At 37.6% G+C, this 144,179-nt stretch overlaps 1 long non-coding RNA gene across 1 annotated transcript; it reads right to left on the reverse strand.

Moving 5' to 3' along the window:
• Positions 1-30,662: 30,662 nt before the first annotated feature.
• Positions 30,663-101,563, reverse strand: LOC134807970 (uncharacterized). The gene is made up of 5 exons (XR_010149716.1): positions 101,313-101,563; positions 98,919-99,098; positions 51,100-51,256; positions 32,388-32,443; positions 30,663-30,820 (listed from the first exon to the last, which is right to left on the reverse strand). It is a non-coding gene; the product is annotated as an uncharacterized LOC134807970 (long non-coding RNA).
• Positions 101,564-144,179: the final 42,616 nt, after the last annotated feature.

Raw genomic sequence — 144,179 nt, forward strand, 5'->3', positions numbered from 1 at the left:
TTCATTCCTTTTTACGGCTGAGTAGTATTCCATCATATATATATTCCACAGTTTCTTTATCCACTCATTGATAGATGGGCATTTGCAATTTTGCAATTGTGAATTGTGCTGCTATAAACATATGTGTGCAAGTATAATGTATAATCATTTGTATAATGACTTCCTCTGGGTAGACAGATACTCAGTAGTGGGATTGCTGGATCAAATGGTAGTTCTACTTTTAGTTCTTTAAGGAATCTCCACACTATTTTCCATAGTGACTGTACTAGTTTACATTCCCACCAGCAGTGCAGAAGTGTTCCCTGTTCACCGCATCCACACCAACATCTACTGTTTTTTGCTTTTTTGATTATAGCTACTCTTGCAGGAGTAAGGTGGTATTGCGTTGTAGTTTTGGTTTTCTTTTCCTTGATTATTAGTGATGTTGAGCATTTTTTCATATGTTCATTGGCCATTTGTATATCTTCTTTTCAGGATTGTCTATTCATGTCCTTAGCCCACTTTTTGATAGGATTGTTTATTTTTTTCTTACTGATTTGTTTGAGTTTGGTGTAGATTCTGGATGTTAGTCTTTTATCAGATGTATAGATTGTGAAGATTTTCTTCCATTCTGTGGGCTGTTTTCTCAACTGACTGTTCCTTTTGCCATTCAAAGCTCTTTAGTTAGGTCTCAGCTATTTATATTTTCTTTTATTGCATTTTCTTTTGGGTTTTTAATCATGAAATCCTTGACTAAGCCAATGTCTAGAAGGGTTTTTCCAATGTTATCTTCTAGAATTTGTATAGTTTCAGGCCTTAGCTTTAAGTCCTTAATCCACCTTGAGATGCTTTTTGTATAAGGCAGGGATGAGGATCCAGTTTCAATCTCCTACATGTGGCTAGCCATTTATCACAGCACCATTGGTTGAAAAGGGTGTCTTTTTCCCACTTTATGTTTTTGTTTGCTTTGTTGAAGATCAGTTGGCTGTAAGTTTTCGGGTTTATTTCTGGATTCTCTATTCTGTTCCATTGGTCTATGTGCCTATATTTATACCAGTACCACACTATCTTTGTTACTATGGCCTTATAGTATAGTTTGAAATCAGGTAGTGTGATGCCTACAGATTTGATCTTTTTGCTTAGTCTTGCTTTGGCTGTGCAGGCTCTTTTTTGGTTCTCTATGAATTTTAGAACAGTTTCTTCTAATTCTATGAAGAATGATGGTGGTATCTTGATGGAGATTGCATTGAATTTGTAGATTGCTTTGGCATTATGGTCATTTTCACAATATTGATTCTACCCATCCATGAGCATGGGATGTGTTTCCATTTGTTTGTGTCATCTATGATTTCTTTCAGCAGTGTTTTGTAGTTTCCCTTGTCTCTCAACTCCTTGGTTAGGTATATTCTTACGTATTTTATTTTTTTGCAGCTATTGTAAAAGGGATTGAGTTCTTGATTTCATTCTCTGCTTGGTCGCTGTTGGTGTATAGAAGAGCTACTGATTTGCATACATTAATCTTGTTTTCTGGAAACTCTGCTGAATTCTTTTATCAGTTCTAAGAGCTTCCTGGAGGAGTCTTTAGGGTTTTCAATGTAAACGAAAATATCAGCAAACAGTGACAGTTTGACTTCCTCTTTACTGATTAAGATGACCGTTATTTCTTTCTCTTGTCTGAGTGCTCTGGATAGGACTTCCAGTACTATGTTGAAGAGGAGTGGTGAGAGTGGGCATCCTTGTCTTGTTCCCATTCTCAAAGGGAATGATTTCAACTTTTCTCCATTCAGTATTATGTTGGCTGTGGGTTTGTCATAGATGGCTTTTATTACATTGAGGTATGTCCTTTGTATGCTAATCTTGCTGAGGGTTTTAATTATAAAAGGATGCTGGATTTTGTTTAATACCTTTTCTGCATCTATTGTGGTGATCATGTGATTTTTGTTTTTAATTCCGTTAATGTGGGGTATCACATTTATTGACTGGTGTATGTTAAACCATCCCTGCATCCCTGCTATGAAGCCCACCTAATCATGGTGAATTATCTTTTTGATATGTTGTTGGATTTGGTTAGCTAGTATTTTGTTAAGGATTTTAGCATCTATGTTCATCAAGGATATCGATCTATAGCTTTCCTTTTTGGTTATGTCCTTTCCTGGTTTTGGTATTAGGCTGATGCTGGCTTCATAGAATGAATTAGGGAGGGTTCCTTCTTTCTCTGTCTTGTGGAATGGTGTCAGAAGGATTGATACCAATTCTTTGAGTATCTTGTAGAATTCTGCTGTGAATCCATCTGGTCCTGGGCCTTTTTTTTTGGCCGGTAATTTTTTAATTACTATTTCAATCTTGCTGCTTGTTATTCATCTGTTCAGGGTATCTAATTCTTCCTGATTTAAGCTAGGAGGGTTGTATTTTTCCAGGAATTTATCTATCTTTTCTAGGTTTTCTCGTTTATGTGCGTAAAGGTGTTCACAGTAGCCTTGAATGTTCTTTTGTATTTCAGTGGTGTCAGAGGTAATTTCTCCTGTTTCATTTCTTATTGAGGTTATTTGGATTTTCTCACTTCTTTTCTTGGCTAATCTTGCTATTGGTCTATCAATTTTATTTATCTTTTCAAAGAACCAGCTTTGTGTCATTTGTCTTTTGTATGTGTTTTTTGTTTGTTTGTTTGTTTTGTTTTGTTTCAAGTTCATTTACTTCTGCTCTGATCTTGATTATTTTCTTTCTTCTGCTGGGTTTGGGTTTGGATTTTCTTGTTTCTCTAGTTCCTTGAGGTGTGACCTTAGAATATCAGTTTGTCCTCTTTCAGTCTTATTGAGGTAGGTGTTTAGGGCTATGAACTTTCTTCTTAGCACTGCCTTTGCTGTATCTCAAAGGTTTTAGTAGGTTGTGTCACTATTGTCTTTCAGTTCAAAGAATTTTTAAATTTCCATCTTTGTTTCATGTTTTACCCAATGCTCATTCAGGAGCAGGTTATTTAATGTCCATGTATTTGCATGGTTTTGAAGGTTCCTTTTGAGTTTATTTCCAGTTTTTTTCCCTATATGGTCTGAGAAAGTGATTGACATAATTTCAATTATCTTAAATTTATTGAGGTTTGTTTTATAGCCTATCATAGGGTCTATCTTGGAGAAAGTTCCATGAACTTTTGAAGTGTTTATCTTGTGGTTGTTGGATGAAATGTTCTGTATATATCTGTTAAATCCATTTGTTGCAAGGTATAGTTTAAATCCATTGTTTCTTTGTTGACTTTCTGTCTTGATGACCTGTCTAGTGCTGTCAGTGGAGTATTGAAGTCCCCAACTATTATTGTGTTGCTGCATATCTCATTTCTTAGGTTTAGTAGTAATTGTTTTATAAATTTGGGAGCTCCAGTGTTAGGTGCATATATATTTAGGATTGTGATATTTTCCTGTTGGACAAAGCCTTTTACCATTATATAATGTCCCTCTTTGTCTCATTTAACTACTGCTGCTTTAAAGTTTGTTTTGTCTGATACAAGAATAGCTACCCCTGCCTGCTTTTGGTGTCCAGTTGCATAAAATATCTTCTTCTACCCCTTTACTTGGAGTCCTTATGTGTTAGGTGAGTCTCCTGAAGGCAGCAGATAGTCAGTTGATGAGTTCTTATCCATTCTGTGGTTCTGTATCTTCTAAGTGCAGCATTGAGGCAATTTACATTCAATGTTAGTATCAAAATGTGAGGTATCCTTGCATTCATTGTGATATTTGTTGCCTGTGTACTTTGGATTTTTATTTGTTTGGCCTTTTATCTTTATTTTTCTTTTATAAGTCCTGTGTAATTTACGGTTTAAAGAGGTTCTGTTTTGATGTGTTTCCAGGATTTGTTTCAAGATTTAGAGCTCTTTTTAGCAGTTCTTGTAGTGGTGGTTTGGTAGTGGCAAATTCTCTCAGCATTTGTTTTCCTGAAAAAGACTGTATTTTTCATTCATATATGAGGCTTAGTTTCACTGAATACAAAATTCTTGGCTGAAAATTGTTTTGTTTGAGGAGGGTGAAGATAGAGCCTCAATCCCTTCTAGCTTGTAGGGTGTCTGCTGAGAAATCTGCTGTTAATCTGATATGTTTTCCTTTATAGGTTACCTGGTGCTTCTGTCTCACAGCTTTTAAAATTTGTTCCTTCGTCTTAACTTTGGATAACCTGATGACAATGTGCCTAGGTGATGATCTTTTTGTGATGAATTTCCCAGGTGTTCTTTGTGCTTCTTGTATTTGGATGTCTAGGTCTCTAGCAAGGCCAGGAAAGTTTTCCTTGATTAGTTCCATAAATATGTTTTCCAAGCTTTTAGAATTCTCTTCTTCCTCAGGAACACCAATTATTCTTAGTTCCGGTCGTTTAACATAATCCTAGACTTCTTTGAGACTTTGTTCATATTTTCTTATTCTTTTTTCTTTGTCTTTGTTGGGTTGGTTTAACTCAAATACCTTGTCTTTGAGATCTGAATTTGTTTTACTTGTTCAATTCCATTGCTAAGACTTTTGAAAACATTTTGCATTTCTATGTGTTTCCAATGTTTCCTGAATTTTTTGTTGTTTTTCCTTTAAGCTATCTATTTCCTTGAATATTTCTGTATTCACTTCTTGTATTATTACTATTTTTTATTTCCTTGCATTGGCTTCACCTTTCTCTGGTATCCCCCTGATTAGCTTAATAACTAACCCCCTGAATTCTTTTTCATATAAATCACTGATTTATTCTTGGTTTGGATCCAGTGCTGGTGAACTAGTGTGATTTTTGGGGGATGTCAAAGATATGGTAATATGTTTTGTCATATTACCAGGGTTAGTTTTCTGGTTCTTTCTCATTAGTGTAGGTTCTGTCAGAGGGAAAGTCTAGGGCTGAGGGCTGTTGTTCAAATTGTTTTGTCCCACAGGGTATTCCCTGGATTTAGTACTCTCCCCCTTTTCCTATGGATGTGGCTTCCCATGAGCCGAACTGCAATGATTGTTGTCTCTCTTCTGGGTCCAGCCACTGAGAAAGTCTGCCAGGCTCCGGGCTGGTACTGGAGGTTGTCTGCACAGAGTCCTGTGATGTGAACTGTCTATGGGTCTCTCAGCAGTGGATGCCAGTGCCTGTTCTGGTGGAGGTGGCGGGGCCAGTGTATGCAATGGACTCCATGAGGGTCCCTAGCTTTGGTGGTTTAATGCTCTATTTTTGTGTTGGTTGGCCTTCTGCCAGGAGGTGGCTGCTTTCCAGACAGCATCAGCTCTGGTAGTATGGAGAACAACTGGCAGTGGGCGGAGCCCGAGAACTCCCAAGATTATATGTTCTTTGTCTTTGGCTACAAGGGTGGGTAGGAAAGAACCATCAAGTTGGGGTGGCGCTAGGAGCGTCTGAGCTCAGACTCTCCTTGGGCAGGTCTTGCTGCGGCTGCTGTGGGGGATGGGGGTGAGATTCCCAGGTCACTGGAGTTGTGTACCTAGGAGGATTATGGCTGCCTCTGCTGAGTCATGTAGGTTGTTAGGGAAGTGGGGGAAAGCCAGCAATCACAGGCCTCACTCAGCTCCCCTGCAAACCATAGGGCCCATCTCACTCCCACTGTGCCCGCCCCCAACAGCCCTGAGTCTGCTTCCAGGTGTGGATGAGCTGGGCTTGATAACTTGCCCCAGGCTACCTACCTCTCAGCTGTGAAAGAAAAGGGGTTGGTTCTCTCCCTGCCTGTGGAGTCTGCACCCTGGATTTATGGTCTCCCCTAAGTTCTGGCCTGGAGGCTTCTCCCCACCACCGTTCGCACTGTTACACAGTTGGGCTAGAGATTCCCTTCTCCCTGTGGAGTTTTACCCCTCACTCCTCTGGTTGCCCTCCGGATGGATCCATCTGGTGCCAGGCAAGAATAGCCTGCTTAGGGACCTGGCGAGCTCCCAGGACCTTTCTGCTGCTTTCTCTACCCCTGTATTTTGCTCGGCTCTCTAAATTGACTCAGCTCCAAGTAAGGTCAGAAGCTTCTCCTGCAAGCAGACCTTCAGTTTCCCCAGTGGGGGTGTGTGTTCAGGAGAGGAGGCTCTCCCTTTCCCACTACCACAGTTGTGGCACTCACAGTATTTGGGGGTGTCTTCCGGGTCCTGCAGGAGCAGTTCGCTTCCTTTAGAGGTTCTAGGGGTCCTCTCGGGATTGCTGGTTTGTTCTTGCAGTCTACCTGGAGCCAAAATTCACAATGCGAGCCTCTGCACACTGTGCTGTCTGGAGCTGCAATCTAGTCCTGCCTCCCGTCTGCCATGATAATCCTCTGCTTGTCTCAAACAAAAGATTTTTTTATGCAGACAAAGCAGCATTATAATGAAGAAGATGACATCTAAGAATTTTATAATGAGAGAGAAGTCAATGCGTGGCTTCAAACTTCAAAGAGCAGGCTGACTCTCTTGTTAAGGAATAATGCAGCTGGTGATTTTAAGTTGAAGCCAGTTTTCATTTTCTCTTCTGAAAATCCTAGGACCCTTAAAAACTATGCTAAATCTTCTCCGCCTACGTTTCATAAATGGAACAACAAAGCCTGCATGACAGCACATCTGATTATATAGTAAGATTTACTGACTGAATATTTTAAAACAACTGTTGCGATCTGCTGCTGAGAAAAAAAATCATTTCAAAATATTACGGCTCATTGACAATGCACCTGGCCACCCAAGAGCTCTGGCGGAGATTTACAAGGAGGTGAAGATTGTTTTCCTGCCTGCTAACACAACATCCAATCTATAGCTTGTCAATCAAGGGATAATTTCAACTTTCGGGCTTTATTACTTAAGAAATACCATTTGTAAGGCTGTAGCTTTCATAGACGGTGCCTCTAATGGATCTGGAAAAAGGAAACTGAAAAACTCCTGGAAAAGATTCACCATTTTAGATGACCTCAAGAACAGTTATGATTCATGGGAGGAGATCAAAATATCAAATTAACAAGAGTTAGGAATAAGTTAATTCCACCCCTCTTGGATCACTTTGGGGCCTTCAGGATTTCAGTGGAGAAAGTAATTGCTGATGTGGTGAAAACAGCCAAAGAATTAGAATTAAAAGTGGAGCTTGAAGATGTGACTGAATTGCTACAATCTCATGATAAAACTTGAATGAATAAAAAGTTGCTTCTTATGTGCATGCAACAAAAGTGGTTTCTGAGATGGGATCTATTCCTGGTGATGATGCTGTGAACATTGTTGAAATGGCAACAAAGGATTTAGAATATTAAGTAAACTTAGTTGATAAAGTAGTGTCAGAGCTTGAGAGGACTGACTCCAATTTTGAAAAAAGTTCTAATATGGGTAAAATGCTATCAAACACCATCACATGCTACAGAGAAATATTTTGTAAAAAAAAAAAAAAAAGAGTCAGTTGATTGATATGGCAAGCTTTATTGTTGTCTTACTTAAGAAATTGCCACAGGCAGTCCAACCTTAAGCAACCGCTGACCTGATCAGTCAGCAGCCATTAACATCGACACAAGACCTTCAACCAGCAAAAGAATTACGACTGCCTGAAGGCTCAGATGATTCTTAGCATTTTTTACAATAAAATATTTTTAAATTCAGATATATACATTTGTTTTTTAGGCGTAATGCCATTGCACATTTAATAGACTACAGTGTATTGTAAACTTAACTTTTATAAGCATTGAGAAACCAAACAAATATATGAATTGCTTTATTGCCATATTCACTTTATTGCAGTGGTCTAGAACTGAGCTTGCAATATCTCTGAGGTATACCTGTATATTGACTAGCAGTCAGAAAGGAAGGAAGACCAAGGCATCTCACTGCCTGAGAAGACAGTAGAGAACAAGATTTCCCAAAAAAGTAGAGTACTGGAGGACCAGATGCTATGCAGTGAAGAATGATGCATGTGTGGGAAGGTGGTGGGAGCAGAGCTCAATTCTTCAGAGCATTTTAGCAGGATTTTGTTTTTTTAAAAAAAGGATACATGACTTCAGAATATTTAAGAAAATCATGTTTTTCTTTCTTTTTTATGTTGTTTTAAAATTTTTATTTTTAGACCTGTAGGGGCCTTTAGCATATATTGAGTCTTATGGGAAAGATCTAGTAGATAATTTTTTTAAAGTTTTGAAAATTAGGGCATAGCTAACACATACATAAATAGCTAACATTTATTTATATAATGTATACTCTGTGCCTGGGATTGTTGAAAATAATTTATACACACACACACACACACACACACATCATATATATGTATATATATGTAGTTTACTTAATTTGCATTTTTAAAACCTATGAAATAAACACTATCATCCAGAAAAATTTTAAGTAAGGACATGTGCACACACACCTGCACACACACACCACACACACAGTACACACTGCAAACACAGGAGAAGTGATTTATTCCCAAGTCACATACCTATGATGCGCCAGAGGTGGGGCTGGAGCTCACACTGTCTGTCTCTGTGGTTGATACTTACAGCTATTATGCCCATGGCTGACACAATGGGTGCTCAGGTGCCTGAGAGAAGCACAGTAAACTCACATGGCCACCATGGGATATTTTTAATTTTAAATTTGCGAAGCTCCATGTGATGAATTTCTTTTGCGAAATAGTGCACATATTTTACTTTAGACTGCACCATGCTCCTGTTGATTTGAAACCATGTTGTCAGGATTTGCCATGATACAAAACAAATACCATGTGAAAATCACTGTGAAACAGGGTGTGAGGGTGTTGGCATCCTGTCTGATTCCAAGGCTTCAGAAATCGAGAAGTGCCCAACAGGCATACCTGTCCTATTAGTAAGTAATTGTGCTTTCTTAGAATAGTTTTTACAATTAATGTAAATTATTTTTTCTAGAGGATACAAAGCTATTGGGACACACATTTTTATCCATTTTGGGGGACCTAATGACTTAACAAATGGAACTGTTAGGTAATTCTTTTGGCCTAGCAGTCAATGAACGAGTTACTGAGACCCTGCCAGCACTGTGAAGCAAGAACGCTTAGAAGCATCTGCCCTAGGCTGAGAATGGAACGGGGGAGAATTTCCCAGATGAAGACGTTAGCCTTGGAATGGCGGGTGGGGGATACACCTTCTTCTTGAACAGAAGTAAATGGGAGAAGAACATGCACATGAAGAAAAGAAAAGTTAAAATAATTGTGTTCATTTGGCCAAGATTTACTCATTGAGTAGGAAGTGAGGTTTTCTAATGAACATCAGGAGGTCAGATTGAATAGAGGGGTTGATAAAGATGAAACAGGTCTCAAAGCTAAAACGTATAAAGAATCTCTATCCTGTTATAAACCAAGCATACACTAGGACTTCAATAAATTCTTATTTGTTTGGATGAAAACATTTCATTGGAACTTTTGAAAAAATACGTCCAAGAAAAAATAAAACGTATGTTTTTCCTGCTTGTCATGGTATATCTGATATGCAGTAGTTCTAGTTGTGTATGAGATGGACGTGTGTTTTCTGTATAAATACTCATACACAAACACTTATTCTGTTCAAATAAATTAGCACAAAAAAGCTGGATTCTGTGAGATGAATGCATGTTGGCTCTTTCAAGAGGCACTCACAGCTGCTCTGCTAAGGTGTGCTGGCTAAATACGTATTTTTAAAGCTGTTTTAATTTGGCAATTCTGTCAGAATATCCCTTGACACTCTCCTTACCCATCCTCTGCCTGAGATTGTTAGTAACCTGACAAGGTGCAGCCTTGTTCCCCCAGTTGATCTATTTTGAGGCTTGAGAAATGCAAGTGAGAATTAGAAGCAGAAACCAAAAATAGCTATACAATCCAAAAGATAGCCAGTGTTCAGAAGAAATTATATGAGTATGTTGAAGAGAAAATGTTTTAGACATAGACGCAGACTTAAGTCCCATTTTAAATAAAAACTTGGGCCAAATGACTTGATCACATGCCCTTTCTGGCTCTTCTAAATTGTTTTCAACGCTTCTGTGTTACCTTTAGAAAAAAGTCTACATTCTTTAAACTAACATTTAAAACATTCAATTATTTGGCCCTAAACTATCATTACAACTATTAGAGTTGAAAAAAAAGTGAGGAGAGGGAATTAACTTCAACATCATGTCTACTGGATGAATAGATGTGTAAGCTTTAGCAAATTATTTAACATCTTTGTACCTCATCTTATTTATGATTAAAGAGAAAATCGTAGGGTTTTTGCTTTCAGGAAGATGGATTAGACATATGTTTCTCTGTTCCTCCTGCTAAGAACAAAAAATCCTTGACTGTATATTTAAAAATAAAAATCAATGCAAAAAGACTCTAAAAGGTAGAAAGAAGAAGGCAGATGAGCTACAGATCTCAGGACAGAACCAGCAACACAGCAGGGAGTCCCTGGGCTTCCTTTTTGCTTCTTAAGTCCCAGACATGGAGTGAAAGCAGCGGGCAACCAGAAATCACCACAGCGTACAGACAAAAAGCCCCAACAAAAGCCTCCTCTCTATAGACAAAGAACCAGTAAAAAAAACAACAACAACAACAACAAAAAAAACAACAGTCTAAAAAGACAGAAGAGTTTTAGATAGGAACCACTCCACACCAGCTAAACACCCTAAAAACTCTGCATCCCCTCCAGCACTCAGACAATAAAAGCTGAGTGGAGAACCTAGGCTTCCATTCTCACCAGGCTGTAATGACGCATCCCCAACGACTCCAGGTGGATCAAGAGAAGGCTGAATCTAAAGCCAGCATTTTCAATGGTGCTGGGGAGTAATGTACCAACTTCATCTGATGTCGGTGGAGATCATGTGTGCAACCTGGACTTCCATTCACATCAAACAGTAACAAGAGAGCTCTCCCTTCCATGTGGGGAATGGCGTTTTAGAAGACCTGGTGGAGAGCCTAGATTTTCACTGCAATGCAGTGGTAAGGAGGCCAGTCCCCATGATGTCAACGCCACATAGGAAAAAGTAACAAGGTACTCCTGACCCTCCCAGTTAGGGTGGTATCAGTGGCAGCCTGTGGAGAAACAGAAACTCTACCCCCACCCAGAAGTAATTATACCCACATCCTCATTCCCAGGTGTCATTAGAAGCTAAGTACGGAACCTGAACATCTATCCCCACCTTCAATACTGAGGCAGCATCCACACTTTCCTTGCTGGAGTAGTATTAGAAAAGCCATCTAAAAATTCAATTAAATGAGATCCAGAATTTTAAAACATTACATTCTGGATGTCCAGATTTCAATTGAAAACCGCTCATCATGTCAAAAACTGGGGAAATCTCAATTTTAATGAAAAGGACAATTAACAGTTGCTGTATTTGTTTTCTATTTCTGCTGTAATAAATTATCACAAGCTTAGTGGCTTAGAACAACCTAATGTTATCTTACAGCTATCGATGGCAGAAGTCCAAAATTGGTTCACCTGGCTGACATCAAAGTGTTGACAGGGCTGCATTCCTTATGCATTCCTTGTGGAAGGAATCCCATTTCTGTCCTTTCTCCAGCTTCCAGTTGCCTGCATTCCTTGGCTTATGTTCTTCCATCTTTGAAGCCACCTAGGGCTCGTTGAGCCTTTCTCATGCTGCGTCACTCTGACACTCACTCCGCTTTTGCCTCCCTTTTCCACTTATAAGGACTGTGCTGATTCTATTGGCCTCACCCCAGTCACCCAGGAGAATCTCCCCATTTTATGATCTCCTGATTAAAAGACTTAATTCCATCTTATCCTTAATTCCCTTTGCCATGTAACAACATATGCACAGATTCTGGGGATTAGAATGTAGACATCTTTGTAAGGATACATTATTTTTCTACACTGAAGGCAACTTTACAAAATCTAAGTAGTCTTTTTAAGTTCTTAGAGTTATTTTTTGAGTCCCCAATACCCTTGCTGAGATGATGATTAACTGGACGTTTTATGATACCTCTAGTCTATCTCATTATTCAGAACAAGGAGCTTATCACATGTCCCTGCTGCATGGGCTTCTCTCCTCCATGATAAATTATCTTCCCTAAATATAAAGCTAAAAAGCAACAGATCACACAGTAATAGGTGCTCTCTTTTTCAAAACAAATATGCATATATGTGAGTACATCCATAAGAAGGGGAACCAACACTTTCATTCTGGGACTTCCCTTGTAGTTTAATACTCACCCAAAACAATTTGCCTAAATGCCAACAACTGTAAGTCAATACATCAGCTCTCCATCAGAAGCAAAAAATATTACTTTTTTTACTGAGTAGTTTCTAAAAGACAAAAGGTCTCATATTGTAAATATGTAAAGCATCATGGGACATAAAAGGAGGTAAAGTTTCTACATTTTACTCAAACTGGTAAGATGTTGGCATCAATAAATTCTAAGATAATATATTTCACAATTACATATATAGTGTGTATATTATATATATATATAAATGATACATAATATATACAGTTTGACTTGTGCAACATGAGTTTGAACTGTGCAGGTCCACTTAGTGCAGACTTTTTTCAATAAATATACTGGAAACATTTTTTGGAGAGTTGTGACAATTGAAAAAACTCACAGGCCGAGAAGCCTAGAAATATTTTAAAAAATTAAGAAAAAAGTATGTCATGAATGCATGAAATATATGTAAATACTAGTATATTTTATAATTTACTAGCATAAAGTATATACAAATCTATTATAAAAAGTCAAAATTTATCAAAACGTATGCCCATCAACACAGACTGCACATGATGCCATTCACATTCAAGAGAAATGTAAACCAATGTAAAGATGTAGTATTAAATCATAACTACATACAATTCATGATAGTATGTGCTGTAGTGCTGTAATAATTTCATAGTCATCTCCTCTTGCTCTTGTGGCGAGCTCAAGTATTACCCTTATCCCCTTAAAATGAGCAGTTCATCTCTCCAGTACATTGCATTTTGCAGTAAAAGGCGATCTCACAATTCTTGCATATTTTTCATCTCACCTATTGTAAACCTAGAATAACACCATGAAACCCATAGAAAGTGCTACTCTTGATGTTGGAAGTACTTCTAAAAAGCAGAGTAAAGAGCACTTTATAAGGCCTTTGCAGCAGCTATGCCAGAAGATGCAACAACCTTTCACTTTGTGTGAAATACCTTTTTATCTAGTATTACAAATGCAGCTTTCATGCTGGCAAAGGATTGCTATAAGAAAGACATACCTACAGAATCTAACATGATTCAAGAAATGGTAAAGTCATTATATTTCAACTTAAAGCAAAAAGGAGGTGAAGAATTGAAAGCTGGAGAATTTAATGCCAGCAAAGGATGGTTTGACAATTTTAGGAAAATATTTGGCTTTAAAAATGTCAAGATAACAGGAAAAACAGCTTCTGCTGATCAAGAGGCAGCACACAAGTTCCCAGATGCCATTAAGAAAGTCACTGAGGAGAAAGGATCGGGTTTTTAATGCGGATGAAAGTGCTCTATTCTGGAAGAAAAAAAAAAAAAGCCACAAAGGACATTTACTAGAAAGGGAAGTGAGCACCAGGATGTAATGCAGGAAAGGCCAGGCTCACTCTACTGTTTTGTATAAATGTAGTTTGGTTTACTGTGCTTATATCTGTAAAACTGCTAATCCTGAAGTAAAGATCTGACAGCAGATTCCTGTCTTTCGGTTGTACAACTAGAAGGCCCGGACAACAAAAGCCCCCATCTTTTGGATTGATTCCATTGATGTTTTGTCGCCAAGGTCCGGAAGTATTTTGCCAGTGAGGAACTGCCTTTTAAAGTTCTTTTGATATGCCCCTGACCACACAGAACCCCATGCATTTAACACTAAAAATGTCAAAGTGATCTACTTGCCCCCAAACATATCTCTAATTCAGCTTCTAGATTAGGGCATCATAAGCACCTTTAAGACTCATTACACACTATGGAAAGGATTGTCAACAATAAGAAAGAGAACCCCAATAGAGAGAACATCATGAAAGTCCAGAAGGAATGCGCCATTGAAGATACCATCACTGTTATAGAAAATGTTGTGTTATCTGTAACACTGGACACAATAAATTCCCGCTTTAGAAAACTGTCCAGGTGTTGTGCATGACTTCACAGTTTTTACGGCAGGGCCAATCAAGAAAATCATGAAAGGGATTGTGGATATGGCCAAAAAAAAAAAAAAAAAAAAATGGTGGAAGGAGAAAAATAAAGGGTTTCAAGATATGGATCAGATAAACTCAAGACATAATAGGGACACAACAGAAGATGACTAAATGGAAATGAATGCTTCTGAATCTGTGCCAGATGATGAGGAACAAGACAGAAGAAACAGTGCCAAAAAAGAAATTGACACTAGATAATCTTTCAGAAGGGTTCTGCTTATTCGGCTTTTGATTTCTTTTACAATATGAACCCTTCTATGACATGGGCACTGAAACTGAAGCAAGTGATAGAAGAAAGATTGGTACTGTAGGCCGGGTGTGGTGGCTCACTCCCCTAATCCCAGCACTTCGGGAGGCCGATGTGGGTGGATCACCAGGTCAGGAGATGGAGACCATCCTGGCTAGCATGGTGAAACCCTGTCTCTACTAAAAATAAAAAAAAATTAGCCTGGCGTGGTGACATGTGCATGTAGTCCTAGCTAGTTGGGAGCCAGAGGCAGGAGAATCACTTGAACTCAGGAGGCGGAGGTTGCAGAGAGCCGAGATCGCGCCACTGCACTCCAGCCTGAACAACAAAGCGAGATTCTGTCTCAAAAAAAAAAAAAAAAAAAAAAAAAAAAGACTGGTACTGAATGGAAACATTTTTAGGACAGTAAAATAGCAGAACATTCAGGCAGACATTATGGTGTATTTCCATAAAGTTACACTGAGTGTGCCTGTCTCTCCTGCCTCCCCTGCTACTTCTTTCACCACTACTTCCTTGGCCACCTCTGAGCCAAAAATGCCTTCCCCTCTTCTTCTTCCTCCTTCCCAGCCTACTCAATGTAAGGATGAAGACTTTTATGTTAATCTACTTCCACTTAATGAATATTAAATATATTTTCTCTTCCTTATGGTTTTTAAATAACATTTTCTTTTCTCTAACTTACTTTATTGTAAAAGTACATTATATAATACATATAACAAATATGTGTTAATTGACTGTTTATGTTACAGTAAGGCTTCTGGTCAACAGTAAGCTATCCACAGTTAAGTTTCAGAGGAGTCAAAAAGTTATACGTGGATTTTGACTGCACAGGAGATTGGTGCCCCAAACCCCAATGCTGTTCAAAGTTCAACTGTATATGAATGTATATATATACACATACACACATTCTAAAGAAGCCACTAAAAACTGATACAAAGAGACACACTAGAAAAATTAAAAATCTATAGATACATACAGTGGAATTCCAAAAAAACATTCAAGTAACCTACAGGGAGAAAAAAGGTAAAAGAAAGAAAGGAAAATGGAAAGAACAAATAGAAAACAAATAAAAGTGGCAGACTTAAGAATTAATATATCAACAGTTACATTAAACGTAGTCTTAATACACCAAGTAAAAGAGAGTTATTGGCAGGATGGATTAAACACATGGCAATTCTAAATATTATTTTTATTTCTGTTTCCTTGTTTTGCAATCCTAAATTTGTACACACTAAAAAATATAACTATGTGTGAAATAAAATATGATGCAACTGAACAAAGACATAGACAAATTCACAATTACAATTGTTCAATTCTCCTTTCCCAATAATGGATCAATCAGAAAATCAGCACATATATATAAAAACACAATCCACCAACAAGAGCTATTTAACATTTATAGAATGCTCCAATTCAAAACTACAGAAAAACCTCTCTTTTCAAGCATTCACATGACACAAATGAAGATAGACAATATTCTGGGCCTTAAAACAAACAAATTTAAAAACATTGAAATCATACACAGTGTGTTCTGTTAGAACAAGCGAATCATCAAACTAGAAATCAATATGAAAAAAACAAATATTTGAAAGCCAAATGACATTTAAAAAACATAATCCTTGGGTAAAAGAAGGCATATCAAGGGTAAGTAAAATGTACATTGAACAGGTTAAAAGATGAAAAAAAAACCCATGAGATCAAAATCTGTATGACACAGTTAAAGCAGTGGAGAAAAGGAAATGTGTAACACTAAATGCTTATATCAGAAAATGGGAAAGATCTCATATAAATAACCTAAGCTCTCACATTGAAAACTTATTTTAAAAAAGAGAAAGGAAAAATAAGCCCCACAGAAAAAGGATGGAAATAATATGGTAAAGAAGAAAAATCAATAAAATTGAAAATGAAAAATAATGTAAAAAGTCCACTTAAAAAGCTGATTGTTAGAGAAGATTAATTAAATTGACAAACCAGTTGTAAGACTGACAAAGAACAAAAGAGAAAGGCACAAATTACCAATATCAGAAATAAAACAGGGACATCACTATAAATTCTACAGACATCAAAAGAAAATAAGGGATTAGGAATTATTATAAACATATCTATACACATACATTTGACAACTTAGATAAATAGACCAATTCTTCAAAAAGCACAAACTACTACAACACACTCAATATAAAACAGATGTTTTGAATAGTCCTATAAGTAATATTTAATTTAATTTGTAATTTAAAAACTCCTACCCAAAAAATTCAGCCTCAGACAATGTTACTATTGAATTCTAACAAACATTTAAATAATTAATATTAACTCTACAGATTCTCTTCCAGAAAATTGAAGAGGATAAAGGAATTTTCAATTTATTTATGAAGCTTATATTACTTTTATATTCAAATGAAAAATACAAGGAGAAATAAAAGAGAAAAAATAAGGAAAATTTGAGACTAACATCCTCATAAGGCTGGAAGCAAACATTATTTAAAATATTAACAAATAGAATTAAGCAATTAGTAAAAAGAATTATACACCATTACCAAATGGGATTGGTTCTAAGAATGCATGCCTGGTTCAATATTTGAAAATGTAATCAACCATATTAACAACCTAAAGAAGAAAAAAGACATGATAGTATTAATTGATATACAAAAAGAGTTTCACATAATGCAGTACCTATTGATGATAACAACTCCCAGAAAAGTGGCAATAGAGTAGAAGTTTCTCAGCTTGATGAATGGTATCTAAAAAAATATATAATAATACAGCACTAATCTTATGCTTCATGGTTTAAGATGAAATACTTTTCTCATAATTTTGGAAACAAGGAAAGGATGTCTGCTCTCACGACTCTTACTTAACATACTACTAGAAGGTGTAACTATTACAAAAAGTTGAAAAGAAAAGAAAAGGCATAAAGGTAGAGAAAGAAGATGTACGACTCTTCCTAATTGCAGATGACACATAGAAAATTCCCAAATTAAAAACATATCCTCAAATGAAAAAGTAATTACAGTCGGGTATTAGTATGCAAGATAAACAAACAAAGTCAATTGTTATTATATATAATATACAAAATAGCACACGAACAGGGAAATTAAAAATACAGTTATAATTGATAAAAATTAAATACTTAGATAAAAATGTAATGAAAGATGTATAAGACCTATGTCCTAAAACTGCAACACACTGATGAAATAAATCAAAAGATCAAAATAAATGGAGAAATCATTTTTTGCTCAGAATTGGACAACACAACAAAGCAAAGGTGGATGCCAATTCTCCTAAAACTGGTACAGGTTTAATGCAATTCTATTAAAATTGCAACAAGATATTTTGCAGATATAGACCAACTTATTTTAAAATTTATATATAAAGACAAAGGAACTAAAATAGCTAGAATGATTTTGAAAATGAAAAATGCAATGGGAAGAATATTTATCGCATGGCTGTAGTAATTAAAAATATGTGCTATTGGCAAAAAGGTGTACAAATTGAACAGTTGAACAGTATGAGAACCTAGAAATACACCCTTTCAAATTTGCCCAAGTGATTTTAGACAAAAGTACAAAAGCAATTTAATAACGGAAGTGGAGCCTTTTCAACAGGTGGTGCTGAAGTGATTCTGTAGACCAAGAAAATGAACTTCTGCCTAAACATCATACTTTGTACAAAAAGTAACAAGAAATGGATCATGGACTTAATTGTAGAATATAAAAGTGTATAACCTTTAGAGAAAAATAAAATAAAATGTTCAGGAATCTGAGCAAGGCAAATACTTTTTAGGCTTGACAACAAAAGTGGGAAAAAAGTTGATGCTTTTTGTTATATCAAAATTAAAATTTTATCAATATTTTGCTGTGTGAAATGCTCTAAGAGAATGAAAAGCTACACATTTGGCAAAAATATTTGCAAATCACATATCTAACCGAAAACCGGTATCTACAATTTATAAATATCTCTCAAAACGCAACAGTAAAAAACATTCCGATAGAAAATAGGCAAACTATTCAGCAAAGGGAATATGGATCACAGAAAAACACATGAAATATGTTCAACATCATTAGCCATTAGAGAAATGTGACTTAAACCACAATGAAATACTTATAAGAATAAATGAAATAAAAATTAAATAAAGACATATGGTAGACATAAATAAAGGTGTATATTTATGTATATATACATATATAATACCAACGCTGGTGTGTATTCAGAGAAATGGAATAACTCGTACACTTTTGTGGTAATGTAAAATGGTACAGCCACTTTAGAAAACAGCTTGGCATTTACAAAACAAAGAAACAAACAAACTATGCAGCTACCTACATATCATACAACCCAGCAATTGTACTCTTGAGTATTTATCCCAGTATGGGGGGGGGGGTGGGTACTTATGATCATACACACCAAAAACTTGTACACAAATATTCACAGTAGCTCTATTTGTTGTAAGAGTCTAAAACTGGAAATGATCTATATATTCTTTTAACAAGTGAATGGTTAAATAAATTGTGATATATCCATAGTGTGGAATACTATGCAGAAATAAAAAGGAATGAGCTGTTGATAGTCAACAATGTGAATGAATCTCTAGAGAATTATACTAAATAAAAAAAGTTAATCCCCAAAACATGACAAACTGTCTAATTCAATTTATATAGCATTCTTAAAATGTCATACAAAAGGAAAATGACAAAATTATGAAAATGGAAAACAGGTTATTTGCTGCCAAGGGTTAAGGAGAGGGTGGGTTGTGAGGGTGGTGCATGTGGCTGTAAATGGTCACCTTGAGGGATCGTGGGGTGATGGACTTCCTCTGTATCTTGACTGTTTCCATGTTCATATCCTGGTTTTGTGGCAGTGGTAGTATAGGTTTGTAAATTGTTACTATTGGGGGAATTGGCTAATGGATACATGTGATCTGTTTGTATTATTTCTTACAAATACAGGCAAATCTACAATTAAATACAAAATATTTTGCTTTAAAGAAAATTTCTACTCTCTAGGTTTGCCATCAGATTAAAATATTATGTTTGAAAGTAACTGATGCCTGATGCTTAGTAAGCACTCAGTTTATCTGATTTTCTTCCCTTTTCTCCTCTCCTACTCCTCCATAGATAACCTTGGCTTCTTGAAGACTGAATTTGTCACACCAATGGGATATACCATGTCCTTCACAGCCTCTCAATTTTGATAACCTTGTCAACTTGGACTCCTCTGGGACCAGGGCCTGTCCTTTTCCATGTTAGGAGCGTCCGGAGAAGGATTGGTCCAGTACATACACGGCACAAGTGATCCATAGCAGCAGCTGTTAAGACTAGTGGTTAGGTTTTGATGGCATCTTTGATATCAAAGTGAGGGAGGCAAGAAGGCCTGGATGCTACCCTATTAATCTCCCTTCTCCCCTGTCATCTCTTGAGGACAGACAGCAGACGAAGACACTAAGAACAATCTTGCTAATAGTTTCCAAACTCTGAAGACATGTGAGGTGGAGCCCAAACCTCAGGCTACTGGTTACAGTCAGGACTTGCCTCCTCAACCTTCCTTGTCCACGCGCACACCTTAATACCAGCAGTCTGGACTCGGTAATTAGAAGGACCCCAATGTCCACTCCCCATCAGGGTTCCTAGATGCATTTCCTTCCTGTGTTGTCTAACCTCATAGCTCCAAGTGTTAAAATCAACTCCTTTTTGCTACAAATAAGTGAGCATTTCCACCGACAGCTATATTCCCAATGTACAAGTAAACAAAAAGCAATCATTAATGTCTCTGTCCTTCCGAAACTTAGAAGAGAAGAAAGATGAGAGAGGTCAAAGGGTAAGGGCTACAGTTGCCCACTGCCCTAGGCAGCAGAATCCCTGTGCTGGCTGCAGGGAGAGAAGAAGGAGTGAGGTTCTTCCTGCAGGCAGTGGACCCACCGAGTGGAAGAGCAAAGGCAAACAGGGCTTACGCCAGAGAGTCTCAGCCAGTGTCCTGATGGGGAAGAAGAGACAGCTACCAAGGCCTCTCAGGCTTGGGGCTATATGGGTATTACCTTGATGATCCTGTAGATAAAGTAGCCAGGCATTCCAGGGTCTGACTGTCTCAACAATAGCAACTCATCAATCTTTTAAGAATACACTACTCACCACCAATGAGGCTTTTACATTCTCCACCAAGTGGTTTTACCTTAATGAAAACCAGTGCATTATAATCAGGTGTTATTTGACTATGACCTATTGGCATAAATTAATTTAGCACATCATATGGACACCTAACAACCTGGGCAGCTTCAAGCCTCAAGAGAATAAACACGACTATGAGCATGGAAATAAGAAGGCATCACAGGGACTGGTTGTCGGTTAAGCTAAACTAGCCCTAAGTAAACATGGTCCATGGAGTGGTGGTGATGTTTTGTGAATGGACCAGACCCAGCCAAAGGTGCTGCTGTGATTCTGCAGTGATCCACCGCTACTTCTGATGAGCAACCAGAGATCCTGCTCTGCACCACAGTTCTGTGCTGAATGCCTGGTGGACTTTGGAATACAGCATAGTTAGGAACCCAATTGCAAAGCCCTGAAACCTCCACTTGTTATGGATGCAGGTTACAATCAATACACGGGGAGGTTGTGTGTATGTGTGTGTTTTGATAAATACCTAACAGATTGTCCTGGCTAATGTTCCTTTGGTGATTGGAACACACAATCCTTGAAGTCTTCTTTCTGATTATTTATTTTTGCTCTCATGAAAACTCTATTGACCCCTTCTTATATTCTCAATAATAATAGTAATAATAAACATAACAGTAGTGATAAAATACTAATTACATGCAATCAGCATATACTCAGTAATTACATATGTCAGGCCATTTTACCATTTTATGCCCCCAAACCCCTGTGAATCTGATATTTTTCTTCTTCTTTTCTTTTTCTTGGATTTTGCACTTGAAATTAAGCCTGAGAGGTTATATAAAAGGTTACCCAAAGTCAATGAAGTTAATATAAATTATAATTATAGTCTGATTCAAGAAAAAGGTATTTAATTTTTTGCTACCTAGAATAAATTTTCTCTCTACCTCTCTTCTCCAGGGTCAATCAATCAATTTGCTCATGTTGTCATCCATTCAAATGGCAGAATAAGGCAGCTACCCTAGCACACAGGAAACACTGAACCCTTCTCTGCATTGTAGAACAGTGTGAGTGTGTTTTTCCTGCCCACGCCAGGCTTGCTTTCTTCTGAACCTACTCCAGTAGCCAAGGGCATGACAAACCAGGGTCTTCTAATCAGCCAATCACATATTGGAGGAGAGAAAAACAGGCGGTAGCTCTAAACTGTCTCTTCTTCCACCTGAAAATAGCTTCCCCACTTCATTCCACCCCAAGCCGCCAGCACCAGATCTATGTCTTTAAACACGGTAGCCTCTGAGATCTTTATCCCTTGGGGTTGAATAGCAAACATTCATGAACGCCCCCTACAGAGTAAAGGGAGTTCCCAAATTACATGTTGTAGAGGTACTGAAAGACATTTGACTTTGAAGTTCTTGGAATACTGTGGTCTGTTTTGGGTAAAGCTTTTCCAACCAGCCAAGGGTGGATGCTGTATTCCCCCTGGGTCCCCATGTGCTGTGGACACAGAGGAAGCCTAACAGTGACTAGAAGGAAGAGGAGGGATCACACCACCACACCCCAGTAATCCCACTTCAGGGCCAAGCATCCAAACACCCTTTCCCAGACAATGACGCAGTTGTTCCTTTATTTACTATATGAGAAGATGTCATCAAACTCCCTTTTATAAATAGAGGCGGCTTCATGTGTTGCCCAGGGCTTTAGAGTTGATGTTTGCTTACATTTCAAAGTAATAGAGTCATTTATTTTCTTTATAGCTGCCCAACAACTTTAGGTAACAATTTTATATCTTTTCTCTTGTGAAGACATCAGTGCTTTTATTCAACACACACCAAGGCTCAGGAAAACAGGCCATCCCTTTACAGCAACCGTCAGGGAAACTACTGATTTTGATAGATTTAGGTTCTCTCCTCCATTTTCAGTTCATCTTTTTATTTGTTAAGAAAAGCCTTAATGGGCTTAGAACTTCTGCTGGAAATATAGAAACCTCAAAGAAGAATGTGGAAAGGACAAGAGAGGCAGTACTTTTGATTTAATTAGACACTTGAGAAGATATTAGAAATTCAGAAATGGAATCAAGGTGAACTATCCTGGTGCCAGCCATCTTCCTGTCTCATCTCTGGCCCCTAGAATTCATTCTCCAAATGGATTTTACAAGTCGATATTTCAATTCATATCCATCAATGATTGGTTTTGAGGCCTTGTAAAATAAAGCCTGTTAGCCTGACATCCAAGGTTCTGTCCCTACTAGATCCTGCTCTCTTTTCCAGCCATTCCTCAGAGCTTTGCTCTGGACTCTGCCATCCTAATTATCAAAAAGCCCTAACAGTGTGAGCTGCGTGGTATTTATGCCCGTGCATTTTTGCACTCGTGGTGCTATTTCATTGATGCCTCATCCTTATGTACGGTCTCCAGTACATGGAAGTTGAATTTGGCCTTTGTGCATTTTTATTCCATGCATGTGGGTTAGTGGTCCTCAGGTATGATGTTGTTTGTGGGAACTAATGGAGTAGAGATTGAATGGCTGAACACAGCCATCTTATTAGCAGCCTCAGGCTAATTACATTTATTTAAAACTTCATATCTCCGTGATATGGAGTTTTAATCCAGACTTGATATGAATGTTTTACTATTGACCAGCATGCTAGAAGTTCTGATTCTATGAAAAGTTACACACACAGTACTTTCCTCAAGCATTTATAATGCCAGAGGAAATGCACCTACACACCTGCATACACGTCTTCTACACAAACTCAGAGTAGCGTTCATTCATTCATTATTTCATTAACTCAATATTTAGTGACCAGCTACTTTGTTCTCAATCTCATTCTGGTGTTGTGAATGTAGCAGTCAATACAACATGATAGATTAATGCCTACTCTTAAGAAGCTTTAATTTGACCAGAAGAATGAAAATGAGTAACAAATGAAAACACTTTTATAACATGATATAATATAATACATATAAGTATAGTATCTAGAAATCAGAAGACATAGATCTGGGAAGCTACTGAAGATTGCATTAACCCTGCACTTGCTCCAGCAAATGAGAACACAGCTTGTCCTCTAGGGTAGCCTTAAAAACCTTGCTAACTTCTTCAGTGCCCACTGTAATATTTCCTGTTTAACCTACATTCTTTCTGCTCCAATTTAAATCATTCCCTTGGGTAATTCCTTTTAGTACCTGAGATCTGAGAGATCCAAAGGGCATAGGGAGTCCTAGAAAGTTCAGGAAAAGTGTTGAAGAATGGGGCTTGTTCAATTTAAGATATAGTAGAATTTGGGAGTCTGAAGAAAGCAATTATACAGTTGGCAAAGTGCCAGCATGGTGGGGCCAGCACCTCCACAGCCATTCTCCAACGTCTTCTACAAACATTTAATAATGATTGATTGCAATGTCTTTATTTACAGGTCTAATTTTATGCATGTGGTATTCTATTTAATTACAAGAATTACATTAAGAACACCTGCTAATCATCTGCTTCAGCTAATTTAAAAGGAAAAATGTCTAATAGTACTTTTACATTTTCTAATTAGGTAAGTATTAGTTTTAATTAATGTCTTAATTAGATGCCATTATCTCCTGCTAGCACTGGTACATTCTTTCGAACCAGGTCTTGATTACTATCCTGATATGTGTTCTGTTATTCTATTATTATTATTATTATTTTCAAAGAACAAGTGCCTGGTATCATTTTCTATTTAGAAAAAGCTTTTCTGCAGCAAAATAGTGCCATTTCTGAGCGACATTTTTGGATTGTGTTCTGCTGCTGCCCAGTCTCTCTAATGATGATGAAATGGGTACCAAAAACATACTGTCCTTCTGATGAATGTGGTTGATTGGTGTCTCACTTCAGTCCTATCCTCTATCAAATGTGACTTCTAGGAATAAGATGGCTAGAGAGCCAAAACTATGTTTTGCAGACCTTTTTAATGAGACATCCAAATTTGATTTAAATTTGGCCTATCTGATACACTTGCAGTTATTTTTTTTTTCTGATGCATTTTGTAACAGGTGTGGTTCAGAGTCCTGGAACTGGCTTCCTGACTGGGGCATTACGGTATCCCAAATGTAGTCATATCCAGATTGTATAAGCTTTTCTCATCATAGAATAGTCAGTGGTCACCTTGGCAGCCCAGGTTTGTTGTGTGGCTTTGGAAGTAATACTTAGACATTCAATTTACACTACTTTATTAATTTTCCTAACCCTCTGTAGGCAATGTTATACCCTATATTAAACCCCTTCCAACTTAAACTGATTAGAATAGCATCTATCTCCTGGAAGTGAAGTGTTTCAAGGAAAAATTTAAATGCATTCATAGCATCCTTTCTTAGCTATTACAATAAGCAAGCTCTCTGGTGGTATAATTCTCACAAAGTTGTGATTATTAGTGCTTTCGATTCCCTTGGGGTAGAATTTATACGGTAACAATGGATTCCAAGAGACAAAAGTCATAATCGTATAAGAAGAAAAAGTGGGTCATATGTGACTAGCTGGTAAGAAAACACTTTTATTCTGGGAATCATTTTTTGGAGGGATTTCTTCATACCACCACATCATCAGCTAATTATTTAATCCATATTTGAGAAAGGTCAAAGTGCTAAGCAGTGATGCAATAAACACTTTTATTCTACTTTTTATTATACACTATTTCAGACATATAAACAGCATAAATAGTATAAACCCCCAGATACCCATAGATAACATCCAAAATTTCAAGTTATCACCAGTCTTGTTTTATTCATACCACCACCCACTTCTTCCAACTTTGGTTATTTGGAAGAAAACCTCAGATCACATTATTTTATCTGTAAACATATAAGCATGAATTACTAGAAGCTAAGAAAGATTTTTCTTTTAAAATATCCATATTATCAGGATCAAATATATAAATAAACTAGCAATACATTTTTAATATCAGCAGGGATTTAGATAGCATTTAAATTTCACTGGATATATGTATTTTTAAGTTTGCTTATTTAAATTGGGGTTTCAAACATATAGCAGTCGACTGATGTGTCTCTTAAGTTCCATTTGAATTACTGATCTATTGTTGATCTCTTTTTACTTTTTCTTTGCAACTGTTTGTTAAAGAAACCAGATGTTTATCTTGCAAAGTTTCTAGTCTTCCTCTTAGTCTCATTTCACATGTTCTGTTTCTAGTATTCCTGTAAATTTGCTTTTACATTTTGTAGATCTTCTAGAGCTTTTGGCAAAATTGCTTCATAGGTGGGTTATATATTTTCTTCAGAAACACACACTGTCTAGTTGACTTTCTTGGAAGTGATGTTGGCAGCTATCAATGATCACTATCAAGATTCATCAATTTGTTAGGAGTTAAAAATGACTCCTAACTTTTGTCACTCTTTTTCATATTAGTTTGAAAACTTTAAAAGGAAAAACTCTATTCATTATTTGGAGATCTTGGATATCTTGAAGTACAGTACATGTTGGAAAGGAAGAGTATGGTATTTTATTTCTTTATATACCAACTTTTTAAACTTACAATATATTTTCCTGGTATCCTCTGAAGGAATTCCTGGATTTAATTACACTGAATGTGCATCAGTTGTCTCTAGTATTTATCATCATTGATGCTAAAGTTGTCTCATATATAGTCAGTGGTATTCTTTTTAAAATTTATAATTGAGATATGTTAATAAAATGTTATTAGTCTCTGATAACTTTCTTGTTATCTAGTCAAACTAGAGCTTCTGAATTCATCTTTTACTTTTTCAACTCAGCCATTTCTGCAAGGAGTTTTGGTTCCTTTTAGTAGAAAATGACATTTAAGAACACACATTGTGTGCTAGAGTTGTTCATTTTCTCTGGCTTGGTGTTTCTTCATAGACTGTTTTGTGAAATAGCTAGAAAATATGTATTTCTTTTTAGAGATAAAATGCTCACAAGGTCATTTTGGTGCTTCCAATTCAAATTCAGGACTATATTGTCTTTACTTAGCTTTGGTGAACTCATTTCTTTTTTTTTTTTTTATCTTGATCCTTAAGGATGCAAGAAAATTAGTCATTGCTTTATCCCATATTACATACTCAATGGTCTGAGGATAATAATGCCAGCATCACCTTCAACATTATGACTCAGCAAATAAAATAGTTGGGGTTGTTTTATTTTATTTTACAATTCTCTTTTTCTTTGTGGGATAATCCACTAGTAAGATGGGGATATTATTGGGTTTCACATACTTTGAAATAATTCTTCTTCATTTAATAATATCATCAACTTGATACACATGTAAATGTCTTTGTCTTCATCATCTTATTCATTGGGATGTTATTTTACTTTATAAGTATCTAAAATATTGACATGCTTACAAAGTCAAATCTATAAAACGCTATATATTCGGGACAGTCCAGCTTCCATTCCTGTCTCTTCTACCCTTTTGTCTTCTTGCTCACAAAGGTACCTTTCTGTTCAATTTTATGGTTTATGCTTTCATTGTTTTTCTTATAAATGTAGGCATGTGTTGTGTGTGTGCTTGTATGTGGTGTGTACATACACAAATAAACATTAGTTAACTATTTTATATATTTATAGTAAAGAATAAATTTTTCTCCACTTTGCTGTCTTTTCCTTTATATTCAGGACCTTACTCACAATAACATACAGAAGTATTCCCCATTACTTTTTATAGCTATCTCTACTCCTTTTTGTAGATAGAGCTATCAGAATTTATTCAGTCTCTTAAGTGTGGACATTTGGGTTGTTTCAATCTTTTGCTAATACAAATAAGCTACATGTGCACACATTCCTTTTGCATATGTCTTGCAATAGATTTTTTTTTTTTTTTTTTTTTTTTTTTTTCTGAGACGCAGTCTCCCTCTGTCGCCCAGGCTAGAGTGCATACGCGCGATCTCGGCTCACTGCAAGCTCCACCTCCCGGGTTCACACCATTCTCCTGCCTCAGCCTCCTGAGTAGCTGGGACTACAGGCGCCCGCCACCATGCCCGGCTAATTTTTTTGTATTTTTGTAGAGACGGGGTTTCACCGTGTTAGCCAGGATGGTCTCGATCTCCTGACCTCATGATCCGCCCACCTGGGCCTCCCAAAGTGCTGGGATTACAGGCGTGAGCTAACACGCCCGGCCCCAGTAGATTCCTAGAATGTGAATTGCTGAAATTAAAGGATAAATGCTTATGTAAGTTTGATACATATTGCAACATTCCACTCCCTAGGTATTATATCATTTTTACATTTCCACAGACACTATTTCCCCATAGTCTCCACAACAGTGCATATTGTCAACTTTTGGATTTTGCCAGTGTGTTAGATAAGAAATGATACATTACTGCATTTCAAGTTTTCCTTTATCTCATTATATTCCAGTTTGAGAACGTTTTCATAGGATTAAAGGAAACTGGCCTTTCTTTTTCTGCAAAATATGTGTTCATATCTCTAACCCATTTTCTATAGATAAATTAGTATATTTTATCATATTCCTCTCTTTTTAGAAGTTTTTTTGTATATTAGGCATATCAATACTTTGTCAGTGATATGTCATAAATCACATTAAAGTTTCATTGTCACATTAAAGTCACCATTATCAATGCTACTGAGGAGAAAAGAAAGGCAAACATTAATGAACATTCGTTTGCCAGAATATAAGCTAAGCTACTGTTCAAAAGTGAAAAAGGGCAAATATAAAGATTTGAACTTTCTTGCCTATTTAAAATTACAAATCAAGGAATGTACAGTCTTCCAAGTAAAAGGACAGAAATTCTAAAGGGACAGTCCCAATTTCTACAGTTTATAGTTTATGAGATTCTCGAAGAATTGACATAATGTTGTGCAGTGTTTTCTCCACTTTTCATTGGAAGATAAAATTATGGGGAGGGGAGCAGGTAATCATCGGGAAGGCAATAAAGTGCTTGCAGGAAGAGAGAATAATTGCAAAATACAAAAGTATCTATAGGTCTGACAAATGACCTGTGTAACAGCAATGCAGAGAAACAGAACAGGTAAAATGCTATTTACCCTCAAGCAAGTAGTCCTAAATGCACCTGATGTTTCCAGACTTATTAATACAGACAGGGTTATAAAAGTTAGATAGAAATTTTTTGTGAAAACTGGGAAGACAAAACTCCATTAAGTTTTTTTTTTTTTTTAACCTTTGAGACAGGATTAAGTGGCGTGCACTCCAATTTAGGAGTCCTTGACCTTGTAAGCTAAAGCAATCCTCCCATCTCAGGCTCCCACGTAGCTGGGACCACAGGCTTAGGCCACCACAACCAGCTTATCTTTTCTGCTTTTATTTTGTAGAGATGGAGTGGAGACTTGCTTTGTTGCCAAGGCTAGTCTGGACCTCCTGGCTTTAAGTGATTCTCCTACGTTGGCCTCCTAAAGCGTTGGGATTACAGGCATAAGCCACTGCACCGAGCCCTTCCATTAGATTTTTAATTATTGTTTCGAAAACATCTTGCTCTTATTTTACTGATCTTAGTATTTTATATAATTTTTACTTCTTGCTTTATCAAATATTAGAGAGAAAAAACTCCAGCATTCTGGGCTACCTGAAGAAGTATCCGTAATGTTTTTGGTTAGCCTGGATACTATTACAGTGGAATCAAATGCTATTTGAGATTGAGAACGGCTGCCCTTTTCCAGATGTAATATGTCTTTTTAATGGAAGTCTATTCTACTTCCATTAAAAGCATCTTCTCAAGTGCTTCCGATTGCATTTTCCTGTAAATGCCGGATGCCAACATATACAAGTACATTGACTGTATAAGTTAGAGAACCACAAAATTTTTTTTCTTCAAATATGGAACTTGAAGTCTTCTACTCCCACTTTGTAACTGCTGATCAAAAATAAATAAATAAGTAAGCTCCACAGGTACATTATGTGGCCCTAGTCACAGTACTAGTCATTGGAATAGCAAAGACATAATTCAGCTTTCTCAGTTCCAGTTTCTTGTGATTTTGTCCTCTGCCAAGCTGCTTCTCCTAAACAATGTCAGTTATAATCAGACAACATACGCAATATATCAGCCTTTTGCTCAGATCTAATACCTGTCAGATAATATTAGTATAGTTAATGTGGACTATTGATAATTTTGTATTAAGCTTTGAAGTTTAGTAACACAAGCTCCTGTATTTTAGTGGTGGGGTTGGGAGGGATAAATCTTTGATAATTAATCCCTGCTGGACCTAGAATTAAAAACCCAAGCTTAGAAAACTCCAAATCTCTACCCACCTGCAACTTCATCACTGAAGTTGAATGTTTTCTTTTAATCTCGAGGCTCAAGGACAACAGAGGGAAGGACATGGGCAGAAGTAGTAACCATGGCAATGGTGAGCCATCTCTGACCAAAAGAAATCTACAATTGGACAATGTGACATGAGCTGTCATTGTGAGTTCCTACACAGACCGTTGTATTCATCTGTCTTCATTAGTGGTTCTTAACACATAAAAATAATTTTGAGAAATGCCACAGCTAACTTTAAAGACAGAACTAAACATCAGCTTTTCACTAGTCAAGGCTTCAAAAAGATCATTTTGATGTCTCGATAATGGCCGTGTGCATGAAGGTGACATATGAGTTTTAAGTTGTTTTCACATCACTGTAGATGTTCTTGCATCCAACACCACACACTCTGTTGGCTCCTATGAGATAAATGGTGAGGGTCTGACCACAGCTCTGACACAGTACAAAATTCAGTGGCTCTCTGAAGTATGCTGCCCAGAGCTTTGCTTTACCAGTGATGATGTCCTAACCCACTGCTAACAAACACCTACAAAATAACATTTTTAGCCAAACTGGCCTAAAATCAGAAGCGGAATTCTATTCTTAATATTGTGTCCACCTGCTGTTTCTCTTATAAACTATGGTTAGCATGGTGAGTAGGAATATATTGATCATAACTGAATGGTTCAATTTGATGTGGGTTGTGGTGAAATTTTTGCAATGATTTTATATCCCACATACTAGGATTTCAACATGTTGATAACACGTTGGCTAGTGTGCAGGCCTAAGGTCATGTGGACTTGGTTGCAGATGGAGACTTCTTATACTATCAGGAAATTAGCCTCACCCCTCAGAATTTTAGTTTCCCTATCTCTAAAATCGATGCAGTTTCCTCTTTCTGAAATTATTTTCTCTCTTCTATCCACTTGGTTTACTGTCTCAGCTTCTTCAGTTCTCAGCTCACACATCACAGTATCAAGGTTTTTGCAACCTTCCTGCTCAGAACACTTAGCCTTCATATGGCAAACTCTACTTCCCTTCCCTGATTTGTTTTCAATATCACTTATCATCTGACATATTATGCATTCACTTGTTTATTGCACAACTCCTAGCTAGGATGTTGATTGTGTTGATGTGATTGATTGCGTGAAGAAAAGACTTTTGTCTGTCTTGATCACTGCTTTTATCTTTCAGCATTTAAAACGGTCCATGTGATGTAGCAGCTTATTCAATACACTGTAGAAAGAATTGAATACAATTACATAAAATAAGATAATTTCCATCTTAAAAGGATGCTGAGAAGACTATGAAATAATTTATTCACCAAATATCAAGCACAAATGTTTGTGTGTGTAAGAATCAACACAGCTACTGGGGACACAGAGGTGAATTATGTGAATTTGGCCCTAGCCTTCACATATATACTTGTGTGTGTGTGTGTATGTGTGTATATATATATACATATATATATAGCATACATATATACACATATATATATACATATATGCACATATATACATATATACATATATACATATATATACATATATATATACATATATACATATATACATATATATACATATATATATATACATTTTTTTGAGACAGGGTTTCACTCTTGTCACCCAGGCTGGAGTGCAATGGCACAATCTCAGCTCACTGCAACCTCTGCCTCCTGGGTTCAAGCGATTCTCTTGCCTCAGCCCTCAGCCTCCCGAGTATCTGGGACTACAGATGCATGCCACCACGCCCAGCTAATTTTTGTATTTTTAGCAGAGACAAGGTTTCACCAAGTTGGACAGGCTGGTCTTGAACTCCTGACCTCAGGTGATCCACCTGCCTTGGCCTCCCAATTTGTTGGGATTACAGGCGTAAGCCACCGTGCCCAGCGATTGGTCATACATTTTAACAGATACAATGAGATATTAAAATACAAACTGTACAGTAAGTTAATTAATTTTGAAACTACCACAAGGGGGCAAGTACATGGTAAAATGGCAGTGTACAGCAGGAAAACATTAACAGTCTAGGGTCAGGAAAGCCTACCTAGAGATGTAATATTTTAACTTGAGACATATAGAATAAGTGAGGATCATTTCTGGGATTGGGAACCATTCCTCCATGCCACACAGGGAACAGCATGTGTAAAGGCATTGAGTAGAAACAAATGTGTTATTTTGGTGACCTGAAAGAAAACCAACATGTCTGGAATAAAGAGAATGAGGACAACTGTGTCTTGCAGTGAGGCTGAAGAGAAATAGGCTGGATGGCATCCATTACAATACCTGGTGCACAGTGGCTGCTCAGTAAGTGGTAGACTTAAAATAATCAGTGCACATATGGAATACGCTCTTGCTTCATAAATTTAGAAGAAAGTGGCGATGACACAATCTCTATGGTGGCCACAGAATATGACAAAAATGACCACTGTATGTGCCTGGGTCTCATCAGAAAAAAGAAACCAATCTAAATACTTGGAACAGAATAAATTTAATGCAGAAAATTGGTCATATGGTGATGGAAAACCAGAGAAAGCAAATAGGGTCTTAGCAATGACCCAAACAGGAAACTACTGCACCCCAAAATGGAGGAAGCAGAAGAGCAGACAGTGTTGTTGGAAACTGGGAGCAAGGGCCAGCTAGTGGAAGCTGGACTTCAACGTGATTGGAGCAAGCCCTGGGACATACTAGAGGACAGATGAGCTCTTCTCCAGATGACACAAGCTGAGGCAGAGAGGGAAGGAAACATGCTCCCATAAGATGGCCCTTCTCCAGACTTCAAATCATCCGTTAGTACCTACCATTGGCTGAATCTCATGGCGAGCCAGTTGGCAAAGGATCTTGGGAAATGTAGTTTCTGTAATAGAGAACAGAAGAGCAGAAAGACAAGGAATTGAGCACAGGGAATGGGGCACAGAGAAGTCTGCAAATAACCCCTACAAAATCCCTTTTTGATGGTAATAGGGATGCTAATTCTAGATTCCTGCTCATCAGAAGCTGTAACTACACTTTATAGGCTGCACTCCATATCTAAAGCAGTTATGGAATATCTGTAAAATATCTGTTTCTAATGCAATGGTATATAAATATGATATAAAATGCAATGATATATGTATTAATAAACCATGTTGAAGAATCTCTTCGATATCCCCTAATTAAAATGTAAAGTCCTAGGTTTTTTTAAACTTCTCTTTATTTTAAAGTGATCTTATTTAAGTCAACTGATAAGGAAAATTGAAAGCTCAGAACAATAGCAGAAAGAAAAAAAAATATTTTTCCCATCATCCCAGTATCTGTGGATAGCTACTATTAACATATTGTTGTAGAGAAGATACTTAAAATTTTAAAAATAACATAATTTTAACTACTTGGATAAAATAACAAAATTAGCTTGATTTGGTAGCTGCAATTTTCCTAGGATGTGAATTAGAATTAAGCTGCCATATGGGAAAACAATTTTCTGTCCTGGACACTGGCCAATACCACAACATGCTTATTTCAATATGAGAGTGTGTTTTTGGTCCATTCAGTGTCAGAAACAGAGTAATTATAAATGTGTGAGGGAAAAGCCTTATTTCTTTTTTGAAAATACAGTGACTTAGCAAGTGATACAGTATGAATGAGAGTTTTGAAGTTGGTTCATGGTGTATAAAGAGAAACAAAGTAAACAAAGCTCTTAATGGAAATACATACTTGGGACCAAACAACAGCCTATCTAAATGTTTTTTTTTTTGGTATTCATTTGGAAATTAATCAGATAATAATCCTCATGTATATGAAGGTCTGATCCATTTTTAATATCTTTTTACAATTATTTTTATTTGCTAATTTTACATATTTGGGGTAATATTAAGTATAGTTTTGTATTTATATTAATGTGGTAGTAATAAATATTATATTCCTTTCTAAATCGGCAATATTGTTTTTTTAAATAACGTTTTCCCCCTTAGGTCTTTAGATTATAGACACTTAAAATGAATGGTTTCAGATCAATTTTGAGAAGGGGCAACAGGACCAAATTTTTTTCTACTTGAAAAGGAAAACAAAAAATCTTGCTGAAGGCTAAGCTATCTTTTTAGCTAAGTGAGAAAACATTTCACAGAGTATTTACTGAAAACAATAAGTCCCTAGTAGGCATGAGTCAATACATATCAAGTCAAAAGTAAACTATTACTTGGAAGTCAATGTACTTTACTGAACATATGGAGAATTTACATCGAAACAGGCACTGGCATTTCAAACCCAGACTTTTCCCCCCCACTTTGGTGGTATAATGTACAGCAACTCAAGCAAAATCATGTGTCTAACTATATCACGCAGGGAAGTTGCATTTAGCCAACTTCCAAGAAAATACTTGGTTTTATTTACTCAAAAAACCTTCCTGGATGTTCAGTCCAACAGCACACTTTGGAGCATCCTGTCTTTCTCGCCTGAACTTGCAGTGGTCTTGGAGAGGATCACCGTTATGGGCACAGAGTTTGGAGCCACACACGTGGATACCACACTCCACTTTAACAGTGGCTAGTTCTGTAATCTTAGGGAAATTAGGTAACTTCTTTGAGCTCAGATCTTTCTTCTTCTGCCTCTTGCCCCCGCACAGATAGTAACTACTCAATGAACTTTACCTTACACTTTTTATTAACTAAATATTTTCAGATATGTCCACTTAATGAGAAGGAAATATCTGATAGCTGAGTGACAGAAGTCACTCTTACCTCACAAAGCTGGCTTTTCCTTGACACTTGGACCTGACTCTATGCACAGTCATCCTTAACCTACAGTCTTGCTGGAAGGTATCTGAACTTGGATGTATTTCCTGGCTGTTTTCTGAACAGAGGTTGAACAAGAGGGCTGTTACACAGCAATGACAGAAAAGAAGCTTTCTGAGAGACCAATAGACCTGATTGGCCAGTCAGGAACTTGACATCACCAGAGCTAATATTGATTACATTTCGATCTTATATCTCGTTTTAAGATTGAATATAACCCATTTTTATTTTACCAATGAGAGGTTTTTTTTTTTTACTTTTGTTATTTGGAAATGGAAAGGGAGACAAATCACATTTCCCAGGCAAGATGATATTCTGTATTACCCCAGAGTTGGGATCCATTTCCAAGGATCGTTAGTCGGCTAAGCAGCCTTGATGCCCCAGGATGGGGACTTTCACACAAGACAGGTGGTGAAGCCAGGGCACCATGCTGCTAGCTCATGCACCGTACCCTTCAAGGGGCCAGCAGAAAAAGAGAAAGAGAGTATCAGTGAGTGATGCAGGATGTGTTGCATTCTTCAAGAAAGGACCAAGAAGAGTTCTTTATACTACTTTAGAGTTCTTTATACTATGTCATTCTTGGATAATTTCTTTTCATCTTTTGTTAGTCAACAATTCGTATTTGGAAGACAGGATCATAGGAAAAAATCTAGATATGCTAAATCATAGGCTGCAATAATCTCCTCAACCACTTGTCTTGTTTAATCTGGAACTTCAACTGACGTGTCTTAAAAAGTCATCAAAGAAAATCTTTCTTAGTCACAATTACCTTCTTCTCTAACATGAGTGAGCTGAAATTAATCAGTGGCATAGACTGTGAGAAGAACCAGTGGCATAGACAATGGAAGCACAGGAGGGGGACTGCTTACTTAAGGTGGTGGGGATCAAGAATGATTTCATGAAAGTTCTTGGCCTGGTTTGTAGCAGAGTACATGGAGTCTCTAAAGGCAAAGATGGAAGAGAGTAATACCATAGTAACCAACATCAAGGGTGTGGTCTGGTGGCTTGGTGGGAATGGTAGATAATACCATGTCACTGAGTTAAGATGAAGAAAACAATAGTTCATAAAACTGAAGAAACATTTTTGACAGAAAAAAAAGCCTAAAAGGCTCTGATGATGCATTAGAATTTACTATAAAATGGTAGACCTTGGATTTCTTGTTTTTGTGTGTTTGATTTGAAATTGTGTGCCTGTGTGTGTGTGCATGTGTATACATGGCATAAATTCTATAATCTGAATTATTTGAGGAAGACAACCTTGGCAATAGTGTAAGTAACTGTCTGAAGAAGGAGAAAAAAAGAGATAGATATTGATTATGAGGCTGTTGAAATATTTTTGGCTACTGTTGCCTCAAATGTATTTGAACGAACTCTAATTCCATAGAATGTTACTAAATATTGCATAGGGGAAAACAGAAGTGTCTGTAGTCATAGGGTTTTAGTCAATTCAGAGCTAAGTAAAGCAAAACAGATTTTTATCACTGCAAGATATTTAATCAGCTAATATTTGTCAGGCCTCTGAGCCGAAGCTCAGCCATTGTAACCCCTGCGACCTGCACATATACATCCCGATGGCCTGCAGGAGCCAAGAAGTCGGGAGCAGCTGAAAAACCACAAAAGAAGTGAAACAACCGGTTTCTGCCTTAACTGATTAACCCATCTTACAACATTCCACCACTAGGACTTGTCCCTGCCCTACCCTAACTGATCAATCCATCCAATCAATTCTCCTGGACAATGAGTCTCATGATCTCTCCACCATGCACCTTGTGACCCCCTCCTGTGCTGACAACAGATAACCACCTTTAACTCTAACTTTCCACTGCCTACCCGAGTCCTATAAAGCTGCCCCTCTCTTATCTCCCTTCACTGACTGTCTTTTTGGACTCAGCCCACTTGCATCCGAGTGAATAAACAGCCTTGCTGCTTACACAAAGCCTGTTTAGGTGGTCTTCTATATGGACACGCATGACAATATTTACAACAAATACCAAGGAAGAGCTAAGAGCACATAGCATTTCCCAGGCTTATTAGACTGTGGGATCAACCTCTTTAAGAAAGCATTTTGCAGAATTGTTGTTCACAGGTCATTCTGCAGTGTGAAGTTTTTTTTGCAATAAGATCCTTACTCTAGTGTTAACTTCACTAGGAAGTACACTCTGGGTGATTACCTTTAGAGCTTCAGTTTCTGCAAGAATTTGGCATCGGTTGGGTCTTGTAGAAATATTTACTGCATGGAGTTGAAAGAAGAGTCTGGACTGGGAGAAGGATGTATGGATAAAGAACAAGGTAGGAAACTTGTACTTGCCTGCTTCTTCTTACTGCTTTATTCTTGGATAATTTCTTTTCAGCTTTGGTTATTCAGCAATTCATATTTGGAAGATAGGATCATAGGAATGAATCTAGACATGCTAAATTATAGGCTGCAATAATCTTCTCAACCACTGTCTTGTTTAATCTGGAACTTCAACTGACTTGTCTTAAGTCATGAAACAAAATCTTTCTTAGTCAAGATTTCCTTCTCCAACATGAGTGAACTGAAATTAATCAATGGCATAGATAATGAGAGGCAAGTAGTGTGGCAAGGAAAGACAACTTAATTTACAGAAAAAGTGTGGTTTTAGAGTTAGAAAAGTTTCATTTGAATGCTAGATTTCCTACTTACTAGTTGTGTGACAAAATGAATTAGATGTTTGTGCCCATCATGGTTCCAAAACAGTTTATGATGTTTTAGGAAAATAAAAACTCATTATATATTGCTTGTGAAAGAATATGCCCAATTTGTGGCAGTGAATAAGAAGCAGAGACACAAAGTGCTTTTGGGGGAACAGTGATTCTCTGTGGCTGGAGCACAGATTTTGAAGGGAGAGTGTAGAAAGAGGTAAGAATGTAAAAATGCACAGATGATTGAGTCTGGAGATATTTTAACAAGATTGTGGAGGGAATCCAAGCCAGGTTCAGGCATGTGTACCTACTGCTGTAGACAAGGCATAGCTATTAAGGGAGTCTGAACAGAAGAACAATATGCGAATGATTTTCTTTAGAAAACACAATCTGATAATGGTTGTATGTTTGTGGCAATTTGATTGGATTATCAGGATATGCTTCCCAGCTTCAAATAGGAATTGTAGCCTCAAGTTCAGGAGCTTTTCTTCCTTTTGAATTTGTCATGTTTTGCAATACATAATAGAAGCTAACTATAATCCACATTTGTTCAGAGCAGGCACTTTGGCACCAGGACACCAGCTCTGTCCCTGACAAGTCCTGTGGTCTAAGTTACTTCAGCTCAGCAGTTTTCTCATCTGTGAAATGGGAATGTTAATGGAACTCTCCTTATAAGGGAAGACTAAATTAACTAACAGATGCTACCGTAGTGCCTAGCACATAGTAAATGTGCAAAAGTTGTTGGCTTCTATTTGTACTACTATTTTTGCAATCCTGGAATTTTTCCAGTCAATCACTCACATTTTTACAAGCTTTCCTCTCATGGAGATTTATCTTCCAGATAATCCTTTGGATTTGAAATTCATCTCTACCACCTTGCTCTCACAGTCAGTGTTTTGGAAAAAAAAAAAACAAAAACATTCCCAGAAATTTCATAATTCCTAAGCTTTAAAAAATGTTTACATGTAACTTAAATATTTTTGTAGTTTTTAAATCTCCTTTTTCTCAATACACCTTTCTTTGCCTAGGCGCATGCATTTTACAAAATTCCCTCCACTTCTCTCTCAGGACTTCAGGAATCTTCTGATTTAGGAAATTAACTCATCAGTAATTCTCCTGACCATGGTGAGGAAACACAAATATTACGCAGCCAGTCTTTATTTTCTGACCCTAAACCAAAGAGCTGTAATTTGACAATTTTCCTTGGTCTGAGACACAGTATTTGCCACAGTCCTCTTCTTATTGTTCACATTGCCGTTTATGATGACCATCATCAGAAAACCATGTCAGGTCACTTTGTGGAGACATTGCTTCTGCTGTTCCCCTCCTGTTCCACCTCCACCTTTCTCACCAAATTCCCTGGGTTTTAAAGCCCCAGATTGGGTGGTCCAGAATTACAGTCAAAGGTAAGAGAAGGAGGCTGTGGGTCACTGGTCTGCAGAGCTGTAAGACTTTCTGTACACCTGGAAGTGCCCAGACAAGCTGTAGTGGGAATTCTTTTGAAAAGAAATGCATTCAAAGTTAATGAGATAAGGTATTTTCCTGCCTTCATGAACACACTTCCCACTTTTCCTGAAAAGTCCTTAGGAATATGTTATTCTTGTGTTTGAGAGTTGTACTTTGTATAACAAACCTTTCCTTCTTATACTCATCTACAAGGGCCAATTCTCATCATTTCCTGTTTGGACTGTTGAGACCCATCCTCACTCACAATCTGGCCTCCACATCTCTCCTCTTCCTCTCCAATTCTTTATTTGTCATTCTGAAATTTCAAATACAGTGTGATCATATTGCTTTCCTATTCAAAATCATTTACAGTTTTTCCACTAAAAAATGGTAAAATCCAAGCTGCCTGTGTGACACTGGAGATTCTGCATGCTTTGGCTTTTTCCTACCTTGCAGATTCATAGCTGCCTCACCTCCCTTACACTTGGTCTGGAAACACTGAGGAGCTTTTACTTTTCCTTAAACCCCGCCCCCGTCTGAAGCCTCGCCTAATTGTTAAGCCTTCAAATGTGTTGCAATCTCTGCTTTTCCCTTCGCTTTCATATTGTCTGGGTACGCTTGGGATATAGCTGTGGTTCCTAGGCTAGCTACTGGCCCTCCCTATGGCTCCAGAGCTCCCGTGCTCACACCTGTGCGAGCACTGGTTATTGTACGATTTAATTGCCTGTTCATGCACCAGTCTCCTCTCTTGGGCTCCAATGGCAGAGGTTGCACAAGTAGAGTGGATGTTCACCCTGCATCACATGGCCCTGAGGACCTCCCAGTCTTCTCTTGCTTCCTGCCAGGCCTACAAATGTGTCACAGATTCTCAGTCACAGCAGCCTGCTCTGTGTCGCTGTACCTCTGTACCTCTCCCTGACATGTAAACATCAATGCACAGGTCAAGATGTGTCACCAGGGTAGGTTTCCTAAGGGTTTTCATATAGATTCCAGTAAAAAGGGCTTCCTTTTCTATTCAGCACATCTTTCTTGCCTATGTGCTGTCTACAATTGTATCTCTAGCATATTATTGCTATCAATTGTTTGTGAGTATGTGTCCTACTTCTAGACTTAAATTCTCTTAAAAGACAGAAATATTCTTGATTTTGCTTTATATCTTCTGAGCCTGGCATAGTGCTAATTAAAGTAGATGCTCATTTTGAATGCTGTGTTAAATGAAGAAATGCACAATGTAATATTATCTGTTCTGCCTGGGGAGTAATTTTGTTTTTTATTCCATTGATTTGGCCATATTCTTGATCAATGGTTCTCAAACAAACTGAACATTAGAAACAGTTGGAGACTATTTTGTAAACATCCTCAAACAGTGTTATTCAAATGTTAATGTGCATAGGAATCACCAAAGATTCTTGGACTCTGATTCAATAGGTTTAGAATAGGGCCTAAGATCTTATGTTTCTAACAAGCTCCCAGGAGATTTGGATGCTGCTGAGCCAGAATCACAGTGAGTAGAGGGTCCTGGTTCTTTGCCTCAGAATCTCTGGGGATCTGATCTGGGAATACTCCTAAGTATTCCTGAGAATTTCCCAAGTGTCTGTGATAAAGCAAGATTGTCATCTACATTAGGAGTTGCTGTGAGTGTCCTATCACCTATCTCTCACATACTTTACAATATTATTGAGCAACTTGCCAGAAATCGTACTAGAGGCTTTGGCTATATGGATGAAGATAAGACTGTTCTTAACCTTATAGAACTCACAGTCTAATGAGAGAAACAGAATATATAAAATGAATCCCTATACATTGAGGTAAATGTAAGAAAAAAATAATCAAGGCACTGATATTGGCAATAAAGATGAAAGAAAACATCTATATTTAAACTAAGATTTGAATGATACATTTCCACTCCTCATAGGATTAGAGGGGCAGTGATGTTTTAAACAAAGTTAGAGACATATAAAATCCCTGAGTTGGGAAAAAATGTGGTGAATTTTAGGATCTCTCCAAAGACTCTTGTGTCTGGTACAGAAAGTAAAAGTGGGAGAGTGTCATGTAGTAAGGAGGGCAGGGTCCAAGCACACACATGCTGGTGGCCTAACCTAGCAGAGCATGTGGGCACAACAAGAGAAACTTTCTCTAATCAACATCTAGCATGCTGTGGAGCTTGACCCGGTCTGTCTTGGTTCCTTTGAGACAAGACCCATCTCAAGCTAGATGCCCATCAATGGCAGTTGGGATAAAGAGAATGTGGTACATATACACCATGGAATATTATGCAGCCGTAAACAGAATAAAATCATGTCCCTTGCAATGATACGGAAGGATTGGAGGCCATAACCCTAAGCAAATTAACATGAGAACAGAAAAGCAAAGACCAAATGTTCTCACTTATAAGTGGAAACTAAACTTTGAGCACATATGGACATCAATATTGGAACAATAGACACTGTGAACTACTAGAGGGGAGAGGGAAGAAGAGGGTCATGACTTGAAAAACTACCTATTGGGTACTGTACTTACTACTTGGGTGCAACATATCCATGTAACAAACCTGCACATATACCCCCATGTCTAAAACAAAAGTGGAAATTTTAAAAATTTACCCCACATCTAAAATAAAAGTAGAAATTTAAAAGAATAGCAGTGATAATCCTTCAACTTATCTACAAGCATTTATATTTCTGAATTTCTGGAAATTTTATTTATGCATAACAAGGACAAGATGGACAATAAACGCTTTCACTTTCACTTTTCAATGACTTAATTTTTGTTTTTCATTTCTCTAAACCAGCAATCAAAAAATATTCCCATCAATTTATATCTGGGGCTAGTGTGTTGAAGAATAAGTACCATCTAACTATTCCTACCCTTCCTTTCCACTACAAAAGGGAAGCATGGAATGTCCTATCTTTGATCAGGCAAATAGAGGTCATTTCAAACGTACCTGAGCCTCCATCATATGGCAAGATCTAGGTCTCTTGAGATAACATTAAAACAATGAAGTGAACCAGGATACATGCATCTTCTTTTTTTTTTTTTTTTTTGATGGAGTTTCGCTGTTGTTGCCCAGGCTGGAGTGCAATGGCACGATCTCGGCTCACCACAACCTCTGCCTCCCGGGTTCAAGAGATTCTCTTGCCTCAGCCTCCCAAGTAGCTGGGACTACAGGCATGCGCCGCCACACCCAGCTAATTTTTTGTATTTTTAGTAGAGATGGGGTTTCACCATCTTGGCCAGGCTGATCTTGAACTCCTGACCTCATGATCCACCCACCTCGGCCTCCTAAAGTGCTGGGATTACATGCGTGAGCCACTGCACCCGGCCTTTTGATACATGCATCTTCTACCAGCGTATCTCTTGCCCTATTTTATAAGTTGTGGGGAGGGCAATGCCTAGCCCAAAGAAGTTTTTAATTTGGTTTTAAAAATGAAAGAATTCATGAAAACTTATATATATATAAATATATATGTATATATATGTGTGTATATATACATATATGTGTATATATAATTTACATGTATATGTGCATATAGGTGCATGTGTATATATCATACACACATGTATAAATTATGTAAAAAATGACTAATTTTTTTATGAAAATAGACTTTTTAGTGAAAAGCTTAGAAATTCAGTATTCTAAGAATGCATTGGTTCCATGTTTATCCCTAGTATTCTTTTTCTCTTTGTTTCTTTCCTCTAGACCCAGAATCCGTAGCCAGCATGATGAGTTCAGAGACCTGGCCCCTACCCTGGGAGTAGCACATTCAGTCAGAGAGGTTTAGGTGGATTCATCCAAATACTTTAATCCCAGAGCTCTGTCCTACAAAAACCAACAGGCTTGCTCAACTGTAGCAGTCAACAAGAATTCATGGTGCTTGGTTGGACTGCATACATATTATCTTTTTCCTTTAGAAAGCTGTGAATTCCTTGGCTGTTTTATTTTTGAAATAAATGTGTCAATTCCATTTTTCTGCCATTTCTGCTACTTCTTTTCTCTATAGAAACCTGGATTTGTTACTGAGCTTTAGGTATAAAACAGGTTTATTAAGCTTAATTGTTTTACTATTACCATAGTAACCATTGTATTTCCGTCACAGTAACTCTGAACTGTAAGCCAGTAAGCCATTGGTCCTGATGGTAAGGATAGAAACCCACCTCCCTGCACCTCAGATTCTACACCTCAGAGAATTTCCAGGCTCTAATTCCTTCAATTATGCCCCTTCTTTCTAGCATTTTAAGTGCCCCTCTCTGATTTTTTTTCAAACTCATACCATGGTGGTCTTGATTCAACAATGAAGTCACAGTAGGCATTGCAGTGGTTATTTTATCAATCCACACAATTTACAGATTGCTCCTGATAAAGCTCTAAAGAGTTTTCACAATGTGTTTATTCTGAAAACTACTCTCTACATAGCCCAGTATTTTTCCAATACAAACAAATTTTAACCAACATTACAACAACAAAAAATTTTGATGTGCATTGAAATAGCTAGTCAAATTGGCCTCACAGTAGCAATAAAATAATCTGAGATAATAGTTTTGTGTGATTTTTTATTTCATGCGTAATTTATTTATGAGTAAGCAACATATATTTTACATTGTTCCTCATGTCATTGTATGTTTTAATACTGTGAAGTTTACTCTGAACTCTTTGGATCCCAATCTTAAGTCTAATCAAATCAAAATAAATATATAGAACAGCTCAATATATGACACATAGTAGGCACTTAATAAATAGTACCTATTTTATTAACATGATTATTTCCTTTTTAATACTATTATGTGAATATATTCTAGATAGAAACTTTTAGAATCTTATATAACACATATAATGCCAATTATATGTGTTAAGTCAAGTTTAGCCTAAAGATGCCTCCTTCCATATTTTAAGTTCAACCTAAAAGTTTCTCTGTACATTGTGAACTATAACCTACACAGAGGCGTAAACAGACTGTAGTCTACTCTTGTGCCAATCAATCACTGAGCTTTGGTTCATCAAAGGTGGTCAATGTTCAAATCATGTTCAAATAAGGCAAATGCTGAGCTGTAAACAATATGGCTGTTTCTGTACCTCACATCCACTTTCTGTATCACTTTCCTTTTTCTGTCCATAAATCTTCTTCCCCCATGTAGCTACACTGGAGTCTCAGTGAGCCTGCTCTGGCTTGGGAGATTGCCCAATTCATGAATTGTTCTTTGCTAAATTAAACTTTGTTAAATTTAATTTGACTAAGCGTTTTTTGTTTTGTTTTGTTTTTTCCTCATGGTAAGGGCATAGAAATGCAGAGGGCTAACCCAATAAAGAGAGGAATCAAATATGGGAGAAAATAGTTTTAGATACAATGAAAAATTGAAATAATAGTTAACTCTTAACACTTGAAGTTCTCATAGTATGACGGTAGGTAAGAAACCATGGAGAGGAATTGTTCTGAGGGATTTCTCATCGTCATTCATGTAGCCGTTGAATTTGTAAAAATGTATTCTATTTTACAGATGCTAAAACTAAGGATCAGAGCTATCAGGGAAATTAGGCAGCCAGTGAAAAACTGAACTAAGTCTGAAACAGATTTGTCTTATGCCCAAGTCCAAAGCATAACTTAGCCCTGGAGCAACAGAGTGAGTTATCTGTGCAAGCACCTCACCATGTCAACTCTGGGGGCAACTCTGTCAGTCTCTCCTGCAAATTGGGGCATGAGGAAGAGTCTGTTTAATCTGCAATAGTATCCAAGAGGCAATGATTGGGTACAAATCATCAATAGTGACAATTCCTCTCTAAGGTAGGTTTCTAGTTGGATACAACAGCAATCAGTGTCAGCTGAACAATGATCATTTACACTGAATAGTGAAACAGTACCACTGGAAAAATCATCAGGTTTATAGACCAGCAAGCTGAGTGCGTAAAATGTTACTGTAATGATCCATGCCAAACTCTCTCTACAATCCATGCCAAAGTCTCTCTTCTGTCAGTTATCTGTTTGCCTATATCACCCTGCAACATATTATGCCCTGTGGGACAATGGCTTTGTGTTCAAATGACACATGCTCAGCCAAACAGTGTTAAATACATTTCTCAACACTGAAATTCTCTGGCATCCTTAATAGCTATATATCCACAATGTGAAGCAATTTTCTAAATTTTGTGAGAAGAACACCTGTGAAATATTGTTAGAGGATGTGTATTCATTACTCAGAAACAGAAATCCTCCTTCAATATTTGACCTAAGTGATTTAATATTTAAATCTTTCATTTATGTTACAATTCTATTTTGTTTAGATTCTTTCTTTGAGTATATTCTAGTAACAAGTTTTGAGCTTGTCCTGGAGGAGTTACCCTGGATCACTTCATATTATTTCAAGTCAAAAGGGAAAGACAAATGTAGCCAAGATAACTGAGACTATCAAAACTGCAAATTCAAGAGGCATTGACTTGAAGTTAAGAGTTGAGAACATAGGGCCAGGCGTGGTGGCTCACGCCTGTAATCCCAGCACTTTGGGAGGCCAAGGCGGGAAGATCATGAGGTCAGGAGATTGAGACCATCCTGGCTAACACGGTGAAACACGCTCTCTACTAAAAATACAAAAAATTAGCCGGGCGCAGTGGCGGGCGCCTGTAGTCCCAGCTACTCGGGAGGCTGAGGCAGGAGAATGGTGTGAACCTGGGAGGCGGAGCTTGCAGTGAGCCGAGATCGCATCACTGCACTCCAGCCTGAGGGACACAGCGAGACTCTGTCTCAAAAAAAAAAAAAAAAAAAAAAAAAGACTTGAGAACATAGAGGTCAAATAAGCACCCAAGCTATAGTCACAGGAGGTAGAAAAACGATCACCAAACCTTTTTGATTGCATATTCTATAAGAAAAACAAGTACATTCACCTCCAACATACAGGTACTCCTGTTCAGATATATTATGTATGCAAATAAACAAATAAATTAACAAGGTTTAAAGTTGAGCTAAAGATAAAATAAACAATGTATATTTTAATAACTTGCCATTCATTTTTGCTTTCTGTTATCATTAGCTAGTAACTTAAGGGCACAATATACTCAAGGCAATGTTTATTCTTCATAATAATGATAGCAAAAATATATTTTAGCCTTCCAGGTAATTTTAATACTTAGTGGACAAGTGACAATGATGAGAGTGTATCAGAAAAGGGAGAGATATCATCATTGCTATTGTCTTATAATTTACTTATGTTTACATTTAGCACAAGTAAATGTTAAGTACATTTACATTATTGTTTTTAATCCACAGTCTCATAGCAGCAATCTAGTTTGTGAAGATTTGTGTACATCAGATACAGTAATATGTTCTGCAATCCAAATGACAGGACACAAGCCTCTGATCATGATGGAGGCAGGAGGCAGAGATAGAGGCTCTAGGCAGAGAGAGACAGGTTCCTGGTGAAACCCCACCTTTAAGCCAAAAAGCCTAAAACCCGGGGCCCAAAGTGAGAACTTCTATTCCTGTTTGCCCACTCTCTCCAGATTGGTTCTTTGTGAATAATACCTTTTCACCAACCAAATGTTGCCTTTTCCAAAACTACCTATGGGCTGCCCCATCCCCGCCATCCTGTGCCTATAAAGACCCCATACTCAGTTGGTAGAGGGGAGAGATGGCTTATGTTCAGAGAGAAGATGGCCAGGCTTTGGGGAAGAAAAGACAGCTTGACTTCGGGGAAGAGACAGCCAGACTTTAGGGAGAATTATCTACCCTTCCTGTCCCCTCTCCAGCTCCCCTTACACGGAGAGCCATTCCCACCACTCGATAAAATTATTTGCCTTCACCATCCTTCAAGTGCCCCCACAAAAGCATTTTTCTTGTACACTGGACAAGTGTTCAGGATCCACCAAGTGTGGGTACCCAAAACAAGGCCGTCACACCAGCCCTTTGCCCTTGCTGGTGGAGGGCAGCCACCCCATGCAATGAAGCAAGGGGTTAACTGAGCTGTTAACACACAGCTGTCCAGAGGCAGTGGAACTAAAGGAGCATTGTAACACTCGCTCTGGGTCCTTGGGGCAGGTTGCAGGCATTCGCTGCCCTGACCTGGGTGCTGCCGCCAGAGCTTGCTCCTGCTGGCACCTGGAGTGGCTGGCCAAGTCTCACACTTGCTCATTTGTCACTGGTCTGGTCATGGGCCCCGCAGGGAACTTGCTCCTGTGTGAGTGCCCGTAGTGGCCAGCCGGGTTCTGCACTCACTCGCTCACGTGCTCCCTCCCGCAAGGGGTTGAGCATGGCAGGCAAAGTAAAAGTTTGCCCCCATCTCAAGTCCCATGAACAGCCTGAGAAAAATCCTGCATCAGTCAGGAAGGGCGAGGAGGGAACTCTGGTGAAGCTGTCTGTGCCCTGGACTGACTTCCTGCTGGGCACGCCTCACCCATCCTGTGTCACCTGGCACTGATAGGCAGGAGAACCTGCCAGAGTGCCGTTGTCAGCCCATGCTAACCCACTTAAGATTATTTTCTGCTCTATAAGTTGACTTAAACTATAAAGTGCTGTTCAAGTATTTTGTTCCAGGACATCAATAAATAATCTTAAATTCTTCCTGGGACTCTGTGGCAGGCTGATAATGGCTCTCAAAGATGGGTCTATATCGTTATCTCAGCAATGTGTATTACCTTATTTGGAAAAAGGATGTTTGAGGTATAATTAAGTTAAGGATCTTGAGATGAGACTATCCTTAATTCTCTGGGTGAGCCCTAAATTCCATCCCTTGTGTCCTTCTAAGAGAGAAGCTGAGAGAGATTAGGCACATACACAGAGGAGGAGGCAACTTGGCCTGAAAGGCAGAGATTGCAGTGACGTGGCCAAAAGCCAGGTGATGCTGGCAGCCACCTGAAACAGAGAGGCAAGGGCCATATTCTTCCCCGGGGCCCTAGAGGGAGCACAGGGAGTCCTGCTGACAGCTCGATTTCAGGACTCCAGCCTCCAGCACTGTAAGATAATAAGTATCTGTTGTTTTAAACCTCAAAACTAAGTTTGAGGTAATTTGTTATGGCCGCCACAATTAAACTCACACTGGCATCAAGTGTAAATTTAGAGTCCCTGATATAGAAATCAGTAAACATATATGTAAATAAATAAGTTAATATGGGAAGGGAGGGGTCTAATTTAGCAACTTTTAAGTGGGCAATCAGCGGGGATGACTTTATGCAGGACCTGGCAAGATGGGACCTGAAAGGCCCAAGTAATAATAAGCGTCTGTGCCCTTGGGTGAAGACGCAAATGCAACGAATATGTGTCTAAGATCATATCAAAAATGTTCACGTTTTCATCATCTTATTTTCTTCTGACAACAAACATCCTAAGATTGATATACATTCCCCTTCTTATGGGGAAGAAGTGCAGGCTCAAAGATACTAAATAACATGTTCAAGATCAAACACCTTGTAGGTGCAGGCTTGGAGTTGCGGCCTGGGTCTCCTGATTCCAGGTCCAGTGTTCAAATGACATAACATCAACAGCCCTTGGCCTCCTTTTCTGAAAGAGAAGCAGTATGAATTTCAGGTCTCCCCAGGCCCATTGCAAATTCATTTTATGGTTCTAAAATGACTGCATAAATTTGTGGTAAATGCAAGTAGGAAAATGTGCTTCTATCCTGCATGGCAGAGTCCCTGGCACATGCAGAAAGTGAGTGCAATTGGCATTAATTCTTATAAGTCCCTATACTGAAATGAATTAAACATGTGACACTGCTCTCTCCTCCATTCAGGAAAATGTTAGCACAATCCCTTAGAGTACATAAACAAGGATCCCTCAGGTTTTTACTGTAATATATAAAACCAGAAATGGCCTTGAACATTCTCAGAAGCCAAAATCCTTTCTCCAAATCCTAAATATTCTTCACAATCTTTTCATCTTTGATGCTCTTTTCCAGGGACAAATTTCTGTTATCCTGTTAGCTAATTAGCATTCAGTGTGTTTCTTAAAGCGCTCAAAGAAACATTCAACTTTCATTCATTTATGACATCAGATAAAGTCATCAGAAAATGCAATCCATTCTTTCATTGTTCTAAAAGACATGCTAGGCTGCATTTCACTGAGAGAAATAGGTGTAGCAAAGCCATAACCTGCTAGTAATATCAATGACACCAGAGGGTAAGCTCTTGAATTTTTTCCAGAACTCATCATGCATTGGTGACCAAAGATTTTGAAAATGCGTTTCAAAGGTAAAAATAGGTCTTCTTCCCTCAAAACCAGGATTTTAGAATTGAAATTCCATCTGTAAATTGGTCCATCCTATCCTAACCCTGCACCTTCCACAGGCGATAGGAATGTGGCCCCAACACACAAAGGCATGTGCCCTGATAATTCCTGTCCTAAGTCCTTTCTGCTTGGCCTGCTCTCTTCCTACATTTGCTCCCATCTGACCTTGAGTCTGGTTGTCTCTCCTAGCTAAAGGCTGAGGGGCATGTCTTCATAGTTGGTGCCGGTGCCCAGTTTCTGTCTCTAGTGTTACTTGCTTCTCTCCAGGGACCTTGGCACAAAATCACATCACCACTGGGTCTTGCCTCAGCCCAGCCTACTGTCCCAAGGAATCTGATTTCTTGCTCCAAGTCACTGGTGGGGACTCTTGTCTGGTGACCTGACCACTCTGTTTGCAGACGTTTGTAGTCCTAGCCAAATTGAAGTTCTTAAGGGACTCCCAAGCTCAAAGCTTCTTAAAACACAGTTTGCCTTTTCTAGTCTATATAATATACTAAACTATAGCACCTCTCATGCCCCAGAGAATATATAATCTAGAAGGAGAGAGAGATATGTAAACGTATAAATTTGGTGCCAGTTATAAATACAGTAATAAGAAACACAGGCATAGAAGTTGTAGGAAGAAGGGAATGATCAACTACAGTTAAAGAGCAGAACCATCTTTGCTGAAGAAATTAAAATCGACTTAGTCTTTAAGCAATGATTAGGATGTTCCCAGAGAGACGAAGAAGAGAAACTTATTTACCTAATTTCAAGAGAAAACAGAGTTACAGGGCCAGAATGTGAAACTGGCTGATTGGGCAATTATAAAGCTTCAGGAATTGCTACACCAGCAAACAAGGTCATCAAAGACTGACAGCATCAGCCTGGAGGGCCTCCTGAGCTAGGATCAGAGGTTTCTTATGAAGGCTCTCAGTAGAACTCATATCAAGTATAAAGCCATTACAATGACTTTGTGAAAATGTTTCCAAGCTGCAGTTTTCAATCAAAAATTTTTTTAAAGCTTCCCTGTTTCTGAGAACTTGCATAAATGGGCAGACAAAAAGTGTAGCCCTGTTTCACAGGCTAGGTAGGGATGGCAGGCAGAGCTTTGTTAGCTTTTGGCCTCCTCTTTGCTCCCTGGTAACTCCTGGCTGCAGAATCCTACAAAACTGTAATTAACAAATGGAATTCCCATTGACTGTGCAGGTTCTTTGTTGAAAGTGTGATAACTCGATGCCTGATATTTAGAAGTTAGAGACTGGCCACTGTCTGTCTTTTTGACTGTCCTCATATGTGTTGACAGCATTGTCCAAATCTAGTGTCTGGCTCATGGTAAGCCCTAACTATGTGCTTTTTAACATTCACGTGAAAGATAAATATCATGACAGGTTCAATGCAATCAATGCAACATATGAATTTCAAAATTATGAGACCACAACAGAGGGAAACTATTTTACTGGAAAATGCATGTTCTTTGGTGTCAGCTACACCTAGATTCAAACTCCAATTCTGCCTCTAACTGGGTGTGGGACTGTGAGAAGTGTGTTCAACCTTTTTGAGTTATCATGTCTTCAAATGTAAAATTGGAATAGACACCAACATACAGATTTTTACCAATTGAGATAAAATTTAGTAACAAATACAAAGGTCAACATAGTCCAGTGATGCAGAGTACAGAGACTTGAGATATATTACCAAGGTTCAAATGCCAGCACTGCCACTTCCTAGCTGCACCTCATGTCCTTCATCTTAAAATTGGGATGATGATGGCATCTACCTTGCAGAGATTGTGTGTGAGGGTACAGTGAGTCAATATGTGTGCATCTCTGTTATAGCTGGGTCATAGTAATTGCTCTGTCAATTGTAGCCATTAATATGGGAAGGTACCTGGAATGTAAGAAATGTCAATAAAATATAGTTGGATGATGATAGAGCTTGAAGGGCTTGAGCAGGTACTTATGGGGCCTGAAGTGTCCTAGAAGTGTCCTCAAATCTTAGAATTCATAGGTTTGCACAAGACTGAATGGGATAGCCATAGAAGAGTGAAGCTGAACTGAATTCCTGGTCGACTGACAAGCAAGAGCAACTGAAACACCAAGTGTGCACTATGGGCAGAAACTGCAGTGAAAAAGCCTACTATGGAGGCCACATAAAATGATGAGAAGAGCTTTAGGATGAGTCTCCTGAAGAGACTCTCTGAGGCAACAGAGACAAAGAGCCCCAGACTGGGGGTACATCTGTTTTAAAATAGAGTATCATCTCAGTAGAAAGATGATTTGAGTCAACTACCAAATTTCTCACTATGGACATTAGTTACTTTTTAAAAAATATACTATCTTTTACAAATATGGCACTAGCAGAGAAACATAATGTAATTTCATCAATACTAAACTAGATAATGTAGATATCAAGTCCTGTAGGCAATAAGAATATTTATTTTTCCTTACCATGTATTCAACTTTACCGGGCTTTGCCATCAGAAAGTGATGTTGACAAGACTTCGCTGGTGTTCTTTGTTATAACAATTTACTTCTTTCCTTCAGAGGAGAGTTGGAGGTGTACCACATGAAGCATGAACTCTTCTTCCCTTCCTAGATTGTCAACCTATGCAATACGGATATATAAATAAAAAGCTGCAGTGAGTCATTTTCCCCAAGGCTTGAAAAATAAGATTGCTTTTATCAGAAATATATATTCTGTTTGGGAAATTTTTACTCTATATTCTGTGCAGAAGCATGAGAGAACGGTCATACAACCAAGCAGCCCTCAACAGGTACTCTACACATACATTTTTATTACTTACTAGATCCACATCTGGATGGTCCAATGTCAAATGATAGGCTTTATTCCATTCTAATCAGAGAGTAGAGCACATTTTCATAGATCAATGTACACTGGCATCTTTATTCAAGCAAATCTCTGCCTGCTGTTGGCTGCATCTCTTGCAGAGGATTCTACCTAATATGACAGGTTTCTTAGACTAAGAATGAGATACTGTCCCAACACCTTGTTGCATTCCATCACTCTATGGTCCTAGAAAATAGAGGTTAATGAAGCAAATTCTTTTTTTTTTTTTTTTTTTGAGACAGAGGGAACCACGCTCTTCTCTTTTCAGCACTTCTGTATAACTTCCACATTGTAGTCAGATCTGTGTGATTTTATTTTTTCTCCACTCCATGAAAGCTTGCTGAAAGTCTGATAGTCTAACCAATATTTATCTTTTAAAATTGTTATTCATATAGATGATTATGCATAATCATGACAAGATTGTTAATTTGGTGATAATGAAAATTATTATTATCCTCTTAAAAAGGAGAAAACTGAAACCCAAGAGAAAGAATTTTAGTAGACAAAAGGGAACCGGATGCGGTGGCTCACGCCTGTAATCCCAGCTCTTTGGGAGGCCAAGGAGGGTGGATCACGAGGTCAGGAGTCTGAGACCAGCCTGGCCAAGGTGGTGAAAACCCGTCTCTACTAAAAATACAAAAATTAGCCGGGCGCGGTGGCAGGCGCCTGTAATCCCAGCTACTCAGGAGGCTGAGGCAGGAGAGTCGCTTAAACCCGGGAGGCGGAGGTTGCAGTGAGCCGAGATCGCGCTACTGCACTCCAGCATGAACGACAGAGTGAGATCCTGTCTCAGAAAAAAAAAAAAAAAAAAAAAAAAAGATACAGAAGGGAGGAAGGGAAGTGCTGGACAGAGGAGGGCATGGTCCCTGGTTAGGGCTCCACCCCCATGGATCTGGGTGAGGACAGGCATTTCCTGACTAAATGTTGTATTTCCCAAGACCACCCTGGCCTGCCACTCCCCCATACTGTACCTATAAAAACCCCCCAAGACTCTAGCAGGCAGACACACAGGTGGCTGGAGCACATCAGCAGAAGAACACACAGGCAGCTGGACGTCAAGAGGAGCACATCAGCGGAGGAATACCCGGGTGACTGGACATGGAGAGGAACACACTGACAGGCACTGACACACTTCCAGGCCACCCACAGGCAAAGTAGAACAATGCAGAGTTTGGCTGGGGAGTTGGAGGACAGCCCTGGCCGGTGAGTGGCCTGACTCCAGGGGAACATCTTCCCATTCCATCCCTTCTGACTTCCCCTGAGCTACTGCCACTCAATAAAATCTTGCATTCATTCTCCAAGCCCACGTGTGATTCAATTCTTCCAGTACACCAAGGCAAGAACCCGGGATACAGAAAGCCCTCTGTCCTGCGACAAGGGAGAGGGTCTAAATCGAGCTGGTTAACACAAGCCTACAGACAGCAAAACTAAAAGAGCACCCTGTAACACACACCCACTGGGGCTTTAGGAGCTGTAAACATTCACCCCTAGACACTGCCGTGGGGTCAGAGCCCCACAACCTGCCTGTCTGTATGCTCCCCTAGAGGTTTGAATAGCGGGGCACTGAAGAAGCAAGCCACATTCCCATCGCACAACCCTGCGAGGGGGACAAGGGAACTTTTCCCGTTTCAAAAGTGCCATGTAATGTAACTAGCAGACAGATTTTCAGAAAACCCCATGAAATATCACTGGAACTAAGTAGAGTCTCTGGGTTGATGTCAGGGGAAAGACTGGAGTCAAGTGGCCCAGGACCCACCCCTGGCTCACCCAGGTTCTAACTGAATCCATGGACATTGGAGTCACTGATTAAAGGAGCATTAATATATGGTAGTGTTTAAGTGTGCTAGCTCAGGTGTTAGATTGCCTGTGTTCTCACCTTGTACCACTACCTCACCAGGTGGACATAGATTCATTTTCATAACCTCTTTGCCCTCGGTTATTCATGTGTTAAATAGGGATGGCACTTTTGCTAACGCTGGGGTTCTTGGAAAAATGGAATAAGATAATACATGTAAAATCTTTACAGTAATTACTGCACAATCATAAAGTCTCAGTGATTATCAACAGTGTTATTATCTCTATCATCCTCATCATTGTTGATTCCACTGGCACCCAGATTTCCACCTCCTACATTTAGGAAAAACTTAAACTGACAAGAGCAGAGACTGTGCCAAGGCCATCTATCACCTTTCTTGAATGGGGACCTTGATTTAGGGTGACTAACTGTCCCAGTTTTGAGATTGTACTGGTTTTAGTACTGAAAGTACTCATCCCAGAAAATCCTTGATTCCTGAGAAACTGGGACAGCTGCTTACCCCTGAGGAACAGCTGAATCTAACAGATTCCAATGCCCCATTCAGTCAAAAAAGAGAGACTGAAGAAAGGCAAGCTGCCCTCAGGGAACAAACTGAGAGGTGAAGCCAGCTGGGCTTCTGGGTTTACTGGGGACTTGGAGAACTTTTCTGTCTAGCTAGATTATTGTAAACGCACCAATCAGTGTTCTGTGTCTAGTTAAAGGATTGTAAATGCACCAATCAGCACTCTGTGTCTAGCTAAAAGATTGCAAATGCACCAATCAGCACTCTGTAAAAACGAACCAATCAGTGCTCTGTGTCTAGCTAAAGGATTGTAAACACATCAATTAGCACATTGTAAAAACACACCAATCAGCACTCTGTGTCTAGCTAAAGGATTGTAAATGCACCAATCAGCACTCTGTATGTAACTAAAGGATTGTAAATGCACCAATCAGCACTCTGTAAAGTGGACCAATCAGCACTCTGTAAAATGGACCAATCAGCGCTCTGTAAAACTGACCAATCAGCAGGATGTGGGTGGAGCCAAATAAGGGAATAAAAGCTGGCCACCCTAGCCAGCAGGGGCAACCCACTCAGATCCTCCTCCATGCGGTGGAAGATTTGTTCTTTTGCTTTTCACAACAGATCTTGCTGCTGCTCACTTTTCAGGTCCGCACTACCTTTATGAGCTGTAACACTCACAGTGAGGGTCTGCGGCTTCATTCCTGAAGTTAGCGAGACCACCAACCCACCAGAAGGAAGAAACTCCGGACACATCTGAACATGGGAAAGAACAAACTCCGGACACACCATCTTTAAGAGCTGTAACACTCACCGTGAAGGTCCGCAGCTTCATTCTTGAAGTCAGCGAGACCAAGAACCCACTTTGTTGAAGTCAGCAAGACCAGGAACCCACTGGAAGGAACCAGTTCCAGACACAAAAGCTTTGTTTTTTCCAACAGGGAGAAAAAGCAAAGTTTGCTGCTTCAAGGGCTGTCCAACCAGTGCTGAGCAATAAGCTTCCTAATACCACCAACTAGGGAAATCCAGGCCAGGGATACCATCAGACCCTCAGCACTCAGGCTGCTGCTCCGTGGGAGACAGGAGTGGTTGGAGAAGAGTCAGATCACTTATTTTTAAGGGAGGCCCAGTCTTGACTACAGTCGTCAAATGGGGACCCACAATTCATACATGCTTCAAGATTTCTTCAACTCATGGCTTTATGTGGTCTATAGATGCAGTATTAATTGTGGAATTGAAAGCATGAGCATATAACTCCAAAGTTACTTCAATGCAATTTTATAAAACAATTATGAATGTTGTGACCAAAAAGTCATGCCATAAATAAATGAATCCTATATTCTACATGTTTCTTTCCAAGTACCCTATGATCTCCTTGTCTCTTATCTCTTTGTTCTGTCCTTTCTTGATACAGGATATAAAATTCTTCCACTTTGCTTATTTGTTATTTCAATTTGTACTTCAAGCTGGGTGTCTTTGGCATGACATTTAAAGTAAACTTTTGTTCTTTCCAACAGGATGTATAAAATGTTTGCTACAAATTATAGGTTTGGAGGCAGGGTTTTGCTTTCTTCGTATGGCTCTATACCTTTTTGCCTTTCTAATGTTGGCTTTCTAAGTCTCTGGTCAGTTACCTGTTCCCTATACCAGGATGGTTGATAAACCCTTCTCTATTAAGAGAAAAGAGTATATTTCTGACTGGGGTTTGAGCAAAAGGTGGATCCTCCCTCTTGACAGAGCTGTGAACAAAAAAGCTGCTTCTTTTATGGTATACCCAGTGATAGTAACAATGAGGGGAATTTTGTCTGCATTAGCATTCTGTGCCTCCTGTCATATGGGATTCATGAGTGTTTCTTTTCTTATCCTATACCTGGGAGGCACCCAGTGTAATGAAAAAACATATTTGAATTTATATGAACAGAATGAATTCTAAGTTAAAATATGGTTCCCTCTTCTGAGAAAACTCTAAGGGGATTTAATTCCAGGCCAGTTTGTATATCTGATGCATGTGTCGAAAGCATGAAAGGTGCTGCCTGCCCCATTACCAGCTTCTCATCAAAAAATAAACCCAGTAATGTTGCAGCTTCTCCTTATTCTTAATTTTTAACCCAACAGTTTTACTTCTGTACACACATAAATTTAGAGAGAGAGATTTAAAATATAGTTCTTCTAAGCTTCGAAACTTTGAACAACTGGAGATGCTAGAAAGATAATATTTTCTTTTATTTGAAAAATCAACTGTTATTGAGATGAGACTTTCATACAATTTTAATTTTTCAATTTTGAACTTTGGTTCCTAAATTCTACAAAAGTTAAGACAAGACATAGAAGGACATTGCAGCTGTCAATTTTCTCAATTCATAAAATACCAGTAAGAATGGTATCTGATCTCAAAGAAATAAATACACAAGAAACATGTGAATTACCTTGTCAAAAGAGCCTGAGCAATAACGACATATATAGATACAGCTTAGCTAAAATAAGGCTTAGCTAAAAGTACCAGGAAAGAGATACAATAGGAAGTGTTAGTCATGAAGTAAACCTGGCTTATGGCGCTTTTATGTGAAATTTTATGACTGTGTTAGTTAGGCTTTTTTGGCAATAAGTAACAAACTCAGCTCACACAAGTTAAAGCATAACTGAAACTTTATTGGCTCAGGTAACTGTGAGGGTTGTCGGGGAAGCTCACAGGAACCAAGATAGTTACAGTTGCCAGGTCTCAAGTGCTAGAACCAAAATTCAACATGGCCAGGACTCTTTCTTTGATCTGCCCTTATTCATGCTGGACTTTATTTTGCAGAGGAAGTTAGTTCCTCCAATAAAAATGATGCTTGGGAACATGTTCTAAGTAAGTAGCTCCAATGGAATGAAGTTTTCTATGTCAATGTCTGTCCACTAAGTCCTGTGGAGAGCTCTGAATAGGCTCTGTTTGGTTTCGAGATGTCTACTCTGGCATTAGTGTAGCTGGTGGAATGGAAGACTTATTGGCCAAGGTGAGTCATGTGACCAATGTATGGATAAGGAGAAGAAATTTTGTTGTTAGAACTGTAATGAAGGGAAAACATTCTGGCCATCTAAAAATGATAAATGCTTAAGTGTTTTGCTTTAACTTCGGACAAGATAAGCTTGTATGAGTCTCAGTTTCCTTGTCTGTAAATTAGTTATAAAATTTGCCAACTAAGTGTACCAGAAAAATTAAAAGTAACGTGTAAAAATTCCTAGTAAATTGCAGAATTTAATAATTCCTAATACAATTGCAGTAGTTACAGACTTCAATAAATGTGAGTTCCAACCACTATCTGTATGTCTTAGTCTACTTGGGCTGCAATAACAAAATGCCATAAAATGCATGTTTTAACAACTAAAATTTATTTCTCACAGTTTTGCTGTCTGGGAAGTCCAAGATCAAGGCACTAGCAAATTTAGTGTCTTGTGAGCACCTGCTTCCTGATTCTATGGACAGCCATCTTTTACTGTCTTCTCACATGCTGGAGAGGGCAAGAGGTCTCTCTTGGTCCTTTTATTTTATAAGGGCACTAATCTCATTCATGAGTATTCTGCCCCCACAACCTAATTATCTTCCAAAGTTCCCACTTCCTAATTCCATTACCTTGTAGGTTAGGATTTCAACATATAAATTTTGAAGGGATTCAAACATTCAAACCATAGCACTGTGGTAACAAGTTAACTGCCCAAATTTTTGTAGTTTAACAAAATCAAAGTTACTTCTTGCTCTCTAAAGGTGTAACTATTGACAGGTAACTCTCTTTCAGTGACAGAGATGACTTAATCTTACTGTTCCAGTATACTAATCTTGGAGCCATTTATACCCAAGTGGTGGAAGGAAAAATTGATAGTAAAAAAAAAGCACACCTGCTCCCTATAACTCCGTGGTAAGAAGTGACTTGATTACACCTAAAGGCCAGGAAGCATGGCAAGTGTAGGTTCTCGCAGGTCAGCTACCTCTCAGTGACTAATTCATTGTATGAGTAAAAGAGAAACAATTTTGATGAACGATGAGGGTTTTTTGTTTGTTTTTTGTTTTGTTTTGTTTTGTTTTCTACAGCCAATACTGCAGCACTTGGATCAAATGATCCTCAGGTTTTTTCTTTATGTGTGTAGCATTGAGCCAGAAGGACCAATGGCTAAATTGGTCCTTCTGGGAACTCAAAGTTAAAACTACTTACGCTATTTACAAATACATCAGGATTCTTTGGATCTCAAGCTCTGTTTTGAAGTTATATGACCTCCATGGTACATGTTCTCCATGAGAAATAAAGGTCAGGGCAAGAGGTGCTTCATCTACCACCCTCTCAAGATACTCAAGACTGATCATAGTAAATGGATCAACCAACTTAAAGGAGGGATAAATACCATAAAATGTTCCCACTGGAAACAAGGGTTTTGATTAAAATAAGAAAGATGATTTACTGAATTTGCCCTAAAAGAAATAAATAGAGAAATAAAAGAAAAAGAAAGAAAATAAAGCTCAGACATGAGGAATAAAAAATAACTTTTATCTGAGGAATATGAGTCCTTTTAAATTATTAGGCCCAGAGAGATGTCAAATGAGATTGCAGCAGGTCATATCCCACTTCCCCCCTTGAGCTGTGTGTTCATTTCTTAAACCTGCTCTTGACACAAATAGCAAAACATTAACCTCATAATATTGCTCCGGACACTATAACCAACACCCTATAGCTTGACAGTGTGTAGCCAATCACTAATCAATGCTGTTTCCCTAAATCAATGAGAAACCCTGACAAACAACTTTGTATCAGCTCGCTCCCTCTCCCTCTTCCTCTTTTTTTTTTTTTTGTCTTTAAAAATCTACTTGTGACTGCTGCTAATTGAAGGGTATATTCAGAGCAACTTGAGTCTATGCTCCCAGGTTGCAATCCACAAGTTTAGTGCAAATAAACTCTCTACTTTTGTTAACTTTGCCTCAGCATCTTCTTTTTTCACAGACATAAGTTTAAAATAAAATTCCTGTGACTCAAGAAACCAAGAAAGCCAATTTTCATTCAAAAGTATCTGCTAACATTGACTTCCATCAGCTTCTCTTTTTAACATATAAATGAGAAGAAAGAAATAAATCCTACAGCCTTCCCAGGGTAAGGAGTTCGATAGGAGAGTGCATACAACTGAGACTCACGAAAACTTCGATCATAAGTGACAGGTGAAAAATAAATAACCCCCTCATGCAGAAGAAGACAGCAAAAAACATGAGATTCTTAAACTTTTCTCTAAAGGGAGAGGTAAAAAATCTCAGAAATTCACAATTAAACTTTCACATATTTTCGGGCCTGAATACATGTCACTTGAATACAAACGTTTTATTGACAAAGATTATTCAACTGGGTAAGAAATCAGAGATAAAGAACACATTTAAGCTAGATATAAAACATTTATTTTGCAACATGTTGTGTGTAGATATGAATGGTAAATTGGGATGGAGTTTTCCAACAGGCAATTAGATATTTGTGTTTATAATTTAAACAGGTTTGAAGTGTAGCTATCCATCAGTAGGGTATAACATCTAAGGCCATTCGAAGCCATGAAAAGTAGATGAAGAATTCGCTTTCAAAAATTGGTACACTAATTCTGATAGACTCTTCAACTAGCAAAACTGGAAAAAGTGGATTAAATTAAAAACAGAAGAAGGAACAAAGAGAGAATATCTTTCTTAGAATTTGAAAGGAAGTTATCACAGTAGCTACAGAAGAGGGCTTCTGTATGTGACTTGTGATTTTAGGTAGGGAATTTCAGCTGCAGTCATCCAATGGTCTAGCAGAAAAGAAGCAGAGAAGGTCCTGCCAACCTTCCATACCCTGTCAGTGCATCCCTTTGGAAAAATCTAACTGAAAGCCTGGCTCATGAAGTCCATAGTATCAACCTGTTGAGCCAAGCTGTGAATCTTGTAAGGCTATTAAAGAATATTCAGAAATAAGAAACAACAACAACTGTTATGTATACATATATATGTGTGTATATGTATATATGTATATGTATATATGTATATATGTATATGTATATATGTATATATGTATATGTATATACGTATATATGTATACGTATATATGTATATATGTATACGTATATATGTATATGTGTATACGTATATATGTATACGTGTATATGTATATATGTATACGTGTATATGTATGTGTATGTATACATATATGTATATGTATGTATACATATATGTATGTGTATGTATACATATATGTATATGTATGTATACATATATGTATGTGTATGTATACTTATATGTGTGTAAGTATACATATATATGTATGTATACATATATGTATATATACGTATGTAGACATATATGTATACATATATATGTGTAGACATATGTATACATATATATGTGTGTATGTAGACATATATACGTATATATGTGTGTATGTAGACATATATACATATATATGTGTGTATGTAGACATATATACGTATATATGTGTGTATGTATACATATATACGTATATATGTGTGTATGTATATATGTGTATATATGCATATATATGTATATAGAACATATATATACACACTACACTTTTTGATGAGAAGAGCTATAACTCATTGGGCAAATAAAATGTTTCTAGGCTGTCAAAGAATGACATTTTAAGAAGTTGAGTTTAAGAATTTAAGAACTCTATTAGTCTGTTCTCATGATGCTAAAAAAGGCATAACCAAGGCTGGGTAATTTATAAAGGGAAGAGGTTTAATTGACTCACAGTTCCACATGGCTAGGGAGGCCTCCCAATCATGGCAGAAAGCAACTGAGGAGCAAAGTCATGTCTAACATGGTGGCCAGGCAAGAGGGCTTGTGTATGGAAACTCCCCTTGAAAAAGCCATCAGATCTCATGAGACTTATTCACTCTCATAAGAACAGAAATGGGGAATCCACCCCCACAATTCAACTATCTCCACCTGGCTCTGCCCTTGACACATGGGGATTATTACAATTCAAAGTGAGAGTTGGGTGGGGACACAGCCAAACCATATCAGTAACGAATTAGCTTTAATTGCTGATTCACTGATAGGGCAGCATTCAATCTGTGAAATAGAAAGGTGCTTTGTTGAGCAGAGCAGGGGTGGTGGATCTTATAGGCAGAAAAGACTGAAGGAAGGAGAAATGAGGAACAAAAAGTGAATTGGTGGTTCAAAGTTACTTTCCTGGTATGAATTAATGTCAGATTATCTGGGCTTCTTATAACTGCTTGCTGTGAATCTCCTGTTTTCTTTTGGAAAATAGACCCATTCTTAAATTCTGTTTGATTCTGTGATATTTAGCATAAGTGACTCCATTATGATTTATCTATCAGGACCTTGTTGAGGATCTCAGTTCAAAACAATGGCTGCTATTTATTTTATTTAAGGCCCCCTTGTGAAGGTGAGTCCATGATCCACAGAGTGAGCACTTTCTGGGGCACAGCGGTGGCCAGTCCAGAAAGAGTCCAGAGAGTAGCACCATGAAGCCAGACCTTGCTGCAGGTGATGCACAAAAACTGTGAAGTAGAAGCAATCTGGCTTCACTGTCCCCAAGAGAAAGCCAAAAACAAATTTTTAATGCCAAGATCATCATCAGCAATATCCTAGAACTCAAATCTGTAGCTGAGAAAGTCCCCAGGGGCACAAAGAGGTTAAAAACTCAGAGAAATGGTAATACAAATAGAATTCTCTATACACAGTGCTTCCCTCCCAATCTACCAGGCACCATGCCCAGAAAATTCCTCCTGGACTTAATGGCTTCTACATTGGAAAAAAGTGAAATTGGGGCTGACAACTAGCGTCCCCATCATTTTGGATTTCCTTGCAGAAAAACCATTTCTGCCTCAACCCAAGAGAAGCATTCCAAATGTGTTTAGGTAGAAAACACCTAAAGGCAGCTGTGAAGAATGAGAACAGCAAGAACTAAAAAAATCAGCCCATAAAACCCTGCTCTTTATCTTAGTGGAAGGAGATGCTAAATCACAGTGCCTATGTACTAGCACTATGCTATAGGAGGCATGTTCCATGGGTCTTCTGGGCAGGCACCCACACCAGCCTTTCCACATAGCCACATATCCATTTTGCAATTTTCCCTTCCAGGATGGGCAGTGCTCTTCATGTTTGCAAGAGCCAAGGCTAACATTGACTTAAGCCACCATCTAGTACTGATAAGGAAACAGTGATCTAGGACTAAGGGGACTCATAGGCAACTGCAAAGAACCTCTAAGTAAATATACATACCTTCAAAAGACCTAAACAAACCCGACAGCAAAGACTAGAATAAATAACTAGAATACCTCTTCAATGTGAAGCCATACACATATATCTACAATAAACAAGAACAGACAGGGAACCATGACCTCCCCAAATGGAAAAAAAAAACAAGGAGCCAATGACTAACCATAAAGAGAGAGTGATGTGTTAGTTTTCAGATTAAGAATTCAAAATGACGATCCCAAAGAAACTCAGCAAACTCTAAGACAACACAGAAAAGCAATTCAGAAATGTATCAGGTAAATTTAACAAGGAGATTGAATAATTTAAAAATTAAACAGAAATCCTGGAACTAAGAAATTAATTTATTGAACTGAAAAATACGTTAGAGGCTCTCAATAACAGAAAGGATGAAGCAGAAGAAAAATCAATGAGTTTGAAGACAGGCTATTGAACAATATACAATCAGGAAAAAAAAGAATGAAAAAGAATAAGGAACATCTGGAAGATATAAAGAATATCTATATTTCTTGCAAATCTTAGAATAATCAGCACTAAAGGGAGAGTGGAGAAAGAGCAAGGGGTAGGAAGCTTATTAAACAAAACAATAAAAGAAAACTTTTCAAACCTAGAGAAAGATACAATTATTCAGGAATAGGAAGATCACACATCACTAAACAGATTCAACCCAATAAGACTATCCTAAGGCGTATGATAATCAAAATCTCAAATATCAAAGACAAAGAAAGGATTCTAAAATAAGCCAATAAAAAGAAGTCAGTAGCAAATAAACTACCTTTAATTCATCTGGCAAGAGACTTCTCAGGGAAAAAAAGACAGGCCAGGAGGGACTAGGATGAAATATTCAAAGTGCTGAAGAAGAAAAAAAACTTTCAAGCAGAAATACTGTATCCAGCAAAGCTTTTCTTCAAATATGAAGGAGAGACAGAGTCTTTCTCAGGCAAAGAAAAAAAAATACCAAGGTAATTCGTCACCATTGGACTTCTCTTACAAGACATGCCAAAGAGAGTTTTTTGTCTAAAATAAAATGATATAAATGTGCAAAAAGAAAACATTTGAAGGTGTAAAACTCACTGACCAAAGTAAGTACACAGAATCAATACTTTAACACTGTAATTATGGTGTGTAACCCACTCACATTCTAGTATGAAACACAAATATGAATCTATCCAAAAATAAAAATAACTATGGAAAACTGTTAAGAGATAGTCAATATACAAAGATGTAAATTAAGACACAAAAATGTCAAAATAGGGGAGATAGAGTTAAAGTGTAGAGTTTTTGTTATTTGTCTGTTTATTTGTGATAAAAGTTACTTGTCATCTGTTTAAACTTACTTATTGTGTCTACAAGATGTTCTCTGTAAGCCTCACGGTAACCACAAAGCAAAAGTATATATATGCATATATATTTTAGTGTATAATAGATACACTGAAACTAGAAATAAACTCTCAAAAACAATAGATTAAAATATACTACTAGAGGAAACCATTAACCACAAAAAAGATGGTAAGAAAGGAAGAGAGAAGTTATAAAACAACCAAAGAAAAGTAAATCAATAATAACATTGCATGTATTGCATGTAAATGGACTAAATGTTCCAATTAAAACATGTAGTGAATGAATAATTTAAAAAAAAAGAACCAAATACATGCTGCCTAAAAGAAACTGACATCACATACAATGACACAGAGACTAAAAATGAAAGAATGGAAAAAGATATTCCAAGCAAATGTAACTATACTTTTATCAGATAATTTAGACTTCATGTCAATGACTGTAAAAAGATGTAAATAATAATGTCACTATATAATGATAAAGAGGTCAATTCTGAAAGAAGATGTAAGAATTGTAAATATATATGGCCCAATGCCAATGCACACAAAGTTTTAACACAAGCATTAGTAGAGTTAAATGGAGAGATGGACCATAACACAATAATAACTGGGGACTTCAACACCCCACTCTCGGTAATGGACAGTTCATCTAGACATAAGATCATAAGATTAATAAAGAAACATCAGTTAAACAACACTCTAGACCAAATGAGCATAATGATGTTTAGGAAACATTTTACCCAACTGCTGCAGAATATACATTCTTCTCATCAGCATGTGAAACATTCTCCAGGATAAACCATGCTTTTGGCCATAGAACAAGTCTCAACAAATCCAAAAATGTTAAAATTTTATCAAGTATCTTTTCTGATCACAATGGAATACGATGAGGAATTTTGGAAACTATACAAATACATGGAAATTAAAACACATATTCCTAAATGACCACTGGGTCAATGAAGAAATTAAGGCAGAAATTTCAAAATTTCTTGAAACAAGTAAAAATGGAAATACAATATTCTGAAATCTATGAGATACAGCAAAAATAGTGCTAAGAGAGATGTTTATGGCAATAAAAGCCTACAACAAAACAGTATAAAGATTTGACACAAACAACCTAATTATGCACTTCAAGGAATTAGAAAAGCAAGAACAAACCAAACCCCAAATCAGTAGAATGACAAAAATAATAAAAACCAGAGCAGGTGAAACACAGTGGCCCATGTCTGTAATTCCAGCGCTTTGGGAAGCCAAGGCAAGAAGATCTCTTGAGCCCAGGAGTTCAAGACTAGCCTAGACAACACAGGGAGACCCCTGTCTCTACAAAAAAAAAAAATTAATTAATTAACTTGGTGTGATGGTGCACACTCCCAGACTCAAGCATTTCCCCCACCTCAGCCTCCCTGCTATGCAAAAGGAAAAAATAAAAAAAAAATTCAGATCAGCTATAAATAAAATGGACACTAAAAAAAAAAAAAAAATCAGCCAGGCGCGGTGGCTCATGCCTGTAATCCCAGCACTTTGGGAGGCCGAGGCGGGTGGATCACGAGGTCAGGAGATCACAACCATCTTGGCTAACACGGTGAAACCCCATCTCTACTAAAAAAATACAAAAAATTTAGCTGGGTGTGGTGGCGGGCACCTGTAGTCCCAGCTACTGGGGAGGCTGAGGCAGGAGAATGGCGTGAACCCAGGAGGCAGAGCTTGCAGTGAGCAGAGATCAAGCCACTGCACTCCAGCCTGGGCGACAGAGTGAGACTCTGTCCCCCACCACCAAAAAAATCAACAAAATGAAAGGTTTGTCTTCAAAAAGTCCAGCAAAATTAACAAACCATTAGCTAGATTAAGAAAAGAGAAAGAAGAGTCAAGTAAAATTATAAATGAAAGAGAGAAATAACTGATACCACAGAAAGGCAATTGACCAATAGAGACTATTATGAACAACTATATGCCAACAAATTGGAAAACCTATCAAAATAGACTAATAACTGGACACATACAACCTACTAAGATTGAACCATGATGAAATGCGAAACCTGAACAGATCAATAATGAGTAATGAAATCAAAGCAATAATAAAAAGTCTCCCATCAATATAAAGTCTAGGACCTGATGGCTTCACTGTTGAATTCTACGAAACTTTAACAGAAGAATTAATACCACTTCTATTCAAACTATTCCAAAAAATCAAAGATGGAGAATACTTTTAAACTCATGCTATGAGGTCAATATTACCCTTATACCAAAACTAGACAAGTATAGAACAAAGATGAAAAACTACAAGCCAATATCCCTGATGAACACAGATGCAAAAATTATTTTAAAATACTAGCAAACTGAATCCAACAACACATTAGAAATATTATTCACCATGACCAAGAGGGATTCATTCCAGGGATACAAGGATTGTTCAACACATGCTAATCAATGAACATGATATATCATATTAACAGAATCAAGGAAAAAAACAAATCATAAAATCAGTAGATGGTAAAGTAGTATTTGACAAAATTCAACATACTTTTATGATAAAAACTGAACAAACTGGATACAGAAAGAACATACAAAAATAAAGGACATATATGACAAACTCACAGCTGACATCAGAATCAATGGGGAAAATTGAACTTTTCCTCTTAAGATTGGAAATAAGTCAAGAATGAATACGTTCATCACTTTAACATAGTATTAGAAGTCCTAGACAGTGCAATTAGACAAGAGAAAGAAGCTAAGTGCCTCTGAAATGGAAAGGAAGAAGTCAAATTATGCTTGTTTGTAGACAACATGATATAAACGCTACCTAAAAACTGTTAGCATGTATAAACAAATTCAATAAAGTTGTAGGATACAAAACTGACGTAAAAGTTTACTACCATTTATACATGCCAACAGTGAACAACTGAAAAATAATCAAGATAGCTATTTCATTTACAATAGTAACACAACATATGAAATACTGTAGAATAAATTAAATCAAAGGAGTGAAAGTTATCTCCAAGGAAAACTATAAACACTGATTTAATAAACTGAAGACAACACACACATACAAACAAAAGATAGCCTATGTTCATAATTTTGGAAGAATTAATATTGTTAAAATGTCAACACTATCCAAAGGGCTTTACAGATTCAATGCAATCTCTACCACAACACCAATGACATTCTTCACAGAAATAGGAAAAAAAAAAAAAAAAAAAGAAAACAACTAAAATCTGTATGGAACCACAAGAGACTCTAAGTAGGCAAAGCAATATGGAGCAAAAAGAACAAAGCTGGAGGCATTACACTACCTGACTTCAAAATATACTACAAAGGTATAGTAACCAAAAAAGTATGGTATTAGTATTAAAACAGACACATAGACAATTGAAAAGAATAGAGGACTCAGAAATAAATCCATGCATTTACAGCCAACTCATAATTGACAAAAGCACCAAGAACATACACTGAGGAAAGGACAGTCTCTTCAATATATGATGCTGAGAATACTGGATAAGCGTATGCAGAAGAATGAAGATAGATTCCTTTATCCACCATACACAAAATTCAAATCAAAATGGACTGAAGTCTTAAATATAATACCTGAAACTATGAAACTTCTAGAAGTAAACATTGGGGAAACACTTCAGGTCATTGGTCTGAATAAAGACTTATAGGAGAAGACCACAAAAACACAGACAACAAAAGATAAATTAGACAAATGGAAGCCATAAAAAGGAGACTATGTTATTTGCCACAACATAAATGGACCTGAAAGACATTTCACTAAGTAAATAAGCCATATGCGGAAAGAAAAATATTGCATAGTCTAATATATATGTGTAATATTAAAAAATAACTTAAATACACAAATATAGAGAGCAAAATATTGGTTAGCAAGGGCAGGGGGAGGTATGGAGAGGAAATGGGAAGATGTAGGTCAAAGGGTATGAAATAGCAGCTACATAGAATGAATAAGTATAGAGATCTAATGTACAACCTGAGAACTAAAGTTACTATAATTGTATTATGTTAAGAATTTTTGTTAAATAAGTAGATTTTAGCTGCTCTTGTCACACACAAGAGTGACTGTGTGAGATAATAGATATGTTAATCTGCCACACTACGTAACAATTTTACTATGTGTATGTATACCATAACATCACATTGTAAACCTCAACTATACTTTCTTTGAGCAAAAGTATATATTTTTTGGAAAAGACTAATATAACCAATAACTAGTGAAACTGGTAGTGAAAAACATCCAGAAATTGGTAAGTGTGCATCATGACAGATCCTGCAAACATTAAAATAAGAATATTATTTACAAAATTGTCTACTATGTTTCAGAACATAAACGGACAAATTCCTAGAGAGATAGTTTACAAAACTGACAGAAAAAAAAGAATGCTAAATAAGTCTGTATCTATTAAAAATAATGAAACAATATTTTTAGAACTTCCTATAAAAAAACTTCAGGCCCAGATGACTTCATTAATTAATTCTAGCAAATATTTAAAAAAGAAATGTAACAATCCTAAATATGTTTTTGAGAATAAAGAAAAAATAATATTTCCAACTTGTTTTGTGAGAAAAATCTGTCAAGGCCATTATAAGAGAGGTAAGTAGTATGTTATCTTTTTGCATGGAGATAGATACAAACCCTTTAAAAATTTGCAGACACTCAGCTAACTATACAAAAAGAAAATAAATTACAACCATGGTTGAATTTACTCTAGGAATATGAAGTTAGTCTAATAGTCAAAAATCAATAGTTGCAATTCTCTATATTAACAAAATGAAGGAGAAAAATCACCTCAATACATACAGAAAATTAAGTGATGAAATTAAAAAGTCATCAACGATAAAATCTCCTAGAATCCTGGGGATAAAAGGGCTCTTCTTTGACACACTAAAGAATATTTACTAAACACCTCCAGCATGCATCATACTTCACAGTGAAATATTAGAAGCATTCCCTCTGAGACTGGGAACTAGATAAAATGCTTACTGTGAACTGTCAAAGTGGAAAGGCAAAAAGAAAAACAGTTGAAAAGTATTAAGAACTAGGTCATTAATTATCCCATTCTATTCAGGTTTCTAGATATATGAAGAGTCATGATAAAGAAATATAAAAAGTGGTAAAGTGATGCACCACTGTGTATATAGGCTGCAGGACGGAGGAAGGGATTCCATGTGATGGTGATGAAAGGGAGAGAGTGGAGGAGAATCAATGAGGCAGCTGGAGACACAGAAGACAAAGATCAGAACATTGAATATTAGAGCAAAGTTTTAGAGATGCATTGCTTTTTGCCAGGTGAGCATTGTATTCACAGGCTAATGGTGCTCTACCTAGGAAGATTTATGGATTCGAGGAGCTCAAGAATCTTTATGGTTAGGCATTTATTCAGTTCACCCATATGGATTTTGGAGTTGCCCTTTAAAATAACAGGAGTTTGAGAGAAAAGGAAGACTGTGGCAAATTCAAGTTTTCTGAGAAATGTGGGAAGAACTAAAAGTTCAGTACACAATTGTTCACAAGGAGACATAATAATTGCAATAGCTAAGTGAACTTAAAAAATAATTTACATTGTTTTATTTCAATAGTTTTGGGGGAATCTGCTTGGTTATACAGATAAGCTCTTTAGTGGTGATTTCTTATATTTGGTGCACCCGTTACCCAAGCAGTGTACACATATCCAATGTATATTCTTTCATTCCTCAACCCCCCTCCCACCCTTCCCCTTGAGCCGCCAAAATCCATCGTGTCATTCGTATGCCTTTGCATCCTCATAGCTCAGCTCTCATTTTAGTTTTAGTTTTTGAATATGTAAAACATGTATATAGTTCTAAAGTAAAGATTATATATACAGCTATACTCAGAAAATTTGTATATCCATTTCTTTCTTTTTCTTCTTCTTCTTTTTTTTTTTTTTTTTTTTTGTGACAGGGTCTGGCTCTATCACCCAGACTGCAGTGCAGTGGCATGATTTTGGCTCACTGTAACCTCTGCCTCCTGGGCTCAAGCCATCTTCCCATCTCAGCCTCCTGAGTAGCTGGGACGATGGTGTGGACCACCATGCCCCATTATTATTATTATTTTTTTTTTGTAGATATGGGATTTGACCATGTTGCCTAGACTGGGCTCGAACTCCCAAGCTCAAGATATCTACTCACCTCAGCCTCCCAAAGTGCTGGGATTACAGGTGTGAGCCACCACACTCAGCTTCCATTCCTATCCAACTTTTTTCTCACAAGTAATTGTTATCTTCAGATTCTGGTATATACTTCCTGTATTTCTTTTTGCAAGAAAGCATGTAAAATACCTACATGTATACAAACATATAAGTATATATCCTCAGTGCTCCTTCCTTTTTACATAGAGGTAGAGTTACTTACAATACGTAGTAATGTCTACTTGCTTTTTTCACTTCATGATACATCCAGTAAATCGTACTATATTATTTGATAGAAATAAATCTTATTTCATAGTTGAAAATTACTCTTTTTTTTAATGACACACAATTTATTCAACCAGTAACCTATGGATGAACATTAAGGCTGTGTCTAATATGACACTATTGCTACAATGCTGCAATGGATAAACTTATAATTATTTAACTGCCTTTCTTACCTCTGTCCACTTGTCACTCTGTGATGACAATAAAGCATCAGTTGCCTGTAATATAACTAGAGAAATCTGAAGAACCTTAGAGAAAATGGTCATTAGGAAGAGCTGTCCTGAATGATTGAGAGAATATTCATTGGACACCTAGCTGTTTTGTACCTGAGGTTGATAATGTGATATTTCTCAAGAAGCCCCAAATGGCTTTGGACCAGTTTATAATAAATGTGCTTTCCTTCAGTCATTTCAACCTGTTCCCTGGGATCATGTCAGGAGTGTGAGCTGTGCTGACCTGTATAAAGAGACATCACAACAGGTTAACAGAGATGAAACAGAGCTGAAGAAACAAGCTAGAGATGATGAATAGAATCAGCCTACACCCAGTGCTCACCCCGAGACAGGCTACAGCCAAGAAATCTCCATCACAAACCCAGTAAGTGCCAGGACCTTCCTCAGAAAGGGCAGCCTCCCAGTAATCAGAAAGATATGCAAGGCTGCATCCTACCTGTCGCAAACCACCCAACAGAAGTAGTGTGCTACCAGGCAGAGGCTGGGGGCCTCTTGAGAGTGTGTCACTGGCAATGGGTGGGTGTCTAGGAAAGCCAGGATTTTGCATAACAGAGCAACGAGCATCAGGCTCTATTGGCCACTCATGTAGAGTATGGCGCTAGCCATTCCAGCCTTCCAAAACAGTGGAAGCCCCAGCAGATTCAGGAAGATTCTGGAAGAACCATGATTACTCAGCTCTGGTGTCTACAGTTCAGCTTTAAGACTTTAGGCTTAAGACTCCTTCTACTAACAACAAAGGTCCTCTGTCATAGCTGATCTAGAGCACTGAGCAGAAAAAGGAATTGTAGAATGCCTTGTGTGGGTGTGGTGACATTGAAAAGGCAAAAGTATATCAGCTGGGGTTCAAGGACAGAACAAACATAGTGAAAGCAAGGAAGACAGAGATAAATTTCCAAGTTGCTGAGCTGAGATTCCTTCATTTGTCTTTGGCTTGCAGTGGTTGGGCAGCGCTCCATACACTAGGAATATAATGAGTATTTCTGCTTGTTAGAATTAGAGGGACCCAAGGACAGGAAGAAAGGATCAATGTTAGAAAAGCAATCATGAGTTATAGAGCAGCAGACTAGAGACCAATGTGACCACAGCAGGGACAAAGCAAGTTTCCAGCAGAGGGCAGAATTAACCAGGATTACTGGATGCTGAGGCCATGGGAGGCAAGTTCAGCATGAGGAGTGAGCTGTTTAGAACCTGAAAGTAGAAGTGGATGGGCCCATTCACAACGCATGCAAGTGTTGACAGGACTGAAGTGCACAAATGCAGAGGCAGAGTTCAGAGCAGATCAGTATGGACCGTAAGTATTTCCCTGACTTTTATTTTTTCACAGGCATTAGGAATGAGGTGGCCTCTTAGGGTGCACAACTCCATTTGGGAGTTAGAGTTGAATAGGGCATAATTGTCTGTCTTCTCTTGTTTTTTTGTTTTGTTTTGTTTTGTTTTGTTTCCTTGATTCTTAGCCTATTAATGGGGAAGAGACAGTCTGAATGCTTCCTTTAACCAATGACTCAGGAATGATGCCTTTGTACATCACCTCCTCCTGTTTTTAATAAGGCCATTGGTCCAGACCAGGATACTGAACGGTGTAGGTCCCCATGGATTTCTTTCAACTGAAACTTTGTATTTTTAAAAAGCTTAATTGAGATCTTTTGAAGTGCCCAATTAAGGATTTAAAGAAATAATGAATATCCTGAGGTGGTCTGTCTGCCCCGGGGTTCCTCTGCAAATGAGGGACACATGTTTCTATTCAATTACAGGAAACATTTTAAAACTGGCTCTTTTATTTCCTGCTCCTCATCTCCAGTTCAATTTTTCTCTTCCATCATTTTCTGCCCTTTCACCCTGCAGCTCTGAAGTTTGCTCTGACCAGCACTAGACCACTGCTTCCTCCTTTTGTTCTCTAAGAAACAACTGAGCCTTTGCTGGAGGAACAAACAAACAGCAGCATTCTTCAGTCCAGGGGTATTTTGAATCCTCCAGAAAAAAGCTGGTGTGGTTACCCGTGAGCTGACTCAGGACATCTGCAAGACAGAGGTTTTACACAGCCAACCCATTTGAAGTGGTTTACATCAAGTGTCACCATTCCAATGATTAATTTGAGTCCTGAGGGTTTAAAATGTAATTGGGGGGTTCACCTTCCATCCAGCCCTGCACTTTGTACAGAGTGGGCAGACTCCTTTTTTGCTCAGTGGTGGTTCTATGCTGGGCTTGACACCAGGCTCTGTTCCCTGTCGCCAGCCATACAGCAAGTCCCTTGAGATCAGGGCCTATGCATTCACACATTCATTAACTTTTGCTGTCTGCAAACACTGACTGAGTGCCTCCATGTGCTGGGTACTCTGTCAGGTGCTGGGGATTACCCGAAAAAGCCATTACCAAAAGGAGGTATGGTTCTTACCCGCATGGAGCTGTACAGACTTCTGGGAAAAGAGACAGTCAACTGTTCTATAAATGTCTAACTATAACACTGTGAGCACACAGTGCTATGAGTGTACAATTTGACGTATTTGGGAGGTCAAAACGTTCCTATGAAGTAGCAATTTATCCAAGGTCTACATGTTAAATAGGAATTAACTTGGTAAAAGAGAGGGTGGGGATAGCACTGGAGGGAGAAAGAGCAGCAAGTGGGAAGGCCTATGGTGGGATGACTCATGCACTCCAAATGTTTCTCAACAGAGACATTATTGGGTGGAATTGTTACCTACATAGAAAAATATTTGGCATTTTTACCTTCATCTGAGAAAGGCTAGGATCTGGGTCCCAAATTCTACCCTGCTTCTTATGACAACAAAATGATTCCCACATTTTGAAGCATCTCCAAGACAGCTTTATACCTCCAGTTAGGAACCACTACATTGGGCTCTAAAAAGTCCTTTGTCTTTGAAGGTGACTGGCAGGATTGTAAGAAAGGAATTGGTATGAAATAACTTGGAAAGAATGGTGGTACCCAGATCTCTTAGCACTCTTAGGGAGTGGATAAGTAGATCAATTCTTCAGAAATTGATTCCTAGAGTCAATTCTTCTAAACTGGTGAGCCACTTACCTCACAACCAGTTGGACTGATCACTGAGAGTTTTAGTCTTGCCCCTGTCTCTGTGTTTGTTCTTCACTCTGCTGTTTACCTCTGTATATGTTTTGGATCTGCTGTTTTGCAACCATGAACAAGAGCCCACAAGAGGGTAGGGGCAGATTCAAGGTCAAATGACAAAGAAGGAACAAAGAGAAAATAGAAAACTACAAAATAAATCCTCATAATTCAGCAAATGGCTTTTGATGAACTGATATTCAGTTAACTGACCCAGAACCACATTGTCTACCATCTTAAAGTGGGCATCTTTCTGATAAAAGCAATGGGAGGGTGGAAGGAAAGGTGTTAACTCAGTAGGTTAGTTGCAGCATGGAAAATGGACTGGAAAAAGTAAGAGCAGATCCAAGAACACCAGTTAGGAGGTTAGCATAATAGCACACATGAGAAACAATGGTAGCTTAGACCAAGTTGATAGATAGAGAAGTGGATGAATTCCATAGACATTTAGGGGGTAAAATGGACAAAAATGGGTGATGACATGAGAGTAATAAAGACAAATGTGTAAAGCTTGGTGGTAGTGACATGGACGTAGAGAGAGAATACTGGAAGATGGCCATGTCTGAATGGGAGATATCATTAATTTGGTTTTGCAGATGTGTTTTAAAGTATCCAAGAAGGTATATCTTGTAGTTGTACAACACAGTCTAGGGCTCAAAGAAGACAGCTGGTTTAGAAACATAAATTTAGGTAGCCCCTGCATATAGATGATGTATTAGCTTGTTGGGCCTGTCTTAACAAAGTATGAATTGAATGGCTTAAATAACAGATTTACATCTTCATAGTTCTGGAGGCTAGAAGTCCAAGATCAAGGCCTTGGCAGGTTGATTCCGAGGCTTCACTCCTAGGCTTGAAACTGGTCATCTTCTTTCAGTGCCTTCATATGTTCTTCCCTTGGTGCCGATATCCTCTTTTTATAAGGACAGTGGTCGTATTGAATTAGAGCCAACCCATACAATCTCATTTTACTTTAACTTCTCTTCAATGCTTCTACTTCCACATACAGTAATAGCCTGACACACTTGGGTTTAGGATTTCAACATATAGATTTTGGTAGGATACAATTCAGCTCACAAGAGATAGCAATTAAAGCTGGAGATGTGGTGTAATTTTGCTTAGAGGAAGAATATATAGTAAAAGGAGAGGGTCTAAGACCTCTAAAGTTTAATTTTCAAAAAGAAAATAGTGGAAGATAAATCCCTAACAAAGAAATCCCTAGGTCATGGAAGCCAAGGGAATTGAGTGTCTTCAAAAGTAGGCAGTTGTGAAACTGTGAAAATTTGATGAAAAATCATATAGAATGAGGATTGACAAGGAATCCTGCTTTCTGTCTTATTTACTCACTGCCTAGCTTGGTGACTGGCACCTAGTGAGCATGTAGTACTAAATTAATTATGTATTGCCATATTTGAGTATACAGTGGGGAGAAGAAAAGGAGAGGGAATGTTGGGTATCACAGAAATGGCTAACCACATCTGTGCCAACTTGAAGAGGATAAACATCTCAGATCATCAGTCCCAAATTATATAAAATAAGTTGAATGATGTCTATCTCACAGGGTTGACCAAGATTATATGCCTGACGAGGATATCAAAGACACATTGTGACTATTATTCAAGCTTCCCATTAAAATACATTAACTTTAGGCTAGAAAATTGTCTCAGATTGGCTAGAAGTAGAAAAAAACAGAAAGTGAATCCATATCAAGCCACATTCTTACTACAGAACAAAATGGATTAGATCTAGAAAGGCTGTTTTCACATGTGAATTTCAAAATGCGTCAAAGGCTGAGACAGGACTCTGCTGCAGTGTGAGAGAAGGCAGACAATAGCAATGAGACAAGAGGGGACATATGGACAACTCACTGTCACTAATGTCTGTGTAGGAGAGTCTAATTTTACAATCACATGAAAAATAAACATACCCAGAAATGAAATAATCTGATTTATCTTATTTATATGTGTGTGTATATATATAAAACCCAGATATGCATGTATCTTTCTCTGAGTGAATACTCTAACCCCTTGATAGGGGAACAGTCTCATGTAAGGACACCAGAAGCAAAAGGGCCTCTTGCCATGGTGCTTTATGTTTAGGCAAAATTTAGAGTCACATGTCAATTAGTAAACTGATTATAAAGCCATAGAAGTCTGTGACCCTTTTCCTGTATTTCTCTGCCTTGGTGTCAATATTTCCACATCTGGGTACCCAGAATACTCCTGACATCCAGAATAAAACAAAATGAGGAAAGGGAGAAAAAAACAAAAAGAGGAAAGGGAGAAAATGTTACTTTTTTTTTTGAGACAGAATCTCGATCTGTCACCTAAGCCAGAGTGCACTGGCACAATCTCGGCTCACTGCAACTTCCACCTTCCGGATTCAAGCAATTCTCCTGCCTCGGCCTCCCGAGTAACTGGGATTACAGGTACTCACCACCATGCCCGGCTAATTTTTGTATTTTTAGTAGAGACAGGGTTTCACCATGTTGGCCAGGCTGGTCTCGAACTCCTGACCTCAGGTGATCTACCTGCCTTGGCCTCCCAAAGTGCTGGGATTACAGGCATGAGCCACCATGCCCTGCTGAAATGATACTTTTGAATCTTTATTATAGGTCAAATACTATGGTGAGAGTTTTCATATAATACCTTATTTAGTCTTACCATCAATATTTGAGGAAACTTTCCTAGTCTCCACTTTACAGGCAATGAAACTCGGGATTTGAAATGTTAACTTATCCTAGTTCAGAGAATAAGTCAGTGTGATCTCGATATGGTGATGTGCTGGGGCTGGCTCCTGCCGACTCTCCAATTTGTGCTTCTCTTCCCAAATCCACGTTCAATGGTCACTCAACAATGGCCTAGGTAAAAGCTCAAAACTGGCTTAGGTAAAAGCGTTTATACCATGAAAAAAGAAAATGCTACAGATGAGTGTTTTTTTTTTATTTTTTTAACTTATTTTTATTCATTTATTTTTTTTCCAGAGAGCTGGTTACTAAGCATTTACCAGAATCCCCTAACTGAGATTAGGAGCAAATCCATGCTCTCGCCAATCTATTATCATTGGGGGTTACAAGGTGGAGGCTTTTTCTCCACATTATTTTATTAGACTGAAATCTGCCCTGAGGTGGCAGAGACTAAAGCGTCATCATCATTACTTAAGAATTGAATTATCTGCTTTATTTCACAATGCCCACATTTGAATTAACTGTCATCTCTTATATGAACTTTTGCAGGTCTGTGCCACACTCTAAACCTACATAGAATCAATGAAACTCACCAACCTTAATGAAGTGTTTGTTAATGGAACCAGTTTACTCGACTCAGGACCTAGGTTAGATAGGTGGGTGAAGACTCATGAATGTGCCCAATGGAAAGTCACCCACTGAAACAAAGCCAGATGGCAAGAATGTACAAAAAGGCTCCAAGAAAAAATAAATCAGAATATTAATAGCTGACATTTATGAAACACTTATATGGCAGAAATTATTCCGAGGAATTTACACAAATTAACACATTTAATCCTTGCAATAATCCCATGAGAGAAATATTATGAAACTCTGTCTTACAGATCCAGTATCTGAAGCCCAAAGAGGACAAACAGCTGGCAATGAGCTCAGCCATGATGTGTGCTCTCAGCTGCTAACAGAGATCCTGGCACATAGGGGCCCTCATTGATATTAACTGAAATGCACACAAGGCCAGATGTGCAGCACAGGTTTCCTGGACTTTTCTTCTTTGTGGCAGTTTCTGCAGTATATTTTCCAAAGGGTGATTTTCATAAATTAATTTCAAATCTCTGCTTGTCATTCTAATCTGACCCATCTTAAGATGGCATCTGATAAAGTTGGGAAAGAAACATGGGGATAAAGTATGTGATGTTTCTTGTAATACAAAAGAAAATAAACAAAAATATTTAAGCAGATCTGTCTATCTATCTATACATCCATCCATCCATATATATATATCTGCTTAAATATTTCTGTTTATATGTATATCTATCTATCACCTATCTACCTATCTATATACATATATATGAAGAGAGAGAGAGAAAGACAGAGATAGTTCTCAGATGTTTATTTATTTGTCATCTGTTGTCTCTTACTGTCTGGCATCCATTTTCAAAATGGACCTCCACAAAAGTCAAAATTCAGTGCATTGGCCTTGCAAAATATTGTGATACAAAGCCAGTCCTCAAGGAATGGGGCATAACTGCCCACTGGGAGGCACAGGGCTTCACCATGCATCTCTGAACTACTGACTTGGGTCAGCCTCATGAAATATAAAAGGAAATCTTTCAGTTGGTTTAGCCCCCAGGAAGAGAGCTTCAATGCCAAAAAGCTTCTCCTTCTGTGCCTGCTTTGAGTTTCCTCTTTCCAGTGAGTCTAAGAGGCTAGGGGGTGGAGTTTGGGTGATACTTCCCGGGACCTGCGATAAGTCCCTCCCTTGATCTGGGTCTCTCCACTTCCTCATCTTTAGTAGACTTATAAGAAATGGTGATAAGACAATCTCTAAGATTTCCTTCAAATATAAGATTTTATAATTCAAAGAGTCTACTATGCTGTCCATGCGGAAATGTTAGTTGTTGCCTGTAAGCAATCGTGTTGCCTTGGCCTAAAGAGGTCTTTATTTCCAGGAATATCCTCACCATGACAACCATCGATTTCAATGTGGCTGATGGGCTGCTTTCTTAAAGTCCAGTGATTTTAGGACTTCAGAAATTAGGTGATAAGCTAGAGTAGACATCGACCACTGCCTTTGTTCTCTAGGAGCCCTGGTGTTGTAGTAGTGTTTGTAAAAGTCTGCTTGATGTCTTTAAGAAAAATATCAATCCCTTTTTCTTCTAGCACTACTGATATTTTTCTCCAACTAGAGAAAAATAACTTTATATCCAAAGTTACATCATGAGAATGCCATCTTTGCTGGTAACAAACCTTTTCTTGCTTAATTAGGACAGCCTGAAGTCTGTGTGAAGAAGAAAGTATAAAATAACCAAACTTTTTTTTTTTTTTTTGAGACGGAGTCTCACTCTGTCACCCAGGCTGGAGTGAGTGCAGTGGTGTGATCTTGGCTCACTGAAACCTCTGCCTCCTGGGATCAAGCAATTCTCCTGCCTTAGCCTCTCAAGTAGCTGGGACTACAGGTGCCTGCCCCTTGCCTGGATAATATATTTTTCTTTTTTTTTTTTCGTATTTTCAGTAGAGATGAGGTTTCACCATGTTGGCCAGGCTGGTCTCAAACTCCCGACCTCAGATGATCCGCCAGCTTCAGCTTCCCACAAGTGCCGGGATTACAGGCATGAGCCACCATGCCTGGCCAGAGGATTTTGATTTCTGAAATATTCTCTCTTCCTCTCTCAATCAGTGTCCCACTTTCTTCTTCTTACATCTTCACACTTTCCCCCACCTATCCTTATTTCTCTTTCTCATCTTTGCCTTCCATCTCTCTCTGTGCCTCTCTCACTCCTGCTCTGTTTGCTTATCCCAAATCCTCTTAATCTCTATCTAATCTCTTTCTTCTTCTTATACTGACTGCTTCTTTTTTCTTTTATTTTTCATCCTGTTTCTTCCTGCCAGCTCATGTTTAACAAGAATAACCCCTGTAACATGACATTCTTTATAAGTGAAGTGATTTAAAAAAAACTTTCTTAGATGTAGCTCATTATTTTGGGAAATCATGTCTATAACTCGCAATTCAACAAGGATTGAGTTTGTGCAGTATGACAGAGACCATGTTGAGTGCTGAAGTTTTATGAAGACAAATAATTCACAGCCCTCTATTAAGAATCTGAAGCAGGTGGCTGGGGGGACATATGTAACTGTTTTCATTGAGGAGTCGAAGTGTGTGATGGATAATTTTGAAGAGTTTTTATTTTTTTCAGTAGCATCCACAATTGTGCTCTGCCAGTCTCCCTTTTGCTGCTGAAAGTTAGACTCATTTAATGTCATGTCTACCCCATAGGGTTTAGTTGACATTTATTGCTTTATATTTTCTAAATAAAAGCCTTGGTACTAAATGTTTTCTCAGCAGCTGCAGATTCATTCACCATAACAATGCCTGTTGTACCATGATGGAGACATTTCCAATTTTAATTCATTTTGAACCAAGCATGAGAAAAATTGTATGCAAGAGTTAAATATGTTCTGCCATTCAACTGCTAAAAGTTGAAAAGAGCTACAACCTAATATCTCCATGCATATGAAATGAATTCACAGATTTGCACGTAAAATAAACTGAAATTCTGACCTTTCTTCTCAGTCTATAGGTTGTTTTTTCTGCCTGGGCTATGCTCTCTTATGATAATTCTTTATATTAACTCATCAAGCAATGAGCCCACAGGGTGAGTTAGGTTTCAGCCTAGGTCAACTATGTCTTACAAACATACACAAATTTTGCCTGTAAATAACTGACTGGTAGATGCATGCCTATATATAACTCAGTATCGTATTGGTATCTATGACAGACAGGCTGGAACCAAGTTTTGTTACCAAACCCATTATCAATGTGTTAGTCAGAGTTCTCCAGAGAACTCTGTATTAGTCTCTCTCCAGAGAAAGTGTCAATAAGCACTGTTATATGTGTAGTATATATGTATATTTATTGAGAGAGACAGAGAAATATTTATTATGAGAGATTGCCTCACTCTATTATGGAGGCTGAGAAGCCCCACAGTCTCCTCTCTGCAAGTTGGAGGCCTAGGAAATCCAGTGGTGTGGCTTTAGTCCAATCCCAAAGGCCTGAAAACCAGGAGAGCAAAAAGTGTAAGTACCAGTCCGAGCCTGCAGGTCCGAGGACTAGGAAAATGATGTCCAATGATAGGAAAAGAAGGAAGTCCCCGCTCAAGCAGAGACTGAATTTGCCCTTCCTCTGCCTTTTTGTTCTATTCAGACCCTGCATGGATTGGATGATGTCCGTCTGTATTGATGAGGATGATCTTTACTCAGTCAACTAACTCAAACACTCATCTCTTCTGGAAACACCCTCATGGACACATCCAGAAAGAAGGTTTTTCAGCTACCTGGTCATTCCTTACCCCCAGGCAAGTTTACACATAAAATTAACGACCATAACCAGTCATTCAGCATATACCTGGTATGTGCTTCCTGCAATTGTTCCAATCTGACCATGTAGCCTACAGCACATGCTATATGAGGCCTTATGGATTGCAAGCTCTTGGACACTTACTTCCCATTCGATGTATAAAAACCCAACAGCCCAGACATAGGGAGGCTGCTGGCATCTGGCATCTCTCTCTCTCTCTTTTTTTTTTCTTTGATCTTTCAACAAGTGAATAGTGTTAGGTGCACATTGGTTCTTAAAATAAGATATATAAGTGAACAGGACATGATCTGTGACAAAACAGGCTGACAAAGGTTTTTATGGAATTATGAATAAGCTTGTGCAGGAGGCAGAGAAGGGTCCCTAAATGAACAAGGTGGTCAGATGTGATACCTATTCTGATTATAACAGGGAAGAGGGAATTATACAAACCAAAAGACAGAAAATACATTTCAGAAAACTGAAACAAGTGTGAGAAGAGGAGAAAGAGGGGGCGACTAATAATATTTGAGTTTGAATAAAATAGATCCTGATACAGAGAATCAACGTCAGATTATTTTCCTCTCTCATGATTATAGATAGATATAGGGATAAATATATTTCCTTAATTGGGCAAGGAATCGTGTTATTCTATACTCACTGACAAGAAAAAAAGAAATAAAAGTAACTCTTCAGGAGATTATTCTGTGAGAGCAACCACCCAGCTCACATCCCACTAGACAAAAGTGTTTCTCTAAATATCATCAGCTCCCAACGAGAGATGTTACCAAGGGCATTAAAAATGAGAAAACCTATACTTTTTGATAAGGGCCACTGGGCATACTAGCTTCATCAAATTTGAACTTCGTTGTGTAGCTTTTGTGGAGAATGGGATTCCTGAAAACAGCCATACACAGATAATTTAATGAACCAAATTCATGTCCTTCAAGTACCTGATTTGAAATCTAGTGTTATGCCTCTTGCATCTGATAAATCCTTCCCTCTGTCACAACCAATTAATTTCAGGAAGGAACTCCTTCCTTGCACTGGATAGCAGAATGAATGCCGGCTATCACTCAAATGTTATTTTTTTTATCAATGAGATCAATAACCACAGCAGAAAGGGTAATGCTAGGGCAGCTGGTTTGGTGGGGCTAAAGGAAGATCTGGGACAAATAGATCGTACACTCTTGTTTTCCTTTGTCCTTTTCTGCTGCTGATCTGACAGGTGGCAGACTCAGAAGATGCTGAGTCTTGCTTGCCTCTGGGTCCTGCTGGATTGGCAGAGATAATGAAGCATGTTCTTTACCATTGTTCATCACTAGACTCCTTAAACATGTTAATGGACTTTTACATTCGCTGAATATCCTGTGCATATCTCTTGTTATAGGAGGACATGAGGCATAGAGGATTCCAATACACCAAATTCATCGAACTGATATTTTAAGGCAAGCATAGGCAAAAGTTTCCTAAGGACAAGATACTTCTTATTTACTGGAAAATCTGAAATAAAGACTGAATTCCATTTAAGAGGAGAATTGTTGGTGTTTATGTGTGTGGATGCTGTTATCAGGGGACGAGTTTAATATCCCTCCTTCTGGTCGTATTTCACAGATCACGGTAGTTCAACAAAGGAGTGCTAAAGAATAGAACTTATGTAGCATCAGGACAGTGGGTGCAATAGTAAGTCTGGGAAACAAAGGCAAAATAAATTAGACAAATTTTTTTTTGAAAGCAATTTGATAATGTGCATCAGAAATCTTCAAATGATTATGCAGTTTCATTCAGTAATTCCACTTTTGGAAATTGACCTTAAAGAAATAATCATATACAAAAATAAAAATGTAATCACAGAAGTTCATTATGGCATTATTTCAACAAGGAAAATTGAAAATAACCTAGATAATTTTAACAGCTTTTTTTTTTTTTTTTTTTTTGAGACACGGTCTCACTCTGTTGCCCAAGCTGCAGTGAAAGGGCATAATCACGACTCACTGCAGCCTCTACCTGCCTGGGCTCAGGTGATCCTCCCACCTCAGACCTCAGCCTCCCAAGTAGTTGGGACCACAGGCACATGCAACCACACCAAGCTAATTTTTGTATTTTGTGTAGAGATAGGGTTTTGCCATGTTACCCAGGCTGGGCTTGAACTCCTGGGCTTAAGTGGCTGGCCCAAAGTGCTGGGATTACAGGTGTGAATCACCACACCCTGGCCACCAATATAATTTTGACTGGAAAGAGCTAGGTGTAAATTTGTGCATGCAGTGTGTGTGTGAGTGAATATGTGTATGTGGAGACAGAGAATGAAAAGAAATGCATCATTATAATTTTACCAACAATATTCTATGAGTGCTTGATTTTGGCTTCTTTTGTTTTCCTCTGTAGCCTTTTTTCCCCTAATTTACAAATCATTACCATAAGTATTTTATAGTTTTACACTTAGATAAAGTCAACAGTTTGGCAGTATTTGTCCCCATTTACCTGCTGTTCTTGCCTAAGAGTGCTTTACTTCCTTGTCTCATGGGTGCCATGCTTGGGCATGTGACACACCTTGGTCGTGGGATGAGAGCAGAAGTGGCCCATCTCACTGTTGAGAAGGAACTCTCATAGCCTCTAGTGTTCTGCTGTGTCTCAGTTCTCCCAGACCTGACAACGGCATGCGTCAGTGTCTGAGAGAGGTGCATTGCCTTTAACCTGTATCTCAGATTAAAGAAGACATGGAGCACATCAACAGGTGACCCCCACTGGAAGACATAAGCCATCAATGGGAATCCAGCCTTTTTGTTGTAAGCCACTGGGAATTGAGGATTGTTTGTTACCTAGCCCAAAAAAAGATACCTAACTAATATGGTCTATTTAGATATATTTATATAATATTTTCCATTTTAGAAATTAAGTAATAATTAATTAGCTGTTTATCTGAAGCAATTAATTATCATTAATATCACAGACCTGAATATAGACAGGTTCATATGTCCCAAAAGTAAAAAAAAAAATAAACAAACAAAACTTCTCATATGTTGTTGTCTTTGCCTAGTTTTTCAATTTTCCTGATGAGATACATGAATGAATACAGTTTATGCTCTGTCTTCACTTTTTGCCTTTATTTCTCAATTCCTGTAAATGTAATTTCTGCTCATGCCAATATAGTCTATGATTTTGTATTCATAGTTTTGATATTTTGAACAGTATAGGCAATTTATTTTGTGGAATATTCTTTGAACGTTTTACTGTCTGATTTTTCCTTATGAGTGGATTTGTTTAGGCATGTTGGTAGGCATTCCAAAAAAAACTGATGCCGTTTTCTTCTCAGTGAATTTAATTAGGAGGTACACATTGTTGGCTTGTCCTGCCGCCAGTGATGTTGACTTTGATCCTTAGTTAAGATGGTGTTTACCAGGATTCTCCACTGTGAAGTTACCAGCTTTCCCTTTGTAATTAATGGATGACTTTCAGAGCATGTACATATCCTGCTCCTCATCAAACACCCATTAGTTCTTGTATATACTGTAGCTTTGTCTAAAGTTATAATTGTAAGATGGTTGCCATGGAGACAGATAATTTTCCAGCTCCATCCTTTATTTTACATTTATAGTTGCCATTATACTGTAAAGAAAAGCTTTGCCATCTTCCCCATTTTTTTATTTATTCCTAATTTTTATCCAAATGGACACGTGTTTTCATTTCATTGAATTATTTATAAGCCATTATAGTCATTATCTGCTTTAATGAGCAACTGTCCAAATTTGGCCAATGAGAGTTCCTTCAATCTGGCTATAAATCCTTCTGATGTGCCCCGTCATTCTTGAGATATTCCCTATTTCTGACCCAGAACAAGATATTCAAAGTGACTGTGGACATTCCTTGTCCTAGACCTGAAATCAGCCATTTCCCAAGGAGCCCAGGTTCCTTTTCATGGAGAAGAGTATTTAGAAACCAACATGTGGGCTTCTGATGTCCTCCTTGCTTTGTGTGCCACTGTTTCTAGGCTCAGTGGAGCTAGGAAGAATTAATAGATGGAGAGATGAAAATATTTTGACTTCTCCATATATTTATCTCTAATTCTCTAAAACCTTGTCTACATTTCAATATCTCCAATTCCAATCAAACGCCATAGGATTCACTATACTTTTATTCCTTTTTCATATTTGTAAGCCCCTCAACCCTGGGAGATCTGATCCCTGTTACATTCATTATACTTAGTTTTTTACTTATATCTATCAGAAACAGAAGGTAGTTTCGGAACTGCTAACTCATAGTACTGGATAAAGAAACCTAATAACATGAATACAAGAGTTTGGGGTTCATCCACAGCTAATTTTGTTTGCAGTCTGAGGGTATATAGTCAAAGCACTTCCCTTAAAAGCTACTTAAGTTATAACTGATTTTTTTCAGAGTAGTTATGATATTTGTTTGAAATTAAGTTATGCCATTTTCTTTTGTTTGAATTCCATTTATTTCATTTTAGGATTTTTCTTCTTCCCAATGCTTAATGATTTTATTTTATACTGTAGAATGTGTAAACATTAACTTTGCATTCTAAGTCAAAACTATACAAAAATATAACCAAAGAAGGATGCTGCCTGCACTTTCAACATTTCTACTCCATTCCTGTTTACCTTTCATAGGTCAGAAATCTCATAAACATATGGCTTAATTTTACAGTGTTTCTTAGTAATGATATGTTCACAACACAAATATTTTTACTTATCAAATTATCTTACACAAAATACCATATTTTTAATTCCCTTTTAAATTTAATTTTTTTGACTTAGCAATATTTCCTGGAAATCATTCCATAACAGGTGTATGTATCAGAGTTTACTCACCCAATCTCTTACACATGGTCATTTATTTCTAATATTTGTAATGGCAGATAATGATGCAATTAATAATCTTGTGCATATGTATTTTGATATTGTTGGTGATTTGTCTTGAGAATGCATTCCTAAAAGTGACAGTACTGGGACAAATGCTTTTTGTTGTTGTTTGTTTGTTTAGTTTTGTGTGAGGTCTTTCTTAATTCTCCTTCGTAATAGTTATGCCAATTTGGGCACCTACCTTAAGACTTATTTGACAGTACCTGTTTTCGCAAAGCCATGCTCTGGAATGCATCCTTGGTGTTAAGCTTAACTCTCTATTCAGTTTTTCCCCTAGAATTTCTGTTATTTGAATTGGAAGTTTGGAAGAAGTGATACAATGTGTGAGCTCAGTCTACTAAAGTAATCAGAAATGTTCATATTAAACAGAGTGCTTGGCATGTTACAGCTTTGACTTCATTATGATCACGTCCACATTGCACTCAGTAGATCTGAACCTCATCCAGGAATAAAATTAGGGACTGCTTGGGTTTTCATCCACTGTCTAGCATAGAGTTCTATATTGGTGTTGCACAAATATATTTATTTAACTAGCTTATTTGTTTTAAAGAGACTGGTAATAAGCAATGGGACACTGAGGCAAAAATAAGAAGAAAATAGACAGAGGCCATGTTTTTAAATTTTTTGCTTTTGTTTGTTTTTTCTCCTTCACTACCGTAGCCACACTCCTTCTAGATTGTACCATGCCTTTCTTTGTTTTCATAATCTTGAAAAGCAAATCAAAATCGAAACCTAAACAAGGGGTCACAAAGTGAAGGGCACTGCAAGAGCCCATGAGAAATTACCCGGCTACTTGATGAGATATTTGGATGGGAAAATGACTCCTTGATGAGTCTGAAATACAGTATGTATGTCTCTTTTCCTGGGCTCTCCATTTCCTGCTGCCATGTCTTACATCAAGCCCCCAAGACAGGAGAGTTTCTCAGGGAATTTAAACTGACAGCTCCGTGCTGATTAGAAGCCATAGGACAGGGCATCTCTGGAATGAGATCAATGTCAGAGTGCTTTTGCCCACAGCAGCCACAGGGGGAGAACATATAAAATCAACCAGTTCTTTGACACATTGTTTATTAGAAGAAAATATAAGAGTTAGGAGTGTGAGGAAGAAAAAGGAAAGGGTTTCACATGATGTCCTAGAAAAACTTCCAGCAACGACAATGGGAGACAGACTTTTCCCCACTCTGAACAGTGTGAATAAAGGCCTAGATAGCCACATAAAAGAGCACCACGACTTGAATCTCCAGATATTCAGAAGTACCCGGCATACAGTTAGTCTTTTGAGATTGTTTTCTGTTTCTTTCCTTCACAGTAGATTCCACCTAATTGGAGTCTTCAGGACGAAGCTTAGAATATCATCCTATTTCTACAGGTGTGCCCCAAGAATGGGCTTTTACACTTGGTTAGCCAAGTCACAGGAAAGGTGATTTAATATTTTCTAGCTCTGGGAAAGGGACTGGGCGGAACAGAACACACCTAAATTAAAAGAAAATGCTTGCCTATTTCGGACTCATTTCTTCTTCGTTATTGCCAGCCTGCTCTGCCCAGAATGAAAGTCCTCATCCAGGATGAGAAGGAATATGCTGGTTGAGGGAGAGGTTTTTGTTTTTTGATTGGTTTCTATTTCCCTAAACTCGGCAGAGTTCTCTGAAAGACTTAAAGTTCCCCCAAATTTGTGAGTAAAGAAATATAAATTAATGCAAAATAATTTAATGGTATGGTCACCTTTATGTGTGATATGGATAATGATATGGAAAACTTTATTTAGAAACTTTATTCTTATGAGGAAGAAAAAAATGTAACTAACACCTCAAATACAGCTCAGTGATAACAACATTGAAACATTCAAGATTCTAGACTCAGATTCAATGTCACCTCTTCCAATAAGCCTTCCAATGACATCTGAAAGAATTGAGTACTTGATCCCATTATTCTAGAAATCATTTTTATAAGTCTTTAAAATGTAAAGCAACAGTATATCCTTTTAAGATATATGGGTATAGTAAATACATACAAATATGCATGTGAATGAGAAACCTCAGGGAGGCACATTGGATGAGGAAATGTGTTTTGCCAGAAATGTTCTCTAATGACTCACATTGCACTGGAAATACGTATCTATTTATTGTCCTTCTCTTCTGTGAGAGCAGAAGGACAGGGAGATTATTTTCTTCCTCTCTGGATGCTCAGAAATGAGCAACAGACTTTGCCTATAGATGTTTAAATATGCATATTGCACAAATGAATAAGTGGATGAGTGAACACGTTAAGTCCCATGTGGGCTGATCTTGAGTATAATCCATCACCCTTATCTGTGATACCACACGCCAACCTGATTTCCATCTATCCTGATGCCTGCCTGTCCAGTTAGGTAATTTTGTTTCTTTGGTTGAGAATGTTGATACCTGTTGAAGCAAAGTAATGAGTGTGTGGATGTGGATGTGTGTGTGTGTGTGAGAGAGAGAGAGAGAGAAAAGCATTTGGGGTTGTGAATGTTTTCCGTATTGAATATTATATTGGTGCTTTCTTTTGAACATGCTTCAATAGAAATAGAGTCTGAGGGCCGGGTGTGGTGGCTCATGCCTGTAATTCCAGCACTTTGGGAGGCTGAGGCAGGTGGATCACCAGAGGTCAGGAGTTCTAGAGCAGCCTGGCCAACATAGTGAAACCCCCATCTGTACTAAAAATACAAAAAATCAGCTGGGCATGGTGGCAGGCACCTGTAATCCCAGCTACTCAGCTACTCGGGAGGCTGAAGTGGGAGAATCGCTTGAACCTGGGAGGCGGAAGATGCAATGAGCCGAGATCGCCCCATTGCACTCCAGCCTGGGCAACAAGAGCAAAACTCCGCCAAAAAAAGAAAAGAAAAGAAATGAAACAGAGAGTCTGAGTAGAGTCTGAGGGCACTTATGTTTAAGACAGGGAAGGAGAATGCTGCTGTCAAGAGACCACAGCTTTGGCATAGCATGGCAGCTGGATGTTGTAGGGGGCTGGCCAGGGGGCACCTGGAGGGCAGGAGGATTGAGGCCATGAAGTAGAAGGTCACAACCTGATAATCTCATGCACCACCAATGAACACATTTTAAGATATTATCTTTGTTGAAGTACAATTAAGCACACTGTATTTGTGCACATACTCAAAGTGTACAATTGTGTAAGTTTGACTTACATATATGCCTGTGAAATCATCACCTCAATAAAGCTAGTGAGCATGGTGATCATAGCCATCCTCTTAAAGAGTGTTTTTGTTTCTGCAATTTCTTATTCTTATTCCCATCCCTCCCGTTGTCCTAGGGAGCCATTGATCTCTGTCCCAGGGAGTTCTCTCTCAGTGTAGAAAATTTTGCATTTTCCATTTTAAATAGATGGAATGTACCTTTGTTTTCTCTTTGGGAGTCTGGTTTCTTTCACTCTGAATATTTCTTTAAAATTAATTGTATTATTATTAGTAATAATGGCGATGATCAGTCTCTTAACCAGGTAATTTATATACATACTCATTTAATTAATTTCATTTATAATGTTCAGCCAAACTGAATTATTAAAAGGATACTTAAAAAGATCCTTGTGGAAACTGATTTGTTTCTGACAAGGACAATCACTCTATTTATAGAGGCTAATTCTTTTAGTCACATAAAAGAAACATGGCATTGTTCTTATACAAGTAAAAAAAAAAAAAGAGGACGTAATACAATGATTATCTGTAATTAATTCCATATGGGAAAGAAGAGCACAGTTTCCTCTCCTATACAAGACATTTTTATTTTTCAGAAATTAAAAAATATGCATCCTAGCCTTAAAGTTCTGCATAAAATGTCAGTTCTAAAAGTTTTCTTTGTGTGTGAAGCTCTTTATTAACTGGCTTTATACTTTGAAAATTCTCGCAACGATCTCTAAGTCTGGCTTAAAACTAGGACCGGCTTCATTTCCAACAAAAACAATAGTATTAGGGGAAAGAAACTAGGCTTTCCCATAAAATTTCTTAATTGAAAGGAAGACAGGAGTTTCAGGAGCAGACAGAGGTTTTAGAAAGCGATATTTTGAATACAAGGAAGAAATATCCATTTCACAGACATTTAGGAGAAGCCAGCATGACATTAATATAACCCTTATTTCAGTGAAAGATAACTTAGTTCAACAAGTTTTATTTTTTAATTATTTTACTTTCAGTATTGTGGTCGAAAAGAAAGTGTTATGTGTCAATGGAAGTATCAAAGACAATATAATCCTCTCCTACCAAAAAAGGCTTCTGGTATTCCAACCAGCACTCCATCAGTCAACAATATTTATTTCTTACGTGTTTCATTAGCAAGATGCTGTGCTAGATGCTGTGGGCAATAGAGCAAACTTTAAGGCACCATCCCTCCTCTCAAGGGGATGAATAAAGCAAACTTTTGATAGATAACTAAGAACACTTGGTGGTATACAATAAGTTTTCAAGAGCACAGAGGAGTGAAATTCCTCTGATAACAGAGAAGTGGTCAGAAGAGAGACTCATTGGTGGCTGAATTGTCCTGAGAACCTCAGGTTGGAGGACTGGAAGATCAGTCTTGAAGTGAGCAGGGTTAGATGGGTGATGGAGGGGGTTCCAGGAGAGAGTTCCTGGCTGGAGGAATGGGGGAACTGAGATGAACAGAAAAAGATAATCTCAAAGAACAGTAGTCTCTTGAGGGAATGAGGAAGATGAGCAAAGAAACGTGTCAAGGTGTGTGAGGTTTGGAGAACCCAGAAGGAAGCCTGGCTTTTGTCCCAGGGCTCTGAACAGATATTCCTGTTGCATTCTTCAGATAACTCTGTAATGTCCTTATATTCTTATCCTCCCTAAAAGCCTTGCAAAACTTCTATGCTAATATTCATGACTAAAGAGGAAACATTGATAGGAGTTGCAGAAACTGACTCCACCTAGCCCACTGTTAGGGGGATGGGAAATGATTAGACTCTGGCAGTTATCTAGAAAGTCCAGAAATACTGACTTTTTTTGTTGATGTTGTAGATGCCAGTGTTCTGGGGTAGGTGGAGCAGGTATTGCTGTCCACATAACTGAGCCTCAGAACTTCTTCCGGGGTTATGTGACTCATAAATCCAGCAACAAGAACTGACTTTTCCTGGCTGTCGTTTCAGGGTTCTTTTCAGAAAACCAAGCAGCTACTGGATACTGACCTTATTCTAAAGGCCAACAGAAGTGGAATAAGGTGCAATTTGGAATTCAATCAATATTGAAGGATGATGGTGACCTTTGGGAAATAGGATTCAGCAATGTCTTTTTAAATTCTGTTATTTGTACATAATGCACACTTACAGACTTTAAAAAAAAATCCAATTCCAGATGAAAAACTTTTACACTGAATTTATTACATTTTTAAAAATACATAAACTCAGACTTTATTTTTTATTTTTTCTTATTTCCCTTGCTGCTGCCTATAGGATCTTGCACACTTGTGGCCAGTCACTCTAAAAGCAGCAAGCATGTCTCATGGGACTACAAACAGAGAGGCATGCATTTGTATTTTTGTGGTCCTAGGACATGGGACCAGTGCTCATGCTGTAGGGGTTTGTGCCCAGGAAGGCTTGAGGATGCCTGAGAAAAAGCGATTGGGTGTCTAAACTCCATGGCAAAATGTCGCTTCCTAAATATGCCATCTGAGTCCTTGAGAGTTGTAATTACTCATGGTGGCATTCTAGCCCTGTCCTCTTTCAGCCTTAATAAAAAAATCAACCAACAAGCAGTGAACACGAGACCTAAAACGTGCTCCTTTGCATTGATTATTTCTTGGCAAATCATGTTTTAGAAGCTCATTAGCAGTATGTTTTATCAAAGAAATAAAAGAGTTTCACATTTTCTTTTCTCTCAATTATCCTGTGATATTTCTATTTCCTTTTGCTGATATCTCAGTGAGTAAATTTACTCCTGGACATTATTTTAACTCACTTTGATGCAAACTGACTGAGGGATAAGTAATTGTGAATTACTGAGGTCAAGCAGGAGGTTATGCATATAGCTTTTAAATGTTACTAACACATCTGCCATTTTCTTATGAGAAGTTTATTGTTGGACCGTGTTTTCTTAGTACTTTTAATTAATTTACCAATTCAATGTAAGGGTCTTGGGGAGAAATATGAAATATCCTTCTTAAGAAGTAAATTTTTGATTCTTTCCTTTACAAAGTTCTCAGAAAACATTGCTCTTTATAAATGTTGGCAAGGGGCTATACATTAGGTTCTTGAATTTGAACATTAAGAAAATACTGTAGTTTGATATTATGTTTCTTGTTTTGTTTTTGCTTTGTTGTTTTGTTTTACCTACACTTAAGAGTCCTGGATTATATCTGGAAACCAAGAAGCCTGCTGTTATTTCTGTTGCCCTCTCAAATTCATTGTTTTCTTAGAGCTTGGTAACCATTATCATTGTTGTGTTTTTCCTTCACTGGAAACATCATTATCCCCGGGGATATTTGTTTATGATTTCATCCAGTGACTCCTTCCAGTGCATAAACGCTCTTAGTCAGTAGGTTGCCCTCTTCTGCTCTCATGTGCTGGTTACTACCCTGGGCAATGGAGCTATAGACATGGAGGAAGGGAGCATACTGTGGGGCCAGAGGGCACAGGTAAGCAGACAGTACCCAGTAGTGGGAATCACCCTGGAGAAGGGTGCAGAGCCTGGCAGAGAAGAGCAGAAACACAAAGTGTAGACAGGAGGCTTTCCCGTGGAGGTGAGGTGGCTGGTGTGATGGGGCTGGGAGAAGAGGAAGAATAGACAAAGCCTAATCTCAGAAAAAGATGTAATACCTGAACTGAGTCTCAAATCAGAAAGACTTTGCTCAGTAGACAAGAGAAAAGGGCAGCCCACCTAGAAAGTGTAGAATATGGAAAGGTTTCAAAAGGTATTTTTGCTTGTTTGGGAAGCTTGTTGGCTTGAAATGATTGGATCACCCTACACAAGTGAGCACCTTGTCAAAGAAGAGAGTCAGGAGAAGGAAATAAAGGGTACTTAATTAGGAAAAGAAGAAGTCAAATTGTCCCTGTTTGCAGATGACATGATTGTATATCTAGAAAACCCCATCATCTCAGCCCAAAATCTCCTTAAGCTTATAAGCAACCTCAGCAAAGTCTCAGGATACAAAATCAACGTGCAAAAATCACAAGCATTCTTATACACCAATAACAGACAAACAGAGAGCCAAATCATGAGTGAAATCCCATTCACAATTGCTTCAAAGAGAATAAAACACCTAAGAATCCAACTTACAAGGGATGTGAAGCACCTCTTCAAGGAGAACTACAAACCACTGCTCAATGAAATAAAAGAGGATACAAACAAACGGAAGAACATTCCATGCTCATGGATAGGAAGAATCAATATCATGACAATGGCCATACTGCCCAAGGTAATTTATAGGTTCAATGCCATCCCCATCAAGCTACCAATGACTTTCCTCACAGAATTGGAAAAAACAACTTTAAAGTTCATATGGAACCAAAAAAGAGCCCACATTGCCAAGTCAATCCTAAGCCAAAAGAACAAAGCTGGAGGCATCACACTACCTGAATTCAAACTATACTACAAGGCTACAGTAACCAAAATAGCATGGTACTGGTACCAAAACAAAGATATAGATCAATGGAACAGAACAGAGCCCTCAGAAATAATGCTGCACATCTACAACTATCCAATCTTTGACAAACCTGACAAAAACAAGAAATGGGGAAAAGATTTCCTATTTAATAAATGGTGCTGGGAAAACTGGCTAGCCATATGTAGAAAGTTGAAACTGGATCTCTTCCTTACACTTTATAGAAAAATTAATTCAAGATGGATTAAAGACTTAAATGTTAGACCTAAAACCATAAAAACCCTAGAAGAAAACCTAGGCATTGCCATTCAGGACATAGGCATGGGCAAGGACTTCATGTCTAAAACACAAAAAGCAATGGCAACAAAAGCCAAAATTGACAAATGGGACCTAATTAAACTAAAGAGCTCCTGCACAGCAAAAGAAACTACCATCAGAGTGAACAGGCAACCTACAGAATTGGAGAAAATTTTTGCAATCTACTCATCTGACAAAGGGCTGATATCCAGAATCTACAAAGAACTCAAACAAATTTACAAGAAAAAAACAAACAACCCCATCAACAAGTGGGTGAAGGATATGAACAGACACTTTTCAGGAGAAGACATTTATGCAGCCAACAGACACGTGAAAAAATGCTCATCATCACTGGCCATCAGAGAAATGTAAATCAAAACCACAATGAGACACCATTTCACACCAGATAGAATGGCGATCATTAAAAATTCAGGAAACAACAGGTGCTGGAGAGGATGTGGAGAAATAGGAACACATTTACACTGTTGGTGGGACTGTAAACTAGTTCAACCATTGTGGAAGTCAGTGTGGCAATTCCTCAGGAGTCTAGAACTAGAAATACCATTTGACCCAGCCATCCCATTACTGGGTATATACCCAAAGGATTATAAATCATGCTGCTATAAAGACACATGCACACATATGTTTATTGTGGCACTATTCACAATAGCAAAGACTTGGAACCAACCCAAATGTCCAACAATGATAGACTGGATTAAGAAAATGTGGCACATATACACCAGGGAATACTATGCAGCCATAAAAAATGATGAGTTCATGTCCTTTGTAGGGACATGGATGAAGCTGGAAACCATCATTCTCAGCAAACTGTCGCAAGGACAAAAAACCAAACACTGCATGTTCTCACTCATAGGTGGGAATTGAACAATGAGAACACTTGGACACAGGATGGGGAACATCACACACCGGGGCCTGTTGTGGGGTGGGGAGACAGGAGAGGGATAGCATTAGGAGATATACTTAATGTAAATGACAAGCTAATGGGTGCAGCACACCAACATGGCACATGTATGCATACGTATCAAACCTGCACATTGTGCACGTGTACCCTAAAATTTAAAGTATAACAAAAAAAGAAAAGAAAAGAGTCAAACTCTGTAAAACATTTGAAGAGATTGATTCTGAGCCAAATATGAGTGACCATGGCCCATGATGCAACCCTCAGGAGACCCTGAGAACATGTGCCCAGCGTGGCCGGTGTGAGGCTTGGTTTTATACATTTCAGGGAGACATGAAACTTCAATCAAATACATTAAGAAATACACTGGTTTGGTTCAGAAAAGTGGGACAACTTGAAGCTGGGAGCTTCCAGGTCATAGGTAGGTTTCAAATTTTTCTGGTTGACAATTTGTTGAGTTTATCTAAAGACCTGGAATCACTAGAAAGGAATATCTGGGTTAAGATAAAGGATTGTGGAGACCAAATTCTTATTGTGCAGAGGAAGCCTTCAGGTAACAGGCTTCAGAGAGAATAGATCATAAATGCTTCTTATCAGACTTAAGGTCTGTGTTGATCTTAGTGCCAGAGAGGTATAATGAAGCATGTCCGACCCCTACTTCCTGTCATGGCCTTAACCAGTCTCTCAGGTTAAATTTTAAGAGTGTCCTGGCTGAGAAGGAAGTCCATTCAGATGTCTGGGGGGCCTTAGAGTTGTATATTTGGTTTACAACCTTGTATTGGTGCACCTTACACAAGCAAGAGGCAGGACAAAGCCTTGGGGGCTCAGGGACAATACAAGTCAAAGCAGGTGACCTTTACATTTTCTGTTTTCAGGGCAAGTGGCCACTCTTTTTAGGCAAACCCATGACATCGCTCTTTCTGGGCAGCCTCTGAGACTGACAGAATATTCCAGTGAGAAAGAGGTAGTGATGAGAAAGAAGGGGTGAAAGGCAGTAAAGTCAAAGAGAGAGGAAAGAAAGCTGGACTCTGGGAAGCAGAGACATCAGAAGCAGACTGTTGGAGTAGGAAAGAAAATCTTTTCATTTGAACACAGAGGCTTATGTGAGGTCTATATTGAACATATTTTTACTTCTAATGGTACCGTGGAAGAGAAACCTGATAGGGGATGCTATGGTATTATGAGCAATGTTTCAGAGTGATTTTCTCTGGTGCCCTGGTCTTCCTCAGTCTTCTGACCTTCTGTGAACCCACCATGCTGGCCCTGTTCCTAGACCCACTCTCCTCTGCTCCATTTTGAGTTCTTTGAAGTCGGGCCTCTCCATTCATCTTGAAATCACAACCATAAGCCTGGCTCAGAAGTTCAGAAAGTCCTCCAAGGAACTGAAAGGACTTCAGGGATTCAGAAGCTAATTGAGAAAACAATTTTACATACAGGGTATTTTGACCACAATAAAACAGACCCATTGGAAATGGGCAAGAAGGCAGCATGAGCCAAAAGACACAAATTAGGTCCAATGAGCAGAAGCAGCAAGCTGAATCTTAGACTCTGGAAAGAGGCAGGTGATCATTTGGCATCTGGAATAATAAATGTGAAAAACAAGGATGAAGGAAATACTTCAATGGGAAATAGGATGAGGGGAATATGTTAGAGAGTAAAGAGAGATGAAGAGAGGCAGCTCAGGTTCCTGCAGGGGTGGAGGGAAAGAAGCATCCAGACACACCTCTGGAAATACACCAGGGGAGTCCAGACCCCCAACTTCCCACCCAAGTTTCCAACAGCAGGTTCTGTGTAACCTTCTACCCACACTTCCCTGGTGTTCGAATAATCTGGAGCTCTGTGATCAACCTCTGGCAGGAGATGAGAAAGCCTCAGAAATAAAACGATAATGCTTCCTGCATGACTCTGCAGATTTTGCTACCTGGAGCCACTGCCCTCAACTTCTCTGTCCTGCCTGGAGAGTACTGAGTGAAGGCCTCTGTGCCCTAGGCTTTTAATGGTAGCAATCGTTGCAAAGAGACAGGATATTTGAGTCTTTGCTCTGGTTTCTATCCATTGTAGGTATGAATAGGGCTTTATAATATGAACTCATAAATGCTATGATCAAATTTTAAAAAAGATTTGTCCTTCACAGGCATTAAATATGCTGACACAAAAATGAGCAGAAGCTTTCAAAAGACCAGATCATAAACTCAGTGCTTTCTAAAGTGTTTAAGTTTCAACAAGAGTTATATATCAAGCTATTTTAAACATTTGTTTTATGTCCCCACCTTTTCTTTCAATTTTGCTACCATGATTTTTGTGCAAAATATGACAGAATGGATCATCAAGCTCTCAAAAGCATCATTAAGTAAAATGTAAAAGACAGGGTTTATCAGACTTAGTACTGAACAATATATATTGATATAAATATATATTCACTATTCCAAAACAATCTGTCTTGAGTATATCAGGGTTTTCATTTCACATTCTATGATGGGCCTTTCATCTCACTGGGTAAATCACTTATTTACTTTGATATCACTAACAAGACTATTGAGGATCCTTAAATTTGACTGAAGAACCTACCATATTTTTTCAATGATTCATCAAAAAAGAAAAAATTAGGAGATATACCTAATGTTAAATGACGAGTTAATGGGTGCAGCACACCAACATGGCACATGTATATATACATGTAACAAACCTGCATGTTGTGCACATGTACCCTAAAACTTGAAGTATAATAAAAAGAAAAAAAAAGAAAAAATTAAAAGGTATAGACATTGATAAATCTGTTTGCCTTGGCTCACAGTTGAAGGGTAGGGAGTGGCTTATCATTTGTCCAAATGCTAATGCAATGACAAGACAAGACCCACACAAGGTCTCCAGCATGAAAAAGAGATGAAAGTATAAATGATTGCAAATGTATTCATCTTGATTCAGGTATTGGGTTACTGCTTTTTTAGCTGCTGGGAGTTTCCACTTCAAGCTGGGGAGGATAAATTAAACAGATGTAGTTTGGAAAATGTAAATAAAAATCTAACCCATACAAAACTCTACATTTCAGATTTCTTATACCCTGATGGCTCTTCAGGGGACATGTGCCTCAGTGGAAGGCAGGGCTTCAGCACCTAGGAGATAGTGAGGGCTCAACACATATCTGTTGAATGCCCTTCTCTTCTCTCCTTCTATTAATGGAAGAAAAAGTAAAATAAAAATGCATCCACCAGAATGAACTGTACATATGTTGCTTTTAGATAAAAGACCCATTACTGGTTTTAGAAACTATTTACATTTATATATGTATGTATATATTTATATAGGCAAATATATTCCATTCTACTAAATTTTAGAAGCATGAAATGCATTGCAATATAGTTGAGCAATGTGAAAATATTTGTGGCCCTATATGTCAAGCATTCTGAAAAAAGCTGTTGATTATTCTTTGAAGATTGAGTAAGACAGCAACCCTTCCCTGGAGATAGGATGAGATGAGATAAGGTATGACTTATATGCAGTCCATCCCTCTAAGGCAGTGATTTATGCCTTAATATGCATAGAAATCCAACCAGGGTGCTAGGAAACATGAAAGTCATCCACCTCCACCACTGGTTCCAGGTAATCCATTTCACTACATCTGGGGTTAGGCCCAGAAGTCTGCATTTTTAGTTGAAGCCTTAGGTGAAGGTGAAACCAGAGTTTTGTAACTTGTCCAGCAGTTTCCAAATCTATGTGCAATTAAAATTCTCTGGAGAACTTCATTAAAATTTCAGTGCTTGATCCTAACACCCAAAAATCATAAAGAATTGCTTCTGATGTAATATTTTTGAAAGATACTCAGATTATTTCAAAGTGCAGTCAGGGCCCAGAAGCACTGCCTTAGAGAACCAGAGGATTGAGATTAAGAAATTCTGGCAAATCAAAACAACAGTGAGGTATCGCCTTACTCCAGTTAGAATGGCTGTTATCAAAAGTAAAAAAATATAACAATTGTTGGAGAAGATATGGAGAAAAAGGAATCCCTTATACACTGTTGGTGGGAATGTCAATTAGTACAGCCATTATAGAAAACAGTATGGTGTCACCTCAAAAAATTAAAACTAGAACTACCATATAATCCATCAATTCTACTACTGCGTATGTATCCAAAAGAATTAAATCAACATGTCAAAGAGTTATCCGCACCTTCATGTTTATTTCAGCATTATTCACAACAGCCAACATATGGAATCAACCTAAGTATCGATCAGTGAATGAATGGATAAAGAAATTGATAAATTTATGCAATGAAATACTATTCAGCCATAAAATAGAATCAAATCCTGCAATGTGCAATAATGTAGATCAACCTGGAGAGCATCATGCTAAGTGAAATGAACCAGACACAGAAAAACTAATACTGCACGATCTCACTTACATGTTAGAGTCTATAAAGCTGATCTCACAAACTTAGAGAATAGGATAGTGTTTACCAGAGACTGGGTCGGGTAAGGAGGAGGGGGAAATGGAAATAGTTTGGTCAATGGGTACTACATTACAATGATATAGGAAGAATAAGTTCTGGTGTCCTATTTCACAGTAGGGTGACTATAGTTAATGATAATGTATTAAATATTTCAAAACATCTAGAAGACAAGATTTGGAATATTCTTACTACAAAGAAATTTTAAATATTTGAGGTGGCAGTCATGCTAATTACCCTGATTTGATCATTACACTGTGTATCCATGCATTGGAACATCATGCTATATCACATAATATGTACAATTACTACATATCAATTAAAAACATAGAAAGAGTGGAATAAAAATTCGATGTGAAAAGAAAAATAACAAGGGGATTTATCTTATAATACATATTATTATAGCATAATGGATATCTGCTGAAAATATAAGCAAAACTATTAAACAAAGTCAAATTGATGTATTTGCAAATATTGCTAATCTTTTTATATTGTTCATGGAAACATTTTATTCAGTCAATTTTTCTAAGTCATTGACTTGAGATCCCATATTTTTGAATGCTAAATACAACATTGAAAAGAAGACAAAGAAAAAAAGACCCTCTGGCAGATGGCTTCCCTGGACAGGACCTACCTTTCCAGATGTGACCAGGCTTCTTGAATCCCAAGTAGAGAGTCAACGTCCTTGTCACCATCACCATAGAAATCACCATCAGCAGGAGAGCAGCTACTTTTTATTCTACTTTGCCTTTTATATTCCAGGCACTTTCATGCTTTACTTAGAGATAATTTTGTTTAATCTCAACCATAGTCTCTGGAAGAGAGAAAGAAATCTTCATTTTAGACACGCATTCCAGGTGACTGCTATATATATTAACTTTGAGGGACATTCCCTCCCACTCCTTTTTTAAAAAAACACCACTAGTGTGTGTTTTATGCCGTTGTGATCTTTCTAAAACTAAGTCTGAGGATAGATTGCCTTGCTCTTCCCTCTCAGGGGCTACCCATCACCATGAAGTGGATCACTCTGTCCTGTCCTCAGAGACTATGGTTATGAGACTTCAGAGAGAGCATCTGTGAGTGTCTTGAAGCCAGAGGCCAGCCCACCTCTCCAGCTTCACCCAGCAGCATTCTTCCCCATCACAGCGCACACACAAACAGGCATAGGCACATAAACAAATTCGAAACTGTTTGCAGAAACACATGTACATACTGAGGCCTTCCATCATACCACCTGCTCTCTCTATGCTTTAAATTATTTCTCACAGCATCCCCTACTTTCCCTGTGGCCTCAGCTCCCTTGTCAATGTTCAACCTCCTCTCACAGCCATGCTTTCCATCCATTCTGCCCAGTGTCTGGATCCCCGAAAACTGTGGCCTGCTAGGTATGAGCGGAGAGCAGGTCCCAAACAAAAGCCCAGAGGTGGAGCTTCATGTGCCGTGTTATGTGTACGCTTGTGTGTATATATGTATGTGTGTGTATATATGTATTTATGTGCATGCTCATGTGTGCTGATGCCAGTGAGGAGCACTGATTGATGAAAATGGAAAGCCTGTCTTTGGAGAAGATTGATCTCCATGAATCCACTGAACAGTAATCACAAATTCCACTGGATAAGCAAATATTTTACTCTGACAATTGCTCTTTTCCACGTCTGATGCTGCCTGAGGGCCCGGGTAATGCGGCTTCTCACTGGCCTGGTGTTGCCTTTGTTTTGCAGGGAATATGTCCACTCCTTCTCCTAAATCTGTGATGGGAGTGGATGGCTAGGGCACAGTGGTCATGGGTTGTGAATGCTGCTCTTTTCAGGTGGATCCTAGGATGAACATGGAGCAACGCAAGTAATGTAGTCTCAGACAATTACAGACATCAAATTGAAAGCAATATTTAGGTTCATCCAATTAACCTCCTTCTACAAACAGAGAACCAGGTCCACCATGCTAATGGTATCATGGGACCAAGTCATGTTGCCCCCCTGCCTGCTGCACTTGTGTCCAGATAACAGGCAAGCTTTGTCCCAAAAGAGGTCCTTATTGAGGAAAGGAGATGAAAATGTTGCATTGGATCATGAGCTAATAATATTGGAATACACGCAACAGTTACTAAGTTCAAAGATCCTAGGGCTCTCAGGTCAAGGGAGGCTGGGCCACCGGGAAAGGTGGATTTTGACTTGTTCAGATTGTTTTCTACTGTAGTAGCCAGAGTTCCTCTGCATGTTTCCCTGTTATTCTTACACCGTTGAGTTCATGTGGTCCCTTTGTGTTTTGTTTTGTTTTGTTTTGTTTTGTTTTGTTTTGTTTTGAGACAGAGTCTCGCTCTGTTGCCCAGGCTGGAATGCAGTGGCGCGATCGATCTCTGCTCACTGCAAGCTCCACCTCCCGGGTTCACGCTATTCTCCTGCCTCAGCCTCCCGAGTAGCTGGGACTACAGGCGCCCGCCACCACGCCCGGCTAATTTTTTGTATTTTTTAGTAGAGACGGGGTTTCACCGTGTTAGCCAGGATGGTCTCGATCTCCTGACCTCGTGATCCGCCCGCCTTGGCCTCCCAAAGTGCTGGGATTACAGATGTGAGCCACTGCGCCCGGCCATGTGGTTGCTTTTTATAAAAACAAACTGGTTCCCATTCCTTCTGCATATTCTGAAATATTTTATCTAAATACTCAGAGAAACTCCGTTTTTTAAAAAATACTTTTCTTACTGGCTAAATGAGCTAGACTACTACTGTTTAGTAAAGGTAGCTTTATTCTTTGCAATCTTCTGGAAAAGAAAGCAAAGTATTCAGCTAGGAAAGTACATATAAATTTAAAAGGAAACAAATTCTATATTTTAAGGTGTGACACAGGTTGTCAAACTGTCTACTCCAATCGGAGCTCTGATCCTTTCTATTTAACTAATTTATTTATTTGTTTATTTATTTGTTTATTTATTTTTGAGACAGGGTCTTGCTCTGTCACCCAGGCTGTAGTTCAGTGGCACAATCACAGCTCACTGCAGGCTCAATCTCCTGGGCTCAAGTGATTCTCTTACCTCGGCCTCCTGAATAGCTGGAATGACAGGCGCACGACACCATACCCAGCTACTTTCTTTTTAACGTTAGTAGAAATGAGGTCTCACTACATTGCCCAGGTTTGATTCTTTATTTTTCACACGAAATGTTGAATGTCATAAAGCCCCAGGTCTACACCAAAACACAAGATGGGTCCATCTAAGCCTGGGGGTTGTGGAGGCAGAGAGAAATGGGGAATGACTGTAATGGGTATAGGGATTCCTTTTGGAGTGATGAAAATTCTAAAGTTATATTGTAGTGATGTTTGCACAACTATGAGAACATATTAAAAACTGTTAAATTCTACACTGTATATTGTTGAGCTGTATGGCATATAAATTACATCACAATAAAGCTTTTTTTTTTTTTAAGGAGGTATCTTTGAAATTCACATGCATAGAGACCAACAGCACTAGGTTGAGACAAGCACTATTCATGTTTCTGATAAACTCCAGCAGTGTTTTATAACATCGTAATTTTCAGTAACTATTGTTATATACCATTTCTCATCTACGAAGCTGCCTCCAAGTTGTAACTGACTTCATTTAGCCATTGTGCCTTTTCTATGTGAAGTAAATACATACAATACAAATTTCCCTCTTCTCCAAGTCACCCCAGATTTGAAACCAAAGGGAAGAAGTGATCGCATTTAACATAAGTGGTTGTTTCAACAGCTGATATATAGTTACACATTTTTAAGGGCAGATAGTTCCATCTACTTCCATATGTGAGTGTTCTCTTTTAACCAAATTTATTGTTTGGTTACAATAATATCATTTACCATTATTTCAAAATTATGGATGGATTGTAACAAACAGCAGATTGTAATGAGCTCACATAAATAATTGTTAGGTATTGCCATTAATTAAATGTTGCAGAATTCTTTTCTTTTTGTGTGTGTGCCTGCCTCATTGTGCCAAGAGATGGTATCTACTGTTTATTAAGCAACAGTAAATGCAAAGAAGTGATGGTGATAAATGGTTTTATAGAAATTCTCAATATTGTACTGTCACTTGTATGTGACTCGTGAGTTTGCATGAATAATGAATATGGTGAAATGGGATTTGTTACCCACATTTTAATTAAACGTAAGATGAAAGACCACAGAGAAGGGAATATTCAGTAGGGGTATGATTTATTTGAATTATCAGCCCTTTATATGGTGGGATTTGAGAAGCAGTGTGGTCTGCTTACTTTCATTTTGCTGTTTGGCCTGTGTCAGTGTGAAGCTCAATATCGCTGAAGCTGTTTTATCAATGGCAAGTTAATTAACCTCTCTGAAACAGTTTCCAAAGATTCAACAATAAAAATAAAGCAATAGCCTCCTGGAGTTGTTGTCAGGATTACATAAAATAATGTGTCCAAGATACCTATGACAGTATAGTAGGTGTCAAAAAAGGTGAGTTGGATTTCATTAGAAGGCTGATCCCAGGGGTGTTCTTTGTATGAGGTAATTTGTCTCTTCTACAAATTACAATGTACTTGAAAGACCATCATTAAGTCTTGTCTCCTTTTTGGGTCTTTAAGTCATTTTAATTCAAAAAGTACCCTAAAGAGTTCCCCTAAAATGTGGGGAAGCACACGCATTAATAAACCAGTGGTGATGGTGTAAATTAAAATATATTTTCTAGAAAATGATTTGGGTATAAATATATTTAGTATATATTACATGAAAAAGTGTATTTTAAAATATTTATTATAGGACATAACAAGACATGTTGATAAGGATTTAGGCTTAAATACGGTAACAACTGCATTGTTTGTAATGTAAACATGTAGGAATAGCTGAATATCCAACTATAGGGGAAGAGTTAAATACATTTCAGTAGCTCATTTAGCAGCCATGCGCTCTCTAGCCCCATGCCTTCCTTCACACTTAGAGCCAAAGCTGAGAGAGAAGGAATGTAGGAAACCACGCCTGCCATTGACTGGACCAAGCAGGAACCACAAATCAAGGTGTTAAGCACCCAGGAAGAACATTTTTGTAATAGTTATTGGGTTATTCTCAAGATTACTGCCTCTACTGGAGAGCTTCAGAAGCAGTGGAGACCTACACGTGTATCTACATCTATGTCTATGTCTATGTCAATATCGAGAGAGAGAGAGAGATGATGAAGACAGTTATGTATAAATTGATATATAAAAGCTTCCCTCAGATTTTATATTTATAAAACTATTTTGAAAGTTTTATTTATAAACTTTTTCCCAGTGTGTCTAAGATAAAACTGCTCTGAACTTTAAGACAGATTCCATATTGAGATATTATTTATTGATGCTTTGCAGACAACAGAGAAGACCTATGAGGTAGGCTACTGTAGACATCAGTCTATACACTGTTGATTCCACAGGTGTAATTATTGCTCCAAAGCTGCTACTAACTGCCCATGTACACAGAAAACATATCTGAGCTCCACACTGGTGAGAATCGTGCCATAGCCAGTTAAAATTATACTTTGTCCTGATGATTTGTTCTGAGTAATAGATATTTCTACCTAAATGTAAGATTAGAAATGGAAATAAAGGAGGGGTAGAATCAGTTATTTAGAAGTTGTTTTCTCCTCTGATATTTTCATTTACTTATCAATTTTAAATATATAAGGCATTTAAGGCACTAAAGCCATCAGTACCTTTCTGAGAATGAGTTTCAGAAATTCAGCTTCATAACAGCTACAAATAAACCTGTTCTGGGCAAATAAATTTTATTATGGCAACTAAATAGTGCTTCGGTGTTAATTTTATTTCCAAATTGATTCTCCCAATTCAGTATACTTATAACTAATTTGTCCTGCAGAAAGGTTATTTTTAATGTCTGTTTTGTATTATTCATGTAAATTTTCTATATTAATGTATACATTCATAAATACAAAAATACTCATATGACAAAATATTATACAAACATTAAACTGCACACAATAAGTGAAAATAACAGGATTAATGATTTAAGGGTAATATGTAAACTGTATAAAATACATCATGCATATACTGAGAAATGTTACAAGTAAACACACAAAAATAATAGCTATTGCCTTTACGAAGAAATTATGTTTTTTAAAATGTTTATATCAATACTTTTTTCATTTTTCGTAATTTTGATAGTGAGTATATGGTAGTAAAAGCCAAATAAAATACAAGTACTTTCCTTTAGTTGTGTCGTGAGAATTAAGTATGATTTTTTATGTGACAATACCCATGATAGCACAATGCTCAATGAATGATGGGGCTCAATGAATGCTCCTTTTCTCAGATTATATTTGAAGAAAATCAGGATCATTTCTTTCTTCAACATATCTTTTCCACAGTCTTTCATAGTTCTTGAATTTTCACCATGGTGAATTTTCCTATTTGAGTCTTGAAGTTTTTAAATGATGAGCAATCCTATAGCAATTCAATTTATCCTGGGATGAATCCAGGATAGGAAAGAATCTCCAGCAACTTCTAGTTGATTTCTTGGCATCAAGAATGAGTTCCCCATCAGCCGAGGAAGAGTCTGACCAGACTTCCTTTCCCTCGGCTGTCAAGTCAGTGTTTAAAGATTACCCCTCCCCTAAGGGTACTCCTGAAACTGGCCTAAACAGTCCAAATTATCACCAAGAGAGAGCTTTCTTTGACTTAAATGGTTATCTCCTGCTAAAATGTAATTATTCTTCTAAAGTTCTCATGAACTTATTATAGGTCAGATGCACTTAAGTGCAAATGAATTGTAGCAGAGTAAAACTGGCCTGAAATGTTGTTGGGCCTTCGCTAGGGAGGGCATTAGAAAGTGGACACATTTCATTCCCCTTGGATTTCCTTCATATGCTGAAGTTGGAAAAGAGGCTTATTAACTTTAGAATAACTACTGTAATTTAAAATTACTACTCCATTTATACTTTCTGTAATCATCATGACAAGACTTCAGGGCAACTATTATTATTATTATTATCATTACTATTGTGAGTTTTTATATTGTTATACTACCATCACAGAGACTGAGACATCAAGAGTTTGGAAAACTTATCCAAGTATTAAGTTCACGTCTCCTGTTGCTTAAACTCCCGGGTCCTCTAGGGGCAGAAGAGAAAATAGATAAAAGCAGTCATTCCTAGAACAGTTGCTGTTCTCCAGGATTCTCAATGTTGGCTACATCTTGCATGTGCAGCCCAGGAAGGCGCATGGGGAGAGTCCCTTGCTAACTCACACTCTCTAGGATGTCAGCTGCACACATCACACGCTTCTTTCATTGTTAAAATATGTGTAGGTCTCTCCTGGCTCCAGGCTCCTTCTTTATTTCTACACTAGTGAGAAAGTGTCCTGACATTGATCAAGAGCATTTATCATGCTAGAAGTTTCCAATGAGAATTTGGAAAAAAAATTAAATTAAACAGTGACTTTTGTTTGACCTTCTCCCTTCTCTGTGCTGATATTTTTGGATGACAAGTGGGGAAGATGGTTTTTATTTTTCAAGCTAAAATTCAAGGGTTTAAGTGGATCTCTGCACATGTAGTACATTGTTATCATACATACCTACATAATGTTTACATAATGTCTACATAATATCTACATACATATCTCCATAATGTTTTTGCCTGTGTGTGTGTCTTTATAGCTCTTGGTTTCTTTGTCTATTGTTGTATCTCTCTATGCTTTATTCTCTCTAGTATTTGCCTATCTAAGTCTATTATAAGAGGTGAACTGTTGTAGTGAAAGGCAGACTCTGAAGCCAAAATTTCTGAATTTGAGTCCCAGATCTATGACTTCTATGCTGTGTGCTTAAAATAGTCTCTGTAACGTCACTGTTAGGTTATAGCTATTGTCATTATTATTAATCATTATTATTAATGTTTGTATCTACCTAAGCCAGCAGGCGTGACTCGCCAGAATTCTTATTTTTTTAAAAAATAAATACATCTCTGCTTATACCTATTGTGGAACAGGAACCACTGTCACTCATGTGAAAATCAGTTAGACCTGTGATTTGATTTAACCTAGCTGCAGAAAAATAGAGGCAGCAGATTTGAATCGACTTTGTTTCCTTCCCTCAATTGTATCTTATTAGTATGTCACATACTTCAATTTCAACTGTTCTGAAAGTCAGCTACCTATCTATGAGCAATCTTTCAGGGCTACTCTATGTAAATATCATATATGTGAAGTACCATATCTTTTAAGTTGGAGTTCCCAAACACTTTCTCCACATTGGTGGGGAATGATTCTTTGAATGGCTGACTGCTGACCACCCACAGGGGTCTGTTCCAGGCTGCCATGAAGTGCATGTAACCCACGCTACCTAGTAAGTCAGGTGACGATTGCTTTACTGTATTAATTCAACAAACAAATTAAATGCTAACAAAAAGAAGATTAAATTATAAGTTAAAATGTTTACTAACATAAAACAATACCCCAAATGAGGTGATACAAAAGCAGTCAAAACAAAACAAAAAGAGAACTTTCTTCCTATTCTAAATTATAGTTGACCCTTAACAATATGGGAATTAGGGGTGCCAACCCTCCTTGAGGTCCAAAATCCACATTAACTTTTGATTCCCCTAAAACTTAACTATTTATAGCCTACTGTTGACCAGAAGCCTTACCAATAACATCAACAGTCAGTTGACATATGTAAGACTAGTATCTATTTATATTGTATGCATTCATGACATAGCTAATGTTTTCTTAATTTTTCAATATTTCTAGGCTATGTGGTTTGTCTAAGAGTTTTTCTTCAAATTGCTGCAAATCTCAAAAAAAACAACCATATTTATTGAAAAAAGTATGTTTAAATGGACCTGTACATTTCAAAACCATGTTGTTCAAGGGTTAACTGTAATCTCTGCTCAGTCCAACACTATTTACCAGCACCAACACATTTAGGTGATAGTTTTCTTTTATATTTTAAACACTATCCACTGATGTGAAACTTGTCCCTTCTTTCTTTGTAAATGTTTATTTCTATTAAATATAGAAACAAGAATTTATATAACACATAGCATTAATAATAATAGTAACACCCATGTGGCTGCATAAATTTTATTGCTGCATAACAAACTACCCCAATACCTAGCACCAAGAAACAATCACATTATGCTGATGACTCTATGAGCAGGAATTTGGGCCTGATATAATGGGGATAGCTTGTCTTTGTGTGCCAATGTCTGGAGCTTCCTCTGGGAAGATTCAAAGCTTGGGAGTAACATAGCTTTGGTCTGAACTCAGAAGAATAATCAGTAATTTTAAAGACTGGTGCCTGGGCTGGGAGGACTCAAAGACTATAATTACTGAGTGGAGCACCTACAGAGGGTTTGGCTTCCAGACCTCCCAGCAGCCTCTAGGTCATCACACTTTTTGCACACAGCAGCTCAGAGGTCCCACAAGCTCTGTAGTGAACAGGGGAGAAGCTGCAGCTCATTTTCTGACCTCATCTTGGAGGTTTCAAAAAAAATGCTATTGGTTGAAGCAATCCCAAGTCTACCAAGTTTTAAGTGTAGGGGATCCATAACTCACTTTTTAATATGAGGAGTGAAAAAGTAAGAAGAGCTTGTTGGTTGGGAGATATTGTTGCAGATGTCTTAGTAAAATACCCACCATCCAGCTCACAAAACAGAGAAAGATCAGTCTGTCTGAATTATTCCATGATTAGTTTCTCTTCCCTTCCAGAGAGGTAACAACTTTTTCTGTGAATCTCCCCTTAGCTGTTTTTTAATCTCCAAATAATATATTATTTTGCTTTTTCATTTATTAATCTGTGTTAACTTTGTTAAAATGGTGGATGGTAGTTTTAAAACATGCCTGCAAATTCTCTTTTGCATGCAAAAAAAGAGTTGGAGTCAAACCCTTGTTCTGTGAATATGAGCTGGTTTACAGACCTGCTTCCAATAAATTGAATGTGGAAGAAATGGACAGTGTGATTTCTAAGGCTAGTTCATAAAAGGTGATGAAACTTCCACCTATCTTTCTTGGAACATATGTTTTTGATGCCCAGAACTGTCATCTAAGAAGTCCAGCTATCCTGCAACCACTGTGCTAAAGACATCATGTAGAGAAACCACATAAAGATGGCTGAGATGACCAGCTATTCAGCTCTCAGCCATTTGAGTCTTTTAAGCCCAGATATCAGTCACGTGAGTAAGAGAGCTGTTGAGTTACTCAAGATCTAGTCATTGTTATAACTGCAACCTTATGAGAGCCCCTGGGCAAGAACCACTGAGCTAAGCCCAGGCAACCATCAGTACTGTGAGGGATAATAGTGGTAAATAATTGTTATTTTATTAGTTCATGTTTGGTCAAAATTCCTCTACAAAAACATTGGATCTGATACACACACACACACACACACACACACACACACACACACTATAATATATATAGGAGTAGATTTTTAAACTATTTTTTAAATTAACTCCATGTTAATTGGGCTTTTTAATTTTCTGTCTGTACTGGGGTAAATTTTTCAAGATTTTTTTTCTACACATTTCTCCATTTCATCTAGTTTTTCAAATGTATTTGGACAAATTTTTCTAAATTTGTATTTTCTTTGTCTTTTATAATTTTATTGGTATTTTCCTTTTACTTGATTGTGTAGCTAATGATTTTCACACATATTTAAAGAGCTTTGTTTACATTTACTTATGGATTCTATTTTTTAATCTCTCAAATTAATATTTATTTACATATTTATAATTTCCTTTCTTCTTATCTCATTTGCTTTACTCTTTCATTATTGTCTGAATTTTTCGGGTTTCATACACTTATTTTTACTCCTATTGATATAGCCATATAATGCTAAAATATTGGAGCTAGAGATAGGTATGTCACTATGGCATAGATTTCTTACTGTTTTCATTTTCAAACTTTAAACATTATGAATATTCAGTCTGTGTTTCACTTTATTTACAGATGTCTAATAGTATGTTATATTATTTCCAGATTTATTATCTTCTAAAAAATAGAATGTTGTAGTACATTGTCCTGTGGTCAGTCAAGAGTAATATTTTCTGGTATACTACATTTTAATAGTCAGATAATTCTATCCGCATTACTTTTATTCTTTGGAATTTATAGCAGTATTCTTTCGTGCTATCATCAATTTTCATAAATATTTCTCGTGTATTTGAAAGAAGGTATATTCTTTATAATTTGGGGTACAGATTTTGATGTATGTCTAAAAGATTCTTTTTTATTTCTGTTCCTATGTCTTCGATATCTTTAGTGATTTTATTTGCTGTTATTGAATGCCCTGAATTTGATTAAGGGAAGTTTATTAAAGTTTATTATTAATATGCTTTTATATATTTATTTTTACATCTTCTGTAATTTCTGCATTATGAAAATTATTTCTCCATCTTTGAACAAATAAATATTTAATATTTTCATTGTGATACTTTAACATTCCAAAAGGTCCTGTCTTTGATAACTCTTTTAGTCTCAATCTTCGTCATAGATCATGACGGAGAAACTACTTTCCTTTTGTTTTCTATGCCTCATATACCATTTTTTTAACCATTCTGTCTCTTTCCTTTATGTGTATTTCCTGCACAGTGTTTGATTTTACTTTCTAAGCAAATCTGAAAATGTTATTTTCAGTTGGTGAGTTTGACCCATTTACATTTATTAGTGTGATTAATATGCTTGCCTTCAGGTTTTTTAAATGTTTTCATGTTACAGTCTCTATATGAATATATGTATACACAATAATAAACCTAGACACTCACACACAGACACACACAAAATCACACATATATTATATATATTATTTCACTATGTAATCTACGTGGTTTACCTTTGTTCATTTTTGGTTTTTATTTCTATATTTAGGAAGCTATTGTATCTAGATTTTTTTTTTTTTGAGACAGAGTCTCACTCTGTAACCCAGAATGGAGTGCAGTGGTGCAATCTCGGCCCACTGCAACCTTGGCCTCCCGGGTTCAAGCAATTCTCCTGTCTCAGCCTCCCAAGTAGCTGGGACTACAGGTGCATACACCACGCCTGGCTAATTTTTTGTATTTTTAGTAGAGGCGGTGTTTTACAATGTTAGCCAGGATGGCCTTGATCTCCTGACCTTGTGATCCACCTGCCTCAGCCTCCCAAAGTGCTGGGATTACAAGCGTGAGCCACTACACCCGGCTAGATGTTTTTTCATACATTATGTTCTTACAGATTTCATTTACACTAATATCCTTATAACCCTCTTTCTCTATTTCACTAGACCAATAGATGCGGACTAGTGGTTTCCTATTATGAGTAATATTGAAAAATGAGCAATAATGAATGCTCCTTATTTTCCTCCCTTAGCATCCAATTAGAGACTACATTTCTCCTCCAGTTAATACCTATAAGCAAACTAGGGAGCTTATTCTACTTTCAAGAGGACAGAACATTTGCTTTTTATGAGTATTTGGTCCTTCATATTTACACAGTAAGTATTTTTTCTTTGTCTCTTTGTTTTGAAATTAGTCCTCTCTTACACTTTCCTGCTTCTCTGAAGCCACTCAGAAGGGGAGACAGGTGGCAGGACGCACAAGGAATTTTGCCGCACTGGGTTGAAAAGCATCATGAAAGCATTTCAGGTTCTTTGGCAAGTGCCTCTGTTCCCTCCAAGGTAAATCGTGAAGAACACTAACAATCTCTATTAATGTTATTCAAATTGGTTTCGGTAGGCTGTTATTCCATATTATGTTAATTAGCTTGTTTTGAAATTTGTTTTCTAAATTAATCCCAAAAGCAGTGGGTTACGGAAGGATATATGAGAGCCTTTAAGACTCTGAGGAGTCTTAAATAGGCTAATGTATGTAGTGAATCTCCAAGAGTAGTATTTTGCATCCAGTATACCACAACGTTATATGACTATGAATCCCCTTTCTCCAGAGTACTCACTAACCTCTTCCCAAAGTAGTGTTTTATGAACATGGATTTGTAGAGGCTGGTCTCCATCAAGAGATTTAAGAGATGGCATGATAAAGCCACCTATTCTGTATTCCATCTGTGAAACAGCAGAACTCAGATATTCTATTGAGAGGAGGTAAATGATATTCTTTTCTGAACATTTATTTGTATCTTTTGATTTTTACTGGGGCTGAGTAACTTCTTGGAAAGTAAAATGCTCAAACCTTTTTAACCTTTTCTGTTTAAATATTGTCTCAATCAAGGTTTTGTGCTCCAAGCAAGAGAAACTGACTTTAATTGAGTTAAGCAAAACAAGAAATTTATTAAAAAGCCATTGTAACTCAAACACTGATGGTAGTCAGGAAGCTGCATTTGGTTAGCTAGCAGAAATCACAGAAGACCTGGATGCTCAAGAACGTAACACAACATCCGGTTGTTACTAGAAGTTGTCTGGGCAGTATGCAGCCACCACTAAGCGAGCACCACTGCTCCTGCACATTCATACACCATGAGTTCTAACCAGCCTGCGTCTCACTTAACTCCTGATTCTACATCTCACGGAGGAGTGTTCGGTTGGCAAAGTCTATGCTGCTATCTGTCCTTTATCTTTGCTGGTAGAGCTAAGAAGAGAGATGGCTTGGCTCCTGGAGCCTTATGATGGTGGAGGATGCCTGGCTTTCACCAAGGATGTGGTTCTGTATTTCCTCACAACTTTCTGTTTAAGCATTTGGACGCCAAATGAACAAACAAATATACAGTCAATTGTCCTCTGCGGATATATGCAACTATATCTGAAGGATTTGGGGGATCTGACAAAGGCCTTATTATAAGAAAAGGCAAGAAAACCCTCAGATAAATTTTATTAAGGAATATTATCAAGTAAACCAAATGCTACAACTATTCATGAACTTGGAGAGTACCACTGAGAATATTTGAGATGGAGGCTCCATGAGAAATTAGACTACATAGTTAAGTAGGTAGTAGTTCATAGTTATTGAGATATGGATGTATGTATTAACACATGTGTTAATATATCCATGTGTTAGTACATACATCCATATCCATTTTTCCACCCAGGGCTGTGAAATATAAAGAATAGTTTCTAGGGGCCAGACACGGTGGCTCACCCCTGCAATCCTAGCACTTTGGGAGGCTGAGGTGAGTGGATCATCTGAGGTCAGGAGTTCGAGACTAGCCTGGCCAACATGGTGAAACCCCATCTCTACTGAAAATACAAAAATTATCTGGGCGTGTTGCCATGTGCCTGTAATCTCAGCTACTCAGGAGGCTGTGGCAGGAGAATCACTTGAACCCGGGAGGCAGAGGTTGCAGTGAGCCGAGATTGCGCCATTGCACTCTAGCCTGGGCAACAAGAGTGAAACTCTGTCTCAAAAAACAAACAAAAGAAAATAAAACAGTTTTTAGAAAATGTATTCAGTCACTAATTCCCTCATTTATTTATTTACTTGTTAATCCAATTATTCAATCTGCGAATACTGTCAAGAAGATGAAAGACTATCTTTGAGGAGCTTGAAGGAGCTGACATGAAAGCACATCATTATAACAAGATCATACATGAAAGGATGTATTGAACAAACATTTATTGAGCACTGATTATGTGCTATGCATCTGGGGCATACCGATATTCAATACTTTGTGATGACTCTCAAAGAACGCCAGTTAATGATGGAAATAAATGCCTAAATAAGTGCAGTAATTACAGTCCTGTGTGGAAAGTGCAATAATAGGAATACAGACAATGTTAGCACAGAGATGATTTAATAGACTCTAATGCACATTAGAACAAGTACTTGGCAATTATTAAGTGCACTGGATGAAAAATAGTAATAATATTTTCTAATTTGTCAGGTTAAAAATTTGCTGATTCTAATTTTCTTTTCCCAGCAAATTGTCCCTTTATTGAAAACATTATTTGGCCTAATTCCCCATATTATAAAACACTTTACCATTAAATAGCCTTTAGTCAGCAACCTGGGATAACTTCAAGTTACCCTGGGAGAAGGAATTACATTCAGGAATTGCATTTGCGATTTGGTATTTATATTTGTGTTTAATGGAAAAGGAGGCAATGAAAGTATTTAAATAAATAATATGCTGTATTGTATTATTCTCAGTTTTCATATTGCCAAGTAGAGAAATAAAAGCCCAATTTCTTCTCAGTCTCAATTTGCTCACCTTATTCATGCATGGATTCATTTGTTTCTTCAATAAATACTTACGCTGTGTCAAGCCTATGCTGGACCCTGGTGTTACAAAGAAGAAAATAGCATAGACCTGGATTTGAGGTTCTTAAAAAATTACTGCAATATTAGGTGATTAAATACAATAAAAACAGTTTGTTTTAAGAATGAGCACATAGGGTTGGGTGTGGGGTTCACTCCTGCAATCCTAGCACTTTGGGAGGCCGGTGTGGGAGGATCACTTGAGCCCAGGAATTGCAGGGTGCATCGAGCTATGATCATGCCACTGTACTCCAGCCTAGGTGACAGAGTGAAACTCAAACCCTATCTCAACAACAACAGCAACAACAACAACAACAATGTGCACATAGGAAGCACAACTCTTCATGGAGGAGCCCACATTTGTAAGTTTATAGCAATAGATCAGAACCATGATGACTTTTCATTGCAGAAGTCAGGAAAGGAAGAAGAACTTACAAAACTACAAGTAGGGGCAGTGTGTAAGGAGCAAGACAGATGCTTTTTTTAGTGAAACAATCACTTAACTGCATAAAATTATTTAAATATAACAAACCAAACCAAAACAAAAGCAACACTTAGTCTCTGGAAATTTTCATAAGGGCATACAGCAATTGAGACACAAATATTCAACAAAATCTACTAAATCTTTGTAAGAACAGTGAGTCTGTGTAACAAATTGCCTCCCAGGTCAGTGTAACAAAGCTCTATTCTGGGTGAGTGTGGCTAAAGACTCCAGGTTCCCACTCTTACCAGCTGCTGGTCTAGAGCTACAGTGGCAAGTGACTGTTGTCCCAGCTACTGTGGAGTCTGAGGCAGGAGGATCACTTGAGCCCAGGACTTTGAGGCTTCTGTGAGCTATGATTATGCCACTGCACTCCAGCCTCGGTGACAGAGGAAGACCTTGTCTCTAGTAAAACAAATCAAAATAAAATAGAGCTACAAACTGAACCCAAGAAGAGCTAGCACCAGCTTCCCTCACGCCACTCCAGCTCTGTCCTGAAAATTCTCTATTATTTGAGGCTGCTTTGGCCAAGAGTACTGAGGTTCCCACACAATTGTAGAATGGCAATGATAACTAAATTAATATACAGACTGAAAATATTCCTTATCAAAATTCCAGCTTCCATTTTATGCAGAAATTGACAAGCTGATCCTAAAATTCATTTGGAAATACAAGGGATGAAAAATAGACAAAACAATCCAGAAAAGGAAAAACAAAGTTGGGGGACTCACACTTCTTGATTTCGAAACTTTCTACAAAGCTACAATAATCAAAACAGTATAGTGCTGGTACAAGGATAGATCTATAGATCAATGGAATAGAAATCAAAGTCCAGGAATAAATTCATACAATCTGTGGTTGATTGATTTTCTACCAAGTGCCAAGACTATTCAATGTGGGTATAAATAATAGTTTCATCAAATGATACTGGGACAACTCAATATCCATAAAAAAGGAAATAAGTTCGACCCCTTCCTCACATCATGCCCAAAAATTAACTCAAAATACATGATAAGCCAAAATGTAAAAGCCCAAAATATAAAACAGTCATAAGAAAATGTAGAAGTACATCCTCAGTATATTGGGTTAACATTATTTTTAGATATGACTGAAAATAATCCAAAACAACAGAAGAAAAAAATAGATAAATTGGATTACAGCAACATCAAAATGTTTGCTGCATCAACCAATACCATCAAGGATGTGTGTAAAGGATACTAACAGAATGTCAGAAAATATTTGCAAATCATGTATCTGAAAAGAGAATTATATCCAGGCTATATGAAAATATCTTAGGACTCAATAACAAATGATAAATAAGCCAAGTAAAAATAAAAATTTTTCTAAAGAAGATACACAAATGTCCCATAAGCACATAAAGAATGTTCAACATCATTTGTCATTAGAGAATAAGTTAAAATCACAATGATATACCACTTCACTCATACTAGAGTGATTATAATAAAAGACAGATATTAGCAAGTATTGGCAAGGCTGTGAAACTCTCATACATAGCTTCTGGAAGTGTAAAATGATATAGTCATTTTAGAAAATCCTTTGTCAGTTCTTTAAAATGTTAGATATTGAATTAGTACATGACCCGATAATTCTAGTCCTAGGTATATATCCAAGAGAAATGAAAATGTATATCCACATACAAACTTGTATATGGATGCTCACAGAAATTATTCATAGTAAAAGTGAAAGCAACCTAAGTCTTCATAAACTAATGGTTGGATGGACAAAATTTGGCATATCCATAAAATAGAATATTATTGGGTAACAAAAAGGAATGAAGTATTGATACATGTTACAACATGAATGAACCTTGAAAACATTATCCAAATTGAAAGAAGCCAGTTACCCAAAGAAAATGAATGTTATGTAATTCTGTTTATATGAAATAAGAACAGCAAATCTGTAGAGAAAGAAAATAGATTAGTGGTTATCAGGAGATAGGGGGACAATAGGGGGCATGGGGACGTGACTGCTAATGAGTAAGCATATTATTTTTGATGTTATTCTAAAATTAGATGATGATGATGGTCCCACAACTCCGTGTAAATATTAAAAACCTTTGCATTGCACAGTTTAAGTAGGTGAATTGTATGGCATGTGAATTATAACTTAATAAAGCTGTTGAAGGAAAAAAAAGAAACTTCTATGCATTATACCTTTTGTCAGGTACCTTACTTTGGGTGTGTACACGGATTACCTACATTTCCTCTACCCTCTGAGATGGATACAGATTGGAGGGAGGTGTCATGGTAACTAAAACAGTCCAGGCATCCCTGGCATTAGCACTTACTTATTCAAGTTGGGCCTTGTATTGCTCCAAAGTGGGAAATATTCCTGGGTAATATTTCTGGTTTATTCCATATGCCCACCAATAGGTTTGCTACTAAACATCCTCAATGCTGTGCCCTGGGCATGATGCTTCTATTCATTGCTGTCTCTCTTCCACAGGGCTCTGCTGACAGTCTTCTCTCTTGCTCCACTTGTCACACTGGGGGCTGCTGCTGTTACTCTGGGTGTGCCACACCATACAGGGTGCCTCTGCTGCTCTGCATTGCCTCTTTGGCCTTGTCAGATGCCACAGACCATGTCTGGTGTCTACTGCTGGTCCACTAGAACCTCACCAGTCTCCCTGGCCACACATACAGTCTAAATCCCATTGTGATGTTCTGTGCTGCCAAGTATTGTGCTTTGGGATCAAAGTGTTGAGAAGGACAGTGTCTCTTTCAAATGTCATTCCATTGGGGTCAACTCTAGTGATTTCTCACTGTATTTGACACTTTAGTGCAAGAGCTCTCTCAGTTTTTAGAGTCATACGTTTCCCTGTACACATATTCATAGAGCTGGAGAGAGTGAGCAATAGCCAAGACATTGCTGAAATCACAATGTGGACCTCCTCAAGGCTATGCATGTACATTATTGCAAAGAATAAGGCTTTGTTCCTCAACCATCCCCTGGTAGTCACAGCTTTATTTTAATTAGAGCTGTTTCCATAAATCTAGCATAGAGATATGTGTCTGTCTACAGGACGTGTTCATGAGATGTGCCCAAAGCAATGGTAAATAAGGCTTGAGTTTTCTAGGAGGCAATTCAGTCCTTCTGCAAATAGATCCTCACCTCTGCTGCTACATTTGGTATGCACTTTTACCTTGGCATGCACCACGGTGCCCTGTGATTATTAATTTACTTCCACGTCTTGGTCTTCATGTCTCTCTGTAGATCTTTAAGGGCAGGGACAATACATTATTCAACTTTATTTAAAAACTCTAACATCTTACCTAGTGTTAGATACTGAGCAAACATGCAGCAAATGTGTCTTGTATAAATGAAACAAGTCATATTCCAATTTATTTGTTTTCCTCCTGGTTTTACTTAATGAAACTCATTGAACTAAAAATATCTAATCTTCATATTCCTCCAGCAAACTATGAGACTTAGACCATTTTAGATTATCGTTAAAATTTACTGAATTGCCTTTTTTGGTATTCATAAATGTATGAAAGTGACTTACCAATTAGTGATAATTATTATTAATTGCTTATTAATAGATTATAATTGGAGCCCAGCACATATTGTTACAGGCCTTATCACATTTCAGGCAACACTTCGATTTTAAAACAAACATTAAAAAAAATTCTTATTTGATGACTCTGAGGATAGACCTCCCACCATAAGCCTTTATCCATGCTAGAGTGGAATAGACAGATGCATTTCATTTACAGCGTAAGATAAAATTGCTCTTTGATATTCAGTACTCTGTGTGGGGAAAGCCTTTTTTTTCTTTTCTGAATTCCAGTAATTGTCTTGTTCGTAGTCCCTTGCTGCAGACCTTTGCCTCCTGCCAACTGCTTGCCAGACGTGGTCTCAATGTTAAGAAGGGAGAGGTTCCCAGAGAGCATAAGATATATATTGAAATCAAACATTTTTCTAAAACTATTGTTTTCCAATTTCCACTAAATCTACTTTTTGTGACCCTTCTTACTCAGTGGATTTCAAAACACTTAGCAAAAGAATAACTAAAATAAAAAGTCATTACTCACAGATGCTCTGCACACCTGAAGGGTAAAGTTGGTTTTTCTTTTGTGTGTTACTTATACCAATGACACACCATTTCTTTATTATTTTTGAGTTTCATTCTTTAGGTTAACTGGCTCCACTTTGATTTCTGCTGCTCAGCTATGACATAACAATTGAATTTAAGTATCAGCCTATTACTTACTCTGTATGTTTCAAAATTCAAGGTCAGAATAAAAAATTAGAAAACAAATGGGGACATCAAGGCTTTTTCTCTATCTCAGAGTAAATCATAGTCCATAAAAATTCTAAATTCACAGAAAATGTTCAAAACTCCTCTCTGCTGGCTACACTCTGTGAGACCTGGGCAAAGTTACTCAGCCTTTCTCTATCATGAGTTTCTAATCTGAAAAAAAAGAAAATAGTGCATTGTTTATAATACCTATGTTATAGGCTTGCTTGAAGAATAAATTGGTTGTGACGTTAGCAAGGTGGCAAACTAGAAAGATCCAGGCCCTCATTCCCCAATGAATATATTAAGGAAACAAATAGAGGCTGACTAAAACAACTTGCTGGGATTTCTGAAAATCAGTCAAAGATCTATACGACCAACTGAGAACTCAATCAAGAAAAAGCCGCCATGTTCAATACATTAGGAAATTTCATGTGTCCTATCCTACACTCTCTTCCGTGCGGTGTGCCATAGTTTGGGAAGTGGCAGCCCATTCTCTAATTCCCTCTGTGAACCACAGAGAGCAGAGAAGACCTAATTTTCAATGTCTTATCCTGTCTGGGGACTGCTTGAAGGATTGGTCTCTGTGTCACCTAACATGGAGCTCAGATAGCCAAAGAGTACAGCTTGAATCTTAGGCTAGTAAAAACCACTGGAAGCATCAAGCATGGCTCACAAAAGTGAGGAAAACTATAGACTTGTAGATGTTTGAGGCTAGAGCTTACTGACTTAGGAACACAACAGAACACCTAAGGCCCAGGGAAGGAACATAATAAGTAAGAGTCACATAGAAAATAAGAAATTTAAAAATAACTGTGTAGGGAGAGAAATCAGAAAAAAATAAAATATAAATAAAAGCAGACACACAGCCTAGCAAAGACACCTATCCAGAAAAGTCCTGAGAAGACCGCAAGTCTTCATATTGGGCCAATTACAAGTCTCAGAACATGCCCTGCTAATTAATAAAGCTTTCCCCTGCAGGGAGCCAATCTGCAATGAATAGGAGAGGTGGCTGTTCTTTCAAATTACCAATTTTCAGTTAAAGATTGCAAGCCCAACAACAACAACAAAAACACAAAAACAGGAAAAATCAACTCATTCAAAGGTACAGAATACATTTCGATAAGCAGTCCCTGAAGCAACACAGGCATTGGACCCACTAAACAAAGACTTTAAAATAACTATCTTAGATAAGTTCAACACGCTAAGCAAAAACACAGACCAATAACTAAAACAAATAGGAAAGTGATATGTAAACAAAATGAGATTATCAATACAGATAAAAATTATTGTATTTATTATTTTAAAAAGAACCAAAGAGAAATTCTAGAGCTGAAAAACAAAATACCTGAATGAAAAATTTTAATAGAAGTATTTAACAACTGATTTGAATAGGCAGAAGTAAGAAAAAACAGATTTGAAGTCAGGTCATATTAAATTATTGCATCTGAAGAGAAAAATAAATACACAGGAACATAAACAGAAAAAAAATCTCCATGACCACAGATTTTTAATAGAAATACAGTACAGAAAGAAGTAAAATCTGGCATTGACTATGTAAACTGGGAAAGAGAGGAAGTTAAGTCTAGGGTTTCTGTGAGTTAAGATAAGTTGTTATCAGCATGCAACACACTATTGTAACTATGAAATGTTCAATGCAAATCTTATGAAAACCATAAAAATACAATAGATACACAAAATATAAAGATAAAATAATCCAAGCCCATCAATACAAAAAACCATCAAGACCTAAAGAATGACAAGGGAGAAAAAGAGTAAGAGAACTACACAAAAGACAAAACAATTCACTACTTGTAAGAGTAATTCCTTACATAGTAATCATGATTTTAAATATAAATGAACTAAACTCAAAAAAAAAAAGATGTAGTGTGGCTGAATGTATTAAAAACTGAGATCCAACTGTTTACTGAATAAAAAGACTTAATGATAGATTTAGGGGCACACATAAGATGAAAGTGAAGAGATGGAGGAATGTATACTTGCAAGTTGTAACCAAAAAGAACGAAGAGTGGCCACACTTATATCAGACCAAAATAGACTTTTTAAGTCAAAAACAGTCACAAGCGACAAGAAGGTCACTGTATAATAATAAAATGGTCAACTCTAAAGGAACTTATAATAATCGTAAATACATATGCACCCAACATCAAATGACCTAAATATAGGTTGAGTATCCCTTATTTGAAATGCTTGGGACCAGAAGTGTTTCAAATTTGTTTTTCTTTTTCTTTTGTTTTGAAATATTTGCACATATATAATGAGATATCTTGGGAATGAGAACTAAGTCTATATATAAAATTCACTTATGTTTTATATATACCTTATACATATAACCTGAAAGTAATTTTATATAATATTTTAAATAATTTTGTATATGAAACAATGCTTATGTAGATTTAACCTTCAAAAATTTAAATTGTCACTATCTCAGCCACTCATCCAAAAAATCTGTGATTGTTTGGTATCACCATTATTCTTGACTGCTAATAAGCAATCATTTTCCTACACTTATTCACACAAAGGTACTTAACAGTATTAAATGTGACTGCAACTCATCACATGAGACCAGGTGTACAATTTTCCACTTATGGAATTATGTCAGTGCTCAAAAAGTTTTGAATTTGGGAGTATTTCAGATTTTGAATTTTTAGATTACAATGCTCAACCTGTATATAAAGCAAATATTAGCAAATCTTGGGAGAAATAGACAGCAATATAATAATAGTAAGAAACTTTCATGCTCTATAATGTATACATCATTTAGAAGGAAAATCAGTAAGAAAAAAGCAGAACTGGGTAATGCTATAGGCCAAATGAATCTAACAAACATGTATAGAACTTTCTACCGAATGGCAGCAGAATATAGTTTATTCTCAAGTGCACACAGAACAGCCTGCAAGACAGATCATACACTATGACATGAGACAAGTCTTAACTCATTTAACAGAATTTAAATTAATTAATACATCTTTTTATCACAATGGAATGAAAATAGAAATCAATAAAAGAAAGAAAAGTTATAATCGATGGAAATTAAACAATAATCTTCAACAACTATTCAGGCAAAGCAGAAATTAAAAAGTAAATTGAAGAATATCTCAATTTAAATAAAAAAACACAACATATCAAAACCTATGAAATGCAGCAAAATCATCACTCAGAGTTTACACCAAAAATGCCTACATTAATAAAGAAAAAAGATCTCAACTAAGCAGCTGAACTTTGTACCTCAAGAACTAGGAGAAAAAAACTAAACCACACATTAGCAGAAAAAAATAATAAAGATTAGAGGATATATAAGTGAAACAAGGATGGACAAACTAAGAGTTAATTTTTTGAAAAAATGTAAACTAAGAGTTAATTTTTTGAAAAAAAAATAAACAAATTGGCATTTAGCCAAAAGAACAAAGAAAAAAGAGAGAAGACTTATAAAATGAGAAATGAAAGATGAGACATTACAACTGATCTCACACAATAAAAAGAATCATAAAGGACTGTTATGAACAAGTATATGCCAACAAATTAGAAAACCTAGAAGTAAGAAATAGTTTCCTAGAAATGTACAATCTACTGAGACTAAATCAAGAAGAAATAGAAATCCTTAGCATACCAGTAACAAATAGGGAGATGGAGGCAGTAATAAAAAATGAATGAAAGAAAGAGAGAAGGAAGGAAGGGAAGGCAAGGGAACAAAGGGGAGGGGAGGGGGAGGGGGAAGAGGAGGGGGAGGGGGAGGGGGGAGGGGGAAGGGAGCCAGGGGCTAGATTGTTTCAAGGGTGAATTCTGCCAAACATTTAAAGAAAATTAACACCAATCATTTCTAAACACTTTCAGTATATGCAATAGAGAATAATTCTGAACTTATTTATAAGGTCAGAATCAACCCAACAGCAAAGCCAGGAAAAGACCCCACAAGTAAAGAAAACTACAGGTCAATACTTTTGAGGAATATTGATGCAAAACTCCTCAAGAATGCTAGCAAACAAAATATAGCAGCACATTAAAACAATCAAACACCATAACCAAGTAGAATTTATTCCCGAGATGCAAGGATGGTTCAACATGCACAAATTAATCAATGTGATACAACACCACATTAACAGAAAGAAGGATATCAATTACATAATCATTTCAATAGATGTAGAAAACATTTAGCAAAATTCAACACATTTTTATAATGAAAATTCTTAACAAACAGCATACAAGGAACTTACCTCAATACAAAAAAAGTCATTATGAAAAGCTCTTACTAGTATCACAATCAGTGATGAAACGCTGAAAACTTTTCTTATATGAAATAAGGCAAAGTCTATTCAAAGTAGCCTGCAAGTCATAACAAGGGTAATTAAGTAAGAAAAGTCATAAAGACCTCACAAAAATCTTTTTAAACCAATAAAATTGATTCAGTAAATTTGCCGGATACAAAATCAACATCAAAAAATCAATTGCATTACTATACAGTCCTTTAAACAAGGCAGAAGTTAGGGATGCTGATCCTCCATGCAGAAAATAAATTGTATATAACTTTGACTTCCTCAAAACATAACTACTAATAGCTTACTGTTAACCAAAGCCTTACCTACTGATAACATAGTCAATTAACACAAGAAAATGTTATTAAGACAATCATAAGAAAAATATATTTGCTATTCATTAAGTGGGAGTTGATCATCATAAAAATCTACATTCTTATCATCTTTATGTAGAGGAATCTAAAGAGAAGAAGAGTAATTGGTGTTGCTTTCTCAGGAAGTGGCAGAAGCAGAAGAAAATCTCCATATAAGTGGATCTGCACAGTTCAAACCCATGTTGTTCAAGGGTCAACTGTACACCAACAAGTAACTATCTGAGAAAAAAAACTAAGAAAACAATCCCATACATAATAGCTCTTAAATGAATAAAATGCTTGGGAATAAACAACCTAGGAGACTTGTTTACCGATAACTACAGGATCTTAATGGAAGAAATTTAAAAATACACAGATAATTGGAAGGCCATCTGTTGTTCATTTATTAGACTAATATTTTTAGGGTGTACATAATTCCCAAAGCGATCTTTAGATTCAATACAATTACTATCGAAATCCAAATGACATTTTTCAGAGAAATAGAAAAAATGTCCTAACATTATTATGGAACCACAAATGACCCTAAATACCCTAAAAATTTTTTTAGGAAGAACAAATACCCTGCAAATATCACATTCCCTGATTTTAAAATATATTACAAAGAGGCTGGGCATGGTGGCTTAAGCCTGTAATCCCAGCAATTTGGGAGGCCAAGGTGGGCGGATCACGAGGTCAGGAGATTGAGACCATCCTGGCTAACATGGCGAAATCCCATCTCTACTAAGAATACAAAAAAATAAAATTAGCTGAGTGTGGTGGCAGGCACCTGTAGTCCCAGCTACTTGGGAGGCTGAGGCAGGAGAATGGCATGAACCTGGGAGACGGAGCTTGCAGTGAGCCGAGATCACGCCACTGCACTCCAGCCTGGGTGACAGAGCAAGACTCTGTCTCAAAAAAAAAAAAAGTACAAAGCTACAATAATTAAAACAGTATGGTACTGGCATTAAAAAAATAAACAAATTGAACAGTGTAGAGAGCACAGAAATAAACCCATGGATATGCAGTCAACTGTTGTTCAAAAAGGGCGCCAATAATACACAATGGTGAAAAGATAGTCTCTCCAATGAACAATGTTTGGAAATTTTTAAATTCACATTTAAAATAATAAAACCCTAACCTTAAACTATATAGAAAACTAAACCCCAGATAGATTAAAGACCTAAACATAAACCTGGAAACAATAAAACCCTTAGAAGAATAATACAGAAAATGTTGGAGACATTGGTCTTGGCCATGGTTTCTTGGACATTACTCAAAAGCACATAAAACAAATTAAAAATAGATAAATTGGACATCACAATGAAAAATTATGTGCAATCAACAAAGCAAAAATTATATAATCAGCACAGCAAAAAGCCAAATTATGGCACTGGAGAAAATATTGGCAGACCATATATCTTATAAGAGGTTAATATCCCAAATATGGGACAGTCTTCTACAACTCAATAGCAAAAAATAATATGCATCAATATCATCATCAGCAGCAGCAGCATTTCATTTTTAAAAGGGCAAAAAACATGCATAGATATTTCTCTAAAGATGACTTACAGTTGGCCAATGCATATACAAAAAAGTGCTCAACCTCACTAATCATCTGGGAAATACAAATCAAAACTACAATAAGATATTACCTCATATGTGTTTTAATGACTATTATTAAAAAGAAGAAAATAGATAAATGTTGACAAAGTCATAGAGAAAAAATAGAACACTGTACACTGATGGTAGAAATGTTACCTGTAACCACCATGGAAAAGACTAAGAAGCTTCTACATAAAATTAAACATAGAATTTCCATTTGATTCAGCAATTCTACTTTTGATTATACAGTTAACCCTTGAACAATATGTATTTGGATTTCACAGGTTTAAATTTAAATTGAAATTTCTTAAATATATGTTTCTTAAATGAAAACTTAAATGTAAATTTTCTTCTGCCTGTGCTACTATGAGACAGCAAGACCAAGCCCTCCTCTCCCTCTTCCTTCTCAACATACTCAATGTGGAGACAAAGATGAAGACCTTCATCATGATGATCAACTTTCACTTAATGAATAGTAAATGCATTTTTTCTTCTTCATGATTTTCTTAATAACATTTAATCTAACTTACTTTATTGTAAGGATACAGTATAAAATTTATATAACATAAAATATATATTAATTGACTGTTTATGTTGTTGATTAGACTTCCAGTCAACAGTAGGCTATTAATAGTAAAGCTTTCGAGGAAGCAAGTTATATGTAGATTTTCGACTATATGGGGAATTGGAACCTCTAACCCTCATGTTATTCCAGGGACAACTGTATATCCAAAGTAATTGAAATCTGGATATTAAAGAGATTTCTGCACTTCTCTGTTGCTATAGTATTCACAATAGCCATAATATGAAAACAACCTAATGTTCATGAACAGATCAGTGGATAAACAAAGTGTAATATATACATACAATGGAATATTTACCTTTAAACAGAAGGAAACCCTGTCATTTATAACAACATAGACAAATCTGGAGGATATTGTGCTAAGTGAAATAAGTCAGATACAAAAAGATGAATACTGTATTATATAGCTTATATGTGAGTTGTGATTACCAGGGATTTAGGGGAGAGGAAAACAGGGAGGTGATAATCTAGCATTCACAGTTTCATAAAAGACTTATGATACAAGTCTGGGCACTGTGGCTCATGCCTGTAATCCCAGCACTTTGGGAGGCCAAGGCCAGCAGATCACTTGAGGTCAGGAGTTCGAGACCAGTCAACATGGTGAAGCCCTTTCTCTACTAAAAATATAAAAAAATTAGCTGTGCATGGTGGTGCACACCTGTAATCTCAGCTACTCAGGAGGCTGAAGCAGGAAAATTGCTTGAACCCAGAAGGCAGAAGTTGCAGTGAGCCGAGAGCATGCCACTGCACTCTAGCCTGGGTAACAAGAGTGAGACTCAGACAAAAAAAAAAAAAAAAAAAAAAATACAGCATCAAAAGGACTAATATATTTAATATTGGAGTTGTAGAAGGTGAAGATAGAGAGAAAAGGACACAGAGTTTTTTGGTTTTTGTATTTTTGTTTTTTAATGTTCAAAACCTTCATGCACTTGAGCAAAGACATAGACCTACAATCTACAGATTTGAAAGGTTTATTAAATCTGAGTTGAATAAACTCAAAGACTGCAATACTGAAATGCATTACTATCCAACTGTTGAAAGATAACAACAAAGAAAATCTTGAAAGCAAAACAAGAAAAGTGACTCATCATGTATGATGGATTTCTCAGCAGAAAACTTATAGCCTAGAGACAATAGGCTGGAATATTAGAAGTATCAAAAGGAAAAACAAAACCTGTCAGCTGAGAACGTCATTTCCAATAAAAATTAGGGAGAAATTAAGACAACCTCAGATAAACAAAAATGTACAGATTTATGACCACTAGACCTTCCCTATAATAAATGTTAAAGTGAGTTACCATTCAAGTTAAAGTGAAAGAATGTTAGAGACTAACTCAAATCCTTAGAAAATTTGAAGTCTTGTATTAAAAATAAGTAATAGGCAAATATTAAAAGCAGTGCTATTTTATATTGGTTTGTAAATCCATGTTTTACATTGTTTCAAGACACAAGCATTAAATACAACTCTGTGATAATGAAGGCATAGCATATGAAGATGAAAGTAAAGACATCAGCAACATAAAGGAGAAAGTGGTGGGTGAGGGTAGGCCTGCAAAAGAGTAGAGCTTTTATATGTTATCAAAGCTAATTGATTATCAGTATAAAATAGGTTATTACTTTAGGATATCATATGCAATCTCCAGAGTAACTATTAAAAAATTTTATGGAATGCACACGAAAGAAAACGAAAAAGGAATCAAAACATGTTACTATAAAAATTAAACACAAAGAAAGGCACTAATGGAAGAAATGAGAGATCTAAAATGTTATAACACAAATAAAAAACAAATAACAAAACATCAAAAGTAAACTTTTCCTTCTCTGTAATAACTTTATCCGTGAATGAATTAAGCTCCCTAATAAAAAGACATAAACTGAGAGAATGAGGTTTTTTTAAAAAAGTAGCAGGATCCAACAATATGCTGTCTACAAGAAACTCAATTTAGATATAAGGATACACACATAGATTGAAAATTAAAGGATGAAAAAAGATATTTCCTGCAAATATAAATAAAAAAAACTCGGGATAGTAAACCATATTAGAAAAAATAGACTTTAAGTTAACAATTTTTATAAGAAACAAAATACATTACTGTCAGACATTACATACTGATAGTAGGGTCAATACACCAAGAAGGTATAACAATTAAAATGATTATGTACCACACATCAGAGGCCTTAAATGTATAAAGCAAACACTGCAGAATCAAAGGGAGAAACAGACAACTCTATGATCATAGAAGATACTTAACTACCCCACTTTCAATAATGGATAGAACAACCAGAGAGAATATAAATAAGGAAATACAGGACTCTAACAATAGTATAGACCAGTTGGACGTAACATACATATACTGAAAACTCTATCCAACAACAGAAGAATACAGACTTTTCTCAACTGTGCATGGAACATTCTCCATGATAGACCATATGTTAGACAACAAAATACAACTTAGTAAATTTTAAAAGATTGAAATAATATAAAATATTTTTCCAATTATAAGGGAATTAAAATAAAAATGAACAGCAGAAGAAAAATTGGAAAATTTACAAACATGTTGAAATTGTATAACACACTCAAACAATTAATGGGTTGAAGGAGAAATCAGATGGCTTCACTGGTGAAGTCTACAAAACATTTAAAGAAGAATCAGCATCAGTCTTTCTTGACTCTTCCAAAATGTCAGAAAAGAGAGAACACTACTGAACCCATTATATGAGGCAAACATTACTCTGATACCAAACCAAGAGAAAAACTGAACTCAGATCTATATTACTTAATAACTTAAGAATATTGACTCAAAAATCGTCAACAAAATACTAGTCAACCTAATTCAATCATTCAACAGCATATTAAAAGCAAAATACCAGAAATCAAATTCAGCAGCATATTAAAAAGATTATACACCATGTCCAGATGGGATTTATTGCTGGAAGGCAAGTATGGTTCAACATACAGGAACTAACCAGGCTGGACAAAGTAGTTGCTTGTCCCACCAAAGTAATCCTAGCACTTTAAAAGGCCAAGGTGGGAGAATCACTGGAGGCCAGGAGTTTGAGACCAGCCTGGGGAAAATAGTGAGACCCTGTTTCTACTAAAATAAAAAAAATTAAAAAATTAGCTTGGCATGGTGGCAAAACCCTGTAGTCTCAGGAAAAGCTGAAGCAGGAAGATCACTTGAGCCTAGGAGTTCAAGGTTGCAGTGAGCTATGATCATGCCTCTATACTTCAGCCTGGGTGACAGAGTGAGATGACAACACATCATCATTTCCATTGATTTAGATTCAATACTCTTTCACAGTGAAAGCACTCAATTTGTTAGGAATAGAAGAAAGCACCCCAACATAATCAAGTCCATATATAAAAAACTCACAACTAACATCATACTCAATGGTGAAAGACTGAATGCTTTTTCTGTAAGATCAGGAACAACACAATGATGCCTCTTTTTACCATTTCTATTTACACAGTCCTAGCCAGTGCTATTAGGCATAGGGAATCAAAGCATACAAATTGGAAATAAAGTAAAATTATTGCCATTTACAGATGAAATATTATGATATGTAGATAACCCTGAAAATTCCACCAAAATATATTAGAACTATAAATTAATTAAGCAAATTTGCAGGACACCAAATCAACACACAAAAACCAGTTGTGTTTCTATACACTAACAGTAAACAGTCTGAAAGAAAATAAAAAATAAAATTATATTTGTTTGTAATCAAAAAAATTTATACTTAGGAATAAACTTAACCAAGGAGGTAAAAGATTCATACCCTGAAAACTATAAAATAGTGCAGAAAGAAATTAAAGACAAATAAATAGATATTGTGTTCATGGATTGGAAGATAGCATGTGAAGGTTTCAATACTACCCAAGTGACCTACACATTCAAAGCAATTTTTATAAAAATACAATAATGTTTTTTGAAGAAATAGAAAAATCAATTCTTAAATTTATGTGGAATCTCAAGGAACTTTGAACGGCTAAAACTATCTTGTGAAATACAACAACAACAACAACAACAAAATAGGAAGTGTCACTTTTCCTGGTTTCTATACTTATTATAAGGCCATAGTAACCAAAACAGTTTGGTAACAGCATCAAGACAGATATATAGAGCAATGGAATACAATGAACAGCCCCTAAATAAACCTTCACATACACAGTCAAATAATTTTTGACAAGCAGACCAATATCATTCAATGGGAAAAGGATACTCTTTTCAACTTACAATGTTAAGAAAATTATACATATATTCAGAAGAATGAAGTTGGACCCCTGTTTACATCACAAGCCAAAATTAACTCACAATGAATCAAAGATCTAAATATAAAAGGTAAAACTAGTAAAGTCTCACAAGAAAATAGGGGAAAACTTCATGATTTGGGATTTTTAATATTTTCTTGGATAAGACCCAAGAACACAAGCAAACAAGGAAACACACAGATAAATTAAACTACATGAAAATTTAAAACTTGTGTGAATCAAAGGACACTAACAACAGAGTGATAAATCAACCCATCTGTATTAGTCCATTCTCACACTGCTGTGAAGAAATAGCAGAGACTGGGTAATTTATAAAAAAGAGGTTTAATTGACCTACAGTTCAGCAGGGTTGGGGAGGCCTCAGGAAACTTATAATCATGGTGGAAGGCACCTCTTCACAGGGTGGCAGGAGAGAAAATGAGTGCTGGGAGAAGGGGGAAGCCCCTTAAAAAAACATCAGATCTTGTGAGAACTCACTCACTGTCACGAGAACATTATGGGAGAAATCACCCCTATGATTCAATGATCTCCAACTGATTCCACCTTTGACAAGTGTAGATTATTACAACTCAACATGAAAACTGGGTGGGGACACGGAGCCTAACCATATCACCATGAAATGAGAGAAAACATTTGTGAATATATATCTGATACAGAATTATTATCCAGAATATATAAAAAACGACAACTCAATAATACAAAACCCCCAAGCAACCCAATTAAAAAATTGACAAAGAACATGACTAGATATTTCTCTAAATAGGATACACAAATGGCCAATAAACACATGAAAACTTGCTCAACATCACCAATCATCAGAGAAATGCAAATCAAAATCACAATAAGATACCACTTCACACCCATTAGGCTAGCTATTAATAAAATATAAAATAAGTGCTTACAAGATGAGGAAAAACTGGGGGAGGAGCCAAGATGGCCGAATAGGAACAGCTCCGGTCTACAGCTCCCAGCATGAGCGATGCAGAAGACGGGTGATTTCTGTATTTCCATCTGAGGTACCGGGTTTATCTCACTAGGGAGTGCCAGACAGTGGGCGCAGGTCAGTGGGTGCGCGCACCTTGCGCGAGCCGAAGCAGGGCGAGGCATTGCCTCACTTGGGAAGTGCGAGGGGTCAGGGAGTTCCCTTTCCGAGTCAAAGAAAGGGGTGACGGACACACCTGGAAAATCGGGTCACTCCCACCCGAATATTGTGCTTTTCAGACCGGCTTAAAAAAAGGCGAACCACGAGATTATATCCCACACCTGGCTTGGAGGGTCCTACGCCCACGGAGTCTCGCTGATTGCTAGCACAGCAGTCTGAGATCAAACTGCAGGGCAGCAGCGAGGCTGGGGGAGGGGCGCCCGCCATTGCCCAGGCTTGCTGAGGTAAACAAAGCAGCCCGGAAGCTCGAACTGGGTGGAGCCCACCACAGCTCAAGGAGGCCTGCCTGCCTCTGTAGGCTCCACCTCTGGGGGCAGGGCACAGACAAACAAAAAGACAGCAGTAACCTCTGCAGACTTAAGTGTCCCTGTCTGACAGCTTTGAAGAGAGCAGTGGTTCTCCCAGCACGCAGCTGGAGATCTGAGAACCAGCAGACTGCCTCCTCAAGTGGGTCCCTGACCCCTGACCCCCGAGCAGCCTAACTGGGAGGCACCCCCCAGCAGGGGCACACTGACACCTCACGGCAGGGTATTCCAACAGACCTGCAGCTGAGGGTCCTGTCTGTTAGAAGGAAAACTAACAAACAGAAAGGACATCCACACCGAAAACCCATCTGTACATCACCATCATCAAAGACCAAAAGTAGATAAAACCACAAAGATAGGGAAAAAACAGAACAGAAAAACTGGAAACTCTAAAACGCAGAGCGCCTCTCCTCCTCCAAAGGAATGCAGTTCCTCACCAGCAACGGAACAAAGCTGGATGGAGAATGACCTTGACGAGCTGAGAGAAGAAGGCTTCAGACGATCAAATTACTCTGAGCTACGGGAGGACATTCAAACCAAAGGCAAAGAAGTTGAAAACTTTGAAAAAAATTTAGAAGAATGTATAACTAGAATAACCAATACAGAGAAGTGCTTAAAGGAGCTGATGGAGCTGAAAACCAAGCCTCGAGAACTACGTAAAGAATGCAGAAGCCTCAGGAGCCGATGCAATCAACTGGAAGAAAGGGTATCAGCAATGGAAGATGAAATGAATAAAATGAAGTGAGAAGGGAAGGTTAGAGAAAAAAGAATAAAAAGAAATGAGCAAAGCCTCCAAGAAATATGGGACTATGTGAAAAGACCAAATCTACGTCTGATTGGTGTACCTGAAAGTGATGGGGAGAATGGAACCAAGTTGGAAAACACTCTGCAGGATATTATCCAGGAGAACTTCCCCAATCTAGCAAGGCAGGCCAACGTTCAGATTCAGGAAATACAGAGAATGCCACAAAGATACTCCTCGAGAAGAGCAACTCCAAGACACATAATTGTCAGATTCACCAAAGTTGAAATGAAGGAAAAAATGTTAAGGGCAGCCAGAGAGAAAGGTCGGGTTACCCTCAAAGGGAAGCCCATCAGACTTACAGCGGATCTCTCGGCAGAAACCCTACAAGCCAGAAGAGAGTGGGGGCCAATATTCAACATTCTTAAAGAAAAGAATTTTCAACCCAGAATTTCATATCCAGCCAAACTAAGCTTCATAAGTGAAGGAGAAATAAAATACTTTACAGACAAGCAGATGCTGAGAGATTTTGTCACCACCAGGCCTGCCCTAAAAGAGCTCCTGAAGGAAGCACTAAACATGGAAAGGAAAAACCGGTACCAGCCGCTGCAAAATCATGCCAAAATGTAAAGACCATCGAGACTAGGAAGAAACTGCATCAACTAATGAGCAAAATCACCAGCTAACATCATAATGACAGGATCAAATTCACACATAACAATATTAACTTTAAATGTAAATGGACTAAATGCTCCAATTAAAAGACACAGACTGGCAAATTGGATAAAGAGTCAAGACCCATCAGTGTGCTGTATTCAGGAAACCCATCTCACATGCAGAGACACACATAGGCTCAAAATAAAAGGATGGAGGAAGATCTACCAAGCAAATGGAAAACAAAAAAAGGCAGGGGTTGCAATCCCAGTTTCTGATAAAACAGACTTTAAACCAACAAAGATCAAAAGAGACAAAGAAGGCCATTACATAATGGTAAAGGGATCAATTCAACAAGAAGAGCTAACTATCCTAAATATATATGCACCCAATACAGGAGCACCCAGATTCATAAAGCAAGTCCTGAGTGACCTACAAAGAGACTTAGACTCCCACACATTAATAATCGGAGACTTTAACACCCCACTGTCAACATTAGACAGATCAACGAGACAGAAAGTCAACAAGGATACCCAGGAATTGAACTCAGCTCTGCACCAAGTGGACCTAATAGACATCTACAGAACTCTCCACCCCAAATCAACAGAATATACATTTTTTTCAGCACCACACCACACCTATTCCAAAATTGACCACATAGTTGGAAGTAAAGCTCTCCTCAGCAAATGTAAAAGAACAGAAATTATAACAAACTGTCTCTCAGACCACAGTACAATCAAACTAGAACTCAGGATTAAGAATCTCACTCAAAGCCGCTCAACTACATGGAAACTGAACAACCTGCTCCTGAATGACTACTGGGTACATGACGAAATGAAGGCAGAAATAAAGATGTTCTTTGAAACCAACGAGAACAAAGACACAACATACCAGAATCTCTGGGACGCATTCAAAGCGGTGTGTAGAGGGAAATTTATAGCACTAAATGCCCACAAGAGAAAGCAGGAAAGATCCAAAATTGACACCCTAACATCACAGTTAAAAGAACTAGAAAAGCAAGAGCAAACACATTCAAAAGCTAGCAGAAGGCAAGAAATAACTAAAATCAGAGCAGAACTGAAGGAAATAGAGACACAAAAAACCCTTCAAAAAATCAGTGAATCCAGGAGCTGGTTTTTTCAAAGGATCAACAAAATTGATAGACCGCTAGCAAGACTAATAAAGAAAAAAAGAGAGAAGAATCAAATAGACACAATAAAAAATGATAAAGGGGATATCACCAGCGATCCCACACAAATACAAACTACCATCAGAGAATACTACAAACACCTCTATGCAAATAAACTAGAAAATCTAGAAGAAATGGATACATTCCTCAACACATACACTCTCCCAAGACTAAACCAGGAAGAAGTTGAATCTCTGAATAGACCAATAACAGGAGCTGAAATTGTGGCAATAATCAATAGTTTACCAACCAGAAAGAGTCCAGGACCAGATGGATTCACAGCCGAATTCTACCAGAGGTACAAGGGGGAACTGGTACCATTCCTTCTGAAACTATTCCAATCAATAGAAAAAGAGGGAATCCTCCCTAACTCATTTTATGAGGCCAGCATCATTCTGATACCAAAGCCGGGCAGAGACACAACCAAAAAAGAGAATTTTAGACCAATATCCTTGATGAACATTGATGCAAAAATCCTCAATAAAATACTGGCAAAATGAATCCAGCAGCACATCAAAAAGCTTATCCACCATGATCAAGTGGGCTTCATCCCTGGGATGCAAGGCTGGTTCAATATACGCAAATCAATAAATGTAATCCAGCATATAAACAGAGCCAAAGACAAAAACCACATGATTATCTCAATAGATGCAGAAAAAGCCTTTGACAAAATTCAACAACCCTTCATGCTAAAAACTCTCAATAAATTAGGTATTGATGGGACGTATTTCAAAATAATAAGAGCTGTCTATGACAAACCCACAGCCAATATCATACTGAATGGGCAAAAACTGGAAGCATTCCCTTTGAAAACTGGCACAAGACAGGGATGCCCTCTCTCACCACTCCTATTCAACATAGTGTTGGAAGTTCTGGCCAGGGCAATTAGGCAGGAGAAGGAAATAAAGGGTATTCAATTAGGCAAAGAGGAAGTCAAATTGTCCCTGTTTGCAGATGACATGATTGTATATCTAGAACACCCCATTGTCTCAGCCCAAAATCTCCTTAAGCTGATAAGCAACTTCAGCAAAGTCTCAGGATAAAAAATCAATGTACAAAAATCACAAGCATTCTTATACACCAACAACAGACAAACAGAGAGCCAAATCATGAGTGAACTCCCATTCACAATTGCTTCAAAGAGAATAAAATACCTAGGAATCCAACTTACAAGGGATGTGAAGGACCTCTTCAAGGAGAACTACAAACCACTGCTCAAGGAAATAAAAGAGGATACAAACAAATGGAAGAACATTCCATGCTCATGGGTAGGAAGAATCAATATTGTGAAAATGGCCATACTGCCCAAGGTAATTTACAGATTCAATGCCATCCCCATAAAGCTACCAATGATTTTCTTCACAGAATTGGAAAAAACTACTTTAAACTTCATATGGAACCAAAAAAGAGCCCGCATCGCCAAGTCAATCCTAAGCCAAAAGAACAAAGCTGGAGGCATCACACTACCTGACTTCAAACTATACTACAAGGCTACAGTAACCAAAGTAGCATGGTACTGGTACCAAAACAGAGATATAGATCAATGGAACAGAACAGAGCCCTCAGAAATAACGCCACATATCTACAACTATCTGATCTTTGACAAACCTGAGAAAAACAAGCAATGGGGAAAGGATTCCCTATTTAATAAATGGTGCTGGGAAAACTGGCTAGCCATATGTAGAAAGCTGAAACTGGATCCCTTCCTTACACCTTATACAAAAATCAATTCAAGATGGATTAAAGATTTAAACGTTAGACCTAAAACCATAAAAACGCTAGAAGAAAACCTAGGCATTACCATTCAGGACCTAGGCATGGGCAAGGACTTCATGTCCAAAACACCAAAAGCAATGGCAACAAAAGCCAAAATTGACAAATGGGATCTCATTAAACTAAAGAGCTTCTGCACAGCAAAAGAAACTACCATCAGAGTGAACAGGCAACCTACAAAATGGGAGAAAATTTTCACAACCTACTCATCTGACAAAGGGCTGATATCCAGAATCTACAATGAACTCAAACAAATTTACAAGAAAAAAACAAACAACCCCATCAAAAAGTGGGTGAAGAACATGAACAGACACTTCTCAAAAGAAGACATTTATGCAGCCAAAAAACACATGAAAAAATGCTCATCATCACTGGCCATCAGAGAAATGCAAATCAAAACAACAATGAGATACCATCTCACACCAGTTAGAATGGCAATCATTAAAAAGTCAGGAAACAACAGGTGCTGGAGAGGATGTGGAGAAATAGGAACACTTTTACACCGTTGGTGGGACTGTAAACTAGTTCAACCATTGTGGAAGTCAGTGTGGCAATTCCTCAGGAGTCTAGAACTAGAAATACCATTTGACCCAGCCATCCCATTACTGGGTATATACCCAAAGGACTATAAATCATGCTGCTATAAAGACACATGCACACATATGTTTATTGTGGCATTATTCACAATAGCAAAGACTTGGAACCAACCCAAAGGTCCAACAATGAAAGACTGGATTAAGAAAATGTGGCACATATACACCATGGAATACTATGCAGCCATAAAAAATGATGAGTTCATGTCCTTTGTAGGGACATGGATGAAATTGGAAATCATCATTCTCAGTAAACTATCGCAAGAACAAAAAACCAAACACCGCATATTCTCACTCATAGGTGGGAATTGAACAATGAGATCACATGGACACAGGAAGGGGCATATCACACTCTGGGGACTGTGGTGGGGTGGGGGGAGGGGGGAGGGATAGCATTGGGAGATATACCTAATGCTAGATGACGAGTTAGTGGGTGCAGCGCACCAGCATGGCACATGTATACATATGTAACTAACCTGCACAATGTGCACATGTACCCTAAAACTTAAAGTATAAAAAAAAAAAAAAAAGATGAGGAAAAACTGAACTCTTGTTTGTTGTTGATAGGAAGGTAAAATAATGCAGCTACTGTGGAAAACAGTGTGGTGGTTTCTCAAAAAAGTAAAAATAGAATTACCTTGAACATCAATATAAATTTAATTATGAGAATTTCCATTTCTGTATATATGTTCAAAATAATTGAAAGCAGAAACTAAAAAAGATACTTGTGCACCCATGTTTGTAACAGCATTATTCAAGTACTCAAAAGGTTGAAGTAACCCAAGTGTTCATTGACAGATGAGTTGATAAACAAAATGTGTTTTTTGTTTGTTTGTTTGTTTGTTTTTTGAGACAGAGTCTCGTTCTATCACCCAGGCTGGAGTGCAGTGGTGCAATCTAGGCTCACTGCAAGCTCCGCCTCCCGGGTTCAGGCCATTCTCCTAACTCAGCCTCCTAAGTAGCTGGGACTACAGGCGCCGGCCACCAAGCCCAGCTAATTTTTTGTATTTTTAGTACAGACAGGGTTTCACCCTGTTAGCCAGGATGGTCTCGATCTCCTGACCTCGTGATCCGCCCGCCTCGGCCTCCCAAAGTGCTGGGATTACAGGCGTGAGGCACCGTGACCGACCAACAAAATGTGTTTTAAACATACAATGGAATATTGTAAGGGCTTAAAAAGGAAAGAAATTCTGACACATGCTACAGTATAGATGAACCTTGAAGATATTACACTAACTGAAATAAGTCAGTCACCAAAGGACAAATACTCTGTGACTGCACTTACATAATGTATGTAGGGCAGCCAATTTCATCAAGTTAGAAAGTATAATGGTGATACCCAGGGGGAAATTGAGAAATGGAGTTATATGATCTTAATGGGTAGGGAGACTGGGTCTGGGGAGACAAAAATGTTCTATGGTGGTGCCGGTTGCACAAAAATGTGAATGTACTTAATGCCCCTGAACTGTAACTTAATATGTTTTAAAAAAGTTGTTAAATGAATTAATTTGATTAACATTAGAAAGTGCATACAAAAGCACCCAAAGTATTAAAAAATGCTTTATTAAGCATTTATCATTATTTTATTATTACTAACAATTATAAATAAATAAGAAAAACACTCCCAAAGAAACAAGAGAAAAAATGGAAAAAGCATGACAATATGATGGAAAATAAATACAAAAAAATGAAGGGAGGGAGGGAGGAAGGGAGGGAGGGAGGGAGGGAAGTAGGCAAATAGGCACTAGGAGGAGCAAACAGTGCCGAACAAAACAGAAGAGAATAAAAAGTCCAAGAATAAAATGTGGTGAGAATTAATTTGGAACCAGGTCATACTGGAGAGCTTAGAGAACAATTTAAAGAACATATATCTAGTGAATAGAATTTTTAAACAATTTAAATTTAAATAATTTTTAAAAGACAAGGGTTACTTGTTTGGGAAATGTTCCACAGATTAAGGACAAAGGAGCGAAGATCTGTTAGCTCTTTCTCTGGGGGTGGAGGGTGAGTGGAGTTAGAAATAAGTTTGCACAGGATTAGAGCCAGAGCAAAAGTGAGGAAGTGAAGAGAACAAATATAACCTCTTCTATTTGTTTTTAGGAGTTTGTAAAAATGAAGCAGAAAAATAGCAGAGAGAGATTTAACCAATGTTAACCATGCAGTTCTTCCTTATTTCTAGGAACGTGGCCATGTGACTGATTCTGGCTAAAGAAACGTGAAGAAAAACAATACATGTCACTCCCAGACTAAAGCATTTAATTATCTGTCCCTGACTCTCCATCCCGCTCTATGAATGCTGTAATGAATCCAGAGCCTTGTATTGAGAAAATGATATAATATAATGATGATGCCTTTGTTCACCTGCATCCCTGAGGGGTTTTGGTGAGGAGATTTCCCACCCCAGCCAACTTTCTTTGGGCACCTAGCATGCATAAAAAATAGTCCTTTGATTTTGATAAGCTATTGAATTTGGAGGTTTTATTTTACTGCAGCCTAACTTAGACTAACCTGAATAATACATTATCTACCATAATCTTTTCATCATCAAAAGAGAAATTCACAGCAGTGCCCAGTCTCAGGTGAAGATTTCTGTCAGAGAGACAATTCATACGTACTGTGTAATAAATTTCTTTTTCAAGCTTAGAGAAAGAGATGAAGAAGAGAGACTGCCAATGGCTCTGTGGAGATACAGCTAAGGACCACTGTGAAATTTTTGTTTGTAAAATGCTTCTAGTGAAATGTTCAGAGTTTTAACCTTTTGTATTCACAGATATAAATCAATTTTCTGGTTTATTTTTGTTATGTAACCATTATTGGGTTTGTACTATGAAAATGTAGCTCCTCCCATTGTAAGTAGAAGTAAAAGAAGAAATGTCAAATATGCTTTGGAAAAAGCTGTGTTTGTTCTATTTGTAGCCTGACCTATGAAAGGTCCCAGGAATGTGATTATCATGTAGAATAGCAGTTCCACTGTATTCAGCTTGATTTTTTTCCATGAGAGTTTTGTTAATTTACCAGTTTTCTAATGGCAAGCCAATTACTCTGTCATTAAGGCATATCTCAATATTGATAGATGAAATGATAGAAAAGGTAATATCCTTATAAATAAAGACCATCTACCAATCCAAAAGAAAGCCATTAAGACACCAGTATATGTATATTGGAAAGCTAACAAACTCACTCTTTCGGCCTCCTATGTAGCTAATTAGAAGTAATCGGAAGTCACAGGTTGGAACTTGAAGAAGCTTTTGCAATGGAGTAGACTAACTGATAGGTATAGCTGGCCTTGTGCCCTTCACATTGCATTCTTCCATCTTCTGTCTTTATGCACACCAGATAGGATGCTAAGTGGCATGGGTAACATGTAGTGACTAGTACAGAGACTATGATAAGCACAGCAGATAAGAAAAACAGAAATCGCTTGAGTCTTTAAAAACATGAGTGTAATGCCACATTGTATCCAATTTGCTTACACCCAGATCTCTGATTTAGTGATAATTCAACCACTTAAGTTACTTTTGATCCTATTTTCTGTTACTCACAGTCAAATATCCTAAGCAAAAATTATCATGTAACAAATGCTATTCCAAGCCCTGTAATATATTTTTTTCAGTTTGAAATTTTGAAGCCACCTATAGGGATATCATTCCCTACTATAAAGATGAAGAAACTACCCAAGTGTGGGCAAGGGTGGCATTTATATCCCAGGATCAGGAGCAGACAGTCCTGTATCTGAATTCCAGTTGCTGTATCTGATTCATGTATGGCTTATTGGACTTTTTGTCTCATAGCTTCCCAAAGAAGCTGGGTCACAAGCGTCCAGTCTTCTCTTTCAGCGTGGGACATTATGCTCTCCAAACCAGAAACCTTTCACTATCACCTGTTAGATCTCTTTCCTGCCAGCCTTTAGTTGTGTGATTTGGGACAAGTAACTGATTCCCTCCAAGTCTTTGTTTGCATGCTGAGTTATCAAAAAGATTAAACGCTCTTCTAGCTCCTGACATAACATAAACGCTAACATATAGAGAGAGCACTTACCTATATGCCAGACACTGATGAAACATGCTCTATAGATTGACTCATGCAATTTCCCCAACAGCCCTAAGGGATAATTACTATTGTTATCTTGAGTTTACAGATAAATAGAAGCAGGAAGAGTGTAAGTGACTTGCCTGTGATTGTTGTGGTATCATAGAAAAGGGATCCTAGCCCGGAAAACCTGTACCCAGAGTCTATCCTCTACCCCCTCTGCCATACCTACATTTGTTTCTGTAGCCTCATGCTGCATTTCATTCCATCTAGTGAATGGCCACATACTGCCAAGAGACCATACCACCTTCCTGTCCCAGTAGAACACTGTCTGCGGGACTCACTTCCCTTGTAGTGTGCACATCATCCCAAATGCACACATGTTGCCGTAAGTCTTACCTGACCATTTTTTGCAGTGCAGTCACACAGTACATCACTCTCTCCCAACCCCCAAACTAATTATGCTACGAGTCACACCCCTCATTGCATACACCAAGTTAAATAACTAATTATATAATCCCAGCAAGCGATCCTATTACAGTTCCAGCCAAGCACCTCATTACAGCTTTCCAGCCCAATATCTCATTACATGGCCTGGATACATCCGATTGCCTGCAGAGATACCTGTCTCATTACACCTTTGTGAGAAGCCCATGTATAAACCTAGGGCTTTGGACATTAGTATCATTAGACCTGTTCTGTCACAGCCCATTTCACACCAGTTCTTGACAACCCATTCACGTGAGCTCCTGAGAGGCAGGCCTTGTCCCACACTCGGGCTCCAGGGGAATAAAATTAGAAAAGTCCTCAGAAAGCATGTGTTTAGACTCAAACTAGAAAGTCGGCAACACTGTGTCCATGGGTAGTTGTCAAGATTGAAGAATCTTCTTCTGCTAAACATAAATAATGCCTGCTATCATTTCTTCTGATATTTCTTCTAAAACACCCACATATAACATGTTCCCTTGAATGAAGAACAAAAAAAACAGAGAAAAAAGAATCACCAGTAATACCACTATTCTAATAAAGTAACAAACTTCATGTTGTAAATTGTTTTGGCTATTGATAATAATAATGTGTGTGGTAAGGCAGAATTATGGCTCCCAAAAAGGCTCCACAGTCAAAAACGTATGACTGTGAATATGTTACCCTAAGTGGAAAAGGGAACTTTGAGGATGTAGTTAAGGAGACTGATCAGTTGACGTTAAAATAGGAAGATTTTTCAGAGTTCTCTCGGGAGGTCCCATGTAATCACTTGAGCCTTTAAAAGCAGGAGAGCCCAGCACTTTGGGAAGCCAAGGCAAGATGATCCCTTGAGCCCACGAGTTTGAGAGCAGCCTGAGAAACATAGCAAGACCCCATATGTACAAAAAACATTTAAAAATTAGCTGGGTGCACTGATACATGCCTGTGATCTCAGCTACTCACTTGAGTCTGGGAGACCAAGGCTATAGTGAACTGTGACTATGCCACTGTGATTATGCCATAATGCCACTGCACTCCAGCCAGAGGCAAAACCCCGTGACAGAGCAAAACCCTGTCTAAAAGAAGGAGTAATTCAGACAGTTGAGTGAGAGTGTGAGTTAAGAAGCCCAAGAAGGGTTCCATTTGCTTTTGCAGGCTTGAAGAGGGAGGGATCCATGTGTCAGGGCAACAGAGACCTCAATCCTACAACTACAATGAACTGAATTTTGCCAACAACTTGAGTTTAAAGGTAATTCTTCTTCACAGCCTGCAGAAAGAAATGCAAGTCTGCAGTCTTCCAGCACCTTGATTTTGGCCTTGTAAAACCCTGAATAGAGAATTGAATATATTGTGGTAGACTTCTGATTTATACAATTATTATATAATAAGTGGGTATTATTTTAAGCTGATAAAATTGTAATACATTATCAATCAACAGAAAACTAATACACTATACATGATTTTTAAAAATCAAATTATACTATGCATCATATTTTAAGATCTGTTCCTATAAGAATATATTGAAAGTAGTTTACATATCAAATAGTTTGCACATGGACAAAATATTTAATATCTGTATGATATTTACTTTTTTGTCTGGATTATAATTTATGCAAATGATCATCTATTTGAGGACATAGAGATTATTGTTATTTTTGCCATTAAAACTATGGTATGGTGAGAAAACTATTTTTGTACATCTGTCTTTGTAAACCCAATGGAAGAATATGTGTAATCACTGTTTAAATTTTACATGAATATATAGATGGAATGCATAGCTAACACAAACAAACCATGGCTATATAAATAGTCCATCATTTATATGTATAAAAAACTTATAAGTTAGGTCTCTGAATCTTCTTATACACACAAATGCACGTTTGTGGATACCAAATGAATCTGAATCAATTTATTTGTCTTAGTTCAATCCTCAAGTTCCTGACACTTTGCCTTTAATAACTGAAGTTTTTCTATGGATTATATGCTCTAAATAACTTAAACAGTTAAAACAAAGCATGCTTTTTGAGCATGTACTATATGTAGGTCCTGGTTTTGGTAGGTTGAAAAGAGAAGTATCACAGCTGTTCACAGCGGCAGAGATGGCTATCTGACACCAAAACACACCTGCTCCTTTTCCATTAAAAAGTGTGCTTTCTGAGAAGAGACTGCACAGCCATGAACCTTATTCCCCAGAGGGCTGTGCATCTTCTTGAGCACAGGTAGCAGATTCTTGGCCAATGGGAAGGTGAGCAGAATGATAAGGGTTACTTCTTGGCTAAGGCACACCTGCTTCATCCTCTCTTCATGTGCTTGCTGGGTGCAGGAGATCCAGCAGAGGACCTTAGACCATGAGGGAATTGCAAAGTGCACAGATGTACAAAGCCTGGGCTACTGAGTCACTATTTGGTGCTTTTATGTACTTGGTGCATTACTGCTAGTCCCCATGGATAATAAATAGTACTATAATTGTTTATTCTTACATAGTACACTCACATATAGTTTTACATTACAAACCTAGTCCACATACATAGAAGCACATATTAAGAATTCCTTAATCAACTATCGAACATCTATTATTGACTGTACAATAAAACCTAATCCACACGGATGTTGATCCATACTGTAAATCCTTAATATTACATAGTGCATACACTCGTTCATCGGACATAGCACATTTTAGTCAAGAAGTCCCTTGCCGACGTGGATGTCCCCTACCAATTTTTGGACTCTTAATCTACCAACCTCTGAGAAATCATCATCCCGCTAGGGAGTGCTACCCTCCTCGCTCCAGGCCCATGATACTTAGGGGTGACTATACTGAAACTATACCAGGCATCTGGTTCTTACTTTAGGGCCATAGAACTAAGATCGCCCACATGTTCCCTTAAATAAGACATCTCAATGGACTAATGACTACCACCCTATGAACCAGTCACGGGAGCACTGTCATGCATTTGGTATTTTTAACTTTGGGGGATGCTGTCACTCACCATCGCGGAAGGCCTGGTCCCTGCCAAATCCACTGTAGGCAAACTCGGATTTAATTACTGACGAATCAATTGTAGAAGCTGAGCTTATGTTGAATATTCCGGGCTGGCATAATAACCAAAAGATGTTAATTAATTCATGCTTGAAGGACATAACAGTGAATCAATAGGGACTCACGTACGCACGTGTGTACACTCACGCACGCACGTACGTACGTACGTGCGTACGCTCAATTTCTTTTCTTTTCTTTTTTTTTTTTTGAGACGGAGTCTCCCTCTGTCGCCCAGGCTGGAGTGCAGTGGCGCGATCTCGGCTCACTGCAAGCTCCGCCTCCCGAGTTCACTCCATTCTCCTTCCTCAGCCTCCAGAATAGCTGGGACTACAGGCGCCCGCCACCACGCCCAGCGAATTTTTGTATTTTTACTAGAGACGGGGTTTCACTGTGTTAGCCAGAATGGTCTCGCCACGCTCCATTTCAAGAACTATTTCCGATTAGATCCGCAAACCACCCCCATCTCTGACTTTACCGTCAACGTAGGTAAACATACCCTTACCAAACCCCAAAAACAAGAGACTAAAATGCAACCCAGTCAGAGCCCAGAAATCGTATTTTAACCACGAACACCCCAACAGCTACCCCTCGATTGATGTAATTTTCCTAAAAAATCTTAGGACCCTCCTACTAAATTAATCCTCCATTTTGTATAATAAATATACTAACTAAATATCTGCCCTACTACTAATACCTTGAGCATATCCCTCTGAAAGTGCTGCCCCATATATCATATCCCAAATCAGTCATACTCTAATTATGAGTAATCCTCTCAGCCAAACCTCTGCCAATTCAACTTTAAAGACCCTGAATTTCCAGAACTGTAAACGACTATTTATACTTACTTCTTTCTTTATCATATTTTCATTTTTACACTTAAGTGTTTATGCAGTTAATGCAGTTTAATTATTCAAAGCAAGACATTGAAAACGTCTAGGTGGGTCTGCACAACCCCCAAAAAAGATAGG

The sequence above is a fragment of the Pan troglodytes genome, chromosome 13 (genome assembly GCF_028858775.2).
Source record: "Pan troglodytes isolate AG18354 chromosome 13, NHGRI_mPanTro3-v2.0_pri, whole genome shotgun sequence".
Lineage (NCBI taxonomy): Eukaryota > Metazoa > Chordata > Mammalia > Primates > Hominidae > Pan > Pan troglodytes.